The sequence below is a fragment of the Diadema antillarum genome, unplaced genomic scaffold (genome assembly GCF_040938485.1).
Source record: "Diadema antillarum isolate AM-2024a unplaced genomic scaffold, OU_Dant_1.0 scf00000201, whole genome shotgun sequence".
In the NCBI taxonomy this organism is placed as follows: Eukaryota; Metazoa; Echinodermata; class Echinoidea; order Diadematoida; family Diadematidae; genus Diadema; species Diadema antillarum.
This window is the reverse complement of record NW_027271090.1, coordinates 516,897-661,075: the sequence shown is the minus strand read 5'-3', so window position 1 is coordinate 661,075 and position 144,179 is coordinate 516,897. Positions and strand designations below refer to the sequence as shown.

At 38.2% G+C, this 144,179-nt stretch overlaps 7 protein-coding genes and 1 long non-coding RNA gene across 8 annotated transcripts; 7 read left to right on the top strand and 1 right to left on the bottom strand.

Moving 5' to 3' along the window:
- Positions 1–16,251: 16,251 nt before the first annotated feature.
- On the top strand, positions 16,252–19,599 carry LOC139723802 (uncharacterized). The gene has a single exon (XM_071635009.1). The coding sequence runs from the start codon at positions 16,252–16,254 to the stop codon at positions 19,597–19,599; it is 3,348 nt and encodes a 1,115-aa protein (XP_071491110.1).
- Positions 19,600–52,427: 32,828 nt separating this feature from the next.
- LOC139723845 (E3 ISG15--protein ligase HERC5-like) lies at positions 52,428–56,286 on the top strand. Its single transcript, XM_071635054.1, has 5 exons — positions 52,428–52,532; positions 53,045–53,203; positions 53,564–53,738; positions 54,458–54,560; positions 55,372–56,286. The coding sequence occupies exons 2-5, from the start codon at positions 53,058–53,060 to the stop codon at positions 55,614–55,616; spliced, it is 669 nt and encodes a 222-aa protein (XP_071491155.1). The 5' UTR covers positions 52,428–52,532; positions 53,045–53,057; the 3' UTR covers positions 55,617–56,286.
- Positions 56,287–60,410: 4,124 nt separating this feature from the next.
- LOC139723801 (uncharacterized) lies at positions 60,411–63,844 on the top strand. Its single transcript, XM_071635008.1, has one exon. The coding sequence runs from the start codon at positions 60,497–60,499 to the stop codon at positions 63,842–63,844; it is 3,348 nt and encodes a 1,115-aa protein (XP_071491109.1). The 5' UTR covers positions 60,411–60,496.
- A 5,394-nt stretch (positions 63,845–69,238) lies between these two features.
- Positions 69,239–84,314, bottom strand: LOC139723873 (cathepsin L-like peptidase). Its single transcript, XM_071635078.1, has 7 exons — positions 84,185–84,314; positions 77,338–77,589; positions 76,161–76,316; positions 74,564–74,788; positions 74,105–74,270; positions 71,759–71,864; positions 69,239–69,769 (listed from the first exon to the last, which is right to left on the bottom strand). Exons 2-7 carry the CDS (start codon positions 77,572–77,574, stop codon positions 69,670–69,672), a joined length of 990 nt encoding a protein of 329 aa, XP_071491179.1. The 5' UTR covers positions 77,575–77,589; positions 84,185–84,314; the 3' UTR covers positions 69,239–69,669.
- A 6,848-nt stretch (positions 84,315–91,162) lies between these two features.
- On the top strand, positions 91,163–93,855 carry LOC139723800 (uncharacterized). The gene is made up of 3 exons (XM_071635007.1): positions 91,163–91,416; positions 92,531–92,612; positions 93,628–93,855. Exons 1-3 carry the CDS (start codon positions 91,241–91,243, stop codon positions 93,853–93,855), a joined length of 486 nt encoding a protein of 161 aa, XP_071491108.1. The 5' UTR covers positions 91,163–91,240.
- Positions 93,856–94,396: 541 nt separating this feature from the next.
- Positions 94,397–97,243, top strand: LOC139723844 (uncharacterized). Its single transcript, XR_011710384.1, has 3 exons — positions 94,397–94,536; positions 96,203–96,325; positions 97,159–97,243. It is a non-coding gene; the product is annotated as an uncharacterized lncRNA (long non-coding RNA).
- Positions 97,244–98,786: 1,543 nt separating this feature from the next.
- On the top strand, positions 98,787–111,562 carry LOC139723843 (probable E3 ubiquitin-protein ligase HERC4). The gene is made up of 7 exons (XM_071635053.1): positions 98,787–99,051; positions 99,995–100,099; positions 100,525–100,646; positions 101,113–101,275; positions 107,845–108,012; positions 108,593–108,695; positions 109,112–111,562. The coding sequence occupies exons 1-7, from the start codon at positions 98,944–98,946 to the stop codon at positions 109,369–109,371; spliced, it is 1,029 nt and encodes a 342-aa protein (XP_071491154.1). The 5' UTR covers positions 98,787–98,943; the 3' UTR covers positions 109,372–111,562.
- A 3,967-nt stretch (positions 111,563–115,529) lies between these two features.
- LOC139723799 (probable E3 ubiquitin-protein ligase HERC6) lies at positions 115,530–143,169 on the top strand. The gene is made up of 14 exons (XM_071635006.1): positions 115,530–115,578; positions 121,134–121,333; positions 123,291–123,372; positions 124,295–124,511; positions 127,686–127,831; positions 128,317–128,448; positions 132,170–132,253; positions 134,171–134,443; positions 135,310–135,414; positions 135,975–136,096; positions 137,762–137,920; positions 139,341–139,512; positions 139,936–140,038; positions 142,910–143,169. Exons 2-14 carry the CDS (start codon positions 121,158–121,160, stop codon positions 143,167–143,169), a joined length of 2,031 nt encoding a protein of 676 aa, XP_071491107.1. The 5' UTR covers positions 115,530–115,578; positions 121,134–121,157.
- The last annotated feature ends 1,010 nt before the right edge of the window (positions 143,170–144,179 follow it).

Here is a 144,179-nt window from a genome sequence, read left to right as displayed (position 1 = left end):
CGCCGAACTACTGATAAAGTACTGTCCCCAGTTAAAGGCAGAATCGACTGCTACTGAGGAAAAAGAAGAGGCCAAGCCTATATTTTGCTTGGAATCTGAATTGTCTGCTCGTAGCCAAGGACCCAGTGCGGTGAAACTTGATACCCCCTTTGCTACGTGTCATTCTAAACTAGCCCATTCGTCCCTGAAATCCCGATCTAGCCGTTATGACGCTGTGTCCGGCTTTCGGTTTGGCAATAATGATTTCAACGCGGTGCTCAATACACCTGCAGTCCCAGAGGCAGCGTTCCGTGTTGGCGACGCGCGCGCTCGCAAATCCAACTTCAACGGCATGAGATCTCGATCTTTCCGAAGAATAGATTCGCAGATCGCTCACATTGAGAAGACAGCCCGTAGCTCGATGAGGCTCGCGGCTTATCAAAGCTATTTAATTACGGCGCAACGAGAAGCAAGCCGTTTGGCCATAAACGGGGAGGACCTGAAAAAGATCTCCGATTTGCTCTTGCGAATTTCAGATCTCCAGTTCGAACAGGCCGCCCGAACAGCGTTACTGTGTTCAAAGTTTCGCAGATCTCAGGTGATGGAACAGCTCAAGCTCGAGAAAGAGGCTGACTCCATACTCGCAAAATTGCACCTTACGGGCCCAGACCTGTTTGCGGGAAAGTTTCAGCAGGTACTGGAGGACACCATCGCGGCGTCTAGCACTGCAGACAAGACCGCCTACAAACTGAGCAAACCCAATCGCTCCTTTCGATCCTCTAGGGACCATATGCCCCCTCAATCAGGGTTCTTCCGTGAGGGACGATCATCTCAAGGTTCCCCCTATCGCAGACATCCGTACAGTCAGTCTTACAAGCCATCATCTGATTCTCGCAGGCCTGAGGGCAGAGAGCGGGGTGGAAGATCGTATAGACGACCCCGGGGACAGCAATCTAACCCCCCCCCCCCAGAACGCACTCGACTGCCCCCAGCGGGACCATTCTTCACAGTTATGACTATCCAAATCAGCACGCAGGGCAACCCCCAGTAGGGGGCAGACTCAAAGTATTTGCCCATCAATGGTCTCAAATAACCTCAGACAAATTGGTGCTCTCAGTAATTCAGAAGGGATATGTTCCCTCACTCATTCACCCAGAATTGCTTCCGAAGATAAGCAAAAAAACCAACCTGCCAACAAACCCAGAAAAAAGAAGGGCTTTGTTACAGGAAATACAGTCCCTACTAACCAAACGGGCGATTGTTCGGGTCCACACAAGAAGGCAACTTGTGTTATCCCCAGTTTTTCTCACCCCCAAGCGAAAAGGCGGATTCCGCATGGTGCTAAATGTAAAAAAGCTAAATAGATACATCGCAAACTCCACTTTCAAAATGGAAAATCTCCGCAACATTCTACCGCTCATCAAGGCAGACGATTGGGCAGTCTCCATAGATTTAGTAGACGCCTACCTTCATGTCCCCATTGCCCACACTGCACAGCATTTTTTCGGTTTCGCAGTGGCAAACAAAGTGTACCAATATCGTGCTCTGCCATTTGGTCTCAAAACTGCCCCACGCATCTTCACTCGAATTGTTCAGGCACTCGCAACCCACTTACGAGAAAGGGGCATTCGAATTTTCGTCTATCTAGACGACTGGCTGGTATTAGCAGACTGTGCAGACACACTACGCCGGCACTTAGACACTACATTAGACCTATATAGTCTCCAAGCTAGGTTTTCTCGTAAACTACGAAAAGTCTCAGCTAGAACCCACTCAGAATCCGGAGTTCTTGGGCGCCAAACTAGACCTGAAACTAAGGCTCGCCCATCCCCTCCCTCACAGAATAGACAAGGTTCATCTAGTAGGGGGATTCCTGTTCCGCACGTCTCACGCACAAGCCAAGTACTGGCTGCGTTTTCTGGGCCTCCTTGCAAGTCTCTTGGACACAGTCCCAGATTGCAGAAGGAGAATGAGGCAGATCCAAATAGCCTTTCTCAGTCAGTATCGCCCACAAACAGACCCAATGACTCAAATTATCTGCCTTACAGGGACATTGTCCCAGGCGGTTCGCTGGTGGATGCCCCCAAATACCCTACAAATGGGAAAACCCTTCACTACCCCAGCCCCCTCCATGACCATTCTCACAGACGCGTCGACGATGGGATGGGGTGCAGTACTAAACTCGGACCAGGTTCAGGGAACTTGGGGAGAAAGAGACAAGGGTCAGCACATAAATGTACTGGAAATGCGGGCCATACAGAATGCTCTGTTTGCCTTCAAAGACAGAGTTCGGAGGAAAACGGTTCTGATAAAGTCAGACAACCTCACGGTTGTTTCGTACATCAACAGACAAGGGGGCACAAGGTCGAAACCTTTGTGCAATCTCACTCTAGACATTCTAGATTGGTGCGATTTGGTGGAGATGAATCTCATAGCCTCTCACATACCAGGAAAAGACAACTATGCGGCGGATTTCCTGTCGAGGGGAAGTTATCTCCCAACAGAGTGGCAACTCAATCCAAGCATTGCCAAACAGATCTTCAACAGGTTCGGTCCTCCTCAGGTCGACCTATTCGCATCGACACTGAACAAGCAGCTGCCAGTTTATTGCACAAAACACAACGATCCAGCAGCTCTGATGACGGACGCATTCACAATGCAGTGGAAAGGGTTTCTGGGGTATGCGTTCCCACCCTTTGCACTGATACCAAGAGTACTACAGAAAGTGCAAACAGACAAGGCAACCCTCCTTCTGATAGCTCCTTGGTGCCCGAAACGGCCTTGGTTCCCCACACTGTTAGATCTTCTAACCTCTCCCCCAGTAATCCTTCCCTTCAGGGAGGATCTCCTCTGTCAACCAGGGACATCCACATACCACCCCAAGGTTCCCTACCTAAAGTTAACATTATGGACCATTTCAGGGAAATTGCGTCCCAGGCAGGTCTTTCGGGAAGGGCTGCAGAACTATCCTCCTCCTTCCTTAGATCGTCTACACGAGCCACTTATGACTCTAGACTACAACACTACTTCAAGTGGTGCTACGACAAGAAAGTGGATCCTTCCACAGCACCTGTAGGCGAGATCGCTGAATTCCTCCTGCACCTATTTGACAAGAGCTTAGCCTTCTCAACAATCAGAGGCTACAGATCGGCTATTTCAGCCTTACATAAAGGCTTCAGAGGAGGAGAAACAGTAGGATCCTCCTCTCATCTGACTAGACTAATGAAATCCCTCTTTTTGTCTAGGCCTCCTCAGAAGAAACTGAGTCCCTCTTGGAGTTTATCGAGAGTTTTGCGTGCTCTGTCCAGGGCCCCCTTTGAACCTATGCACGACAGTTCTCTTGCTAATCTAACCATCAAGACCATTCTCCTCGTAGCAGTCGCTAGCGGGAGAAGACGCAGCTTTCTGCATGCTCTCTCTACCAAGCCGGGCCATATTATTCGTTGGGAAACTAACGGGGTTAGACTAATCCCTCATGCCAAATTTCTGGCTAAGAATCAAACCATGAATTCTACGCCAGGTGAGATTTTCATCCCCGCCCTTAAGACTCTGTCCTCCATCTCCCAAGACAGACTTTGGTGCCCTGTGCGGGCCCTTAAATGGTATCTTCACAAAACCGAAGAATTGCGCACTTCAGACAATCTATTTATCAGTATCAATTCTCCCCATGGCTCGGTCTCCCCTGATACTATTTCTCGCTGGATAGTTCAGGCCATTAAAGCTGGGGGTACGACTTCGATCCTCTCCCATAAGGTGCGGGCCCATGACACTAGGGGCATAGCATCCTCCTGGGCTCTTTTTCAGGGAGTCCCCCTGGAAGATATTCTCAAGGCTGCCTACTGGCATAATCCTAACTCCTTTACGTCCTGTTACTTGTCAGACGTCATTTCCAATGAGACCTCATTTGCCTCTGCAGTTCTTTCCTGTCCTAGCAGGAAGTAGTTCCATCTTGTCTGAACCTCCTGCCTCGGCGAGCATGCAGCTCGTAAGCCATGCTCAGTAAAAGAAGAAGGTTTCCCATCTGAGGTTATCCGCAGTCCCTCCATCCTCGGATCTGTTGGAATCTGGCAATTGTTATATTGATAGGTAAGTAAAGCGAAATGAAGTAGATATGTATGTTCGGTATCGAACATTTTATCTACGAGAGAGCTTTACTTACCTATAGGTCCCTCCCTCCTCCCCTCTCTGCGGTTCAGCCGGTCCATCGGCATCGAAAGAGGATGAGATCGCCCGTGCTCGGGCTTATATAGGGGAGTGTGTGAGGGGTTTCCCTTCTGTTGCCGGGGCAACGAGGGGGTTCAAAGATATTTTTAGCTACCGGGGGCAATTCTAATCGGCATTAGAATGGCAATTGTTATATTGATAGGTAAGTAAAGCTCTCTCGTAGATAAAATGTTCGATACCGAACATACATTTTTACTGACGGAAATTAAATCACACGCCATCTACGCTATTTGTTTCAGGAGACGAAATGGCTGAAAGAATACCCATTCCTCTCTTAAAGCTGGGGGTACGACTTCGATCCTCTCCCATAAGGTGCGGGCCCATGACACTAGGGGCATAGCATCCTCCTGGGCTCTTTTTCAGGGAGTCCCCCTGGAAGATATTCTCAAGGCTGCCTACTGGCATAATCCTAACTCCTTTACGTCCTGTTACTTGTCAGACGTCATTTCCAATGAGACCTCATTTGCCTCTGCAGTTCTTTCCTGTCCTAGCAGGAAGTAGTTCCATCTTGTCTGAACCTCCTGCCTCGGCGAGCATGCAGCTCGTAAGCCATGCTCAGTAAAAGAAGAAGGTTTCCCATCTGAGGTTATCCGCAGTCCCCCCATCCTCGGATCTGTTGGAATCTGGCAATTGTTATATTGATAGGTAAGTAAAGCGAAATGAAGTAGATATGTATGTTCGGTATCGAACATTTTATCTACGAGAGAGCTTTACTTACCTATAGGTCCCTCCCTCCTCCCCTCTCTGCGGTTCAGCCGGTCCATCGGCATCGAAAGAGGATGAGATCGCCCGTGCTCGGGCTTATATAGGGGAGTGTGTGAGGGGTTTCCCTTCTGTTGCCGGGGCAACGAGGGGGTTCAAAGATATTTTTAGCTACCGGGGGCAATTCTAATCGGCATTAGAATGGCAATTGTTATATTGATAGGTAAGTAAAGCTCTCTCGTAGATAAAATGTTCGATACCGAACATACATTTTTACTGACGGAAATTAAATCACACGCCATCTACGCTATTTGTTTCAGGAGACGAAATGGCTGAAAGAATACCCATTTCTCTTGAATCTGAAGACGAAGATTCGAATCCTGACCGCCCATGATACGCTGAGACAGAAGGTTAGTGTTATAATGATAGGCGTTAATAACCGTTTTTCTTTTTAGCATCTTCTTTTTAATAAAGTACGATATTGAACATTTGAATACAGTTTACTTTTTGAATGAAATGAAATGGCTGAGATAATACAATGCTCTGATTCTTTTTTAGAGGTTGAATATCCATTATCTTTATATTAGTGTTGTTACACAGGACAGCTTGCTTTGTCAATGACAGTAGTATTTTTTATTTATATGATTATTCTTATTTGTACGTTTCGGGTCGAGTCATGTTTACCTGCCCTGACATGAAATGATAATACCGAATGATTAATGCATTCTAATTCATAGTTATCTTTTTGCTTTATTTTCTTTTCCAAGCGGAGCTAGGGGTTGGAGGCGGGATGGGCAGGGGTTAAGAATCTGCGTATCAGCTTGTTAAAGCTACAGCGATATTGTCCAGCGTAGACATGTAGAAGTATTGATAGGATTAGTATTAGTGGCGGCATGATATAATAACGAGTCATAAACTATAATTGAGTACTGTTATATCATTGTCAGTATAAGAGTAAAGCACATTAACATCATCGCTGGCGAGTTTGCAATTAAAGGTTTTGACTAAGGAACAGTGGATGAACATTAGAAATTGGATTTTCCTGCTGTAGTATTTATGATATTCAGGTATCGAGTGGTATAAGGAACATCAAATGTATTCATATTCTTTGTATTGATCTCTAGGAAATGTTACTTGCCCAACATAGTCCTAAAGTTATAATTTTTAGTCTAGAAACTGCTTTACTGGAATGATCAGAAACTGCCAGGTTATATGTTGGGGGTTTTTATGCCCCCCAAAGACAAAATATACCAACTGCTTCCAGCAAAATTATAAAAATACATGATTTAGCATAATAGATCACAAGATTGGACAGCTAGCGTCAGATAATGGCCAATCGAATGAAATTCACAAGGGCCGAAATACGCTGTATCTCTCGGACAAGGCAAGGTTCACATGGACAATCCATTAGTTTCTGCATCTTTGTATCATTGTATCTCAACATTAAAAAACTTATGATCTTTGAGGCGTATTTGCGTTGTCTGATACTGGTCGCTTAATAGATGAACTAAATTAATGCAACAAGATGAAAATGAATGTGATATTTTCATGCTCTTTTGCATGTTTAAGGAATCTATAACCATAATATGAATATGACATATTCTATTTTCGAGACAGTTCGCAGTTCGCAGCTGCAGTGCAGCTGACAAGATATTCCGCATCTCGGCAGATCGGCAAACTATTTTCAACGAACAGTTGCGTCTCTACCTCTCTTCGGTCACCGAGAAAGATGTACAGCGCCCTCTCTATGTGGAATTTGCTGGTGAAAAAGGGGCGGACTGGGGAGTCTTGAGCACGGTACGGAATAAATCCAACATGACAAAAAGCTGATGCTTCCTGAAATCTTGGGCTTGATTAGAGATTATCTTCATGCATGGTAAAAAGAATGTAAATCTCGGACTTTTCTTGTAATTGAATACAACGAGACACGGTGGCGAAATGATTTTTTTTTTCTTCCACATGACGAGAATGTTAATCTAATTGTTACAATAATTGTTGTAACACCTATACGGATTGAACACATGGGAAAGAGTTAGGAAACGTTACTATCATAATTTCAATTTTCTCGCATCTCGCTATGATATAGGAGTTCTTTACGCTCGTGTTTGCTGAATTACTGGACCCGGAGCGTTACGGTCTTGTCCGGCTCTTAGACGAGAACGACCCTGCAGTCTCCCACGTGTGGTTCCGACAGGTTTGACATTGAATCTTGGTTTTGTATTATTTCTACCAGGGGGGGGGGGGGGGGGGGGGAGCAACTTAATAGAAATGAGTATTAGCAGCGCCTTCAACGGGCATGACATTCACTTCCAAAGATTACGCTATTATAATTATTGTAAAGGTCGTTGCCTATACCGAGTGATGATCGTTTAAAATTATAACGAATACTCGTTAATGCAAAAATGAAACAAGGTTGGTTATTCCGAAGGTTCGTTATTCCAAAACCCACAAATTCCGTATACCTAAATGTTCGTTATTCTGAAAGTGATAAAGGGTGCATTAATCGAAAAATCAGAAACGATCGCCGAGATATCAAACAAGGCGTCTCTAACGACACAACTACTTATTAAGGTAAATTCGATTTCGTTTAGCGGGGAGTAACAAGTCACACACACTGTACTTGGGCCTTCTTTCATTGTCTAGGGGATCCCCCTTCCCCTAAAAACAAAAACAAAAAACAAAACACTAACAACAAACAAGGAAAAGAAGAGTTAGACACCAACGGAAGATCACATTTGTAATCACGTTTCTGAATCATCTGTCCGAACCTGATTACACCAACCGCATGTGTACACCTACACCGTAATTTATTATTTTTCTATCAGCCTGCCAAAAAAAGTCATTTAATAAACGATTGTTTCTGAAACAGCAATGTCTGACCAAGGAGGTACAGTGTATAAGGCTCGCTTAGTATCTCATTTGTCCGGCAATCAAACACGCTATTCTTTATTATGTTTATTATTATGATATGATATGATATTATGATAGATTATGAATATGTGGGTAAGTTTTCGCATGTACAATGAACATGTACTTCACCTCGTCATGTGTTTAGGGGGCAAATTACTCATAATCGAAAATAACTCCCCTGCAAACACAAAAACAAAACAAATCAAAAACAAAACAAAACAAAACGAAAAAAAAGAGAAAAAAAAATCAGCCACAGACGAAAATTAACCCAAAGTGATTAGATGAGAAACAAGTTTAGAAGGAATAATCAAATTTTCATGAGTTCTAATACACATGGTGTGTGAAACAGTGGGAAGCATACACCAACATCGATAATTACACATCGGAACATTTATTTCCTCCTCGTGTTTTGCATGTAGGATTGTGACGACTTGGAGCTGATTCGGATCCTTGGCATTCTCGTCGGACTGTCGCTGTACAACAAAGCCGTCGTCCCTCTACCGTTCCCTCAACTTTTCTACACCAAACTCCTCTCAGGAGGGTGAGTAATAAAGAAAAGAAAAGAAAAGAGCCAGATATGTTCGAATTCCGGATTGTAAATCAAGCCCTGAACTATCTTCTTAACTCATTACCCTTTCTAACCAAATACTTCAGGGGGACTTTGTTTATTTGAACTTTCACTCCAAGACCAAGCCGACGTTCATACTTAAGTGTATAGATTCGTTTATTTACGTGCCTGTTTTCGTATTTGTTGCCCTTATGCTTTTTTTTTAGTTATCGGAACGAAACATTGTATAACTGTAAAGCATTGAGTCTGAAAATTTTTAGTTCATTTCGTTCGTAAACACATGCGAGGAAATACACAAGGAACGATAAAGAACGAAACGCAAACAAATGCTTCTCTCTGTTATTTCTCACAAGCAGAAGTTGAGTATTGGTGTTCAACAAGGGTCAAATACCTAGAGCGTAGAGTACACATAGAAAGGCAACGCCTTACCATGGAAAGGTTTATCATCAATTTATGATGATATGTACATAATATTCATTGCTTAGGCCTGAAAACGAAATGGACCAACTACTCGAGTTGGACAGTGATATGGCCATGCGGTTAACGAAGCTGAGAGATGGAACAAAAGAATACATCGAAGAAAACACCGTCTACATGGAGATCGAAACAGAGGATGGCCAGAATATCCCGGCTAGTGAGGACATGTAAGTAGCTCTACTTTTGGTCAGCCTCGGCTTCGAGTACTAGTAGTTTATTTAGTCCTCTCTTTGTTACAACAAAATGTGAAGTGTATGTTACGTTTTTCTCGACAAAATAAAATTTACTTGAATTGAACTGAATTGAATTAGGTTAAGTATGATCCATTTTTCGGAAGGAGTTGGTGGGGATGGAATTGAAGGTGATTGCATTTGTTTTATAGATATACCCGCGGACAGTGGTTGCAGTGACAAACACCAAAGCTACCAAAATTGCTTCACAGTCTTTTTATATATCCATGTATTTATTCATTTAATTAATTAAATGATTAATTGAATAATTTATTTATTTATTTACTATTCAATCAGCAACCGTTATGTCCAGCAAGAGGTGCGGCGTGCTCTTGCAACTGAACAGATGTGCGCCTTTCGGAAGGGATTCTACCTTGTCTGCCGCCAGAGCATCCTCCGCATCTTTCGTCCTGTGGAACTGGAAGATTTCGTTCTTGGACAGCAACGCTTCGACTGGAAAGCGCTAGAACAGGTTCGTTGACATTTAATACTCGAGCAACCAAATATTTGAAAAAGATAATAGTGCACTTCGGCTTCCATCAAAAGGATGATATATTATTCATGTGTATAATATGTGATGCAAATAAACAGTAAGAATAAAGTAATGAGCTTATGACATTTTTTAAAGTTTCTTGAAGCTTAGACGCAAATTACAAAGGCTCATTGTGACTTCCTCCAAAATCTACGATTTATTCTCCGCAAATAATTGGAAAAGTAAGCATTTATTGCTTTAAAAATGATGATTCCTGTATCGTTTAGGGTAGTTGCGAAATAATCTCTCCTTCATTTTTTTTTCCTTGTGGAAGTATTGTACAACTTATTGACATACCCTCTTCCACTACGGCTTTGTTATGATCCATGTCACTATTTTATCCAATCCTCATTATTGAGGACAATTTGGCAATTTCAGAAGGAAATTAGGAGGACTTCAGTGTGTTTAAATTGCAAAATATTAATGGCTGTAATGATCAAGCAATGCGACGGTGTCCCCGAGCCTCAAACGGAGCTATGTTTTGAGAAAATCAAGAACATTATTTTTACTTGTCAGTAGAAACAAGCCCTTTCCCTCCATAAGAAAGTGAAATATTTCAGGACTGTAACAATATTCAATAATCCCATTAGCATTTTCAACGGCTAAAACGATGAACAGAGTGATGACCCAAACTCTCTTTTATTCTTTGCCACCATTAGAGCACGAGATACTGCATTCCCTACCACCCATCTCATCAAACCATCACAATGTTCTGGGAATGTTTCCATTCTCTTGAGGAGGAACAGAAGAGGAAATTTCTCAGTAAGCATAATTAATCCAATTTGTCAATTTCAAGTGAGATTATGTTTCCAATACCACATTTATGTTGGTACAGGTTCAAGGGGGAATATACATACAATATGTACCACAATACTAGATATTGTACATACAGCTACATGTGAAACTATCAAATGTTCAGATTAACTGTGTCATTAGAAATAAGGGTGATTATAAAAAGCAGCTCCGATGATTTACGGTTTTATTATATTACGTATGCAATTTTAGAGTCTAGCGGCAAAAGTTGGGCTATTTAGGAGCCAAAATTCCTCCAAGGAAGACTCTAGGCATTTATTATGTTAACGCAACGCGTGACACCAGAGCTGGGGAATGTGTCAGAGGAAGTGTCGCCAGAATATTAACTTTGACAAAATTGTAATTATGAACTATTTCTCCTGTTTGTTGACCTAGAAGTCAAACAATAATAAACATGAAAGATTATTCTGGTTTAAGAAAAAAAAAATACAGTCCGGTATAGATGACATCACCTTATCTTCCAAAAATTGTTACTGTGGAAATCTCTATCGTTGTCAAGCGAAGATTTTAACTATGATTAAAGCAACCTACAGGTGAAAGGAAAACAAAGCTATATATAATACTTGGTAGTTGCGTTACAACCAAAAAAATAGAAATTTCATGTTCTTAGTTACTATATACATGTACTAGCTTTATGATGAAATTCTGAATTTCATCCTCCAATACTTATTTAGTCATTTCCTGTTCTTTGAACATTCCCCAGAAGTTCCCGGTTGATTTTTGACTTCTGATTACTCACTCACACTCTTCCCCCATGCAGTCTTTGTGTCTGGTGCGGATCGTGTGCCCTGCGGCGGCTTGGCAGATCTCGGTCTAACAATCGTGCATCCCGGTCCGTTTGACGTGAACTCGCCTCTTTCTCACACCCTCCCACAGGCGCTTGGTTGCGACAACCACCACTTCCAGCGCAAGCTGAAATTACCTATGTACCAGGACATGGAAACAATTAAGGACCGACTGGAGGTGGCGCTTTCCATGTGCCAAAGTCCGTTCCATATCGCCTAAATTATCTGCAAGCCTACATGTCACACCATCCTGTTGACCGATAGAAAATTCGAATGCCATTCAACATATCGCCGATTCCGTTAACATTAATTGAGACTTCTAAATCACAAATTAGCTGCAAGCCCACATGTTACACAATTCCTGTCGACCGATAGAAGTTTCCAATGTTATTCGACATATCGCTAATTCCATTAACATAGATTGAGACTTCCAATTAATTACCCCTCGGCCAACAAACTCGCCTTAACGGCCCACCACGGGCTCGGAGGGAAATTCACAGATGATCGAATTTTTTCCCCTCTCCCAGATCGGCAATCTTATCTGTGGTCCCATGCAAGCCATCCTCATAGCACAAAAGTGTCCCCTTGGGGCATCCTACATTGTATCCTATCTATACCTAATGATTGCTGCCCAAAAGTTGGGGATCTTTAATTGCCTGTATACCTTTTTGTACGTCCTTAAAAGGGGACTGTTACAGTACTGGTGAGGTGGGGGATTCATGTTTTTTGAAACATTTCCTACGTGGACATAATGAGAAAACCTTTTATGAAAATATGAAAAGCGTATGTATCAGGAATTCAAACGTTTTATTTTGATGAAAAATTGGTTTTTCAAAATGGCTTGAGATATCCAAAAAAAGTGATGACGATAATAAAAGGCGGAACAGGCCCACGCCTTTTTATTAGGAATCTCTCTGTTTTCACCTTGTTTTTTTTTTGATATCTCAGCCATTTCAAAAACCGATTTTTTCATCAAAAATAAAACTTTTTGATACCCCTTAGAAATACATGCTCTTTGACATCTCATAGAGAGATTTTCTGAATATCTGGCAAAAACGTTTAAAAAGCTAAACCATAACCTCAACCAGAAACTGTACACACCCTTTAAGTCAGAAGTCCCCTCACATCCTTCTCAATGAGGGCTCATTGAATGACACCCCCCCCCCGTCTCTCTGTCCCCCGTATCTGCCCCTCCAAACCTATGGCCCCAGAGTTTTCACCTGTCTGCACACACCCCTCCGGGTTTTAGTCAGTCACCCATTCCCAAGATCATCTGAAGTGACGCCCTAGTCTGGGACTCCGTCCCCTTTTTCCTTGGTGCGATAAACCAAGAGAGGGCGCAAATTTTCTGATAGCGATAATCGAGAGACTGCGCGCCCAACGAAAAAGTGATCCACGATGATTTTCAGACTATCTTACATGTGTGTAGAGTTTCGGCCCATGTTGATGTATATAAAAAAGACATCAAATTTTTTGCCATTTATCATTTTGAATATTCTGCAGTTTGTTTCATGCAATTTAAAAAAAAAAATCAGGAAGCAAAAGAGCTCAAATCCAAAAGTTGTTACGACATGAGTAAATATTTTCTTTACTGTTTTTAGTGTTCTCTGACTGCCATTTATCCCTCAATCTTCTGTGTGTGTGTGTGTGTGTGTGTGTGTTATAATGTCAAACAAACGGTTTAGGAGTAATGTCTACTGATCCCAGTAGCGGGAGAAGTGAGGTAATGCAGGCTTAGGAGTAGTTCACCCTCACACTTAAAGACCAATGCTATCTGACGAATTTGTTTGACAAATTCATGAAATTTTGTGAACTAAGACAAATTTTTGATTCTTACATTCTCCAGTCGATGGGCGATGGGGACGAATGTCAATGACAATCGACGATTTTGAATGCGATGTCTTTGAAAACGGTTGACCAAAAACGATTTACAATGACGATTGACTAAATTGAAGTTAGGATTTGCATTCTGTGAGTTTCTCGGGACGAATTTTGAATGAAAAATATTTTACATTGAATTTTAAAAGTGCGAAAAATGATCCAAAAAAAATTGTTGTAGTCAAGTAATATTTGGAAAAATGACAGAAATCATTGTTTTCATAAGTCTTTACGCAGACCAGTACTAGACTAACTCTCCTATGAAATCTCGACGGACATTATTCTGTGAAAATTATTGAAAACAAAAATCACGGTTTCCTTTATACTTGCCTGTTGGTGGTAGCAGACAGAAGAAGAAGAAAAACAAAAAGAAGGTAAGCTGTTCAAAGAAAAGTTACAATTAGCCCAAAGAGTTGTAACCGCTCAGTTCGACAAAGCGAGTAATTGCTATTTCCACTACTTTCATTGAAAAAAGTTACTATTGATCGAGTTTGATAGAAGACATGAAATTAATGTAGGCCCTATGTGTATGATGCACATGGGGAAAAATAATTATCTGTAAGATTCCAATATTTGATATCATAAACTTGTTGGTATAACACTATAATAGAGTGTATATTGATTATGACTGCATGTGTGTGTGTGTGTGTGTGTGTGCATATTTTGTACAATAACATTTCTCTGTCTCTTATTTCCTAACCATCCTTCTGAAATAATCATCAATATCATTCTTTCTCTTTCATTTGTTCTATCTTTCTCCATATTACTTTCATAAAAACCTTGTCTATGAATGAGATTTCAATGTAGATGAATAAGTTATGCAAGGTGTTTTGAAAAGCTTTCCTCGTTTTCACAATTCGGCGCAAATGCCTATACGCAACATAAGAAGCGATGATTCCAGTCCTTCACAAGGCCCCCGGCCACGTGGACAATTAGTATCTGGATACCATGTCCAGGTCATTTACAATCTCCGCCTGTCTTTATTATATTATTTTCAAAGGTTAATGCTCCGCATGAAACTAATTAGGTGTTATGGGCCTCTTCATCCAATCAACTATGACCCGAGGAGCTACGTTTTAGCTGCTTAGTTTTCCTTTTGGAATTACATAAAAAATAAGAAAATATGACATAATGTAGTCATTATGAATATGACATATTATGATACTTGTATTAACAAAAATAATAATGTACAAACTAATCAACTATGTATAATAGAACAGTTTTTAATTTCGAAAGCAGAAATCTTCCACATCAAATTAATCAGGCGTTGCATAGCAACGCAACAATGGAGATCTCTTGAAATGGAGTGATCCTGTATACAATGGTATAACATGTTAATCTGCCATACAGATCATTCTCGCAACTGAGGAAATCATCGACATTTTCACGAGATGTTATTTTGGCAATATGACAGAGGCTATTGTAGTGCACTATTACCCTAATGTATGGCGACATTTTCGCATGTTGTTAAATTCGCAGTCCAACAGTGACTCGTGAAGTGATCGAAAATTAAGCCTTCGAGGGAAAAAATATACAGTATTAGCTGCCGAGTTGTTAGTGAGATGAATTTGATTTTATAAACATTTTGACGTTGTCTAGTTGCTTAACCCAGGTGTAAGTCAAAGCCATGTTTGAAGACAACATAATGAATTGAATGATTTCATGTCTTTTTAAGGAGAAATTATTAGTCTCACTTTTCATATTCAGTTTTCATTCCAAAGTTAAACTTGCTCGTCCAATGTATTTATTTATTCACTCATTAATTTGGCCATGCGAAGGTATTGTAATATAACTTAGACGTACAGACAATTTACAATGTATCCTTATTATACAATTATACAGCTATGATACAGATATGCACTGATGTAAAGAAGTGACACATAGACCAGGGCCCCGTTGCAAGAAAGTTGCAATCAATTACAAATAATTGCTAATTTTGAAACAACCATTCTGATTGGCTAAGGGTCTGCCCTATTAAGAAGACATGCATGCAACAATGATTTTGATTGGCCAGTGACAATCAGTTGCAAGTTGCGTTTAAACGCAAAGTTTCTAGCAACGGGGCCCAGGGCTACAAAAGTAAAATTCTTTTGATACGTGAGCTCCCATGTGTCACGGTGACTCTCCTAGCACATAAAAAAAAAAATGTTCATACAAACAAAGCGGATGATTCACAAGGTATTCAGGTATCAAAATTCATTTTGTCCCTCGCCAGTGCCCAGTTCCCCCCCCCCCCCCCCGGGCTGCCAAATGACAATGTGATTTGCATAGAAAAAACGCCACCACGCTAATTAATTTTGTCGGTAGAATTGGCAGCCAAAAATTTGAAGACTTTCATGTTCATGTGTTTGTTTGTTTGTTTTTTATTTATTGTTTTTTGTCATCCGATTGACAACAGAATTGTCATTGGGTCACCCCCTCCCCCTTATCGAAAATCTAGGTCCACGCCTGCACAACATGGATCTTACAATACGTTAGAATTTAGACACTACTTGTCATAAGGAATTAGGCATTTACGCCGTGATGATGCCTGCACTGATTCCCGTTTTTCATGATAAGCGTCATTGGAATAATCATATGACTTCCTTCACCATGAGAGATGTGTTCCCGATCAAGTCTTTTCTTATTGCTTTCGTCGGTCGGTGAGAAGACTCGGAACGGTGCCTAAAAATGCAGTAACCAGTTTCAAACCCACACAGAAGAAACTAGTTTTCACCCCGAAGATTGGCGCATGCGTTAACAAAAACCGTCCTAAACGGAAAAATGCAACCAATCGACATGATTACATTTTTTTCCCATTATGACGTCGTGATTATGTCAGAGTAGACGACGCCCGTAAGATAAGATCTGCCCAATCGTTTCAAACCAAAAGTCTACGTTTACAGGCAAAGACAATATATAATTATCTAGTAGCTCATTATCTGACCCAGCGCGAAATTAATCATCCGCTGTACAAGCGTGGACAAACCAGGTCATTTTTGCCCTCCACGATAGAGTATTAGTACCTGTAAATGGGCGTGCAAGTATTTGTAATCATCATCTAGAACTTCGTGCTTCTTGGCTTTGGCCAAAGAGATAATTTTCTTCTGATGGTGACCGGAACATTCTTGGTTGCCTAATTTTGTTAACCAGAAGGCATCAACGTTACTGAACATGCTTCTTGTTTTTGCCATTCTTGGGAGCCTAGCCTCCACCAGCTCGGTTGAGGCATCTCCCTGCAACATTTACCAGCTATCGGCCGACTGCAAATCTAGGTCCCTGCGGACCGTACCCGAGAATATTCCTTGCAACATTGTCCGAATCGCCCTGCAGATGAATCGCCTTCCAGCCGTAGACGCTGACGATTTCGGATGTTTTTCCTCGCTGCGACAGCTCGACCTGTCAACCAATGAGATTCGTGTAATTCATCCTGCAGCATTCGCACACTTAAATTCACTCACAGTTCTAAAACTATTTGATAACTTTCTCCCCGCGGTTCCCTCTGTGGTAAATATGGATAAACTTTTGGCCTTTAACATCGGTAAGAATCTGATCAACGACTTGAGTTTCGAGATTTCTCCCGCTGTGTCGAGAATGATAACGCTGAACGTTGAAAGAAACAATATCAGGGAGGTACCACAAATTGCTTTCTTAGTGGAGAACATTTGGCTGAGGAACAACTTGATTGCAACTTTTGTTCCATCTCAATTCTCTAACATACAAGGAGTAGTTCACTTGGACCTCAGCATCAATAGCCTTGCTGTCATCTCTGATTTCGGACCGATGACAGCTCTAAAGGTCTTGAAACTTGAAGGCAATCGAATCGAGCGGATTCATGAGGATGCCTTTGCGGGGCTGTTGAGTCTAGAGCGGCTAGATCTGAGCTACAATAGACTCCAGAGTGTCAACAGCTTGTGTGTCCTGGCAACGGTCCATGACTTGAACCTACGTTCCAACAGAATCCAACTCTTGCCTCATGAGTGTTTTACGAAGTTTAATAACCTCAAGTCTTTGATATTGATCGATAACCATCTGGCTTCTTTTGATTGTTCTGCCGGTGTATCACTTCTCCCAAGTCTACTTCTCAACCAGAATAGGATAAGCAGACTTGTCATATGCGAAAATGTGACATTGATTACATCAACCCTGAACGCCTCACGAAACCCAGTTCGTTCGGTAACAATTAGAGGGCAAACAATGATAGAAGACGTCTACATCATGGCAGGCATTCTTGAAGAGATCGTCTTTGACTCGAACAGCAGGGAAACTATACGCTTTTTGATTCTGACACAAAATCGACTTAATAACCTCGATTTCCTGCAAGACTTTTCCAGGCTCTCGTTACTCGACCTCAGTTACAATCACATCCGCGTCTGGAATAGTACACATTTTGAAAATTGCACTGGTGTTTCCACAGTCATAATGAGCCACAACGGACTGCAAGAAATATCCGATTTTACGTTTTTCCCGCAAATGGAGGTACTTGATTTGTCCAATAATGTGATCCGATATATACATCCAGGTGCGTTCAACAATATGCCGAGACTCAATTCTCTAGATTTGTCGGGAAACAAACTTCAGGTCATGCCAAATCTCGGTTGTAGAAAACTTCAATCCCTGAATCTGAATGGCAACGATTTCCGATACCTGCCATCATCAGCCCCACTGGAGGGATTACCGGAGTTAAGAAGACTGTCTCTGCAACACTGTCATTTAGTGAGGCTTCCTTCTTGTAACCTGCCGAAACTGACATACCTTTTATTGCAACACAACAATATTTCTCAGGTAGATTGGGAAATGTTTTCCGTTCATTTCAGCGACGTCACATACCTAATACTGTCAGATAATACCATCACAAAACTCTCAGCTCAACTGCCGCCTTTTCTTACTCATCTTCACATAGACGGAAACCGCCTCACTTCAGTGGGATATGGTTTGGACGCAGCGCTGACAGATATGAATTTTTCTAGCAACGCAATCACAACGACGAAGAACATGACCGTGTCAGCAACCTTAAGAGGTCTTTGGTTGGGGGATAATCTGCTGAGGTATATCACGCTAGCGTTATTTTTACGTGCTCATTCTTTGAACTTTCTCGACCTTTCTGCTAACGTGATATCTAGCCTTTCCAGCAATAGCTTTGAAGGTCTATCAAACCTTTTCAGTCTTTCCTTAAGAAAAAATAGGTTAACTTATTTGCCACCCGGTCTATTCTTTCCGTGTTCTAAACTAGCGCACCTGGATGTATCTGCTAATCCATTGATGAACGTCTCATACCAATTATTCCACGTCCCTCTCAATCTTAATTTGCTTGACCTGTCTGGCACGGATCTATCCCTCCGTCAGCTACAGGCACTCGACGGAAATCCAGCTCCTGGTTACGTTCTTCTCAACAATTGCCTCGGACTTTATGAGCTGGCAGAAGAAATCCAGCTACACCTTTCCAACCCTACGAATACTATAAATTTGGAACTGACATATAATAGATTATGGAGTCATTTCCCTATTATAACCTCTTCCAACATTAGGATCTTGGGGTTGTCCCATAATAGATTTGTACGTTTACCGACTCAATTATTAACAAAACGCATTCACTCGTCGTTACAGGTGTTAGATCTGTCAAGCAACAGAATCAAATGGCTTCCAAGAGATACGTTCTCACGTCTACCCAATTTGAGAGATCTTTATCTCAGTGACAACGAGCTGCAAGCCCTCTCATCGACGTCATTGCCATCTTTTACTCGCATCTCTACACTCGATGTTCGTCAAAACAATCTTACGAGCGTTGACGAAAAGATGTTGCGTTATGCATCACGTAACATGAATTTCTTGGGAGAGGAAAACCCTTGGATTTGCGACTGTCGTCTTCGATACCTACAAATGTGGCTGTGCCACCTTTCTGAACCCTTGTCTTGTTCCTCTCCAACGTCCCTTCTGCATCAGAGTCTGTTCTTGACACGACCGGAAAGCCTCAAGTGCCGGCCGGAAATCTGCGCTGAACAAGATGCTACGTTGATAGCCTTCGGCGGTAGCACTTCACTAGTTCTGTCATGCCCAATGAAGTTCGTCAGTCCCACCGCTATCACGTGGGCAATTCCGGGGGGAATAAGCATAAATATTACCCATAACACCTCCGAATCATTAAACAACGTGCGAATGGGGTCGCTCGGAAGCTTGTTGTTCGATGGCATTGGACTTGACAATGAGGGGAAGTACGCTTGCCGCGTTCTTGACGAGGGACAACTCTACGAATACCGTTTCCAGCTGACCGTCCGGCCGACGAGTCCGGCAGAAGAAATGCGCGCCTACCTCGACATCAACTCCACCAATCAGTTTGTTCTGGCATCTCTGTGGCAGAAAAGGCTGCAGTGTGGGACAGAGACCGAAGGTGAGACTCTCGAAACACCCACGTCTAGTTCTGGGGGCAATGATCTAAGCAGCAAAAGTTGTATTTTTTGCTCATCTCATGTCGAAGTTCTGGCAATCTCCTGGATCTCTTTCCTTGTTTTACGCTATCCATAAAAAAAAAACACCCTTGATATTACCTAATACGTTGGGAAGAGATGGAAGGGAATATTTTGGCCTATTCTCAATTGAAACAGACGTTATCTGGAAACTACAAAATCAACTTCCAGAGTTGTTCAATAGATCAAAAGACCATGATATCGTCGGAACTTTGGAACAAACTGAAATCTTTAATCCGTGACTATTTAATACTCCCGAAGCTATTTCATAATAATCATTCTAGATGAAAGTTCCTGATCTTTGTGCACATTAAATTACTTGCAAATACATTATTTGTAAGAATGACCTCATTAGAAAATGCATTCGGACGTCTATAGGTATGTTTAGTAAGTATCACCAATTACAAAACTTTCAATCAATGCGATCATTTATGCAGGTAACTAATCTTGCGTATTAACATAAATAGGGGTGCAAAGTGATTATGTTGTATTAAAATCACAAACCCTATAACGATTATCTTTCTGCAATACGTGATTTGTTTTTGTTTTCTTTCTCTCTCGTTGCATGATTTTATAACTTATTTCATTTGGTGTCATGATGTTATAATAAATTACATTTTTGCTATAACAATTTTTTGTTGTGAGTAATGAAGATATTTTCTTTTCTAGTTCTTTTTTGTGATCTCATCGGGGCACGGACACTATATAATATTTTTTTTTTTTGGCTGAATCTCATTGCCATGTTTAATTGAATAAAAGACACTAAATGACTATACGTAACAGTGCAAGATCAGAGAACAGAATGTAACGCTGTCTTCTAAACATTTTCCGTCAACTGGTCATAATGGTAACGGTATACTTCTTATCGAGTGATGGAATTTCACATTTTCTGTGTGTGTATTTGCGTGAGTGCTTGTTAATGTGCATGTGCATGTGCATTTGAGCGAGTGTGTGTGAGTGTGTGTGCTTGTGTAAATGTCTTTGTGTGTGGGCCCACGCTCCGTGAAATGGCGATCTTCTTAAAATGCTCCAAAGGCACGGTTTCAATGTCCTTGGTGCATGAATTGGACTCCAGTGACCGAGGTATAGTTGTAAATTGTATAGTTTTTATAATCTTGAAAATTATTGGAGTTGTAAGTTATTGGATTGTTGTTATTGTTTTTTTTTGAAAATGCGTTTGGTATACTACGTTAAGATTAACAGTTTTATGTGTTGATAGGTTTATTGGTGTCGTGTTATACTCGTATTATAGGGCCTCATTAACGTCAAGCTCTACTTATGATGACAGTCCCCTGTATTGATTTCTCCTTTGTTTACTTATAGAAACAGTATGCTTTTAACATGTTGCTTTGATTCATGTTAATACAGACTGATGCCGTTATGAAATTGACAGTTGTTATATTGATTCGTATGTTTTGCTCTCCTTTTTTGCATACTCTGTATCACTTTGTTTTCATTTGTTATTGTATTTGGAGAGAGAAGATGCAGAAATAAACCGCACCGAATGATAGTTGTAAGTATAGCTCCTAGTTCTAAAGGGTCATTATTCCGCAGGTACATTTTTCGGTTTAGGTTTCGGTAATCTGAAACTGAAAGAAGTTCGTGAATACATAAATTTAATAACGTTATTCTGAAAAAAAAAGTATGTCCCCCCCCCCCCCCAAAAAAAAAAAAAAACAAAAGCAAAATACAATTGTATTTCCGCATTAATTTCCAAAATGATGTTATCTCAGGGCATAAGACTATAACGTCTTACCTACATCTTGAAAACAACTCCATTCAGTCTGGCTAAGTGGTCACAGAAAAATGCCTATATGGGTCCGTTTCATCAAAGTTCAGCCTTTGAATGCTCTTGGCGACCGTATAAATGAAAATATTTCTTGCTCAAAACTGGCAGGACAAGTAACAAATGAATTCGAATTCTATGCATGATATTATATAAATACATGATTATATGAATACTTGAATATTTATGTTCTTGATTACATTGATTAGAAAATGAGATTGATAAGATCAAATTATAAACGAAAAAAAAAACAGCAACAGAAAACAGAAAATCAAAAGGGAGGGAGAGCTCATTCCAATCTTCCATGAGTTGATAACTTAATATTATTCTTAATCATTCATTTGTTCAAACCTTACCAATGCTTCCAATCTTATACGAAAATACCATCGTTCTTGATTATCTTTATGAAAAAAATTAGATAAAAAGCAGGAAAATAAAAAAGCAACAGAAAACAGAAAACCAAAAAGGAGAAAGAGCTTAATTTAATCTTCTTTGAGTCAATTACTAGTTTCTCTAAGCATTTATTCGATCCCACTTCACCACAGCGCTTACGACCCACCCCCCCCAAAAGAATCTGCTTAATTTTAAGAAACCTTTCCTTCATAGGATATACATCTGTTGCGAGAATACAATGAACAACTGTTTATCTGTGACGTGTGAATTTGTTCACGCTTTGCTGAACGCTGACGCTCTTTGTCCAGAGTGTGAAAAATGACTTGCGCCAAAGCAAAAGAAGATGGAAAATTCAGCCAGCAGTCCAAATAAGTGCTCCCATTCAAACAAATTGCTCTTTTGCTTAACGCTTTGATAATGTTATGATAGTCTGAGATTTTTTTGTCAGCTTTATCGTAATTTTAATGATTTCATTTCTCATCAATTGGTGAGAATAAGAGTGTGTAATTACTTCAAGACCTTTAAAGCACAGTTTTCACAATACACGGACACATCAATACCATATGCCAGTTAATCATTAATGTGGTAGTAGTATACCAAATTAATTAACATTCAAATCATTCATCCCATCAATCAATCAACTGATTGAGTGACCAATTGTGACCCGCTACAACAAAAGGATCTGAAAGTCGGGGGAGGACAATTTTCTTAAAATGGCATGATATCATTTCCGTACTCTTCTTATTTAATTTCATATATAGCACAACTAGGTGGTTGAGGAAAACAGACTTTCGAGAAAAACGCCTTCAAAGTTGTTCTTCCGACGCTATCATGGTCATGGGGAGGAGAGACGGTTTTCACCGCTTGACAATAGAAGGCACGCTCCTAGCGACCTTTAGCGCCAGCGGTCTACGCAAGACCAATCGGTAATCAGGATGCCATGCACTGACCAATAAGATCACTCCCTCGTTGCTAGGGGCGGAGTCTAGCAGCGGCGCTAAATCCAAATCTTCGGACACGTTTCTCTTACATTGAAATTCGAAAAAATCATGGTCCAAAAAAATGCTAATTTCTTGCCTTTCCTTTGATCATTTAGATTCGACATTTCGGCAGATGATGGACAAAACATTAGACTACAAAATTATGCCAAAAATAGAAATCTGATTTTTTGACCAATTTTGATGATGTGACTTCAAATTCGATTTTCTCGGCTCGGCCGTCAGCGACTTTAGGATCCTTTTGTTGCAGTGGGTCACAATTACTTAATCAATCAATCAATCAACCCATCAATACATCAAACGATATATCAGTTAGTCAGTCATTGCGTCGTTCAATCAATCAGTGAATCGACCCAATTATCAATTAATCACTTTTCAGTCATTGAAATAATCAATCGACTGATTGAACGAATAAACTAACAAATAAATCAGTTTTTCAAATATTGATCAGCCTTTAAGCCACGAGGGGGGGGGGGGGGGAGGTGATATTCCCTAATTCCCTATGTCGATCTGCCACTTTTTATAAAACATGCATACAATTGTGACTGACTGACTGATTGATTGATTAAATGAATGACTAATTGATTGATTAATTGATTGATTGAATGAATGATTAATTAATTGGCATGATTGATTGATTGATTGGATTGATTGTATTGATTGAATGATCTGAGGATGCATTAATTTTGTGCTTTTCTTCTTGACTGAGTGACTGGCATGTGGGTTCGATATGTCTGTGCATGATTTGTGATAACTGTGCTTAAAAGATCTTGATGTTGTTAATCAACCTTCCATAACACAATGGAATCATTTAAAACGTGACAGGAAATCGCCAGAAAATTCCTAAACTATCATAACATAATCAAAACTGTGAGCAAAAGAATCTGTTTGAATGAGAACACTTATTTGGACTGCTGGCTGAATTTTCCATCTGCTTTCAATTTGGCGCAGGTTATTTTTCACTCTCTGGACAAAGAGCGTCAGTGTTCAGCTAAGGGCGAACAAAAACTTGTTTTGTTGATTGCACTTGATAGAAGAGACTATTGGGCATCCATAAATATGAAAAAAATCTTAAAGATATTTTGAAATGTAATTTAGACATTTTCTTTTAAAAGGGTAATTTCTTTTTGATACCCCCTGTATATATGATTATACCAATACCTTCTAGAGCCCACTACCTGTATAGTTGTTTTGTTTTTTGTTTTTTGTTTGTGTGTGTGTGTGTGTGTGTGTGTCTGGAATATGAAAAACAATTTCCACATAAATAGAATGTATGATAGGTTTCTCGAAACGTTGGTAAATGCAATATGGAATGACAAAATAATGAAATCATTTCAATAGTTTAATGGGAGCACGTACAAACACACCATGATATCATTGAGTTTAGAGAAAATTATTGAGTGTGATAAATGCATTAGAATGATTACTGCTCAATGTCAATGGTATAACGCCCGTCAAGTGTCAATAGGAGACAAAGTGTCAATAGGAGACCAACAACTGGTGTTACTGTGGTGAAAATTTGTTCACAACTTTTTTTTTTTTCAAACTCGGGGATTTTATCGGAAAGTTGAAGTTCAAAATTAAGAACAGTTACTAATGATATTGAAAAGAAAAAAAAAGTTTAATATTTTGAAGTGACACCCGACGGTGTTAAATTGTCACCGCAAATGAGCACCGGAAATTTAACAGCAGCTCAATTTTTCATATTTAAAACCCGACTTTCTGCAGTGTCTTCAGTTGGTATTAGCAACTCTAACTCAAGAGATGTTTGGAAATCTTTGAAGCTTACTACTCCTGGCAGAATATAGGTTAATCAATAGACTGTATTTATAATTAATATACTTGTAATAGCAAAACAAAGAAATAAAGAAACAAAGATTCGCTAGAAAATATCACCAATTAAACAGACAAATGAATGCGTTTCATGAATTTACACAACTACACTCGTTTATTCATTCAACAAGACCTTTAACCTCACACTACGTTATTTCTTCATGAGGTATCACGATGGCATAACCACATGAAAACTGAAGTACGCTCTAGAGCATTAAATTGTTCTATCAATGTCACTAAAAAAAGTTACATGCGCTTTCTTCTAACTATTGCAAACATGATTATGTAGAAGGAACTTCAGATCGGTGAATAATAAAAACATGTTTGGATGACAACGTCTTTTCCTCTAACCAATTTTTGGCGTGCATGATATGTGAGGATTTCATCTGCTTTTTAGCCAAGGGCTCTTTTGCTATTAGTTCTTCCTCTTCTTGCCTATGATAATATTATGTGATGTGATTTAAGCATTAACACGTTCAGTCCTCGGTCTCATTTGAAGTCCCCTCTATCTGTCATCAAGAAGCACCTTTTTTAATTTTATCATTTCTTACACGAGGGGATAGGTGGCCCTGGTCGCTATACCACACTGATTGTTCTTGTTCCTCGACATCCAGACGTAACCCTCCATTCCCCAGCTCGTGCCCCAGCTGTAATGGAAAATGAATAATGATAATAAGAAAGTCCTCTTTATCAACTTTAAAGGACCAGGGTTTCTGACATTTTAATGCACGTTTTCTTTTTGAGGAACGACACTATGAACTGAAAGAAAACCCAAAATCTTGTCCAAGGTTGACCTTTTCGAACGTAAAACTTGCTGTTTAGAAATCAAAAGATTTATTCACTAACCATTGCCCTCCCCGATGACAGGAAGTCTTATAGAGAAGCTCAGTTGCAATTTCGATTTCATTTCGCAAGAAATTTATTATTTCATATTTCTAAAGTATGCAACTATGAAATATAAGCAAAGCATACATTGTGGTATTAAGGAGTATACAAGACTAACTTTAAGATGACAAAGTATTTGAAATAGAAAAAGATGATGGAACCTGCATGAAGGAAGTAAACTTGTTGAGCCGCAGGTCCCAAAACAAGTTAAATAGAAAGGAGAATGGATATTTGTGACCCGCTACAGCAAAAGGATCCGAAAGTCGGGGAGGACAATTTTCTTAAAATGGCATGATATCATTTCCGTACTCTTCTTATTTAATTTCATATATAGCACAACTCATAAAAATACTCGGTTGCGGAGAAATTGATAATTTTATAAGCGCATGTCACGGCCGTCAGATGGTAAAACGGTCTATCTCGAAAATTGCTGTTCTGAGAAAAATGACTTTAAAGTTTAGAGGTTTGAGCTTTAGGAGATGGGTATAATGCATTTTTAGCAATGGGACAAGAAGAAGCGTATTAAACACTGATAACTGGAGAATTTTGTGCTTATTTGGGGTTTTAATTATAAAATAAATGAGATTTTTGTGCAGATAGACTGTTTAACCACAGCACATGTATACACTGCCGCTACACATCATAAGATGGTAAAATGGTCTATCTTCTAGATGGACCACAAACACTATGTAAACTGGTCTAACTCGAAGATAGACCATTTTACCATCTGACAGCGATGATTTAAAAAATCTCAGTTAAGAAGGTTATATGGTTTATGTAAAAGATAGCTTGTTTTACCTCCAAACGATATTACCGACAATGGGCTAACTCAAAGATAGACTGTTTTACCATCAAATCTGAAGGAAAAATACAAAAAAGTACCAAGATAGCAGAAATTATCTCTAAAACAAGACATGATGGGATTTTCTCGATAGCACCATTGGAAAGAGCATCCTCACATGTCCCGGAAAGTGAATTTACCTCAAAAAGTCAAATTTTCGAGTTAGACCGTTTTACCATCTGACGGCCGGTCAGGTGGTTGAGGAAAACAGAGTTTCGAGAAAAAACGCCTTCAAAGTTGTCCTTCCGACGCTATCATGGTCATGGGGAGGCGAGGCGGTTTTCACCGCTTGACAATAGAAGGCACGCTCCTATCGACCTCCGCCGTGTTCAGTCAAGTTTAGCGTCAGCGGTCTACGCACGACCAATTGGTAATCAGGATGCCATGCACTGACCAATAAGATCACTCCCTCTTTGCTAGGGGCGGAGTCTAGCTGCGGCGCTAAATCCAAATCTTCGGACACGTTTCTCTTACATTGAAAGTCGAAAAATCATGCTCCAGAAAAACGCTAATTTCTTACCTTTCCTTTGATCATTTAGATTCGAAATTTCGGCAGATGATGGACAAAACATTAGACTACAAAATTATGCTAAAAATAGAAATCTGATTGTTTTGACCAATTTTGATGATGTGACTTCAAATTCGATTTTCTCGGCTCGGCCGTCAGCGACTTTAGGATCCTTTTGTTGTAGTGGGTCACATTTGTTCTTAACAAAAGCTAATTATTCCTTCTTCTTGCTGACTAATAGGGCACACTCTAATAGCTTAATCATATTTGTAATATCCAGAACAGCGCTACTTTTCTCCAACAGAAAAAAAAATGATTGCACATGATGAAGTCAGGCTATCAATAATTCAGCCCTTAAAGGAGATATCGAGACGTATGATGTCAAGAAATGACGTCACCTGTTCTTGACGATCCAGTAGTCGTCGCCGTTGTCGGAGGAGTAGCCGACGGCGAGCACGGCGTGACCAAGTTGCACCGAGTTGGCAGTCGGGTTCGTTGTAAACGCCTGTCGTCATAACGACAAAGTCAGCTCAGATTATTCTGAGTTATCGTTTTTTCAAACGCTTTTACAGCAAACAAGCAATCACCACTGTCATGCTCTTTCACATTTCTGCCTCAGTCTATTTCTTCCTACTCTTTACACCTGGAGGGGGCTTTGAACCAGCTTTGTTTAGTTTCAAGTTATGCGCCACCAACCGTAATGAGCTAGATCAGGTATTCCAGCTGTGCTCCCATCATATTATTTTTTTTTTAAAGTAAAAAGTTCATTATGCCTTTTGTGCACAGATTTGGTGAAACAACTTGTTGAAGACTTCTGCTCATTGAATAATTCTCAGTGGGATACATATATTTATATGAAAATTTTGCAGAAAGACAACGCTCCGACAAACTCTCATGTACATTTTTTTTTCTGATATTCACCCTGACCCAATATCTTCATAAAAAACAATAAATGTTGAATGAACAACAGTGTTATATACTATTACTAAATATTACAAAGAAAAAAAAAGTTCTTTATTAAAACTTGTTAACAACTCTTTAGATACCCTTCCAGGCAACATTGTGCTTGACACCAACCCCTTGAAATAGTTTATTCAATTAAGTCTTTGGTGCTCGTGTACGCAATAGGCTTTTATAGAAGTGTCATATTAATGCCAATCAGATACCCTAAAATTCTGAAAATAAAACATATGAATTGCAATTTGGCCAGTTCATGTGAAATTATAGTAGTCATCAACTTTAGTATTTCATGATTTGTTCCATCGAAAAAAAAACAGTGTCCCATGCGATGATCCAACGAATTTAATTTTCCCTTCGCTTGTTAAGAGCTGTTGCATTATCATTATTGTTGCATTATTGTTTCATCCTGTATCTTAGTGAATACATGTCCTATCTTTCCCATATTTTCCACACGCAAAGACCATGTTACAAGGATCATTTCACAAAATAACTACTTTTTACTCAGATGCCATCTTGTCTGTGCAAATTGAGGTCAAAGGTCATATGTACTTCTTTTTGTATCTTCGTTATGACGTGTTATCTCTATGGGAGGGGATTTTTGTAAATGTGAAAATTGACATGATTGTCTTTATCGAGCACTAGCTCACTTACCCTTGGTGAATTTCTCCCAGATTTTAATATGTTGTAGCTGAGACTTTGCGCTATCATTACATTGCCCTTTGTTTTTCATAAGATGTCGGGATCACGATAAAAAACTTGGTTGAAATTAAAGCTTATCTTCTATGTATTGAGATATTTCTTTCTTTCTGCAACTTTCTTTGCAATAACTCAAGAAAAACACGCCCTATCACCCCCATATTTTGCACATGTTTAGTTCATGTCACGTACATTATTTAATAAAACAACAACTACTAGATCGGACAACATCTTGGGTATGTAAATTAGGGTCAAAGGTCATAAATGTTTCATCTTGTATCTTGGTGAATACCTGTCCTATCTTTCCCATACTTTGCACACGTATAGACGATGTCGCGAGAATCATTTCACAAAATAACCACTATTTCATCAGATGCAATCTTGGGAGTGCAAAGGTGGGTCAAAGGTCATATGTACTTGTTGCTGTTTCTTCGTTATAGTGTATACAGAATTTGGTACCAAACATGGCAGATATGACTCCCTTTGCTAAATGAGAATGCAAACACCACACGGCCAATGTCTCTAAACACAGATGAAACTTGTATGGTCATGCCTATTGCGATCAGGACTCGAATCATTGATTAAAAAAAATCGGATCACCTTAATTTGTCAGTGATGACAAATTACAATCTCTAGTTGTTTATTTGTTCGGTTATAAGGAAATTCGATATAACGAAAGAAAACTGCTGGTCCCGAGGACTTCGTTATATTGGGAGTCCACTGTATTAAAAAAAAAAAAATGTCACTACTATTCCGCCGCGCGATTTTTTTTTTTTTAACTGCGCCGTTCGCTGACTTTTTACTTTCAATCTCGCACATCTTTTGACACCATTTTGGAGAAAATCACGCATACCTTTACGACGCTGCCCGACCTCATACATGCCTGTCAGACCGAAAAAAAAAACAAAAAAAAAAACGTAATTTTGTGTATAAAGTCTTTGCAAACTGAGTTTTCTCACCTTATTCATAAAGATATGATTATTTTCACTTTCATAGGCTAAAATACATTACTTTTAGCATAAGTATGCTTGAAAAAGGTTCTGTCGTAAATTTTACGAAAAAGAATTATGAAACAAAGGGTCGAAAAACAAATTAATACATACGAAAGTCATAAAACAATTGAATACATAAGAAATTAATTGTGATACCAGGTTTTTGTTTTTCTCAAGTACATTGTTAGGAATGCTACAAAGAATGTTATCACCTAAAATTAGCATTCTAGGAGCTTTACTTTCTGTTTTAGAGCAAAGTGTATGATTTTACGCATAATTATATTAGCATAATTAATCAATAAGCAATTTTGTATAGTTTGGTAGATTACGCCACAGGTAATGTATGTGCCAACTCCAAAAAACCCGGCCTGGTTAGGGTTAAGCATATCGTTTGCACCAAGTAACATGCAGATTGTTAAATCACAATTGATTTTTAAAGCTATTGTCAACTATCCATGTTTTCAGATTTGTGAGTTCCACACGGAAAAAGGTAAACGTAATTCTCAGATTAATATTTATTGATTTGCTTACCGGGTATACATGTTTCAATCTCTTCCTTGTTCTTCAACTTTCCTATGTACAACTTATGGTATCACTTATGTATAATTATTCTCTTTACGTCCCTCTGCGCTTCAGAATAGGCCATTAGATCGATGGCGCATTAAACCTGCTGTATAGTTATTATTATTATTGCTATTATTATTATCATTATTATTATTATTATTATTATTATCATTATTGTTATTATCATTGTTGTTGTTGTTATTATATATTACTATTATTATTATTAGTAGTAGTAGTAATCGTGGGAGTGCTGAAAGGATGACGTCATCGATTCGTGTGATATGCAAGATATGTGAAATGTGACCAAAATCACTTTATGAGAAACCTATAAATCTTATAATTTTCATACATTTTGCCCTATATAAATTATTGTTTCAAACACTTGTAAAAATCATTTTAAGACTTTGCTCCACAATTAAAGGTTGATTTATCATGGGGCTGAGTTGTCCCTTTGTACTCGAATGCAGACTCTGAAGGACAATTCATGGAATGTTTTGTCTTTGAAATGATACACGTATTGAGTCAAGATGAAATGGTCATTTTGAAGCTTAGGAACGCTTAAAGCTGTACTTATCGAAGTGACAAACTCGCTGCGTGCTCCCATCATCCAGAAAAGGATAATGGTGAGTGCGAAGATATTGACTATGACTGTCACGATCGTAGTAATTATAAGTGGTGCTGACAGTGATTATAATTGAATATTTTAACATAATTTAATATTATTATCATCATCATATCATCACGAAGAAAATTGCTGTTTTTAAATGTAAAGAGTAATGACATCATTATCATCCTTTTGGTCAATGGGGGAATTATCGTCTTGTTTAGCTCCTACACTGTAGATTGCGAGGAAGGATGGAGAGACCTCAACGGCATCGATCTCCGTCATCGATCAGTGATCGGAAAATCAGACAACTGTGAAGAAGGATCTAGCGACCTTAACAGCATCACTCTCCGTCATCGACCAGTGATCGGAAAACCAGACAACTGTGAGGAAGGATGTAGCGACCTTAACGGCATCGATCTCCGTCATCGATCAGTGATCGGAAAACCAGACAAGTGTGAGGAAGGGTGTAGCGACCTTAACGGCATCGATCTCCGTCATCGATCAGTGATCAGAAAACCAGACAACTATGAGGAAGGGTCGAGCGACCTTAACGGCATCGATCTCAGTCATCGATCAGTGATCGGAAAGCCAGAAAACTGTGAGGAACGATCTAGCGACCTTAACGACAACGATCTCCGTTATCGATTAGTGATCGGAAAACCAGACAACTGTGTGGAAGGGTCGAGCGACCTTCACGGCATCGATCTCCGTCATCGATCACCGATCGGAAAACCAGGCAACGAACAAGAACTTAATGCCCTTGATCCGAGTCCACTGATGGAGGTGGACGAAGAAAGTGAGAACCCAGGCAGTCCAAAGACATTTCCAGTCGCCTCATGCTCCGGGCAGAAGAGACAAGACGTTGGAGTTACTAGTGCGTTTGGAAGTTTCAGGTTTGTTTCCCAGCAAACACATTACGTTTACAGAACGTTTCCTCAACGTTTTTTTTTTCTTCTTTTTTTTTTTGAGGTTCATACGTCTTCGTCTGAAACGGACGTTTTCAAAACGTACACATAACGTCATGGTATGGACTGTTTAATATAATTTACAGCAAAGCTAAAAGGTTTTTTGGAAAACCTTTGTAAACGTTATCGGCCGTTACAAAATTACACGTAAAGTACCTCACGTAGATAGAACGTTTTTCCCGAACTTTTTTTTTTAAACGCTTTTATTAAACGCTTTTAAGAACGTCTACGTCCAACCCAGCAAACACACATCGTTTTCAGAACGTTCACGAACCTTTTTTTTTTATTCAATCCGCTTCGTCTTCGTGTCAATAAACCTAAACAGGTTTAGGTCCGCTACTTCTTCTATTGATTTGTTTTCAATGCTCATGAATATTCATGAACATTTAAGCAAGAAAATCTAAAATTTGAAAAGTAATGGAAATAGATATAGGACAATGTAAGCATTCCTGACAACTTCTAAGACGTTTTTATGCCTCCGCCACGAAGTGGTGCCGGAGGCATTATGTTTTCGGGTTTTCCGTCCGTCCGTACGTCCGTACGTCCGTCCGCATTCGTTTACGCGATAACTTGAGTAATATTGACTGGAATTTTACCAAACTTGGTCCAAGTATAAAGTATGATAAGGTTATTACTTTATTAGATTTTGGGTGAAATCGGCAAAAGGCCAAAGGTCAAAGGTCAAGGTGAAATCATGAAATTGTATTTGTTTATGCGATAACTCAAGACTGAATAGAGCAAATTTCACCAAACTTTGTGCGAGGATGATGTATGATGGGACAATTACTTGATTAGTTTTTAGAGAAATCGGACGGAGGTCAAAGGTCAAAGATCAAGGTGAAATCCTAAAATTTATCTGTTTACCTGATAACTCAAAACTGAATGAAGCAGCTTTCACCGAACTTGGTCCAAGGATGATGTGTGGTGGGGCGATTAGTTGAGTAGATTTTAATGACATTGGCAAGAGGTCAAAGGTCAAAAGGTCAAGGTCAAATGCTAAAAATGCTGCTATTTCCCCCACATCTATGCAATACCCGAAGGTATTTTCTTGAAACTTAGTGTAGACATGTACTACTGCGTAAAGATTCTTCAGAGAGAGTTTTATGTCATAAGGTCAAAGGTTAGGTGAAAATGTTACAATTTCACTTTTCTCGCAAATGGTTCATTGTATTTTCATGGAACTTGGTACATACGCATGTACTGACTGGCAGGGATTATCTAAAGGGGTCATGGGTCAATAGTCAGGGGGTCAAAGGTCAAGGTCAACTCCTCAAAATTTTACTATTTCCCTCATATACTAATATATGCAATGCTTGCATTATTAGTTTTAAAACTTAATATATACATGTATTACCTAATGGAGATTCGCTGAGAAATTTCCAGCCAGAAGGTAAAAGGTAAAAGGTTAAGGGTCAAAGGCCAGGTTTAAATGCAAAGAAAAAAAAATCTATTTTGTACTGTAATTACACTCTTTCTTCATACCTTGATTATTAAAGGGTCGGTCAGAAGTCAAGTAAAAATCCTCAATTCCCCAAATATGTGTACCTGCACTCTTAGACATTTATAGTAAACCCAGTTCAAGGATAGTGAACATTCAAGATATTTCTGACAAACGTGTCATTTCAATATTTTGCCAGTTATGTGAAACCTGTCATCACACATTGTGAAGACATTGTACTATACACCTATTGGGAGAATCATGCATTGTGGCGGAGGCATCAGTCGCCATAGCGACATTTCTAGGTTTTTTTTTTGCAAGTTTTCAAAAAAAGTTCTGAAATCGTTTGTTATACACATTAGACGTTCTTAAAAGGATTTCTAGGCGGATATGAAAGGTTCTCTTAACTTTCTGAAATGGGTCACAAGACCTCTTTTTTAGAGATTGTTACTACTTTTTTTAACCTTCTAGACGGTTTTAAAGGTTTTCTGAACGTCTGCATTTTTTAATATTCTTAAAAAGTTATCGACGTGTGTAACGTTTAAAAGGTTTTCAACAGGTCCTTTAAAAATTGGAAGGTTCCTTATTGTTTGTTTGTTTTTACGTCTGAATTTTTTTCTAAAGTTCATTTGAAACGTTTTAAATACGTCAAAAACCTGCACAACAAGGCGTTCTGAAAACGTTTTGACAAAACATCCAAATAACTAACTTGGAATGTTTCAAGAACGCTCAGAAAAATTCCAATTAGCTGGATTGTTTTTTTTTTTACTTCCGTAGTTAAAAAAAAATGATTTCAGCCCCGAGGCATTGCGTTCTTGCATTGTCGCCATTTTGAAGCTTCACTTCCGTTTTTTTTTCTTCGCAAAATTGTTTCACGATTGCGTTTACGTTTTCACCCTCAGACTCTCTGACACCATAGAATACTCGGCAATTTCTCTTGGAGTACTGTTCCACCTCCTCCTACTGTTCTTAAAGTTTATGCTCAATTTTGAGCGGACATCGGGTGATGCCAAATCTGCATCCAGGTCATCGGTACATACAGTCACCGGGGCGCACCCGATTAGCGGCGGCTACGACGATGGTACCAAGGGAGCTGCTTCAGATAATGACAAAATAATTGAGGAGAGAGGCAGAAGTCCCAGCATGAAGCATCACGACACAGCCCTCAAAGAGAATGAGGCCCTCACTCCCCGCTGCATCCCGCCTCCTCCTACCCACACCGCATCAGCGTCTTCGACTCCCGTAACCATGCCAACAGCTGCATCTTACGGCGTTGCTACCATGCCTTCTCCCACTGGCGATGCTTCGCCAACTTACGGCTCATCCAAAGACTCTTTACTCGCCCATCAAACGCCCCAGGTCCCGGATAAAGGCTTGGCAGCTCCCAATGTCCAGGCAAATTTGGTGAACGGATGTACAAATTGTCAAGAAGACGCCAGTGAAGTTTCAGCTGGCGGTGGAGACGGTATCGTCCAAGATGATGACTGCGGCAGTGCTGAAGCAGCTGCCGTAAGTCGTGGGGCGCGTCCAAAGCACAGACGTACCCCAGCAAAATGGAGTGGAAACATTTGTGCATCAAGGAACTTCGTTTTCCTCTGTGCTGATGATGAGGTAAATCCAGGATGCCATTACTGTCGGCATAAAGCCAAAGGCGATGCCTGTATTGCTAGGGCAACCAGAAAAACTCTGCGATAAACATGATAAAGAAAAAACCATAACAAATAAACTACAAAATAAAGTACGACCAGTATTGGCAACGATTAGATATTAGCAAATCAAGCAACGGGCTGTTATCATGTATCAATGTAAATGCAGGTTGCAACCCCAAAATGTTCAAGTGATCAGCAAGCATCAAAACTTGGAGAAGAAAAGCATAACAAATAAACTGTACAATAAAGTACGACCAGCACAGACAATGATCAATTACAATTATCAGGAGATTTTTTTTTTTTCATATCAATTTGAATGCAGGTTGCAAGACCAAAAATGTCAAGAACGTGTAATCAGATTGGACGAATTGCAATTATACTTAGGTTCATTTTGTGTTCAACGAAACTGTGGGTTAAAAGGTTTCCTTCCCAAACATATAGACGTATGCGCTAAAAGGATAGGCTGTGCACGTAGCAATTATCACAGCACCGCTTCTTCTGTAGGGAGCTACGCTAGTCTCAGTAATGACGTGGGAATGGATAATTCGATGACATATCAATTCCGTTTTAATGTTGTTTCTGCGTGCAATGTTACATCAATCTCTCTTTGAGATATCATGCTAAATTCTGCTAGGACAGATAAATTATGTGAAATACATTGGCATATACTGTTACCCAGAGCGATGACGGCTGAGTACAATTTCAAGAAAATTGCTCGTTTACTTCATAATTGAAATGAACCAACCTATTTGATTAGAGACAGCTTTTATTTGTACAATTATTCAATTTAATCAATGAGTTTAAAGGACTTTATATTTTACGCTCGTACACATGCTGGACATTGTCGATTTTTTGTCCTTCTAGTGTTAATGTTCACGTGATTATGTCAATTTGATAGTGTGTATACATGTGTGTGTGTGTGTGTGTGTGGTGTGTGCGTGTGTGTGTGTGTGTGTGTGTGTATTTTCTCTATGTATGTTTGCTTGTCTTGGATTTGCCTACATAGATATATCGACAGTTAAGAACATGATTGCGCCCTCAAAGGGATTGTATTGTTTTGGTTGAGTCCTGACTTCATTTTCTTACATTTTTATTTTATTTTATTTTTTTTTTGTGAGACAATGCGAAACTCTTACAAAGTATGAAAAAGCATGAAATTCCGAGAGGAATTAATTGTTTATTTAATGGATATTGATTTCGAAATGGCTTTGATACCCAAAACAAAACAGTTGTAATAAAAGATGGGACCCACCTTTTATCACAATCGCTTTGTTTTACTTTGTTTTTTGGTTGTCTCAGCCATTCCAAAACCGATTTTCGTCAGATAAAGTTTAAATTCTTCTTAAAGGGAATGGCTAGTAACTGATCAGTGGAAATCAGTGGCAGTGCTGGGGGATGATTGTTCCAATCCTTGTAGGATTCATGTAAGAGTACATCAAATATCTATTGTTGCGTGATAATTATTTGATTCAGAATGGTCTCATGATTGTTCAAGTAATGTGCAGTTCAATGTTTCCAGGTTAGCATGCCTGTACAGTGGCAGGGCAATCGTTAGCACTACTTGAATATGAGACCATTCTGAAGCAAATAATTTTCACACAACAATAGGTACATAATGTACTCTTAAATGAATCCCACAAGGATTGGAACAATCATCCCCAGCATTTCGAATGATTTCCACTCATCATTTACTAGCCATCCCCTTTGAAATGGTATGCTTTGTATTGTTTCAAAAGTAGTTTCTTGGTATCTTGCAAAAAGGTAAAAGCCCAGTCATCATCTCCACCAATAATGTATTATGTTTTTAAAGTAACTCCTCATTTTGAATTTCTAAGTATCAGCAAGCAGGTAGCCGCAATGACCAATCACGATGTATAGCGACAGTGACGGCCGAGCTCTTAAAGAGCGCCTCCAGCGCCGAAAATTCACCATCCAAGGCATCGTCCATACAGGAACTGAGAGCTGTGTTTTCTTCTCCGGCGTGCCTGAACGCATCCTTCGCAGTTTCAGAGTGAGATTCGTGGAATTTTACCATTCTCATTTGTTGTTGCCTAGTATTTGTTTGGGGTTGGCTGCTGTTGTTGCACTATATTTCTTGACACATTTTGCTGTTGCAAGAATCCCTCATCATATGTCCGAATTTTACAAGATGTTGAATTAGTTACATCACTACAAAGATGTTTTCCTCATTGCAATCAACATGAAAGTTAATGAATAATAATATGAAGTAAAGGGACGTTTGATGATGATAAATTTCTGCGGTGATTATTAGCATGGCCTCTGGAAGAGCAGTGTTAATATTGAAGCGGCTGACATTGGCAGATAATATCATTATTCAGTCAGCTACATTGTACAATTCATCTTTTTGGTAATTTCTATTTTTGTCTGATTCTTCTTTCCAGTGATGGAGCTGATCCAGACAGCTTATGCGTTGATTTGAAATTAGCAAGGACGGTATTCAAAAACATGGAAAACAACGAGAAAATTATCAGCATGGTGTGTAAATAACTCATTAATCTCACCCTTTAATACACTTCGATGACACCTATATTTCCTTTAAAGAATAGAATATACTTTAATAAAAACTTTCTTCTTTAATGCTGGTGCTGAGTTGTTTAGTTCATCAAAGTAGTACATGCAGTATGTTTATATTCATGATATGAATTTCGATTTACTTACAGGCATTGATAAACGGTATGTAAATATAGCCTGCCCCATATGGTGTTATGCGGGCTGTTTCGGTCTTGTCAACAATTTGAATAAAAAATAAAATTCAGTGACGTCTATACTTTACATCCTCGTGGTGATCTAAACTACTTACAAGCGCTAATCGCTTCATTATAATCGCTTGTCACGTGACTTTAAACTCAGTTCAGAATATATTCATTATTCATATTTACAAAACTCTAGTTTAAGTCTCATGCGTGCTTCCTTTCTATTGTCTCCTGCACAGATGTGCAGTATATGATTACGCAATTATGTACGTAAATAGATTGAATGGAATAAACGTTATTAGATTGACTGAACAGAGATTATAATAGAATTGATATGCAATGAATTTGATTGAATGGAAGCGGTTGAAAAGTGTACAACAAGTGAACGGTCAATTGCACGAGCGCAAAAGAACATGTATAAAAGTAATTTAATCATATTGAATCTAATCGAATTTAATCAGATTGCATTTCATTTCCTGTTGAGGTCTGCGAAATCATGTCTAATGATCTTCTGGACTGGTTGCCTGTCCGTCCCTCTGTCAATGAAGCCTATGGGTTCCTCCTATCGCTAATGGAATGTCCCATCTTCGACTGCCCTCTTGAGTCATGGAGGTTGGACGCAACGATGGCAGTGACGCATATCCTCGAAAAACTGATTGATAACAACGAAAAAATTAAGCATTCACTCGGTGAGTGAGCTACTCACTTCTATCCACATTGTGATGTCCATCTTATATCGTAGTCTTACATTCATGACATAAAATAATTATGTAGCTGCCCCACTGCCGACCAGCCGTCGCGGCCTTCGCCGTACTCTGAGAGTCGCAAAGCAAGCGCGTTATATGTTGTAGCTTTTCGTGCTTGACCCTAGCAGTGATAAACAATCCTTCAAATATATACGAAGAAAAAAGAAAATCCTGCATGCAAACGGTCATGCGGATAACTACTGTGAAACATTGGTCTGCCTAAATTAGAATCTACGTTTTCCAAATCACCTTCCGGATATGATAGGCAAGAACTTAATCGAAGAAACTTTTTCTTTTTCTTTGCTTTTTTTCTACTCAGTATAAAGTGCCTGAATTAATGATTTTAGATGCTTTTAAGATTCTTACACATGTAGAACCTTATCCATTTATAATAAAAAAAATCTTGACTTATTTATGGTACCTCAAGATTAAGTTCATGATAACGTGATATTCAGATTCCGACACACTCGTAAAATCTGTTTCATTTCCTAAAACTTTTTATTACAGCACTTCAGTTTTCACAGGCTTCTGTAGAGTGTGTGCGAAGTAGGTCACTCTATAATCATTCGAACCTCCTAAATTCCCTCTACTTCATACAGGCCTGCTACATATTTCATGCTCTTTCATATGTGTTTGCAGCACGCTGCTGGAAACGGGAACCTCGTGGCTTTGGACGGATGATAACTCTCTTCCGCGAAGCTTTGGAGAGGACCACACTACTTGGAAGTCCTTTTTCCATGATGTCCTTTTTATATGACACATTTTCAGCGGATTATCTGTGGGGTTTATCCTCCTTGAATGAGGTAAGGAGTTATCACAGTTACCTTATTTTGAAGATTTGTTTTTCCAAGGAGGTTCAATGGATGGATTTCCAATTGGCTGTCATTATTCAAACAGTTGTCAGTTTTCTATTAATGTTCAAAAGAATTCCACAGGTGCATTTATGCATTTGATGCCGGGGTTTGATGCCGCCGTCTTGCTGAGCAATCCGAAGATTTATTTTGAACGTTGACATCATGTTGGCTATATTTTTCTTGTTCATTTATTAAATGAAATGAAATCTCACTTAATGTTAAAGCATATAAACAAAAGTCAATCCCGTCCAGAAATATGTGCAAAAGTGTAAATCAGAGCTGTATCATGTAAAAATGTTTAAAACTGTACCTTCCTGGAAAGTCGGTTTTATCACTTTTCCTCTTAGTCAGTTGTTAGTTCCGACAGATAAAACTGAAACGGAGTAATCGTATAAGTATCATTCTTTATTAATAGATATAAGACATTAGCGGCCGGGCATGGCCAGTCGAGTAATTTTCATTTTTATTTTATCATTTTTTTCGCAATTTCTGTTCGCGCATCCCCGAGTCTTTACCATAACAATAAATCACCTATCTTTTATAAGTACGGATGGCGAAAAGTAATTACCATCACACAGACAGTGGCTGGCTGGCGATTATGCAGATGTCAATTATCAATTGTATTTCTATTTGCGCGGCAAATCCAGTTCCGCTCATGCTTCAAATATTTTCCAGTGACGGCATCAAACATGGGTTCAAAGGGAATAAGATAGTTGTGACTCCATTCTCTTGAACTTCCCTGGTTTTTCTCGACCTTGCTATTCATAGGCAGTCAATGTTTTTGTCTGTGTTTAAACATGGTTGCGCTTTGTGCATATTTCTAATTATCTTCGCAGCAGAATTTGTATTGTATTGTATTGTTAACAAACTAGTATACGTCCCTACCTTTTCATCTGGCCGGCCATCTTTTCAAGCTATGCTTACAATGGCGGCCCTCTGCATAATCGCTCCATAATTATAATTGTTGTTGTAATCCCCGCTGCATAGATATGCATACTGTATATCTCTTTGTTTATGCAAGTCAAACGACTCTGTTTTGAATTTATTTTGTGTATTTCCCACATGTTCATGATTATGTGCCTTAAAATATTGATTTGCTGATTGATTTATTGATCTGCAGAAAATAAAGTATCTATTAAACAAAACAAACAATTGTGTATGCATGCGGAATGATAATCTTTAAACATCACAGTAGCTTTCTATACAAGCATCATCCAATACTGAACGTCATTAAATACGCCTATTGTTGGTGAGGAGTCAGCTTTCGTTGCGCAAAAATGTTTGCTTTCAGTAGACTTGCTTCTTCAAAAATTTGAATCCTTTCCGATTTTTTCCTCCCCCCCCCCCCCCCCTTCTGCTTCTCGCTGCAGATGAATGAGCGCACTGACATCGTTTCGATTTCAAGGTTTTACGTCCAGGGTCTGTATACAACCTACGAGGAGTGTGAAGCACTGATGTGTGACGTGTACTTTGGTGTGCAGAATCCAGCAACTGTGAGCGCTGAAATCTTCCAACAAACTTTACTTATTTTCATGAAGCAATTTCGTAACATTATTTCGTTGGATTGACTGTTATAATCAATAAAAATCTTAAATAATAATTCGATAAGCTGTACTCCCTCGAATAAAAAAAAGAGAGAAAAAATCCAATACGAAATAAAATATCGAGTAAAATGATTACAGAGGTGATGATGAGAGGAGGATGGGGTATGTTCAATTCAGGAAGATAAGAACTGAACGAGGGTATATCAAAGTCCCGATAAGAGGTCAAGAGAATATTATCTCGCTATAATACTATGATACTAGTATGGTGTATTATACCATACTAGCATTTTAAACATCAAGTTTAGAACATACTGTAGGCCTATGTCTTACAGCAAAAGTCGTCGTCCGTTATTTTACATGGATTAGTCACAGCGTTACGGTTTGCTATTCCAAACGTCGAGGTACTTGCGGATCCTTTCATTCCTAACTATCCGACTACAAAGCTGTCCTACACTTGTTGCAGATATGTTAAATGGACATTCCAGACGATTTTCATAATGTTTCATCACGTAGTACATAAATCAACCATTCCATTGTAAAGATTTGTGGAATTTATTGTGGTTCTTGAGCAGAGAAACAATACTTTAAAAAAACCTTGAACAAATTACACTGAACAAGGATGATGACGTAGGAGGTTCACAGTTTTCAGAAATGTAGCAGTATACTCCATTGCAATACCGCTTGCTTGCATATTCACCTGTATACAATTTATGCATGCCTTCTTCTTTTGTTCTGCTTCCTTGAGCCCCAACTCATACATTCTTTATGGTGACTCTGCCATGTCATCATCCTTGTTCATTGCAATTTGTTCGAAATTTTGAAAATATTCTTATTCTTCATCCCAATTATCGCAAATTCTACAACTCTGTCCTCAGTATAACTAATTTATAGTTGTTCAAATGCAAAAATCTGAAAGTCATCCGGTCTCCTTTAAGCAATTAATGGAGAGGTGCTTATCTAAAGTTACAAAATCTACACGGAGATCCACCTCTCTACCAGAATCTAATCATCTATTCCTTGTATCATTTTCAATTTTTCCTGAAAATTTGAGCAAAATTTGTTCTTAACTGCTTGAGTTATTTTGCAAACAGGTAAGCAAACCAATGTAGGCAAACAGAAAATACCATCCGGCCTTGGCAGAGGTCATGAATGTAATCTAACATAGATTACTTTTAATAGATAGGTAAATAGTGACAGATCTACTTCATTTCGCTTTACTTACCTATCAATATAACAATTGCCATTCTAATGCCGATTAGAATTGCCCCCGGTAGCTAAAAATATCTTTGAACCCCCTCGGATCGTTGCCCCGGCAACGGAAGGGAAACCCCTCACACACTCCCCCTATATAAGCCCGAGCGCGGGCGATCTCATCCTCTATCTTCTACCGCCGCTACTCATGACGAGTTCCTCCACGGTTTAGCTTACGCTTATACAGATAAGATCGTTCACTTTGTTACCTTATCGTGTTTGATTCGTATTTTTTTTGGAGTTATATTCCTTGTTCTCTCGGCTGTTTAACCTAGTTATTGCTTCTTGTTTCTAGTGACGACTTAGGGCATTTAAGATGCCTAATTCGTCTCGCTCTTCACCGCCCCGCTCGAACCCTACGGCGGAGGCTGTACCTAACGTTTCAACGAAGGCGGGATCCAACACCGCAAAAACAGAGCAGAGCACAAGAAAGACATATTGAAAACTTTCGCCCTAATTCACGCAGAAAATCCGACGTAGCAGACGCTGGAGAAAGTGAGTGCGTGTGGGGCGAGTGGCTAGTCGACACGTTAATGGGGGTGGCCTGCAGCACCGTGCGTGGAGGGACATCATGTTCACATAATTTCACGCGTAGTGTGTTGTGTGTAGGCGGCAGAAATCGGGTTAAATCTACAGTTGAGATATAATCTAGGACCTTATCATTCCTTTACAACATTATTTCAGTTGATTACCTGTGCACAACACGTGTATATAAGCACCCGATTGCAGACAGCAGGTGGCAAGCGACCGTTGCAACTACTTACATTATTACCACCTCCGAAGAAAATGCACCAGTCCGACTAGAGCCATCATCGACAAATGAGAAGGAATGTGAAATATATTTGGTTGTTTTTGCTCCCAAACTTAGCAGTTATGTTGCTCATAAGGCTGCTACGTATCTAGATAATGTCTCACATACAACTGTATCTTGATATAGCATTGAAAATGATATTTGGCGAGAAACAAAAGCTTGAAATCACAGGAATTCACACTGCTGACGACGGCAGACAGTGAAGGTCAACGGCTCAAATTTTCGTCGGTAGTCTCGTCACGTGATAGCTCTGTGTGGATTGTACACGTTCCCTATGACAGCAATTGTGACTGGGTAGTCTAGCTTTACTGCTTATTTGCGTCAGGACTGCTCAACCAATGAACAAGATTCTTATATCACAAAAATGGGCAGAATCTCTACTTTCTAAAACCGCGCGCCCCAAGTTCGTGCGACTTTCCGTTCTCGAGATATCCCGTGTGGAAGAATTGCAAGACGGCAAAATATGCTCAAATTCGTCAAATTTGGACTGTTCGCCATAGACAAATCTACTCATAAGGTACTTTTCTGATCAAATTTGCGTCACGACTACAAATGTTACAATAATGATATATACACATAAATAATCCCTAAAGTGTCTACATTCAGAATCCGGGCGCCCCAAGTTTGCTTCTTAAATAGTTTAAAAGTTATGGCAGATTTTGTGGAAAAATGCGTCGATTTTTGACCCGTTTTACGTGTTGTAGCGTTCGCGCGGAAGCGCGGCTTCGCAGATGACCGAAAGTTTTCAATATGGACCATGTAGTAATCCTGTGCTCCCCACTTCTTCTCCTCCATCTAAGAAGGGAAAGAAGAGTGCCCCGAAAAAGCATTCTCTTCCCGGTCCGGTCGAGGAATCAGGCTCCAATGTAGCGGTTTCTCCTGCCGTTAGACCCAACGTCAACGAGACTAACCTGGCTCCGCCGACCAAATCGGTAGACTCCAGCGTACTGAACGTCAACCAGCCTGCTAGCGTTGATAATAGCAGCTCGTTTGATACAACAGCAGCCTGCAAATTCTTCATGCAGGCCCTACAATCGGTACTTATTTCACAAAACCAGGGAACCCTTCCCGCACGGGCGGGCGATCCTACAGGTCCCTCGGTTTTTCCGATCCCTACGCAATCTGTCAGTAACCTCCCGGGGTCCCTTCCCGCACGAGCGGGCGATGCGACAGGCCCCCGGAATCTCGCCCCAGCGACCGTATCGCGAGCTCCGTCCTCCCCCGGGTCCGTCGGCCTGCCCACACGTGATAACGCGGCCCGTTCCGACTCGGCCCCAGTACTTCGACAATCCCGTTGCCGAACCCGTGATAGGGCTTCCCCCCGCCGGAGAGAGGGGGAAGATATCGGGTCTCGCTTCCACTCTCGCGTTCCGACGATCAGTTTGGGCGGCTATTCCGATGATGAGTTTGGATATCTCCCTCCCAAAATAGCATCTCGTGCAAGAAACTGGGCAGACGATGATACTGGTGTTAGTTTCCCATCGACTCACTCAGTACACTCTATCAGCTCAGATGGTCGGGAAAGCATATTTACTGACGAGCTTCCCCCTTCTGATAAAGAATCAACGAATCAGACAGGTAGAAGGGATGGCCAGATAGCCGCCGAACTACTGATAAAGTACTGTCCCCAGTTAAAGGCAGAATCGACTGCTACTGAGGAAAAAGAAGAGGCCAAGCCTATATTTTGCTTGGAATCTGAATTGTCTGCTCGTAGCCAAGGACCCAGTGCGGTGAAACTTGATACCCCCTTTGCTACGTGTCATTCTAAACTAGCCCATTCGTCCCTGAAATCCCGATCTAGCCGTTATGACGCTGTGTCCGGCTTTCGGTTTGGCAATAATGATTTCAACGCGGTGCTCAATACACCTGCAGTCCCAGAGGCAGCGTTCCGTGTTGGCGACGCGCGCGCTCGCAAATCCAACTTCAACGGCATGAGATCTCGATCTTTCCGAAGAATAGATTCGCAGATCGCTCACATTGAGAAGACAGCCCGTAGCTCGATGAGGCTCGCGGCTTATCAAAGCTATTTAATTACGGCGCAACGAGAAGCAAGCCGTTTGGCCATAAACGGGGAGGACCTGAAAAAGATCTCCGATTTGCTCTTGCGAATTTCAGATCTCCAGTTCGAACAGGCCGCCCGAACAGCGTTACTGTGTTCAAAGTTTCGCAGATCTCAGGTGATGGAACAGCTCAAGCTCGAGAAAGAGGCTGACTCCATACTCGCAAAATTGCACCTTACGGGCCCAGACCTGTTTGCGGGAAAGTTTCAGCAGGTACTGGAGGACACCATCGCGGCGTCTAGCACTGCAGACAAGACCGCCTACAAACTGAGCAAACCCAATCGCTCCTTTCGATCCTCTAGGGACCATATGCCCCCTCAATCAGGGTTCTTCCGTGAGGGACGATCATCTCAAGGTTCCCCCTATCGCAGACATCCGTACAGTCAGTCTTACAAGCCATCATCTGATTCTCGCAGGCCTGAGGGCAGAGAGCGGGGTGGAAGATCGTATAGACGACCCCGGGGACAGCAATCTAACCCCCCCCCCCCCAGAACGCACTCGACTGCCCCCAGCGGGACCATTCTTCACAGTTATGACTATCCAAATCAGCACGCAGGGCAACCCCCAGTAGGGGGCAGACTCAAAGTATTTGCCCATCAATGGTCTCAAATAACCTCAGACAAATTGGTGCTCTCAGTAATTCAGAAGGGATATGTTCCCTCACTCATTCACCCAGAATTGCTTCCGAAGATAAGCAAAAAAACCAACCTGCCAACAAACCCAGAAAAAAGAAGGGCTTTGTTACAGGAAATACAGTCCCTACTAACCAAACGGGCGATTGTTCGGGTCCACACAAGAAGGCAACTTGTGTTATCCCCAGTTTTTCTCACCCCCAAGCGAAAAGGCGGATTCCGCATGGTGCTAAATGTAAAAAAGCTAAATAGATACATCGCAAACTCCACTTTCAAAATGGAAAATCTCCGCAACATTCTACCGCTCATCAAGGCAGACGATTGGGCAGTCTCCATAGATTTAGTAGACGCCTACCTTCATGTCCCCATTGCCCACACTGCACAGCATTTTTTCGGTTTCGCAGTGGCAAACAAAGTGTACCAATATCGTGCTCTGCCATTTGGTCTCAAAACTGCCCCACGCATCTTCACTCGAATTGTTCAGGCACTCGCAACCCACTTACGAGAAAGGGGCATTCGAATTTTCGTCTATCTAGACGACTGGCTGGTATTAGCAGACTGTGCAGACACACTACGCCGGCACTTAGACACTACATTAGACCTATATAGTCTCCAAGCTAGGTTTTCTCGTAAACTACGAAAAGTCTCAGCTAGAACCCACTCAGAATCCGGAGTTCTTGGGCGCCAAACTAGACCTGAAACTAAGGCTCGCCCATCCCCTCCCTCACAGAATAGACAAGGTTCATCTAGTAGGGGGATTCCTGTTCCGCACGTCTCACGCACAAGCCAAGTACTGGCTGCGTTTTCTGGGCCTCCTTGCAAGTCTCTTGGACACAGTCCCAGATTGCAGAAGGAGAATGAGGCAGATCCAAATAGCCTTTCTCAGTCAGTATCGCCCACAAACAGACCCAATGACTCAAATTATCTGCCTTACAGGGACATTGTCCCAGGCGGTTCGCTGGTGGATGCCCCCAAATACCCTACAAATGGGAAAACCCTTCACTACCCCAGCCCCCTCCATGACCATTCTCACAGACGCGTCGACGATGGGATGGGGTGCAGTACTAAACTCGGACCAGGTTCAGGGAACTTGGGGAGAAAGAGACAAGGGTCAGCACATAAATGTACTGGAAATGCGGGCCATACAGAATGCTCTGTTTGCCTTCAAAGACAGAGTTCGGAGGAAAACGGTTCTGATAAAGTCAGACAACCTCACGGTTGTTTCGTACATCAACAGACAAGGGGGCACAAGGTCGAAACCTTTGTGCAATCTCACTCTAGACATTCTAGATTGGTGCGATTTGGTGGAGATGAATCTCATAGCCTCTCACATACCAGGAAAAGACAACTATGCGGCGGATTTCCTGTCGAGGGGAAGTTATCTCCCAACAGAGTGGCAACTCAATCCAAGCATTGCCAAACAGATCTTCAACAGGTTCGGTCCTCCTCAGGTCGACCTATTCGCATCGACACTGAACAAGCAGCTGCCAGTTTATTGCACAAAACACAACGATCCAGCAGCTCTGATGACGGACGCATTCACAATGCAGTGGAAAGGGTTTCTGGGGTATGCGTTCCCACCCTTTGCACTGATACCAAGAGTACTACAGAAAGTGCAAACAGACAAGGCAACCCTCCTTCTGATAGCTCCTTGGTGCCCGAAACGGCCTTGGTTCCCCACACTGTTAGATCTTCTAACCTCTCCCCCAGTAATCCTTCCCTTCAGGGAGGATCTCCTCTGTCAACCAGGGACATCCACATACCACCCCAAGGTTCCCTACCTAAAGTTAACATTATGGACCATTTCAGGGAAATTGCGTCCCAGGCAGGTCTTTCGGGAAGGGCTGCAGAACTATCCTCCTCCTTCCTTAGATCGTCTACACGAGCCACTTATGACTCTAGACTACAACACTACTTCAAGTGGTGCTACGACAAGAAAGTGGATCCTTCCACAGCACCTGTAGGCGAGATCGCTGAATTCCTCCTGCACCTATTTGACAAGAGCTTAGCCTTCTCAACAATCAGAGGCTACAGATCGGCTATTTCAGCCTTACATAAAGGCTTCAGAGGAGGAGAAACAGTAGGATCCTCCTCTCATCTGACTAGACTAATGAAATCCCTCTTTTTGTCTAGGCCTCCTCAGAAGAAACTGAGTCCCTCTTGGAGTTTATCGAGAGTTTTGCGTGCTCTGTCCAGGGCCCCCTTTGAACCTATGCACGACAGTTCTCTTGCTAATCTAACCATCAAGACCATTCTCCTCGTAGCAGTCGCTAGCGGGAGAAGACGCAGCTTTCTGCATGCTCTCTCTACCAAGCCGGGCCATATTATTCGTTGGGAAACTAACGGGGTTAGACTAATCCCTCATGCCAAATTTCTGGCTAAGAATCAAACCATGAATTCTACGCCAGGTGAGATTTTCATCCCCGCCCTTAAGACTCTGTCCTCCATCTCCCAAGACAGACTTTGGTGCCCTGTGCGGGCCCTTAAATGGTATCTTCACAAAACCGAAGAATTGCGCACTTCAGACAATCTATTTATCAGTATCAATTCTCCCCATGGCTCGGTCTCCCCTGATACTATTTCTCGCTGGATAGTTCAGGCCATTAAAGCTGGGGGTACGACTTCGATCCTCTCCCATAAGGTGCGGGCCCATGACACTAGGGGCATAGCATCCTCCTGGGCTCTTTTTCAGGGAGTCCCCCTGGAAGATATTCTCAAGGCTGCCTACTGGCATAATCCTAACTCCTTTACGTCCTGTTACTTGTCAGACGTCATTTCCAATGAGACCTCATTTGCCTCTGCAGTTCTTTCCTGTCCTAGCAGGAAGTAGTTCCATCTTGTCTGAACCTCCTGCCTCGGCGAGCATGCAGCTCGTAAGCCATGCTCAGTAAAAGAAGAAGGTTTCCCATCTGAGGTTATCCGCAGTCCCTCCATCCTCGGATCTGTTGGAATCTGGCAATTGTTATATTGATAGGTAAGTAAAGCGAAATGAAGTAGATATGTATGTTCGGTATCGAACATTTTATCTACGAGAGAGCTTTACTTACCTATAGGTCCCTCCCTCCTCCCCTCTCTGCGGTTCAGCCGGTCCATCGGCATCGAAAGAGGATGAGATCGCCCGTGCTCGGGCTTATATAGGGGAGTGTGTGAGGGGTTTCCCTTCTGTTGCCGGGGCAACGAGGGGGTTCAAAGATATTTTTAGCTACCGGGGGCAATTCTAATCGGCATTAGAATGGCAATTGTTATATTGATAGGTAAGTAAAGCTCTCTCGTAGATAAAATGTTCGATACCGAACATACATTTTTACTGACGGAAATTAAATCACACGCCATCTACGCTATTTGTTTCAGGAGACGAAATGGCTGAAAGAATACCCATTCCTCTCTTAAAGCTGGGGGTACGACTTCGATCCTCTCCCATAAGGTGCGGGCCCATGACACTAGGGGCATAGCATCCTCCTGGGCTCTTTTTCAGGGAGTCCCCCTGGAAGATATTCTCAAGGCTGCCTACTGGCATAATCCTAACTCCTTTACGTCCTGTTACTTGTCAGACGTCATTTCCAATGAGACCTCATTTGCCTCTGCAGTTCTTTCCTGTCCTAGCAGGAAGTAGTTCCATCTTGTCTGAACCTCCTGCCTCGGCGAGCATGCAGCTCGTAAGCCATGCTCAGTAAAAGAAGAAGGTTTCCCATCTGAGGTTATCCGCAGTCCCCCCATCCTCGGATCTGTTGGAATCTGGCAATTGTTATATTGATAGGTAAGTAAAGCGAAATGAAGTAGATATGTATGTTCGGTATCGAACATTTTATCTACGAGAGAGCTTTACTTACCTATAGGTCCCTCCCTCCTCCCCTCTCTGCGGTTCAGCCGGTCCATCGGCATCGAAAGAGGATGAGATCGCCCGTGCTCGGGCTTATATAGGGGAGTGTGTGAGGGGTTTCCCTTCTGTTGCCGGGGCAACGAGGGGGTTCAAAGATATTTTTAGCTACCGGGGGCAATTCTAATCGGCATTAGAATGGCAATTGTTATATTGATAGGTAAGTAAAGCTCTCTCGTAGATAAAATGTTCGATACCGAACATACATTTTTACTGACGGAAATTAAATCACACGCCATCTACGCTATTTGTTTCAGGAGACGAAATGGCTGAAAGAATACCCATTTCTCTTGAATCTGAAGACGAAGATTCGAATCCTGACCGCCCATGATACGCTGAGACAGAAGGTTAGTGTTATAATGATAGGCGTTAATAACCGTTTTTCTTTTTAGCATCTTCTTTTTAATAAAGTACGATATTGAACATTTGAATACAGTTTACTTTTTGAATGAAATGAAATGGCTGAGATAATACAATGCTCTGATTCTTTTTTAGAGGTTGAATATCCATTATCTTTATATTAGTGTTGTTACACAGGACAGCTTGCTTTGTCAATGACAGTAGTATTTTTTATTTATATGATTATTCTTATTTGTACGTTTCGGGTCGAGTCATGTTTACCTGCCCTGACATGAAATGATAATACCGAATGATTAATGCATTCTAATTCATAGTTATCTTTTTGCTTTATTTTCTTTTCCAAGCGGAGCTAGGGGTTGGAGGCGGGATGGGCAGGGGTTAAGAATCTGCGTATCAGCTTGTTAAAGCTACAGCGATATTGTCCAGCGTAGACATGTAGAAGTATTGATAGGATTAGTATTAGTGGCGGCATGATATAATAACGAGTCATAAACTATAATTGAGTACTGTTATATCATTGTCAGTATAAGAGTAAAGCACATTAACATCATCGCTGGCGAGTTTGCAATTAAAGGTTTTGACTAAGGAACAGTGGATGAACATTAGAAATTGGATTTTCCTGCTGTAGTATTTATGATATTCAGGTATCGAGTGGTATAAGGAACATCAAATGTATTCATATTCTTTGTATTGATCTCTAGGAAATGTTACTTGCCCAACATAGTCCTAAAGTTATAATTTTTAGTCTAGAAACTGCTTTACTGGAATGATCAGAAACTGCCAGGTTATATGTTGGGGGTTTTTATGCCCCCCAAAGACAAAATATACCAACTGCTTCCAGCAAAATTATAAAAATACATGATTTAGCATAATAGATCACAAGATTGGACAGCTAGCGTCAGATAATGGCCAATCGAATGAAATTCACAAGGGCCGAAATACGCTGTATCTCTCGGACAAGGCAAGGTTCACATGGACAATCCATTAGTTTCTGCATCTTTGTATCATTGTATCTCAACATTAAAAAACTTATGATCTTTGAGGCGTATTTGCGTTGTCTGATACTGGTCGCTTAATAGATGAACTAAATTAATGCAACAAGATGAAAATGAATGTGATATTTTCATGCTCTTTTGCATGTTTAAGGAATCTATAACCATAATATGAATATGACATATTCTATTTTCGAGACAGTTCGCAGTTCGCAGCTGCAGTGCAGCTGACAAGATATTCCGCATCTCGGCAGATCGGCAAACTATTTTCAACGAACAGTTGCGTCTCTACCTCTCTTCGGTCACCGAGAAAGATGTACAGCGCCCTCTCTATGTGGAATTTGCTGGTGAAAAAGGGGCGGACTGGGGAGTCTTGAGCACGGTACGGAATAAATCCAACATGACAAAAAGCTGATGCTTCCTGAAATCTTGGGCTTGATTAGAGATTATCTTCATGCATGGTAAAAAGAATGTAAATCTCGGACTTTTCTTGTAATTGAATACAACGAGACACGGTGGCGAAATGATTTTTTTTTTCTTCCACATGACGAGAATGTTAATCTAATTGTTACAATAATTGTTGTAACACCTATACGGATTGAACACATGGGAAAGAGTTAGGAAACGTTACTATCATAATTTCAATTTTCTCGCATCTCGCTATGATATAGGAGTTCTTTACGCTCGTGTTTGCTGAATTACTGGACCCGGAGCGTTACGGTCTTGTCCGGCTCTTAGACGAGAACGACCCTGCAGTCTCCCACGTGTGGTTCCGACAGGTTTGACATTGAATCTTGGTTTTGTATTATTTCTACCAGGGGGGGGGGGGGGGGGGGGAGCAACTTAATAGAAATGAGTATTAGCAGCGCCTTCAACGGGCATGACATTCACTTCCAAAGATTACGCTATTATAATTATTGTAAAGGTCGTTGCCTATACCGAGTGATGATCGTTTAAAATTATAACGAATACTCGTTAATGCAAAAATGAAACAAGGTTGGTTATTCCGAAGGTTCGTTATTCCAAAACCCACAAATTCCGTATACCTAAATGTTCGTTATTCTGAAAGTGATAAAGGGTGCATTAATCGAAAAATCAGAAACGATCGCCGAGATATCAAACAAGGCGTCTCTAACGACACAACTACTTATTAAGGTAAATTCGATTTCGTTTAGCGGGGAGTAACAAGTCACACACACTGTACTTGGGCCTTCTTTCATTGTCTAGGGGATCCCCCTTCCCCTAAAAACAAAAACAAAAAACAAAACACTAACAACAAACAAGGAAAAGAAGAGTTAGACACCAACGGAAGATCACATTTGTAATCACGTTTCTGAATCATCTGTCCGAACCTGATTACACCAACCGCATGTGTACACCTACACCGTAATTTATTATTTTTCTATCAGCCTGCCAAAAAAAGTCATTTAATAAACGATTGTTTCTGAAACAGCAATGTCTGACCAAGGAGGTACAGTGTATAAGGCTCGCTTAGTATCTCATTTGTCCGGCAATCAAACACGCTATTCTTTATTATGTTTATTATTATGATATGATATGATATTATGATAGATTATGAATATGTGGGTAAGTTTTCGCATGTACAATGAACATGTACTTCACCTCGTCATGTGTTTAGGGGGCAAATTACTCATAATCGAAAATAACTCCCCTGCAAACACAAAAACAAAACAAATCAAAAACAAAACAAAACAAAACGAAAAAAAAGAGAAAAAAAAATCAGCCACAGACGAAAATTAACCCAAAGTGATTAGATGAGAAACAAGTTTAGAAGGAATAATCAAATTTTCATGAGTTCTAATACACATGGTGTGTGAAACAGTGGGAAGCATACACCAACATCGATAATTACACATCGGAACATTTATTTCCTCCTCGTGTTTTGCATGTAGGATTGTGACGACTTGGAGCTGATTCGGATCCTTGGCATTCTCGTCGGACTGTCGCTGTACAACAAAGCCGTCGTCCCTCTACCGTTCCCTCAACTTTTCTACACCAAACTCCTCTCAGGAGGGTGAGTAATAAAGAAAAGAAAAGAAAAGAGCCAGATATGTTCGAATTCCGGATTGTAAATCAAGCCCTGAACTATCTTCTTAACTCATTACCCTTTCTAACCAAATACTTCAGGGGGACTTTGTTTATTTGAACTTTCACTCCAAGACCAAGCCGACGTTCATACTTAAGTGTATAGATTCGTTTATTTACGTGCCTGTTTTCGTATTTGTTGCCCTTATGCTTTTTTTTTAGTTATCGGAACGAAACATTGTATAACTGTAAAGCATTGAGTCTGAAAATTTTTAGTTCATTTCGTTCGTAAACACATGCGAGGAAATACACAAGGAACGATAAAGAACGAAACGCAAACAAATGCTTCTCTCTGTTATTTCTCACAAGCAGAAGTTGAGTATTGGTGTTCAACAAGGGTCAAATACCTAGAGCGTAGAGTACACATAGAAAGGCAACGCCTTACCATGGAAAGGTTTATCATCAATTTATGATGATATGTACATAATATTCATTGCTTAGGCCTGAAAACGAAATGGACCAACTACTCGAGTTGGACAGTGATATGGCCATGCGGTTAACGAAGCTGAGAGATGGAACAAAAGAATACATCGAAGAAAACACCGTCTACATGGAGATCGAAACAGAGGATGGCCAGAATATCCCGGCTAGTGAGGACATGTAAGTAGCTCTACTTTTGGTCAGCCTCGGCTTCGAGTACTAGTAGTTTATTTAGTCCTCTCTTTGTTACAACAAAATGTGAAGTGTATGTTACGTTTTTCTCGACAAAATAAAATTTACTTGAATTGAACTGAATTGAATTAGGTTAAGTATGATCCATTTTTCGGAAGGAGTTGGTGGGGATGGAATTGAAGGTGATTGCATTTGTTTTATAGATATACCCGCGGACAGTGGTTGCAGTGACAAACACCAAAGCTACCAAAATTGCTTCACAGTCTTTTTATATATCCATGTATTTATTCATTTAATTAATTAAATGATTAATTGAATAATTTATTTATTTATTTACTATTCAATCAGCAACCGTTATGTCCAGCAAGAGGTGCGGCGTGCTCTTGCAACTGAACAGATGTGCGCCTTTCGGAAGGGATTCTACCTTGTCTGCCGCCAGAGCATCCTCCGCATCTTTCGTCCTGTGGAACTGGAAGATTTCGTTCTTGGACAGCAACGCTTCGACTGGAAAGCGCTAGAACAGGTTCGTTGACATTTAATACTCGAGCAACCAAATATTTGAAAAAGATAATAGTGCACTTCGGCTTCCATCAAAAGGATGATATATTATTCATGTGTATAATATGTGATGCAAATAAACAGTAAGAATAAAGTAATGAGCTTATGACATTTTTTAAAGTTTCTTGAAGCTTAGACGCAAATTACAAAGGCTCATTGTGACTTCCTCCAAAATCTACGATTTATTCTCCGCAAATAATTGGAAAAGTAAGCATTTATTGCTTTAAAAATGATGATTCCTGTATCGTTTAGGGTAGTTGCGAAATAATCTCTCCTTCATTTTTTTTTCCTTGTGGAAGTATTGTACAACTTATTGACATACCCTCTTCCACTACGGCTTTGTTATGATCCATGTCACTATTTTATCCAATCCTCATTATTGAGGACAATTTGGCAATTTCAGAAGGAAATTAGGAGGACTTCAGTGTGTTTAAATTGCAAAATATTAATGGCTGTAATGATCAAGCAATGCGACGGTGTCCCCGAGCCTCAAACGGAGCTATGTTTTGAGAAAATCAAGAACATTATTTTTACTTGTCAGTAGAAACAAGCCCTTTCCCTCCATAAGAAAGTGAAATATTTCAGGACTGTAACAATATTCAATAATCCCATTAGCATTTTCAACGGCTAAAACGATGAACAGAGTGATGACCCAAACTCTCTTTTATTCTTTGCCACCATTAGAGCACGAGATACTGCATTCCCTACCACCCATCTCATCAAACCATCACAATGTTCTGGGAATGTTTCCATTCTCTTGAGGAGGAACAGAAGAGGAAATTTCTCAGTAAGCATAATTAATCCAATTTGTCAATTTCAAGTGAGATTATGTTTCCAATACCACATTTATGTTGGTACAGGTTCAAGGGGGAATATACATACAATATGTACCACAATACTAGATATTGTACATACAGCTACATGTGAAACTATCAAATGTTCAGATTAACTGTGTCATTAGAAATAAGGGTGATTATAAAAAGCAGCTCCGATGATTTACGGTTTTATTATATTACGTATGCAATTTTAGAGTCTAGCGGCAAAAGTTGGGCTATTTAGGAGCCAAAATTCCTCCAAGGAAGACTCTAGGCATTTATTATGTTAACGCAACGCGTGACACCAGAGCTGGGGAATGTGTCAGAGGAAGTGTCGCCAGAATATTAACTTTGACAAAATTGTAATTATGAACTATTTCTCCTGTTTGTTGACCTAGAAGTCAAACAATAATAAACATGAAAGATTATTCTGGTTTAAGAAAAAAAAAATACAGTCCGGTATAGATGACATCACCTTATCTTCCAAAAATTGTTACTGTGGAAATCTCTATCGTTGTCAAGCGAAGATTTTAACTATGATTAAAGCAACCTACAGGTGAAAGGAAAACAAAGCTATATATAATACTTGGTAGTTGCGTTACAACCAAAAAAATAGAAATTTCATGTTCTTAGTTACTATATACATGTACTAGCTTTATGATGAAATTCTGAATTTCATCCTCCAATACTTATTTAGTCATTTCCTGTTCTTTGAACATTCCCCAGAAGTTCCCGGTTGATTTTTGACTTCTGATTACTCACTCACACTCTTCCCCCATGCAGTCTTTGTGTCTGGTGCGGATCGTGTGCCCTGCGGCGGCTTGGCAGATCTCGGTCTAACAATCGTGCATCCCGGTCCGTTTGACGTGAACTCGCCTCTTTCTCACACCCTCCCACAGGCGCTTGGTTGCGACAACCACCACTTCCAGCGCAAGCTGAAATTACCTATGTACCAGGACATGGAAACAATTAAGGACCGACTGGAGGTGGCGCTTTCCATGTGCCAAAGTCCGTTCCATATCGCCTAAATTATCTGCAAGCCTACATGTCACACCATCCTGTTGACCGATAGAAAATTCGAATGCCATTCAACATATCGCCGATTCCGTTAACATTAATTGAGACTTCTAAATCACAAATTAGCTGCAAGCCCACATGTTACACAATTCCTGTCGACCGATAGAAGTTTCCAATGTTATTCGACATATCGCTAATTCCATTAACATAGATTGAGACTTCCCGAACGGGGACGTCCCGTAGTGCTAAGCCCTAACTCGCCAGATATGTCTTTTCATCAGTCAAACAGAGGACCCAGTTGGTAATTTATATTTCACCATCGTTCTGACAATTGCACCTGTAATTAAAAGATTAAAACAATTAATTACCCCTCGGCACAACTCGCCTTAACGGCCACCACGGGCTCGGAGGAATTCACAGATGATCGAATTTTCCCCTCTCCAGATCGGCATCTTATCTGTGTCCATGCAGCCATCCTCATAGCACAAAGTGTCCCTTGGGCATCCTACATTGTATCCTATCTATACCTAATGATGCTGCCCAAAGTTGGGGATCTTAATTGCCTGTATACCTTTTGTACGTCTTAAAGGGACTGTACAGTACTGGTGAGGTGGGGATTCATGTTTTGAACATTCCTACGTGACATAATGAGAAACCTTTTATGAAATATGAAAGCGTATGTATCAGGATTCAACGTTTATTTGATGAAAATTGGTTTTCAAATGGCTGAGATATCCAAAAAAGTGATGACGATAATAAAAGGCGACAGGCCACGCCTTTTATTAGGATCTCTCTGTTTCACCTTGTTTTTTTGATATCTCAGCCATTTCAAAACCGATTTTCATCAAAATAAACTTTTGATACCCCTTAGAAATACATGCTCTTTGACATCTCATAGAGAGATTTCTGAATATCTGGCAAAACGTTAAAAGCTAAACCATAACCTCAACCAGAACTGTACACACCCTTTAAGTCAGAAGTCCCTCACATCCTTCTCAATGAGGCTCATTGAATGACACCCCCCCCCCCCCCCGTCTCTCTGTCCCCGTATCTGCCCCTCCAACCTATGGCCCAGAGTTCACCTGTCTGCACACACCCCTCCGGGTTTAGTCAGTCACCCATTCCCAAGATCATCTGAAGTGACGCCCTAGTCTGGACTCCGTCCCCTTTTCCTTGGTGCGATAAACCAAGAGAGGGCGCAAATTTTCTGATAGCGATAATCGAGAGACTGCGCGCCCAACGAAAAAGTGATCCACGATGATTTTCAGACTATCTTACATGTGTGTAGAGTTTCAGCCCATGTTGATGTATATAAAAAAGACATCAAATTTTTTGCCATTTATCATTTTGAATATTCTGCAGTTTGTTTCATGCAATTTAAAAAAAAAATCAGGAAGCAAAAGAGCTCAAATCCAAAAGTTGTTACGACATGAGTAAATATTTTCTTTACTGTTTTTAGTGTTCTCTGACTGCCATTTATCCCTCAATCTTCTGTGTGTGTGTGTGTGTGTGTGTGTGTTATAATGTCAAACAAACGGTTTAGGAGTAATGTCTACTGATCCCAGTAGCGGGAGAAGTGAGGTAATGCAGGCTTAGGATTAGTTCACCCTCACACTTAAAGACCAATGCTATCTGACGAATTTGTTTGACAAATTCATGAAATTTTGTGAACTAAGACAAATTTTTGATTCTTACATTCTCCAGTCGATGGGCGATGGGGACGAATGTCAATGACAATCGACGATTTTGAATGCGATGTCTTTGAAAACGGTTGACCAAAAACGATTTACAATGACGATTGACTAAATTGAAGTTAGGATTTGCATTCTGTGAGTTTCTCGGGACGAATTTTGAATGAAAAATATTTTACATTGAATTTTAAAAGTGCGAAAAATGATCCAAAAAAAATTGTTGTAGTCAAGTAATATTTGGAAAAATGACAGAAATCATTGTTTTCATAAGTCTTTACGCAGACCAGTACTAGACTAACTCTCCTATGAAATCTCGACGGACATTATTCTGTGAAAATTATTGAAAACAAAAATCACGGTTTCCTTTATACTTGCCTGTTGGTGGTAGCAGACAGAAGAAGAAGAAAAACAAAAAGAAGGTAAGCTGTTCAAAGAAAAGTTACAATTAGCCCAAAGAGTTGTAACCGCTCAGTTCGACAAAGCGAGTAATTGCTATTTCCACTACTTTCATTGAAAAAAGTTACTATTGATCGAGTTTGATAGAAGACATGAAATTAATGTAGGCCCTATGTGTATGATGCACATGGGGAAAAATAATTATCTGTAAGATTCCAATATTTGATATCATAAACTTGTTGGTATAACACTATAATAGAGTGTATATTGATTATGACTGCATGTGTGTGTGTGTGTGTGTGTGTGCATATTTTGTACAATAACATTTCTCTGTCTCTTATTTCCTAACCATCCTTCTGAAATAATCATCAATATCATTCTTTCTCTTTCATTTGTTCTATCTTTCTCCATATTACTTTCATAAAAACCTTGTCTATGAATGAGATTTCAATGTAGATGAATAAGTTATGCAAGGTGTTTTGAAAAGCTTTCCTCGTTTTCACAATTCGGCGCAAATGCCTATACGCAACATAAGAAGCGATGATTCCAGTCCTTCACAAGGCCCCCGGCCACGTGGACAATTAGTATCTGGATACCATGTCCAGGTCATTTACAATCTCCGCCTGTCTTTATTATATTATTTTCAAAGGTTAATGCTCCGCATGAAACTAATCAGGTGTTATGGGCCTCTTCATCCAATCAACTATGACCCGAGGAGCTACGTTTTAGCTGCTTAGTTTTCCTTTTGGAATTACATAAAAAATAAGAAAATATGACACAATGTAGTCATTATGAATATGACATATTATGATACTTGTATTAACAAAAATAATAATGTACAAACTAATCAACTATGTATAATAGAACAGTTTTTAATTTCGAAAGCAGAAATCTTCCACATCAAATTAATCAGGCGTTGCATAGCAACGCAACAATGGAGATCTCTTGAAATGGAGTGATCCTGTATACAATGGTATAACATGTTAATCTGGCATACAGATCATTCTCGCAACTGAGGAAATCATCGACATTTTCACGAGATGTTATTTTGGCAATATGACAGAGGCTATTGTAGTGCACTATTACCCTAATGTATGGCGACATTTTCGCATGTTGTTAAATTCGCAGTCCAACAGTGACTCGTGAAGTGATCGAAAATTAAGCCTTCGAGGGAAAAAATATACAGTATTAGCTGCCGAGTTGTTAGTGAGATGAATTTGATTTTATAAACATTTTGACGTTGTCTAGTTGCTTAACCCAGGTGTAAGTCAAAGCCATGTTTGAAGACAACATAATGAATTGAATGATTTCATGTCTTTTTAAGGAGAAATTATTAGTCTCACTTTTCATATTCAGTTTTCATTCCAAAGTTAAACTTGCTCGTCCAATGTATTTATTTATTCACTCATTAATTTGGCCATGCGAAGGTATTGTAATATAACTTAGACGTACAGACAATTTACAATGTATCCTTATTATACAATTATACAGCTATGATACAGATATGCACTGATGTAAAGAAGTGACACATAGACCAGGGCCCCGTTGCAAGAAAGTTGCAATCAATTACAAATAATTGCTAATTTTGAAACAACCATTCTGATTGGCTAAGGGTCTGCCCTATTAAGAAGACATGCATGCAACAATGATTTTGATTGGCCAGTGACAATCAGTTGCAAGTTGCGTTTAAACGCAAAGTTTCTAGCAACGGGGCCCAGGGCTTACAAAAGTAAAATTCTTTTGATACGTGAGCTCCCATGTGTCACGGTGACTCTCCTAGCACATAAAAAAAAAAATGTTCATACAAACAAAGCGGATGATTCACAAGGTATTCAGGTATCAAAATTCATTTTGTCCCTCGCCAGTGCCCAGTTCCCCCCCCCCCCCCCCCGGGCTGCCAAATGACAATGTGATTTGCATAGAAAAAACGCCACCACGCTAATTAATTTTGTCGGTAGAATTGGCAGCCAAAAATTTGAAGACTTTCATGTTCATGTGTTTGTTTGTTTGTTTTTTATTTTTTGTTTTTTGTCATCCGATTGACAACAGAATTGTCATTGGGTCACCCCCTCCCCCTTATCGAAAATCTAGGTCCACGCCTGCACAACATGGATCTTACAATACGTTAGAATTTAGACACTACTTGTCATAAGGAATTAGGCATTTACGCCGTGATGATGCCTGCACTGATTCCCGTTTTTCATGATAAGCGTCATTGGAATAATCATATGACTTCCTTCACCATGAGAGATGTGTTCCCGATCAAGTCTTTTCTTATTGCTTTCGTCGGTCGGTGAGAAGACTCGGAACGGTGCCTAAAAATGCAGTAACCAGTTTCAAACCCACACAGAAGAAACTAGTTTTCACCCCGAAGATTGGCGCATGCGTTAACAAAAACCGTCCTAAACGGAAAAATGCAACCAATCGACATGATTACATTTTTTTCCCATTATGACGTCGTGATTATGTCAGAGTAGACGACGCCCGTAAGATAAGATCTGCCCAATCGTTTCAAACCAAAAGTCTACGTTTACAGGCAAAGACAATATATAATTATCTAGTAGCTCATTATCTGACCCAGCGCGAAATTAATCATCCGCTGTGCAAGCGTGGACAAACCAGGTCATTTTTGCCCTCCACGATAGAGTATTAGTACCTGTAAATGGGCGTGCAAGTATTTGTAATCATCATCTAGAACTTCGTGCTTCTTGGCTTTGGCCAAAGAGATAATTTTCTTCTGATGGTGACCGGAACATTCTTGGTTGCCTAATTTTGTTAACCAGAAGGCATCAACGTTACTGAACATGCTTCTTGTTTTTGCCATTCTTGGGAGCCTAGCCTCCACCAGCTCGGTTGAGGCATCTCCCTGCAACATTTACCAGCTATCGGCCGACTGCAAATCTAGGTCCCTGCGGACCGTACCCGAGAATATTCCTTGCAACATTGTCCGAATCGCCCTGCAGATGAATCGCCTTCCAGCCGTAGACGCTGACGATTTCGGATGTTTTTCCTCGCTGCGACAGCTCGACCTGTCAACCAATGAGATTCGTGTAATTCATCCTGCAGCATTCGCACACTTAAATTCACTCACAGTTCTAAAACTATTTGATAACTTTCTCCCCGCGGTTCCCTCTGTGGTAAATATGGATAAACTTTTGGCCTTTAACATCGGTAAGAATCTGATCAACGACTTGAGTTTCGAGATTTCTCCCGCTGTGTCGAGAATGATAACGCTGAACGTTGAAAGAAACAATATCAGGGAGGTACCACAAATTGCTTTCTTAGTGGAGAACATTTGGCTGAGGAACAACTTGATTACAACTTTTGTTCCATCTCAATTCTCTAACATACAAGGAGTAGTTCACTTGGACCTCAGCATCAATAGCCTTGCTGTCATCTCTGATTTCGGACCGATGACAGCTCTAAAGGTCTTGAAACTTGAAGGCAATCGAATCGAGCGGATTCATGAGGATGCCTTTGCGGGGCTGTTGAGTCTAGAGCGGCTAGATCTGAGCTACAATAGACTCCAGAGTGTCAACAGCTTGTGTGTCCTGGCAACGGTCCATGACTTGAACCTACGTTCCAACAGAATCCAACTCTTGCCTCATGAGTGTTTTACGAAGTTTAATAACCTCAAGTCTTTGATATTGATCGATAACCATCTGGCTTCTTTTGATTGTTCTGCCGGTGTATCACTTCTCCCAAGTCTACTTCTCAACCAGAATAGGATAAGCAGACTTGTCATATGCGAAAATGTGACATTGATTACATCAGCCCTGAACGCCTCACGAAACCCAGTTCGTTCGGTAACAATTAGAGGGCAAACAATGATAGAAGACGTCTACATCATGGCAGGCATTCTTGAAGAGATCGTCTTTGACTCGAACAGCAGGGAAACTATACGCTTTTTGATTCTGACACAAAATCGACTTAATAACCTCGATTTCCTGCAAGACTTTTCCAGGCTCTCGTTACTCGACCTCAGTTACAATCACATCCGCGTCTGGAATAGTACACATTTTGAAAATTGCACTGGTGTTTCCACAGTCATAATGAGCCACAACGGACTGCAAGAAATATCCGATTTTACGTTTTTCCCGCAAATGGAGGTACTTGATTTGTCCAATAATGTGATCCGATATATACATCCAGGTGCGTTCAACAATATGCCGAGACTCAATTCTCTAGATTTGTCGGGAAACAAACTTCAGGTCATGCCAAATCTCGGTTGTAGAAAACTTCAATCCCTGAATCTGAATGGCAACGATTTCCGATACCTGCCATCATCAGCCCCACTGGAGGGATTACCGGAGTTAAGAAGACTGTCTCTGCAACACTGTCATTTAGTGAGGCTTCCTTCTTGTAACCTGCCGAAACTGACATACCTTTTATTGCAACACAACAATATTTCTCAGGTAGATTGGGAAATGTTTTCCGTTCATTTCAGCGACGTCACATACCTAATACTGTCAGATAATACCATCACAAAACTCTCAGCTCAACTGCCGCCTTTTCTTACTCATCTTCACATAGACGGAAACCGCCTCACTTCAGTGGGATATGGTTTGGACGCAGCGCTGACAGATATGAATTTTTCTAGCAACGCAATCACAACGACGAAGAACATGACCGTGTCAGCAACCTTAAGAGGTCTTTGGTTGGGGGATAATCTGCTGAGGTATATCACGCTAGCGTTATTTTTACGTGCTCATTCTTTGAACTTTCTCGACCTTTCTGCTAACGTGATATCTAGCCTTTCCAGCAATAGCTTTGAAGGTCTATCAAACCTTTTCAGTCTTTCCTTAAGAAAAAATAGGTTAACTTATTTGCCACCCGGTCTATTCTTTCCGTGTTCTAAACTAGCGCACCTGGATGTATCTGCTAATCCATTGATGAACGTCTCATACCAATTATTCCACGTCCCTCTCAATCTTAATTTGCTTGACCTGTCTGGCACGGATCTATCCCTCCGTCAGCTACAGGCACTCGACGGAAATCCAGCTCCTGGTTACGTTCTTCTCAACAATTGCCTCGGACTTTATGAGCTGGCAGAAGAAATCCAGCTACACCTTTCCAACCCTACGAATACTATAAATTTGGAACTGACATATAATAGATTATGGAGTCATTTCCCTATTATAACCTCTTCCAACATTAGGATCTTGGGGTTGTCCCATAATAGATTTGTACGTTTACCGACTCAATTATTAACAAAACGCATTCACTCGTCGTTACAGGTGTTAGATCTGTCAAGCAACAGAATCAAATGGCTTCCAAGAGATACGTTCTCACGTCTACCCAATTTGAGAGATCTTTATCTCAGTGACAACGAGCTGCAAGCCCTCTCATCGACGTCATTGCCATCTTTTACTCGCATCTCTACACTCGATGTTCGTCAAAACAATCTTACGAGCGTTGACGAAAAGATGTTGCGTTATGCATCACGTAACATGAATTTCTTGGGAGAGGAAAACCCTTGGATTTGCGACTGTCGTCTTCGATACCTACAAATGTGGCTGTGCCACCTTTCTGAACCCTTGTCTTGTTCCTCTCCAACGTCCCTTCTGCATCAGAGTCTGTTCTTGACACGACCGGAAAGCCTCAAGTGCCGGCCGGAAATCTGCGCTGAACAAGATGCTACGTTGATAGCCTTCGGCGGTAGCACTTCACTAGTTCTGTCATGCCCAATGAAGTTCGTCAGTCCCACCGCTATCACGTGGGCAATTCCGGGGGGAATAAGCATAAATATTACCCATAACACCTCCGAATCATTAAACAACGTGCGAATGGGGTCGCTCGGAAGCTTGTTGTTCGATGGCATTGGACTTGACAATGAGGGGAAGTACGCTTGCCGCGTTCTTGACGAGGGACAACTCTACGAATACCGTTTCCAGCTGACCGTCCGGCCGACGAGTCCGGCAGAAGAAATGCGCGCCTACCTCGACATCAACTCCACCAATCAGTTTGTTCTGGCATCTCTGTGGCAGAAAAGGCTGCAGTGTGGGACAGAGACCGAAGGTGAGACTCTCGAAACACCCACGTCTAGTTCTGGGGGCAATGATCTAAGCAGCAAAAGTTGTATTTTTTGCTCATCTCATGTCGAAGTTCTGGCAATCTCCTGGATCTCTTTCCTTGTTTTACGCTATCCATAAAAAAAAAAACACCCTTGATATTACCTAATACGTTGGGAAGAGATGGAAGGGAATATTTTGGCCTATTCTCAATTGAAACAGACGTTATCTGGAAACTACAAAATCAACTTCCAGAGTTGTTCAATAGATCAAAAGACCATGATATCGTCGGAACTTTGGAACAAACTGAAATCTTTAATCCGTGACTATTTAATACTCCCGAAGCTATTTCATAATAATCATTCTAGATGAAAGTTCCTGCTCTTTGTGCACATTAAATTACTTGCAAATACATTATTTGTAAGAATGACCTCATTAGAAAATGCATTCGGACGTCTATAGGTATGTTTAGTAAGTATCACCAATTACAAAACTTTCAATCAATGCGATCATTTATGCAGGTAACTAATCTTGCGTATTAACATAAATAGGGGTGCAAAGTGATTATGTTGTATTAAAATCACAAACCCTATAACGATTATCTTTCTGCAATACGTGATTTGTTTTTGTTTTCTTTCTCTCTCGTTGCATGATTTTATAACTTATTTCATTTGGTGTCATGATGTTATAATAAATTACATTTTTGCTATAACAATTTTTTGTTGTGAGTAATGAAGATATTTTCTTTTCTAGTTCTTTTTTGTGATCTCATCGGGGCACGGACACTATATAATATTTTTTTTTTTTGGCTGAATCTCATTGCCATGTTTAATTGAATAAAAGACACTAAATGACTATACGTAACAGTGCAAGATCAGAGAACAGAATGTAACGCTGTCTTCTAAACATTTTCCGTCAACTGGTCATAATGGTAACGGTATACTTCTTATCGAGTGATGGAATTTCACATTTTGTGTGTGTGTATTTGCGTGAGTGCTTGTTAATGTGCATGTGCATGTGCATTTGAGCGAGTGTGTGTGAGTGTGTGTGCTTGTGTAAATGTCTTTGTGTGTGGGCCCACGCTCCGTGAAATGGCGATCTTCTTAAAATGCTCCAAAGGCACGGTTTCAATGTCCTTGGTGCATGAATTGGACTCCAGTGACCGAGGTATAGTTGTAAATTGTATAGTTTTTATAATCTTGAAAATTATTGGAGTTGTAAGTTATTGGATTGTTGTTGTTGTTTTTTTTTGAAAATGCGTTTGGTATACTACGTTAAGATTAACAGTTTTATGTGTTGATAGGTTTATTGGTGTCGTGTTATACTCGTATTATAGGGCCTCATTAACGTCAAGCTCTACTTATGATGACAGTCCCCTGTATTGATTTCTCCTTTGTTTACTTATAGAAACAGTATGCTTTTAACATGTTGCTTTGATTCATGTTAATACAGACTGATGCCGTTATGAAATTGACAGTTGTTATATTGATTCGTATGTTTTGCTCTCCTTTTTTGCATACTCTGTATCACTTTGTTTTCATTTGTTATTGTATTTGGAGAGAGAAGATGCAGAAATAAACCGCACCGAATGATAGTTGTAAGTATAGCTCCTAGTTCTAAAGGGTCATTATTCCGCAGGTACATTTTTCGGTTTGGGTTTCGGTAATCTGAAACTGAAAGAAGTTCGTGAATACATAAATTTAATAACGTTATTCTGAAAAAAAAAGTATGTCCCCCCCCCCCCCCCAAAAAAAAAAAACAAAAGCAAAATACAATTGTATTTCCGCATTAATTTCCAAAATGATGTTATCTCAGGGCATAAGACTATAACGTCTTACCTACATCTTGAAAACAACTCCATTCAGTCTGGCTAAGTGGTCACAGAAAAATGCCTATATGGGTCCGTTTCATCAAAGTTCAGCCTTTGAATGCTCTTGGCGACCGTATAAATGAAAATATTTCTTGCTCAAAACTGGCAGGACAAGTAACAAATGAATTCGAATTCTATACATGATATTATATAAATACATGATTATATGAATACTTGAATATTTATGTTCTTGATTACATTGATTAGAAAATGAGATTGATAAGATAAAATTATAAACGAAAAAAAAAACGGCAACAGAAAACAGAAAATCAAAAGGGAGGGAGAGCTCATTCCAATCTTCCATGAGTTGATAACTTAATATTATTCTTAATCATTCATTTGTTCAAACCTTACCAATGCTTCCAATCTTATACGAAAATACCATCGTTCTTGATTATCTTTATGAAAAAAATTAGATAAAAAGCAGGAAAATAAAAAAGCAACAGAAAACAGAAAACCAAAAAGGAGAAAGAGCTTAATTTAATCTTCTTTGAGTCAATTACTAGTTTCTCTAAGCATTTATTCGATCCCACTTCACCACAGCGCTTACGACCCACCCCCCCCCCAAAAGAATCTGCTTAATTTTAAGAAACCTTTCCTTCATAGGATATACATCTGTTGCGAGAATACAATGAACAACTGTTTATCTGTGACGTGTGAATACAGTGGAGAAACATGTCTGACACGCCCAACAAAGCTCCTCATTTCTCTGTGACCACAGAGGCAAATCGGATGGGGTTTCTGGAAGATGTAAAGAATAAAAGACAGTTTCATAAAATGAAATTGCAGCAGGGTAAAAAAAAGGAATAATATTATATAATACAGGGCGTATAAAAAAAAACGTTACAAAAAATTGTCTAAATTACATTTCAAAATGTTTGATTTTTTCATATTCATGGATGCCCAATAGTCTCATCTATCAAGTACAATCAACAAAACAAATTTTTGTTCACGCTTTGCTGAACGCTGACGCTCTTTGTCCAGAGTGTGAAAAATGACTTGCGCCAAAGCAAAAGAAGATGGAAAATTCAGCCAGCAGTCCAAATAAGTGCTCCCATTCAAACAAATTGCTCTTTTGCTTAACGCTTTGATAATGTTATGATAGTCTGAGATTTTTTTGTCAGCTTTATCGTAATTAATTTAATGATTTCATTTCTCATCAATTGGTGAGAATAAGAGTGTGTAATTACTTCAAGACCTTTAAAGCACAGTTTTCACAATACACGGACACATCAATACCATATGCCAGTTAATCATTAATGTGGTAGTAGTATACCAAATTAATTAACATTCAAATCATTCATCCCATCAATCAATCAACTGATTGAGTGACCAATTGTGACCCGCTACAACAAAAGGATCTGAAAGTCGGGGGAGGACAATTTTCTTAAAATGGCATGATATCATTTCCGTACTCTTCTTATTTAATTTCATATATAGCACAACTCATAAAAATACTCGGTTGCGGAGAAATTGATGATTTTATGAGCGCATGTCAGGTGGTTGAGGAAAACAGAGTTTCGAGAAAAACGCCTTCAAAGTTGTTCTTCCGACGCTATCATGGTCATGGGGAGGAGAGACGGTTTTCACCGCTTGACAATAGAAGGCACGCTCCTAGCGACCTTTAGCGCCAGCGGTCTACGCAAGACCAATCGGTAATCAGGATGCCATGCACTGACCAATAAGATCACTCCCTCGTTGCTAGGGGCGGAGTCTAGCAGCGGCGCTAAATCCAAATCTTCGGACACGTTTCTCTTACATTGAAATTCGAAAAATCATGGTCCAGAAAAATGCTAATTTCTTGCCTTTCCTTTGATCATTTAGATTCGACATTTCGGCAGATGATGGACAAAACGTTAGACTACAAAATTATGCCAAAAATAGAAATCTGATTTTTTGACCAATTTTGATGATGTGACTTCAAATTCGATTTTCTCGGCTCGGCCGTCAGCGACTTTAGGATCCTTTTGTTGCAGTGGGTCACAATTAATTAATCGATCAATCAATCAATCAACCCATCAATACATCAAACGATATATCAGTTAGTCAGTCATTGCGTCGTTCAATCAATCAGTGAATCGACCCAATTATCAATTAATCACTTTTCAGTCATTGAAATAATCAATCGACTGATTGAACGAATAAACCAACAAATAAATCAGTTTTTCAAATATTGATCAGCCTTTAAGCCACGAGGGGGGGGGGGGAGGTGATATTCCCTAATTCCCTATGTCGATCTGCCACTTTTTATAAAACATGCATACAATTGTGACTGACTGACTGATTGATTGATTAAATGAATGACTAATTGATCGATTAATTGATTGATTGAATGAATGATTAATTAATTGGCATGATTGATTGATTGATTGGATTGATTGTATTGATTGAATGATCTGAGGATGCATTAATTTTGTACTTTTCCTCTTGACTGAGTGACTGGCATGTGGGTTCGATATGTCTGTGCATGATTTGTGATAACTGTGCTTAAAAGATCTTGATGTTGTTAATCAACCTTCCATAACACATGGAATCATTTAAAACGTGACAGGAAATCGCCAGAAAATTCCTAAACTATCATAACATAATCAAAACTGTGAGCGAAAGAATCTGTTTGAATGAGAACACTTATTTGGACTGCTGGCTGAATTTTCCATCTGCTTTCAATTTGGCGCAGGTTATTTTTCACTCTCTGGACAAAGAGCGTCAGTGTTCAGCTAAGGGCGAACAAAAACTTGTTTTGTTGATTGCACTTGATAGAAGAGACTATTGGGCATCCATAAATATGAAAAAAATCTTAAAGATATTTTGAAATGTAATTTAGACATTTTCTTTTAAAAGGGTAATTTCTTTTTGATACCCCCTGTATATATGATTATACCAATACCTTCTAGAGCCCACTACCTGTATAGTTGTTTTGTTTTTTGTTTTTTTGTTTGTGTGTGTGTGTGTGTCTGGAATATGAAAAACAATTTCCACATAAATAGAATGTATGATAGGTTTCTCGAAACGTTGGTAAATGCAATATGGAATGACAAAATAATGAAATCATTTCAATAGTTTAATGGGAGCACGTACAAACACACCATGATATCATTGAGTTTAGAGAAAATTATTGAGTGTGATAAATGCATTAGAATGATTACTGCTCAATGTCAATGGTATAACGCCCGTCAAGTGTCAATAGGAGACAAAGTGTCAATAGGAGACCAACAACTGGTGTTACTGTGGTGAAAATTTGTTCACAACTTTTTTTTTCAAAACTCGGGGATTTTATCGGAAAGTTGAAGTTCAAAATTAAGAACAGTTACTAATGATATTGAAAAGAAAAAAAAAGTTTAATATTTTGAAGTGACACCCGACGGTGTTAAATTGTCACCGCAAATGAGCACCGGAAATTTAACATCAGCTCAATTTTTCATATTTAAAACCCGACTTTCTGCAGTGTCTTCAGTTGGTATTAGCAACTCTAACTCAAGAGATGTTTGGAAATCTTTGAAGCTTACTACTCCTGGCAGAATATAGATTAATCAATAGACTGTATTATAATTAATATACTTGTAATAGCAAAACAAAGAAATAAAGAAACAAAGATTCGCTAGAAAATATCACCAATTAAACAGACAAATGAATGCTTTTCATGAATTTACACAACTACACTCGTTTATTCATTCAACAAGACCTTTAACCTCACACTACGTTATTTCTTCATGAGGTATCACGATGGCATAACCACATGAAAACTGAAGTACGCTCTAGAGCATTAAATTGTTCTATCAATGTCACTAAAAAAAGTTACATGCGCTTTCTTCTAACTATTGCAAACATGATTATGTAGAAGGAACTTCAGATCGGTGAATAATAAAAACATGTTTGGATGACAACGTCTTTTCCTCTAACCAATTTTTGGCGTGCATGATATGTGAGGATTTCATCTGCTTTTTAGCCAAGGGCTCTTTTGCTATTAGTTCTTCCTCTTCTTGCCTATGATAATATTATGTGATGTGATTTAAGCATTAACACGTTCAGTCCTCGGTCTCATTTGAAGTCCCCTCTATCTGTCATCAAGAAGCACCTTTTTTAATTTTATCATTTCTTACACGAGGGGATAGGTGGCCCTGGTCGCTATACCACACTGATTGTTCTTGTTCCGTGACATCCAGACGTAACCCTCCATTCCCCAGCTCGTGCCCCAGCTGTAATGGAAAATGAATAATGATAATAAGAAAGTCCTCTTTATCAACTTTAAAGGACCAGGGTTTCTGACATTTTAATGCACGTTTTCTTTTTGAGGAACGACACTATGAACTGAAAGAAAACCCAAAATCTTGTCCAAGGTTGACCTTTTCGAACGTAAAACTTGCTGTTTAGAAATCAAAAGATTTATTCACTAACCATTGCCCTCCCCGATGACAGGAAGTCTTATAGAGAAGCTCAGTTGCAATTTCGATTTCATTTCGCAGGAAATTTATTATTTCATATTTCTAAAGTATGCAACTATAAAATATAAGCAAAGCATACATTGTGGTATTAAGGAGTATACAAGACTAACTTTAAGATGACAAAGTATTTGAAATAGAAAAAGATGATGGAACCTGCATGAAGGAAGTAAACTTGTTGAGCCGCAGGTCCCAAAACAAGTTAAATAGAAAGGAGAATGGATATTTGTGACCCGCTACAGCAAAAGGATCCGAAAGTCGGGGAGGACAATTTTCTTAAAATGGCATGATATCATTTCCGTACTCTCCTTATTTAATTTCATATGTAGCACAACTCATAAAAATACTCGGTTGCGGAGAAATTGATAATTTTATAAGCGCATGTCACGGCCGTCAGATGGTAAAACGGTTTATCTCGAAAATTGCTGTTCTGAGAAAAATGACTTTAAAGTTTAGAGGTTTGAGCTTTAGGAGATGGGTATAATGCATTTTTAGCAATGGGACAAGAAGAAGCGTATTAAACACTGATAACTGAAGAATTTTGTGCTTATTTGGGGTTTTAATTATAAAATAAATGAGATTTTTGTGCAGATAGACTGTTTAACCACAGCACATGTATACACTGCCGCTACACATCATAAGATGGTAAAATGGTCTATCTTCTAGATGGACCACAAACACTATGTAAACTGGTCTAACTCGAAGATAGACCATTTTACCATCTGACAGCGATGATTTAAAAAATCTCAGTTAAGAAGGTTATATGGTTTATGTAAAAGATAGCTTGTTTTACCTCCAAACGATATTACCGACAATGGGCTAACTCAAAGATAGACTGTTTTACCATCAAATCTGAAGGAAAAATACAAAAAAGTACCAAGATAGCAGAAATTATCTCTAAAACAAGACATGATGGGATTTTCTCGATAGCACCATTGGAAAGAGCATCCTCACATGTCCCGGAAAGTGAATTTACCTCAAAAAGTCAAATTTTCGAGTTAGACCGTTTTACCATCTGACGGCCGGTCAGGTGGTTGAGGAAAACAGAGTTTCGAGAAAAACGTCTTCAAAGTTGTCCTTCCGACGCTATCATGGTCATGGGGAGGCGAGGCGGTTTTCACCGCTTGACAATAGAAGGCACGCTCCTATCGACCTCCGCCGTGTTCAGTCAAGTTTAGCGTCAGCGGTCTACGCACGACCAATCGGTAATCAGGATGCCATGCACTGACCAATAAGATCACTCCCTCTTTGCTAGGGGCGGAGTCTAGCTGCGGCGCTAAATCCAAATCGTCGGACACGTTTCTCTTACATTGAAAGTCGAAAAATCATGCTCCAGAAAAACGCTAATTTCTTACCTTTCTTTTGATCATTTAGATTCGAAATTTCGGCAGATGATGGACAAAACATTAGACTACAAAATTATGCTAAAAATAGAAATCTGATTGTTTTGACCAATTTTGATGATGTGACTTCAAATTCGATTTTCTCGGCTCGGCCGTCAGCGACTTTAGGATCCTTTTGTTGTAGTGGGTCACATTTGTTCTTAACAAAAGCTAATTATTCCTTCTTCTTGCTGACTAACAGGGCACACTCTAATAGCTTAATCATATTTGTAATATCCAGAACAGCGCTACTTTTCTCCAACAGAAAAAAAAAAAAAATGATTGCACATGATGAAGTCAGGCTATCAATAATTCAGCCCTTAAAGGAGATATCGAGACGTATGATGTCAAGAAATGACGTCACCTGTTCTTGACGATCCAGTAGTCGTCACCGTTGTCGGAGGAGTAGCCGACGGCGAGCACGGCGTGACCAAGTTGCACCGAGTTGCAGTCGGGTTCGTTGTAAACGCCTGTCGTCATAACGACAAAGTCAGCTCAGATTATTCTGAGTTATCGTTTTTTCAAACGCTTTTACAGCAAACAAGCAATCACCACTGTCATGCTCTTTCACATTTCTGCCTCAGTCTATTTCTTCCTACTCTTTACACCTGGAGGGGGCTTTGAACCAGCTTTGTTTAGTTTCAAGTTATGCGCCACCAACGGTAATGAGCTAGATCAGGTATTCCAGCTGTGCTCCCATCATATTATTGTTTTTTTAAAGTAAAAAGTTCATTATGCCTTTTGTGCACAGATTTGGTGAAACAACTTGTTGAAGACTTCTGCTCATTGAATAATTCTCAGTGGGATACATATATTTATATGAAAATTTTGCAGAAAGACAACGCTCCGACAAACTCTCATGTACATTTTTTTTCTGATATTCACCCTGACCCCAATATCTTCATAAAAAACAATAAATGTTGAATGAACAACAATGTTATATACTATTACTAAATATTACAAAGAAAAAAAAAGTTCTTTATTAAAACTTGTTAACAACTCTTTAGATACCCTTCCAGGCAACATTGTGCTTGACACCAACCCCTTGAAATAGTTTATTCAATTAAGTCTTTGGTGCTCGTGTACGCAATAGGCTTTTATAGAAGTGTCATATTAATGCTATTTGTAAAACTACCTTGCGTGATATAGGCGTAATTGATAAAAACATTGCTTTCTGTCATATCTTCATTCATGATTTGATGATGTTGTTTTTACTCAAGTTTATGCAATATTATTTGAATTATGGAATTCTAGTTTGGGGCTATGTTTATCTGACATATATTAGATAAAGTCATTAAAACAAAACTCCATCTCCAATCAGATACCCTAAAATTCTAAAAATAAAACATATGAATTGCAATTTGGCCAGTTCATGTGAAATTATAGTAGTCATCAACTTTAGTATTTCATGATTTGTTCCATCGAAAAAAAAAACAGTGTCCCATGCGATGATCCAACGAATTTAATTTTCCCTTCGCTTGTTAAGAGCTGTTGCATTATCATTATTGTTGCATTATCAAATACATCTGTTTATACTGGACCGAAACTGTGGAATTATTTAGATGACAAATTAAGATAATCTGTTAAATCTATTACATCTAAGTATAATTTAGAAAACTTTTGCTTTTAGAGATACAGTGCACTTCCGCTTATCATACAACGAACACGCTTATAACTCAATTCCGAATACAAAGAAGTAAAATTCAGGTCCCAACATTATCAGCTCTGTATTTTGTACTGCTTGTTTGTTCGATTATAACAAAATTTTGATACAGCCACAAAAAAAAAAAAAAAAAAATCAAATAGGTCCGGTCTCGAGGACTTCGTCATTACGGGGGTCAACTGTACAAGATTTGGATATTCAGCTCAATTATGTGATAACAATAGTGTGTTCACCTGTTCTGGTAATAGAGTGGTGTGTTCTGTAATACAGACCTTGTACATTCCTCTGCTACTTTTCCTACCTCCTTTCATCTGTTGTCTTGTTCTTATTTGTTTTTTGTTTGTTTTATTTATTTCAATACGGTTTAAAAAACTCACTATCAGCCTCAGGGTTGTTTTTCAGTGAGTCCGTATATTATTTACATGGTATAAATTAAACAACAAAATGTAATACATAACGATGAAAAAACAAATCTTCGTTCTTTTGTAATGCCATTGTGCTCTCTTTCTTGCATGATGCCGTGTCTTTTGTTTAATTAAACGAATGCGTTTGTTATATTTGTATATTTTGGATTTTGTATGTATAGCCACAATCACACTGGTAAAAGATCGAGACCTTAAAGATCGCGATCTTAAACTTCCCGGTCTTTTGCCATTGTGACCGCGGTTTGTATGTACACTATTTTAATATTGTGCTTGTCTTTTCCGGGTACAAATGGCGCAATTCCTAGTCTCTTTCGTATCAGTGGCTTTGGATGGGGTTCATTCTGGAGGATATTATGTATCATTCTCGTGCACAGCTTATGTAATTGTTTTGTTTTGTTTTGTTTTTTTCACCACTGCCACCTCCCTTTTCTTAAATTGATTTTACTCTCTGTGGCACAATTCACTAAGACTAGACTATACTAAAATCCAAAATTACAGATAGTTTTTTTTTTTGGACCTGTATTTGGTGTTTTTAATGAAAGCGAAATTGAATTGAATTGAATTGAAACAAATCAAAGCTTAGGTCCAAATTAATGCATTTGGCACCCAATGGCTACCGCACCTGACTCGTAGTGCCGAAAAGACATGTGCCTGGCATCGATGGACACCGAAATGGGTCCCACCGTAGCGACAGCCTCCTTCAGTGCGCTCTCGTTACCAGATGCGATGTATGAGTAGCCAGTACAGGTCGCTCCAACGCCCGACTTGCTGAAGTGGCATTGACCATCCTATTGAAGAGAGGATACAGAAGGGAAAACAACAACAATCTGTTCCAATATTGGAGTTGATTGTTTTTGTGAATGATTGTTGCAAAGCTAATATCCACTCTACATTCAATATAACTGTTAAATGGGGAGAAAAAAAACTCAAAATAAACTCATTTAAACAAAAGGATTAAATCGATAAAATCAGACAAACAAAAAAAGTTTTTTTTTTTTTTAAATTACTAGTATTCAGGCATATACATGTTCGCGAGTGGGAATTAAGGATTGAGGGACTGGTAGCTGTGAATGGTACTCACTGTGCCCTCATACGGGTAGCTGTCTTCGGTGTCGATACCATTGTGATCAATAACGTATTGGAAGGCCTTGACCGCCAAACCGCCATTGCACCCATGGTTGCCCTCGGGGCCAGAACAGTCCACAAGGTTTTGCTCGCTGAGACTGACCAGCTTACCAGTCTTCTTGAAGTGCTGTCCCTCCAAGGAGCCGGTAGCACTGAATGCCCAGCAGGACCCACATCGTTTCTGGAAGGGAAATTTATCGCAAGTACTTTCGCAATATCATAATCATTCGTTTGTAGTGGAGGATATCATACTTATATTTAATTTTCTTTTATATACACACAATTGTGAAAGGAAGGTCTACTTCAGAAAAGTTGCATTCGTTGGCAGAATGCAGCCCATTGTGCTTTAAATCAATATTTCTGGCTTTCTTTCAAACAGACTTGATTACCATGGCGATTATGATTGTCCTGTGCATTTTCGTTGTTCCTGGGGGTCTAGAAATACTTACAGGCCTGGAAGGCTATTCTCAACATGAATATAGGCCTATATTTGTGTTTTTTCTCTCTTTTTAGTGGCTTTATAAGTTATTGCGTTTTTCGATGGATTTTCGATGGACAAATTGAATTGCTTTGAGATATCTCACTATCACATAAAAAAGGCGATTCTTTGAAGCTTTTAGAATTGATAAGATCTCATGACCCTTTGTCCTGTGTTATTTGCTCGGGTTTGCATGGATGTTTCTGTGTCAATGTGTGTTTGTTTGAATGTGCGCGTGTGTGTGTATGTGTCATCTGCTCCCATTGCTTTGCTTGTACCTCTTCCTCTTATTTCTTCTGAATCGGAATGCCCATTCGTTTATTTGGATATACGTACGTATGCAAAGACTTTTTTCCCCCTTTTTTTTTTACTCGGGGAACATGCTAATTGTACGAGACTAGCTTTAAATGCAAGTTTCCTCCATATTCGTTACTAACTAGTGCTATTTCAACTCAAGGTGATTTCATGAAGATCAAATTATTGCATATTACGGAGGTTCTAGTGATGTGCTTGTAGTTGCAGGTGTGTATATATTATACTTTTGTTATACTATTGTTTGTATTTGCTTTATGACACTCCCACCTTCTTGTACAAATTGTTAATCCTCCTAAGCAATAATTTTCTGTTATTTGGATATGAAATGAAAAATGAAATGAAATAGATAAACAGTTGGGGGCAGAGACAGAGAGAGAGACAGAGAGAGAGAGAGAGAGAGAGAGATAAACAGACAGACAGTCAGCAAGACGCCGGAATCAGAATACATGATTCCATTTTTTATGATATTGTGATTTATGGGATTTATGCCACATAGGCGATAGGCATGTTGAATATAGGGGTGTGTCTCTTCAGTTTTCTCGAAATAGGTATGGCCCTGTCTTTATAAGTATCTTTACATTACTCATTCTTTTACGCCCAGGTGAAAAAAGCTATAGAAAAGAAACTTTTTTGTTGCTCTTTTGTTTCAGTGACACAAAAATAGGCACACGATTCGCATTCAGAAGATTAAGCTATAATGTAAATGCAGTAGAGACAGAAATGGACAGGTACTTAAACAAAACAAGCGTCGAAGACTTGCCTGGTCCTTCACTCGTGTGACATATCCTTTGGGGCGCCAATCAACAGAGTCTGGAATTCGAACATTCTCTGGGGCCAGAAAAACCGAAGCAGATGTTGCCTCGCTAGTAATGTTACCTCGGTGTCCGTTCATCAGTTCCATGAACTCCTCGTTTCGCTGTCAAAACAGAAGCAACCACACGTCATGTGTGAGGACAAGTAAACAAATGGCCTGGCAAAATAGATATCTTGGTCAAAGCAATCGCTTTGATATGACGGTCAGTTCATTTTCTATTTTTTTTTCCTGCACCAACTAAGCTCCGGACCCCAAATCAAAATGAAGGGTTTGTTTGCAAAAACCGATAAGTCCATATTTGCCAAATGGAGATATTTGCGATTAAAGGTCAAGAACAAAGAGAATAATAATTTTTTTTTTGCTTCTTTAGACCATGACTTCAAAAATGTACCCTTATATGTAATGACCAATATATCATTAAAAAGGTATTATTTTGTACTTTATGACAGAGATCTTACTTCAAAATCTTCAAAAATGGACTTATCGGTTTTTGCAAACAAACTCTTCAAATGAATAAATGCACTCTTTTGTCTTAAAAATTATTAATTTCATTTCCATCAGCAAAAAAAAAGAAAAAAGAAAAAAAAAAAAGATGCATCATGCAGGAGCGAAACCTGGGAGGCTAGAGGTGGGGGGGGACACTTTTTGGATGGTCAAAAAGGGGGATTGTACCATTGCCCTCTTCGGTGCCACATCCCCCCCCCCCCCCCAAAAAAAAAAAAAAAAAAAAAAAGGCACCAAATCCTATAATACTATCGTGGTGTCATCACCTGTAAAGCAATATACCTAATGTTATACATTTTTGTCCCCGCCGGGGTTACTAGTGATCTTGATGACCTGCGCGGTACCACAGCCACCAGAAAAAAATACACACAAAAAAACAACAACAACAACATCAACGACATAAACATGTCCTACCGCTATGCAAAATACATTCGATGAAAATGGACATGGAAAAAAAAATGATCGAGATTGGTCAAAAATCAAGTCGGCAATTCCAGGAAGGTACATTTAAGCATCTGATGTAGGCCAATTATATACACAATTGACTAAAGAAATTACACATAGTGTTCAAATTCAAGTTCAAGTGATTAAGAAATGAACTCTGAATGGGTCGTCTCACCAAGTCAGCGTATTCGTTTATGCCAAGCTTGTACGTGAATTCGCCAAGGTCGTATCGGACATTGTGCTTAGTGATATACGCTAGGTTCTCTCGCCAGATCGAAAATCTCCTCGACTCCTCAAAGTCGTCAGCGTAGGTCTTGCCAAACTTCAGCTTCCAAGCCGTCCATTCCTCCTCAAAGGCTCCGAACACGCCCAGGAGACAGGCGGACAGGACGAGTGCGCCCAGGTATCTCATTGTGCAGGCCGCAATCTGCCAACCGAAATAAACTATTTCTTATCCGCTTATTTCTTTGATAAAATTGCAAATTTGTGGCCTACATGCATTCATACTGATACGTGCATACTTTTCATTCGTTGCTAGTGCAGAACAAGAAATCCTCTAATATGGAGGTAATGATCTATGAAGACTAGTCCAAGAGCATTAGTTTTAACCTGGACATTTTTGGTAAAAAGCTGATTTTTTTTTTTTCAGGATAGGTCCAGAAATATGTCCAAAATGGACGCCGTTTGTGGAAATTCTTATAACTTTTCAACCAGAAAACCCAAATACACAATTTAAATGTCTAAACATATCTTTTGAAGCACGAAGAACTCAATGAAATATATATTAAGAGATGTTGACGCACGCAACCACCGTAATCCAAAATGGCATCCAAAATGGCCGCCAATTTCTGAAATTCTTATAGCTTTTCAACCAGGTAACCCAAATGCAAAATTTAACTGTCTAAATACATGTTTTGAAGCATTCAGAACTCAATGAAATATATATTAAGATTTGTTGAAGCACGAAAGTACCATAATCCAAGATGGCGTCCAAAATGGCCGCCATTTCCTGATTTTTTTTTCTTATGGTTTTGCAAGTAGATTTCACCTGTAGGTCTATACACACTTGGAATGTCGAAATATACGTTTTGAGTCACAAGGAACCAAATACAATACTTATTCAGAGATTTTGAACACACATAAGTCACTTAAGCACTTTCAGAAATCCAAAATGGTGTCCAAAATGGCTGCCATTTCTTGTTTTTCTCATAGCTCTGCAACTAGGTAATAACCGCCATACGCATCTTAATGTCTAGATATATATATGGGACAAAAGGGACCCAATGAAATACTCTATTCAGAGATTATGAAGCACGTAAATACAAAAAAAAAGAGAAAAAAAAAACACGCGAGTTCTTCGCGAAAACTAAATGTTGCCCAAAATGGCCCCCATTTTGGTTATCAAAGCATTGCTGTTTCTAGCCTGTTTCAAGAGACAAAGAAATCCAACGTAATGTTCAAGATTCAACAACTCAGAAGGTCCAGCGGCATCGTTCCCTTAAATGTGCAGTATTCTCCTCCCACACTCCTCTTCCCCGACGCTTTCCTGAACTTATATTTTTCCTTACGTCTTTAAATAGAAAATAAATATCGGACATTTCACCAAATGGGTGCAAAGTTGTGAATTTCAAGTCTAAAAATACGAAATTTTCCCTCGTGTGGGAGGGGGCAACCCTATGACCGTACATTGCCATGATTGTATATCTTTTTGTTCCTTTTTTGATGGAAACAAGAATCTAATATTTCACCAATAGGGTGCATTAGATATCTGAATATCAAGTCTGAAAATGCGAAATATCGAACATTTTTTTTTGGGGGGGGGGGGGAGGGGAGGGGAGGGATCCCCCTTAAACACCCTCCCATTGCCCGTTTCCCTGGATACTTTTCCTACTCTGTGATGGAAGCAATTCTATATCTTATCAAACGTTTGCACTATATGTTTCACTTTCGAGTAAAAAAAAAATCCCTCGTGTGGGAGATGAGTATCCCTCCTCCATGTACCAATAACTATGAGTGTCATACTCTCTGATTGCTATCTAATCTACATGAAATGAATAAGACAATTTAGACACTATGTTTTAAGTGGAGCAATATACTGCACCAAAGAAATTTGCTGTCTTGATGTGATTAATTACACATTATTTTGTAGCACATGTATATTTGTAGGCACTAATTTTGAACATGTATGTAGCACAGACACCAAAAAGAATCATTTTACTTATAACTGACCGTTTCAAATGGAACTCACCTCATGGTAGACATCAAATGACGTTGAAATACAAAAATAAAAAGAAGAAGCTTGCACTAAATGTTCATCTCATGTGCTTGAGATGACGAAAATAGACCATGTGGTTAAAAAACAAACAAAATGTTGCCTTCTGGTAGGCTGTCTGTTTAGCAACAAATCTGATAGTGAAATGTTTCTCTCGTTACAAGGACACGCTCTTTGATTTTCACATCCAAATGTTTTTATTTGTATTCTTTACACATAAGAATTTATTTTCAATAAAAAGTTTCTTATAAACTATAAAGTTTCTTATAAACTATACTGACACACAATGTGGATTTTTCTGTTATAGGTTTGTGCGAAACGTGGCTGTCTGACGTGTCATCTCCCCTAGTTCATTTGGATGGATATTCTCTTGTGTTTAATAATAGAGTAAATAAACATGGAGGGGGTGTAGCTCTTTATGTTCAGAAAGGATTTAATTTTGATTTGATTCAGAATTTATGTCATATGACTGAAGATTTTGAAAGCATATTTATTGAAATCGACGTACCAGCTGGAAAGAATATTTTGATTGGTGAGATTTATAGACCACCAAACTGTAATCATACTGCTTTTTTTGATGTACTGAATTCCGTATTGAATTCTGAGTCTTTGCATAATAAACATTGTTTTTTAATGGGGGATTTCAATCTTGATTTACTGCAGTATCACGAAAAGCCCTGTTGCCAGGATTTTGTGGACACTATGTTTTCATATGCTTTTACGCCGTGTATAACTAAACCTACCAGAATATTTGATTCAGCGTATACAATTATTGATAATATATTCACTAATATTCATTATCCAACTGATCAAGGTATAATAGTTTCGGATGTGTCTGATCATTTCCCAGTGTTTGCTTCCAGTCCATTTATACTAAATCGCTTTAAGCCTGCAACTTGGGAAATGAATTCTACAGCTCGTGTTATGTCTGAACAAAATATTATAAGATTTAAGGAAAGCCTGTTAAATATTGATTGGTCAGTGGTTCTCAATGCGAATGAGCCTAATGATGCATATGATAAGTTTGTTGATCTGATCGCTCCTCTTTTCTCTTTTCATTTTCCGATAAGATCACAATTTAGATCAAATTATAAAAAGATACCACGATCCCCCTGGATATCGAAATCTTTGTTGAGGTCTATCAATAAGAAAAATAAGCTCTTTTATATATTCAAGTCTCAAAAAACTAATGCTGCAAAAAGCAAATATACTAGTTATCGTAATGTTCTTACTTCTGTGTTGCGTGAGGCAAAAAAGAAATATTTTTCTTCACTGTTTCTTCTCCGTGAGAAGGACATTAAATCCACGTGGAAAGTTATTAATAATGTTCTTCAGAAGAAACGAAATAAATCGGATATCCATAAGATTTGTGTAAATGACATCGAGTTAAGAGATGATAATGAAATCTCTGAAGCGTTTAATTCATATTTTGTGAAGGTTGGATCTAATTTAGCTGATGTTATTCCGGAAACGGATATACCTTTTTCTACGTATTTAAGTCATCGCAATAATCAATCTTTGTTTTTTATGCCTGTATTAGAATCCGAAATTGTTGACATTGTAAATAATCTTAAAGCCAAAAAAAGTACTGGTTATGATGGAATTTCTAATTATCTTCTGAAATATGTTATACATGAGGTTGTTGTACCTCTCGCCCATATATTTAATTTGTCATTGCTGAACGGTATAGTGCCTACTAGGATGAAAATCACTAAAGTTATCCCGATATATAAAAAGGGCCGAGAGGACGAACTGGGAAATTATCGACCAATATCGTTATTAACCTCTTTTTCTAAATTACTTGAAAAGATTGTGTACACACGTGTATTCCGATTCTTAAATGACTGTAATGTAATAGATGAAAATCAATTTGGATTTCGTAAAAAGCATTCCACAATTCATGCTATTTTACTCATGATAGAGAAAATTATCAAAGCGATCGATGCCAAGTATCATACAGTAGGTATCTTTCTTGACTACTCCAAGGCCTTTGACACAATCAACCATGAAATATTATTATACAAATTACAACACTATGGGATTCGTGGGAGGGCCTTGGAGTGGTTTGGAAGTTACCTTACTGGAAGAACTCAATTTGTTAGTTTGAATGGCCATGTGTCCAGTTCACAGCCTATAACTTGTGGGGTACCGCAAGGATCCCTTTTAGGTCCTTTATTGTTTATTCTTTATATGAATGACTTTCGCAGTTCGTCCTCTCTGCTCTATTTTCTACTTTTTGCCGATGACACCAGTATTTTTTATTCAAATCGAAACCCTCATGTTTTACTGAATACCGTAAATACTGAATTAAAATCAGTATCTAAGTGGATTCAGGCTAATAAATTGTCATTGAATTTGACCAAGACAAAATTTATGGTTTTTAGCAATATAATCAATATTTTACCGGGTAAGTTGGTTGTAAACGACGTAGAATTGAACCAGGTGGAACATATAAAATTCCTTGGTCTCTATATTGATTGTAAGTTGACATGGAAAGTTCATGTTGATTCTTTGCGTAAATTATTATCAAAAAATGTAGGTGTTATGTATAAGTTAAAACAGTTTTTTCCTAAACATGTTCTGCATTCATTGTATTCTACTCTATTTTTGCCTTATATAGGTTATGGAATCCTGGCATGGGGAAACTGCTGTACAACTAGACTTAATTCTTTATTATTGATACAGAAAAGAGCTATACGGATAATTAACTTCGCCACATTTTTCGAACACACTAATGTCTTATTCTTTTCCAGTAGAACACTTAAGATCCAGGATTTATATCATTTTAATATCGGGTCATTTATGTATCAATTAAACTCAGGTGGTCTCCCTAATGTGTTTTCTTCGATGTTTGTCAAAAATACTGAAGTTCATTCTTACCCTACTAGACAAAAAGATTCTTTTCATCTTTCTCCTGTACGAACCGTATCTGCTTTAAAAACAATAACCACTACAGGACCTAAATTTTGGAATGAGTTGGATAGAGAAATAATCCAATCTCAGTCTCTTTATTCATTTAAACATAAACTTAAACTAGTTTTTCTGAATTCATATCTATAGCTATTCTTCAATCCTCCTCGATATTCTCTGTTCATACTTCACATTACTGACATTATCGATTATGTAACATGTGCCTCGCTCGTGATTTCTGTATTATCTCCTGAACTTCCTTTGTACACATTTGGTATCTCTGCTATTGTACACTGCATCTGACTTGTACCTCGCTCGGGTGATCACGCAACACTCAAGAAGTCTGTGCCGCGGACATTGTTTTCATTGTTTTCTTTTTTCTTTTTCTTTTTACTTTTTGGCGTTTATATTTCTCCAATTCAGAAATTGTCATTCCTTTAATTACATACCCAAGTAAGAAATAATCTCACATCCGCATCTGGGAATCTACACCCTACAAGCAATGCTTCTATGTAGATTCCTCATATTTCACATGTTTTATTGTCTTATAAGCTGTACGTGACAATTCATCCAGGCTTTTGTATCGTGATGTCTATGTTTTATGTATTTGTTGAAATGTGGAATATGGAACAATATAAAACAAAACAAAACATTTATTTACATTAATGGGAGATAAAACTGTTACTGTCGGCCATTTTGCACGCCATTTTGCATTTTAGGAACAGCTCGAGCGGTTTAATATGTACGTCCGTGCGTCAAGATCGCTTGATATGTATTTTATTGAATTCTTCATCCTTAAAAACGTATATTCAGATATTTACTTTTTGTATTTCAGCTCTCTGGTTGAAAGGTTATAAGAATTTCATGAAATTGCGGCCATTTTGGACGCCATCTTGGATTACGGTACTTGCGTGCGTCGACATCTCTTAATGTGCATTTTGTTGAGTTCAACATGCTTCAAAAAATATTTTTAGACATTTAGATTTTGTATTTGTTTTCTCTGATTGAAAAGTTAAAGAATTTCCGGTAATTGCGGACATTTTGGACGCCATCTTGGATTGCGGAAAACGCTCAAGGAAGATTTATGAGGACTTTAAGTATGTTATTCGAGACATATTTCCGGATCTATCCTGAAGAAAAAAAATCAGCTTGTTACCAAAAATGTCCACGTTTAAGCCTATTTTGACCTAATGCTCTTGGACTAGACGAAAGACTACAAAATCAGATTTATGTCGTAGCGAGGTCTCTCCTTCAGGACTGACGTATTCTGACAAAAGCGTTTCCACGTCACGAAGGAGAGCATGACCATTATTCTTTCTCTACAGATTTCCTCTTGGTCTCCGCAGTGCCATGCTAGACGTAATATGCGGAGATAAAGGTGTGTAGTGTTAATGCAGCAATGAGATCGAAATGCAGAAGTCGTTTTATTTAAACGCTACTTTTCTTTATCTATTTGGAAATGGTGGGCATGATACAGTTTCTATATCCATTTCAAGACAATCTTTTTTTTATGATAAACGTCGGTTTTATTTTTGGATAGAGCTCGTTCTACTGAGATATGCGTTGTCGCCATTCTCGATTCACACTAATTACAAGCTCATTATTTCCAATAATTTCAGGGGTTTTTTTCTGTCACCATAGTTGTACGTTAATGTTATATTCGCACTGTGACTGCCGTTTGATTGTTTCAGTTTATGACAACTAACATCAATTAAACCTGCAAACGCTTAATACAGTTTTCCAACTGTTGGCCTAACAACTCTTAAAATCTACTTGCACTCGGCATGTATTCATAACGCCAATTTCAGCTAGTACACACCCTAACTCGGTTGGAACTTACCACGTGTGCTGACAAGGAAGACAGAGTGTGAATTGTGAGGTCGTCTAAACACAGTCTGAAAGAAACCTGTGACAAGGATGACAAGACAACTACATGTACATTCCTTCACTATCACTGAGTCCAAGTTAAGTTTGATCGAGTACCTCTTTGTTTGAAAGCATGTACGGTCAGCCTGTAGCGTGGGAAAGCAGGACACAAGATAAGTATATCAAATTAATGATATACAGAAACTGAAAGATTACTTGCGATCACGGGTTTGCAATTATCGCGTATGATCTATGTCTCAGGCGAGGCCATACATTGCGCAGTTTTAAGTTTGCTCAAGTATATACCTCTTTGTTTGTAATCATACTGTCAGTCTGCAGCTTGTGATCCCAGAGAACCAAGATACATTACAACTATGTGAAGTGAATACACGGAAACTGAAAGACTACTTATACCATCACGATTTTTGTCATTATCATTTGACGGGAATAATTTTATTGACCTACAGTAAAGTATTTTCATGATGTGTGATCTATTACAGTATTTCAATAGATCATGCCTATTTCCGTGATCCAAGCCATGTGCACGATGAATGTTACAACAAAATGTAATACATAATCACTGATGGGTTGAGAGTCTAGCCCGATGAAAAACGAATATTGTCTAGATTTGGGAGATTCATGCTTTGAAAATGACTGACTACTTGAAACTACGTGAAACTACGTGAAAACATTCTCGTATCAATTCTATGTGCAACGACTACATGACAGTTTTAGACTCCTTTGTTAAAATCAGAATTATTTGTTCAAGACCCGTGTAAATTGATTGCGATTTCCAGAAACATGTCCGTTCACTGTGTAGGCCTTCTGAATAAAAAAAAAAGAATAAGTAAACACGATATCACAGAGGGATATAATAAGATCGATAAAATGCAGCTCTTCACATAGAGCGCTTTCCAACGTTCGCGTTAAGAAGGTATGTGGTCCAATGGACAAAACGACGGACTCTAAGCCGCAAGGTTCGTGGTTCGGGTGTTCATGCGGTGTATAGCAGACTGCAAGGTCATTCATTCTCATTGCCTAGTTATAATTCAGAGGGGGCTATCATTCGTCCGTCCCATGGGAGCTGGCTCAAAGGTATTTAAGTGCTTCCTTTATTGGTAACACGAGAGCCTTTTATAGACACACGAACACACACACACACACACACACACACACACACACACACACACACACACAAGGTGCCATTTCATTTCAACTCTAATTTATTGGATTGTTCGTATCAAATGTCCCTATCCAGTAGATATTACTAATGATCAAGAAAGTTATTTCTGGCGAAATGTTCTTTGTGTATTCCGAGAAAAAAAAATGCAGTAATTGATTCAAGCTCTTTGAAGACTGAAAATCGCCTTCATTTATTGAGTGATGCTCAACATGACTTGTTATCACACCCAAATTTTACTACTGAATCAAATTTTCTAATCAATGTTATATCTTGAAAAAAATCATGCAATTGCAACTGATTGACAAATTGCCCAACATCAACGTAAATAATCACTGGAATTGATCAGTGTTTTAGTAGTAGCCATGATAAAATTAAATTAAAATTTTTCGCAGTACCCGCTGCATGCTATTGACCGATTCTGTGACGCGCTTTATGTATTATCGGTATGGACACTGCGGTGTCCCAGCCGACCCCCCCCCCCCCCCCCACTCCCCCACCCCTCTCACGCGCACGGAATGAAAAACTGATGCATGGTTACTTTAGCCAATAGGCGTCACGTACTGAGTGCGCGAATGCTTGCTTAGTGCGCGAACCTTTGTTACAAGTGCGCGATAAACATGTTGCCCGGGGGGTGGGGGAGAGGAAGGGGGGGGGGGGGGTCGGCCGGGACACCGCAATTTGAGCTAATGTCTGCGCCCAGTGCCACAAAATGTCTGCTGCCCTCAACGAACCCGAATCGGTCAAGAAGGATTAGAATCAACACTTGCTGTAGGGCGGAAGCTCGGTGGTCTAGTGGAGATGACGCCTGTCCGGAGATCAGGAGGTTGTAGGTTCGAATCCTGGTCGAGTACATACGCCCATGATTTTGAAAAGGTACATCGATTGACGCAATTCAATCTCATTTCATTCAATCAAAATTCTTCTTCATTTGTCTCATAAAAATGTACAATATACGAGCTAAAGTTATTAAAAAACAAACAAGCAATATCATACAATGCAATATACTGCAAAATATGCAAGTAAGAATATAAAAATCATATATGCATATATATATGTATATATATATATATATATATATATATATATATATATACATAAATTGAGACCAATGAAATTTAATCACAATAATGAAAACGAAAAGCATTTTCCCAAATGTTCTTCCTTTAAATTGCACTGCAAATGCCTGTACAAAGATAACGTGTGCGTCTTCTGTCATTCAGCACACACACACACACAGATACACAAACACATTCACATCGAGTATTATCCATGAACATTGTACACGTTATGCATTATGTGTGTGCGTGACCACGACGTGTAGTACGATCAAACTGCACCGAGACTCGCGCAATGTAATCATGTAGAGTGTTTGATAATGGTTTATTGACATGATCAGTCATGAACCAGTTTGTGTTTGTCTTGAAACTGAAGCCAAAACTACACTTTTCCAAATTTTGAGATGTGTGATGAGTTTTGGTAATTTTTCACGTGTCTTCTGGTAATTTTGTTCTGCTAGGACCTGGCAACGCTGTTCCGAGCCTCTTTACACACATTCTCACACATAGAATTCGTTATGGACTTGACGGTATAATGCTTGTATGTACTTGAGTCAGCATGTCTTCTTCACATAGATCTCCTACTTTACCTAGTTTTCCTTCTCTTTCCTTTACTTCTTTTGTCCTTTGTACCTTGCTATGTTACCTTTCATTTTGTCCTCAGTACTTACATGGAGTCCTATCTCCATTGCGAGATGTGTTCACATTGGTATTTGTTCCCTGAAACAATAGGCGTAAAAAGTTTGAATTTATTTGCATATTTTTCAAGAAAATGTCATACAAAAAATAGTCATACATGTCATAAGGTACAGAAATTAAAAAATAAGAATTAAGTGAAACCACCACCTGAATGTACAGCTGTCTCGATGTGAAAACAAAAATAATGATTTGTTTAGAGTAGTAATTTACTGTTATCTTGAAAAGTAGGATATGATAATTTTTATAATATATATATATATATATATAATTATATATATATATATATATATATATATATATATATATACATAATGAGGCCTGCATAAAATCGATCTTGTTCAGTCGTAGGTCTCAGACTGAAATCAGGTACAAGTGTATAGGAAAATATGGAGCACGGATATCTATTTAGACCACCTTACACCTTGTACGCAGTATGCATCTTGTGGCCGGCTTCAAGGTGCTTTAATACGACGAATATGTTTAACAACTGAAGTGTAGTATCCTGCAAGGTTCATGCCATCTATGTAGTCTAGTGTGGAAATTACAAAGCGTGGGTATTCCCCCAACGGAAATAGAATGATATATTTCGCAATCCATGATGGCCATTGCTCTCTGTGTCGAAATATCAGCTGGTTGAGGAAAAGGGCGATCTGACACATTTTATAGTCTATTTTATAGTCGTTCTGTGTGCTCCCACGTAGTATAACAGCTTAGCCTATATACACAGTATGAGTTTGTGATTACGACGAGTTACACAGCTAGAGGTAAGTTTGATGCGATACATATGGTCATTGTGTCTTCTCAAGGTAGTCTTTTATTCGTAGTTATATGGGTTTGTTTGTCTAACTGATTATGATTTCTGTGAATGTTCAGGGAACAGTGATTTTGCGGATGCCTCCTTATGGGACCGGTGTATTGTAGCCTTGTATGACATTGCTCAACAGAATAATTTGATCTGATCTAAACAACGTAATGCTTAGCGTATAATGATGACTACTTGCATGGAAATTGGTGAAGTTTTATGTGCAGGGTAGGAGGAGATTTCTTAGCCAATGTCATCTAATTTACATATTTTGTTGCAAGTAACTCAATATATAAAATATTAGGGCCTACATATCATATAACATATACAACGCATTTTCGTGAAAAGGAGTGAACTGTTATTACTTATCTGTTATTCCCTTTGTTGGATTTTGCATTTTCCCTTCAAGTCAGCCTCATGACGTGTGCAATTGCAAATCAACCCTTATGATTCGTTGTGATAATCATTCAAGTTAATCTCAGACCATCTTGTGAAGGACCCTATACTTGTTGAAGAGGGTTAATTCTGCTTTGATATTTATACAGATTTTATCAGTGATTGTGTTTATCAAATCCCCCATCGAAAAAGAAGCAAAAACAAAAACAAATACCAACAAATAAACAAACAAACGAACAGTCAACAATAAACACACAAGTACACAAACAGATACAAAGGAATAAGGTATTTTCCGACTTGAGAGTATCATATTTTTTCAGGGTTTTTTTTTTCAGCTGCAGTATCACTGAACTTCCTTATGGTTTGTTTGTTTGTTTGTTTGATTGATTGAATAATTGATTAATTGATTTTCTTCATCGTGATGTCATACATGAATCAGAATTCTTTTCAGTAATACCTTAGAAAACATCAAGGAATTATTCAAAGGAGAAAAGATAAATGTGTACATTGGTTCCCTTACTAAAATATAAAGCATTACCAAATTTGCAAATAATTACCTAAGAAATCATGCAGAATAATGACTATAAGCGGATGCTTGAACAAGTGGCAGCCCAGGAAACATATTTACGCATAGCTTCGTACTTAGTTTATTAGAATGGAGGGAGTGAAAAAAAGTAAACATATATTAATGCATTCAGTTTTCATATTCCAATGCATAGATACCAATAAAAGTATGGTAAAATCATGATTATGATGAAAGGGTGATGATGAGGGGGAAATGTAATCATGAAGATGAATGTGATTGTGATTAAATGAAATGGTAGATAGGCATAGGAATATATGTATAATTTCTGTTTATTGTAGTAACTGTTGCAAATCTACTTCACAGTTACGATCTGATCACAACAAAACAAAATCGATGTTCACAGATTGTAGTCTTACAATGACATAATTTTCAGTCTCTCATTAAAAGAATATAACGTTTTACATGATTTAACGTTATCTGTAAAAATGATTACAAGGTGTTGTCCATTATGTCTTATGGTATTTTAAACAATTGATAACTTTGGATTTACTAGATGAAAATTTGGACAATTACGAGTGAGATAAGAATGATAAGTGTTATTCAGTTTTAAAAACTCATGAAACATGTGAAAAAAATCTTGGAGTAAATTATTCAAATTTTTAAACATAAAAGCAAACATTGAAATGCATTTATATCAAATGTATTCAATGTTTTAGCTGAGAGCTAATTTAAATGGGCTAAATATTGTCAGCCGGTACGGATACGAATGGCTTTCTTTTGTAATAAACAAATATAGTTGAGTTTAGTCTTTGCACTTTGCACTTGCCCACATTAGATTACAATAATAACAATGGCAATGCTTTTCCTGTAAATTGGATTTAAAACTACAATAAATGTACGCAATGTTTCTGTGTCTATCATTTCATTTCATTTCCATTATCTTCAGCATCATCAGCATTACTTTCATCTTCATTATCACATTTTCCCTCATCATTACCCTGTCAACATCATCATACATCATCATCATCATATTTCACGTTACTCTTATTCGTATCTATGCGCTAGGAATATAAAAATATAATGTATCTGTAGTGTTTTATATTTTGTAGTATTTCTCCATTCCGCAAACAATGTATTTTTTTTTTGTGTATTATGTAGATAGGTCCCTGGGCTGCCACGTGCTCAAGCTTTTGCTTATAGTGGCAGTCCTTCTTCCGCATAATTTCTCAGATGATTATTTGGAAAAATCGTAATACGATTTATATTTTGTTAATGAAATTATAATTAATTTACACATTGATTTTCCATCTTTGAATCATGTACTTGTAATCTGTTTACTGACATTCCATGTGATATTACTGAAAATAATCTTGATTTATGTATGCAATTGTGTTGGGAGAAAAATAAATCAAACAAACAAACAAAACAAACAAGGGAATTGTAAATCATAAAAGTCCCCTATTATTCGGTCACCTGATGAATACAGTAAAGCTGTCTCGAAAGTATAATCATGGTGGACATTGATTGTAGTCATAAATTTGATATATAAACATTTATATTATGTATATGTCATATAAATATATATTTTCAAAATATGTCTATATAAATAAATACATTCAACACAATATGTGGCCGTGCATCACAAACCAAAAAGAAAATTGCGCGATTACTCAAAATAGGTGACATGGGTCAACCTAGTTAATCTTGAGGATTTGAATTTTTCTGAAAGAGCCATTCTGATTCTATATTCCTAGTTTAGGATCATGAATCGAATGGGAAATGTCTTATTTAGCAGCTTTTCTAGAACATTGTTTTTAGTAGAATAGTTTGATTAGGTATGTCTTTTTGAGACCCCTCTTTCATTTCTTAGATACCCTTTACACATTCTTCACTGTTAACTTTAATTACTTCTGATATTATTATGCTACTGCTTTGAAATTTGGTATTATTTAGGAATTGTTGTTGCTATGGAGTTTTACATCATATTTCTTGTCCCATTGATTGAACAGAGCACGGTTTGGTAGAGATTAAGGACTTGAGTAGACCCAATACTCTACAGCCTCTTTTTCCAGTACACTCTTTTCCAGAATTTGGGCTCTCTTTCAAATAGTTAGATAGGTTAGGAGAGTCCATTTGAATTGAGCTTTAAATAATATTAAAGTTTAAAATCTGCTCTTTCACAATGTGCCCTTTTATAGCTAGAAATTCCTGTCTGACGACTTTTTGTTGATTTTGTGGTGCAGGGTCACATATATACATAACCTCTGACTACATTTATCGTTTGACTTTATTCTCATCCAGCCTAATATAACGATTTTGAATTCAGCATCTTTCGGTAGTGTTTTTCTACCATTCAAGCAGAGCGCGTGATGGAAAGGGCTCAAGCTGGCGCTTTTGCGCCTCACCGTGATGATACCTCCGGTTGCGTAAAGGCTGTGTTCCATCGATTCGTGGAAGCAGACAGTCCGTCGCCCGAGCTCCTTGCAGAAGTGACCGAAGTTCTCTCGCCGGAGATTCTAGGACACGCCTTCAGGAACTCTCAGGGGTTTGCGTCTTTTACACTTTACCATTTTCATTTCTCAGAGACCCAAACATACACACCTCATACACAATTCATGGATTATTATGTCATTTTCATTACTTAATATCTGTATTCTCCCTCATAATCATTTGTTGTTATTATTTTGATTATCTTTATCGATAACTGAATTGTCATTTCATAATCGTTATTATGACCTGTTTTTGACATTTTGTCAAAAAAAATGGACTAAGTGATAAAGATGCATCTTCTGAAATTGGTGCTGCAGTGCTTGCCGCCATATTGTTAACCTCCTTTAGTGCTATTTAATGTCAAATGAAATATTGAATTGACTGGCACTGATGGCATAAATTGAGTTGTAGACATTTTTTTCCTTGCGGTCCATGCCAGAAACTGTGATGGAATTAATGAAATGAAAATAAAAACATATTTTAAAATCATCGTAATCATTTACAGTCGCAGAGATCAGGGTAGATGACTTTTTTCATTAAGTCAAATTCTGTAATCTCATATAACTGAGTCACGACGAGTTTGTTTAGTAAGCATTTCTGCTGCATACTTCAAAGCAAGAATCAAAAACAAAAAGAGAATGATCGGAGGAAAATACTTAAAGGGGTCGTATAGCTGTGGTTGAGACCTAATTTCAGGTTTCTTACATTTGTTTGGTGAGATAATGAGAAACATCTAATGAAATGAAAGAGCATGTAATTTCATGAGGAATTCAACGTTTATTTGATGAAAATTGGTTTTGAAATGGCTAAGATATCCAAAACAGATAATAAGTGTGGGACCCACACTTTATTGCGATCGCTTTGTTTTACTTTGTTTTTGGATGTTTCAGTCATTCCAAACCCGATTTTTATTAAAAACTTTGAATTCCTCTTTAAATGGTATGCTCTGTACTATTTCATAAGTGTTTTCTTGGTATCTCGCAAAAAGTTAAAAGCCCAATTCTCATCTCCATCAATACTGTACCATCCCTGTAAGGACGATCACAATGTAGCTAAAACAAATTAACGCAGGCTAAGATTTATTAGAAATTAGAGATCATTGGATTTCTGACAAGCAAAAACATATTGAAAAGAGAACGAATAACTCTAAATCTCTTTTGATATTGCAGCGAAACTGATCAGCTGATAGATCTGGCGCAGGCTCGGCAAACTTTTCACATTCTGCGGCTGAAGGACTTCCACCTCAAACTGGTAAAATAATTAAAATTATAATTGTACGCAACGAAGATGCAGAAGTTAAGCTGTAAATCAATACGAGTCACATTAGATCACATTAGTCATATGATCTAACAAGCGTTTTAGTGTTCGATATTACTGTTCGATCAGAACAGTGAATTCTATTGATGCAGAAACCGATGCAATTGTCGTGTAAAAACTACCTTCCGCGTCATAGCATGTAACAAAAAGAATGAGGCCTCAAACACACCACCCTTCCCATACCTGATTGTATTAGAGGCACTTTTTATTTACCTTTTTTTCGTATAATTTCACGGATGTGAAAACAATTTCCCGGCTTTGGTTTGCAGGGAACTGAATTGTTATCTATAAACATTATAGTCTTACAATTATTAGCATGTCATGTAGATGCCTTGACAGATAAACATTTTGTGTTAAATAATGGGACTTCATGAGAACTGATTAGGCGTGACAGTTTCGCGTTACTTGGGTATAGTTAAAACTTATTAGCAACCTGCTGTTCCTGAAGATATTTTAAACTTCATACTCGTTTATCAGCTTTGTTCTTAAAATGAGATGTGGATGAGAACTCTCTTCTTCTGTATCGCTCGCACACACAATTGCGCACACTCACCCATGCAAGACAGAAGACATCTTTCGACTTGCTTCCTTATATCCATGCACCATTCGTCTGTCAGAAATAGTATTTTAGTGAACATGCCATGTTATATAGGAACACACCCTTACATGGGCAAACAGAAGTAAGATACAAAAACAAAATATTTTGTTTCTGTTTCTGTATCTTAAATGTTCCCCAATAAGGTCCTATCTGCATAATTGTGTTTTAAATTCGTTGCTAAAATTTTAGAGGGCAGCTGCAATTCGTTCTTAATAATTCGCGAATCAATAAGTAAAAGTCCAGACAAGCTCTATAATTTTAATGAAGTATACAATTGTACATGATATACTTGACATAAGTGTATGTGTGCGTGTATGTGATATACCTCTTTACATAATCTTCCCATGGAAGGTGGCAGACATTATTCATGAGCAATACAACGGATGCTGGTCGGGACTGTGCCACGCCCAATACGATCACACCCTTCTAAAGGCACTGTCTCTCATAATCATGTGCCCTGCCTTCGACCACCCGGACGAGGCGTGGTCTCGCAGAATAATCGTCCTCGTTGCCGAATGTCTTAACAAGCTTGGGACAAGCCAGCCGCTGGATGCCTTCGAAACTCTTTGTATGTTGTAATTCCAGGTTCCTATTGCATGAAAACTTTTTGCATGAAATCACTCCGCATGATGATGTATATAAATCTCAGGTAGATATTCCTTAGCAACGATGACCCTTAATTGGCAAACCCAAAGCTTGCCTAACCCAGCAAAAAAAAAAAACAACAAAAAAAAACAAAAAAAAAACACTATACAAACTGCTTTATAAAACAAGTAAACTTCAGATGTAGCAGGTGAAAAATTACATTATGTCGACGGCCTTGCAATTAGATTGAGCATGCAAAATTTGAATGCGTTGTAGAACATGTATTTGCAACAATTTGATCACTAGCCATGCATACTATGATTATTATTGCTTAGCTACCATCAATGAGGGTATACTAGGGTAAATTATCCTAAGTCTCTTTGTGAAGTTGTTGAAGTACATAGTGTACCCGGCAATGGAATGATTACTCACACACTCATAAGTACTACATACATGTACGCGTACACGCACATGTATGATTATGGCGGAAATGATTTCAGACTCAATGTTTGTTGTTGTTGACACACAGGCAATTGGTGGGAACACGATGACCGTCTACTGCGGCGGATGATTCTCGTGTTGAAGAAAGGGCTGCTTGCGCTGCGACGAAGCAGGGCGTACGAAGAATTTGGCACTGTATTCGTCTTGATCAACGCACTGCAACATCTCAATGAGGTAGAGTGCCAAACAACGCTTTAAATAGTCCTGTCAGCCCTAAAAGTCCTGACATAGACTGATGGGATAAAAAGGTCCCCCCCCCCCTCAAGGCTTTTTCTGTTCACCTCTGGTTACCAGGTTCTGCCTAAAGTCAGTGTTATACCATTGACTACGTAGACAGGCAAAATGAAAAGCTGACAAAGTTTCGAGTGCAAATGTAACACTTGTTCTTGGTTAAACCATATTTTTATGCATTTTGTACTTAATGTGCATTAATTGTTACATATATAATAAGACAGGTCTGGGAATATTTTTGGTGGTATTATTTGTATTCATGACAATCATAATATACAATCTGAATCTGAAGATGAGATGAGCGCTGATAATATGCATGTGGATACGCGTATATGGGACAAATTTTTGTCTGTTTACTTTTTTTTTATCCTTATTCTATTCTTATTCATGATTTTAACACTGAATTATCTATTCAACATTTCCAGAGAACAATGCATTACTCACAAAAACACATGCGTAGTACAAAAGCGTAAGAAATCCGGCCTCCCTGAGGTGCACTTCGCGTATTATATGACCCTTAGGCCTTTTCCAAGCAAATAAGGAATCACATCAGGAACTAAAAACAATTAATTATCTTCAACACATACACACACAAACACACACACACACAAACAAACACACAAAATCATGTCATATGATGCAGTGGCATATTTTTAGATGAATAGAACAATTTAATGAATTCAGCTTGAGCACACGAAGTGAATTATTATGCATGTTAATAAAAATGACTGGATCACAACAACAGCGACAACAATAATGATATACCTTCAATCTATATAAAAGTTTATGTCTGTTGTGGTTCCAATTGTTAACAAACATTAATATTTTATAAAGATGGAACATAATTCACTGCAATCGTTATATCAAGAGATATGTGCATTTCGGGTGTTTGGGGTATCTCCAAGGTGTTATACAGACCCAATATTACACAAAGCGTTAAAGCAAATAAGTTCCTCAATATTGTTGAAGGAAAGACGACAGAGAGTCAAGGAGAGTCGAGTCCTTAAATAGCTTTAATGGTGAGATTGTTCCAAAGTCTGGGTCACATAAATGATCTTTATCGGGTACTCTTAACAAGTTTGATTCAAAGTGGCAGTCACTCCAACACATTTTTGTGTAACCGATAATGAGAGAAAAGTTAAAAACAAAACAAAACAATGGATTTCGGCTGATATGGCTTAAGACATTAGTATGAGTTGGAAAATGCTGAAATTGAGACAATGAAATAGTCCATGGAGGTCTAAAAAGTTTTGGAGAAAAAGCATGTAGATGTACGTGCACGAGTTGTGACTATGTCACACACAAGGCCTCTATGTCCTACCCTTGGACAGTGATTTGCCTTTCTTCAGAAGGGAGATATGATCACACACAAAATTGCTCAGCCGAGGGAGGGAACTACATCGTTGCTCCTGTTCCATACCTTTATAGTGAATAACATGCTATAATAAACATCATACAATACCTCATCGATAGTTATACATTAATTGTTACTCCGTAGGCTGTGTACATAAAGTACTAATAAAAGTTAAGAATCGACATTTTCATATCTGCCTTCCTTTTATACCTTTTCGATGTCACAGAAGTTTTACTACTCTTCTTTTCTCGTCAGGCAAACGAAAGGAAGCACCGTATTGTATCCTATCGGATGTTTTACACACGGGACATCAGCGAAATAGAACTCCAAAATCATATGATAAAATATAACGGGGACAAGGCTCTAAATGTTCAACCAGTAAGTCCAAATTACCTTTGTTATATTAACAAATAGTATGCGCTTGTACAGGTGTATTTCATTCAACGGGATAAGTCTGACGAAACTATTATTATTAGTGGAAAAATGAGCAAAGAAAATGGGATATAAGCGGGATTCGAATCCGAGACCTAAGGATGCTAGCCCGGTACTCTACCGAATGAGCTATAGAAAGCACTAGTTCAGTGTTCGTCCCAGAAATCCTAAATTCTCAGTGTTCGGATGGTCAGAAGCTATAGCAGTGTGTTTGTGTGTGACACACACGCACACACTTAAACCTTGCATAAACCCGAAGGATAATTCAACTTGGGGATGAATACGAGGGATCATCGAAGTGATGATGCATCACTTCTTCGCTAATTGTTCCACTAATTATATTCTTTCTAGTCAGTTTTATCCTATCTGCATTTGTCACAAACTCAAGAAACTAATTGTTAATAAGACAAGTAAACTATACTAATACATCTCTTGTACGAATAACTAAATGTAAATTTAAAAAAGATACATTTGGGAGGGAATAAACTTATGAGAGACTAGGCGTACCTGATTATCGTACTGAAATTGCTAAAGGAATCATTTATTAGGTGAAAATGGTTTTAAGATGATTTGATTTAATTACAAATGTACAAATTAAGTTGATGGCAGTTTACTTCATCAGGTCGTGTAACAGTAGCCTTTAGCCTGATAAGGTTTTTTTTTCTGTATATGCCAACAAAGAGAATTAGGAAAGCTACCGTGATTTGTCATTCTCCTCTTGTGATTGTCTGACGCAATTCAGAGACCAATCCATCAAATGGTTATTTTTTTCCTTCCAGACATTCACCTGGATTCAGTATCTATTCCTACTTGATGTCAACACCAAGTGGAAGCTTCTCGAAATGTCAGCGGATATGGTTCGGGTAAGTTCATTCTATTATAGAAACAACCTTTAGAGAATTTAACCTTAAAAAAAAAAAAAAAAATCGGTATCGTGTTTCGGATTCAATGAAGGTTCGGTATTCCGAATGTTCGTTAATCCGAAACACACACACATTCTCTACACCTAGAGGTTCGTTCATCCGAAAATGCAAAAAGGGTTCGTTAATCCGAAGATTTGTGGAGTTATTCCGAAGGTTCGTTTTTCCGAAGGGTCGTTTATCCGAAAATGAAATATAATTCGTTTTTCCGAAGGCTCGTTTATTCGTAAACGAAATAGGGTACGTTATTCCGTAGATTTGTTATTCCGAAAATGAATAAAGGTTCGTTATTCCGAAAGTTTGTAAATCCGAAAAAAAATAAGGTTTGTTTTCCGAATGCTCGTTTTTTCGAAAGTGAAGTAGAGTTCGTTTTTCCGAAGGTTCGTTGATCCGAAAATGAAATAAGGTTTGTTTTCCGAAGGCTCGTTGATCCGGAAATGTAATAGGGTCTGTTATTCCGAAGATTCGTTATACCTTAAGTTTGTTAATCCGAAAATCCATTGTCTTGAATAAAAACTGCCAGGATATTACTCAAGGAAAGTTCGATGTTGTCTCAGGGGAGGATGATACACGTGTATATTTCAGGTAAAGCACGTCGTGTTGCGTGGAGAAGTGGCGTTATTCAATAATCTTGATTTTAATCCAATCTTAACAACGATTCATCTAAGCAATTGAATTTACAGCGTAGGGGATTGTGTGATTTTTCTATACCCTACCTTCAGACACCCTCACATTTTAAATGATAATAACAGTAACGACAATAAGATTGATACAGAGAATAATTAATACGTATTGACAAGGCTAAAAAGTAACGTTGATGGTGGTAATGGCAATAGTTATCAATAGTAACAATGATGATAACGCATGACAGCTGTAATTTGGATGGCTGTAATATCACAAGAACGTAGATAGTAATTCGTATCCTGGGCTTGAAGTGAATGCAAACATCGCTGTGTAACTTTTTTTCTGAATCAGAAAGTAATAAGACTATAGTGTTATGGCAAATGCTGTCATAATGGAGTGCTAACGCAATTCTCTTAACTTTATGAGAGCTAGAAATTATACGTTACACTGGCTTACATAATCATCTCTTACCATAATGACATGAATTTTATGTGCTCCCATGTCACACAAAAAAGTAGAGAACTGTATTTAACTTCTCATTGAATTCATGCAAATATTATTTCCTACCCAGTGGTCGGTTTAGGACAATTTCGATTACATTCTACTCTTCACAGTGAAGCTTATAAAAGAGGTGTTAAATTTGAAATCTGCTTGTTGAGTAGGCCCTATATTGTTTATTTGCTTGATAGCTGTCATTTTTAGGTCCATTCATATGTAAGATTTTTTTTTTTTCAACTTGAGACATGTTACGGTGGAATCAAACTGTTATATCTGATGAATTTTGTCGATGTTGTTGATTTACCACCATTTTTGTTTGCATATTTGTTTATTAGTTTGTTTGTTTTTGTTTTTGTACAGGACCTCATCACTTCTGAAATCGACTTTCAGAATTACATCCAGTTTGTGCAGAATAACATTTTGCGGGCGAATCCACATTTGGGGATTCCCCCAAGCGATCTACGATCTCCCGTATTGAGGTTTGTGGACATCCAACGAGGATCGAGTATCGTGCAGTCTGCTATGGAGAATGTCGATCGGTACTGGAACGACGGAAAAGCGACATGGTTGAAACCGTTGGAAGTTCAGTTTAAGGACGAGTGTGCAACGGACCTGGGAGGCCCTACAAAGGTCCGTGATGTCGTCATCACACAGATTCTCACTTTAGTTCATCACCACATAAACAAATAAAAATAATCTAACTCGATATCAATGCAAAAAACGGTTTTGCTGAGTGAGACTCCTAAAGGACATGATATATGTCGGCTTAGCGATAATGTTATTTGTAATTGAACAATAACATTTTCCCAGCATAATCTAGACAATTTTTTTTCTTTTTATTTGGGGAGGGGGGAGGGGGTGGTAGAAGGGCAATAGTATTGGCAAATCGTTATAATCGATTACAAACAATAATGTGTGATATGCCTAGTTTGTTTTCAACATTGGAGCTTTGCCAAGATGTCAGGATGTATTGTTAGAAATGCGAGAATAAATGCAACTATTTTTGTTAAGTTATTTAAAGAAATTATATATGTATATATATATATATATATATATATATATATATTATATACACTTGAATTTGTTCCACCTCTGTCCAAAATAAGATACAGCTTATCAGTTTTTCCCTGATGAATATCTATTCACAAGGTCGATGCAATGTGTACTGATAATGCTAGTATCGATTCAGTGCCGTATCAATACGCGGTGGCATGGCTTTTACAGGATCTGTAAATTTGTTCGCACACACACGTTATCAAGCTACAGAAAGGGGAGGAGAACGTGTCTGCACCTCTGGTAATTACGTTACCACTTAGCATTTTAATTTGAAGCCTCTTTCAGTTTCTTTCTTTATATATACTTGGAATTTGTGCTGTCATTTTCATTACTCGTGCATTATGAAATATTCATTCAAGTCGAACTTGTTTGCTGTTTCTGCATTTGTTTTATTTGTGTGTTTTTTTATATATTACTGCATGGGAAATGTGGCAGCAGAAACGCAGCCTATCCCGTTTATACTAAAACTGTGGGAATGATAAATTAGTATTATTCTGATATTCTTTTAATTTTACAGGAATTCTTTCAAGAGTTCTTCAGAGAGGTAATGGACACGAACAAACTGTCAATCTTCAGGAGGCTGGATGAACAGAGCGTTTCGTCTTACGTGTGGTTCGATGCGGTATATATCAGCCTATAAGTTAGTTCATATATCGCCTACATATATATATATATATATATATATATATATATATATATATATTACTGGTAATGCATTTCGGCCACTAACATTTATTTCACTCAAATTGTCGGCGTCGCTATTTGAAAATTTGAATAAACCTGTACTTTATCTGCTAAAAAATGCATTACCAATTCGTTTCTTCATTTCAGAGCCAATACATGAAGTTTCAATTTATATTGTGATTATACATGTATATATCCTTTATAACTGTGTGATATATGATACATTAAAAACATGATGAGGTAGTACTGAATTGCACAATAATGTTATAGATTTTTTAGGCAATGGTACTAAGTACACATTTACACATAACATTTAGTTATATCGATATTGTTTTATTGTTTTAATTGTTACATTTCCTATAGGACAACAAGGACTTCAAGACTCTACAAAAGATCGGGTTCCTCTTCTCTTTATGTCTTTACAACTCTTCGGTCGTCACTCTTCCGTTCCCTCTATTGATGTACGAAAAACTCCTGAACAAAAAGTAGGTAGCACTATGGGGTTCTCATTGCAAAGGAAAGCAAAAACAATAATCATAGCATGGAAATGGTTACATGCTTTCCTAGAGTGTTGAGATCTAGTTACTTGCATTTATCGAAAAAAAAGAATCCCCAGTCGTCTTTTGAACATATGATGAAATCATATCAACAGGTAGACCTGCGACAAGATGATTCCTGATAGATAATGCCCAAGAGATATAGTGTCTGTATGTCGATACTCTTCTGCCTTTCAGGAATTATGATTAATGAAATTTAATTCAATAGTCTAGTTTAATACTGTGATGGTGATTTTAGCACCGTTTGAAAGTCTCATTGTGAAGGTAGATTCTATTCTACTGAATATAGAAACAGCATACAGAAACAGCACAAATCATATTCCTCCTTTATTGATTTTGACAGCACGCTCACACGAAATTGACGAAATGTGATCGGTTATCTTTTGCTTGGAAGGCTTATGACACATGAAGATCTTCAAAGTCTAGACCCAGAGCTCTATCTCCAGCTGGAAGGTCTGAAAGTGTACTCTGCAGAGGAGCTTGAAGGGTTCGAGCTCAGCTTTGATGGACTACAGCCAGACGGAGAGAACATTGCTGTCACTCAAGACAACCTGCAAGTCACAGTATCTACTTTTCATAAGTTCAAGTTCAAATCTATTTCATTTTATTCATAGTGAGATGATTTTATAAACATAAATCTCACTCTCTTCAGTGACATAAATAATGCATGTAACTTTGTGCAGAGAAAACATTAATTGAACACTTACAGTAGGGATATACATTTCAAAGGTTGCTGAGGTTAGCGAATGTCAATAATATCTTGCACTGTGTGAAAATGACGGAGGGACCCACTAAAAAGACAAAGTTGTAGAGTGTGATCCTTTCTTGGATAAAAAAAAAATATCGTCGCAAAGATTGATTAAAAACAACAAAAAAGCAGCATAGAAGGTTTTAGAGAGAGACAGACAGACAAACAATTACACACAAAAAAAAAACAAAGTTAAACAAACTTACGAACATGAGACATGTAGGAAAAAAAAACTGACTTGACAGCAAGACAAGAAACAAGACTAAAGCGTGACAAAGAGGTAACCAAATAGACAGAACAATGATCCTCGGAGGTTTGAGGGGAGAAGAAAAAAAAAGAATATACAATAAACCCTTCAACTGCGCACTTTAGGTTAACAAAAATCTAATCATAACCTTGGCTTAGGCAATAATAGCGATACTACTACCTTTACTGCTACTACTACTACTACTACTTCTAAAATAATAATGATAATAATGATAAACGTCAATGTAGATTTTACAGACGGGTAAAAGAAGAAATAAAGTAATCTGATTCAGGGCGTCGTCATTATAGCATTGTAGAAGAGAAAATATCGATCTCATTTTGAATGAGTATATAGAAAGAGCAGATTTCATATCAAGAATCAGAGTAATTTGGTTCTGTGTAAATAAGTGTATTTTTTGCTAGAATGATTCGAAAAAGTGGTAAGTCAAACTCATTATAGCGTCGAGTGGGGTAATTATGGAAAGACCGATTTTTTAAGAACATAGAATGAAAAATAGGCTAAATTTAAAGGGATCGTATAGTTTTGGTTGAGACCTAATTTAAAGTTTCTAACATTTTTTTTGGTGAGATAATGAGAAACCTCTTATGAAATATGAAAGAGCATGTAATTCTATGAGGAATTCAACGTTTATTTGATGAAAATTGGTTTTGAAATGGCTGAGACTTTATTATGATCGCTTTGTTTTACTTTGTTTTTGGATGTTTCGGTCATTCCAAACCCGATTTTCATCAGATAAACTTTGAATTCCTCTTAAAATGGTATGCTCTGTACTATTTCATAAGTGTTTTCTTGGTATCTCGCAAAAAGTTAAAAGCCCAATTCTCATCTCCACCAATACTGTGCCATCCCTTTAACTGTTATCATACATGTACATATATTGGCCTCAGTTAAACAAAGATAATTCGTTGATTGGTAATAACTTATTACAGGCAAACAATGTATTTGTATGTGAACGTATAGAGAATTACAAATGACATGAATGATACGGAGGGTTTTATTTTGCTGTAATAGCGCTCTACTCAGGAGCGTCTGACGAGTATTGCCCCAAGCTAAAATTCCATAATTAAGGTAGGGGAGTATCAAGGAGGAGTATAACACAAGTAATGCAATTTGAGGGATGAATAATTTCAGTCATGACGCCTATATTGCGAGAAATGATTTTGCAGATATAATCAATATGTGTTTTCCAAGAAAGTTTATTATCTACAAAAATACCCAAAATTGATAAAATATGACACACTTCCTAGATTACAATCATCTTGAACCATTTCTGAATTAAAAGAATCAACAATATTGCTGAAAAGCATATGTGACCGGGTCCCTGCATCACAAAACCAACAAAAAGTCCCCACACATGAATTTTTACTTTATTCTGAAAGAGCAGACTCTGAGCTTTAAAATGAAGTATAACTCAATTCAAATGGAGTCCCTTAACCCTATTCTAACTGGGCTATTTGAGACCAAGTTTTTACTGGGGGGGGGGGGGGGGTCAATTTGACCCCTTGACCCCCCCCCCCCCCCCCCCCCCCCTTCAGATCTCGGCCGCCGATCTCGCGATCACCGCGAAATTTTGCCTAAAGATAGAGCCGGATGTCAACTACAAGATTACGTGGTCATACAATAGAAAAACATTGCTTTTCAATTTTTAATAAAAATTATTATGCAAATGTATGCATGAAATCATATTTTCACCTATAACTCCATTAAAAAGACTGAAGGATTGCTAAATTTTTGCGTCAGAATTCCTCAAGAAACATCAAACAATTCTGTTGTACAAAAATAGCACAATCAAAATCAATTTCTTTTGTTTTTTATTGTTTTGGTAATTTATTATGTATTTTATTGTTTTTTCGACCTTTTGTTTTCTATTGTTTTTCTGCCAAAATTTGTTGCAGGCAATTTTTCAAGCTTATCTACACTAGAATTGATTAATTTCAATGGTTAAAAGTTGAAATAATCTAATTTATATCAATTCACCAAAAACACAATTTGCATTGGATTTGCACACGATATCATGAATTTAAGCTGTTTTCGGGTTGACATGCGTATGCAAAACGTTACGTAAGTTCAGAACGGTGTACCCGAACGTCGCAAATTTGGTCTCAAGATATGCGTGAGACTTCAATGAAAAAGTAATGAAACGACGCGGCAAAGTCTTTAAGCGTTGCGGAATCGTGGCGCGAAACGTCGAGGAGGGGGCGGGGTCAATTTGAACCCCCCCCCCCCCCCCCGTTAAAATAGGGTTAACCTACCTAAATACTGGAAAGAAAGCACACACTCTGGAAAAGTGTGAACTGAGAAAAGAGGGTCTGAAGTACGGGGTCTATCCATGCGCTTAATCTTTCTCCCGCGCTAGCTGTGCGATGATAGGGGAAAAAAACACAGGATGTCAACCACTGGAGCAATGAAGAGATAATCAGATTAAGCTGAAATTGAGCACTTTCTATTAACACATTCTGTCCATGATTAGTCCTAATGTTCAAAGCAGTAGCATTATCCTTTCAAAAGTTATTAGACTTGAAAGTGAGGAGTGTACAAAGGATTTCAAGAAATTAAAAGGGGCTTCTAATACATACCTATTCATTCTACTCTCCACCCCAAAAATGGATTGTAGAAAAACTGCGGAAAACACACTTTCCCATTCATGTTATGAACCCAAGCTAAGGAATAATGTAGAAGAAAAATAGCTCTTTCAGAAAATATGAAATACTCAAAGATTGAATTTTGTTTGTTTTGTGATGCATCTTATATTCTTTTTTGGAACATTCAAAGATAACTTATTAGCTCTGACCTAATTGTTCACCTTTTTCAATTATATATTTACTTATTCAACAAGAACATTGACATCAATATGGGCAAGAAAGACACTGGCATCATCAGCAAAATAAGAAAGTACCTCAGCTACGGAAGTTAGTCATTGATATAATATCATGAATAACAGCGGCGCTCTAAAAGACTTCCCTGTGGAACGCAACACATAACATCTCTGGTAATTGAATTATTATCTGTAATTGAAACAAATTGTTTTCTGTTAACTAAACAACTCTAGAACCACTCCAAGGCCTTCCCGCGCATTCCATAGTGTGATAATTTGTGGAGAATGTTATCATTGTAACGAAGGCCTTGGAGAAGTCCAAGAAAATACTATAGGTTTTCCCGGCCAATTTCGTACTTTTGTCAGTCCATTTGATAAAAGGTTCATTCAATTTAGCTAAAATCCTCGTCACTACACACTCTGTCATTCAAAATTGCAAGTTGGTCGTTCAATTTAGCATTTCGATCAATGAAATTTGCACATGTGCCTTTCGAATTCGTAAAACGAGCATTCAAATTGGCACGTGCTCTTCAGTCATTCAAATTCGCCAACGCTGGCCGAAAGGGGTATTTCAGTCATTCAATTTCGCGTATGGGCAGTCAAATTCCTAACATATTCATTGAAATTAACATCATGTTATTTCTTTCTTTTTTTTTGAAAAGGTGATAACATTTAAACGCGTATTTCTATGTGACTTTTTGTTTCATCCACGGACTGTTAAGCACTAAAAGTATAACTCGAGTTTGTTGTTCTGTAACGCCCCATTTCTCTCATACATGTCATTTTAGGCCTACATGTACCAATACTACAGATTAATTTCATCTTCTTACAGTCATGACAGCACAAGTTAGATACAGACGTATTTCTCAAGAAGACAGAAAAAGAATTATAGGAATATTTGATGATCATAACCTTGACTTCCTAGAACTGGCCGACACACTCGGAATAAAGCACTCAACGGCCAGATAAGTTGTGGCCACAATGTCATGATGCACTATATCTTCAGACTAGAATAATCACTAAGCACATTGAAGAAAAAAAATTGTTGCCAAAATCTCTAAAATAAGTACGTAAATATGAAATGTAATGGCGCTTGCAAAACAATAACTATGTTGACAAAAAAAGAAAGAACCAAAGCATAAACATGCGTGCTAAATTGACTGCAAAAGATGTTAAACTGGATGCCCAAAAATGAAATTGAATGAACGAGTGCGGCATGTCCGTGATCGACGTGACTATATCATTCTAAATTGAATGAACAAATAACGAAATGGTGCTTGTTTTACGAATTTCAATTGAAAAAGTGTTAATTAGAATGAGGCTAAAGGTAATTTGAATGCTCCAAAATGAATTTGAATGAAGATATCATAAAATTGAACTACCGAACATGTCATCTAAGCTAAATTTTGCTAAATTGAATGCAGCAATTAGGAATTGGACTGACAAAAGTGCGAAATTGGCAGGGAAAACCTATACTTAAATGAAAATGATTGTCAGTTGATTTAACAATTTTATCGATTTTTATGAAGGACTGCCGAGTGGATGATACTATGTTTTTCTCAAAAACCAAACTAGGAATCTTTAAATATTTTGTGCTCATTAAAAAGAATGATAATTCTGATGAATATTGTTTTCTCTAATACCTTGGACAGTGAACATATTAAAGACATTGGACGATAATTACTAACATCCAAATTAATACCAAATTTCATTTCATCAGGATACACAACTTGAGACTGACAAATAAAAAAAAAAACGTGAGCCAAAGGATCTGCAACTGATGATTAACACCTTTAACATTACAATTATCTATATCATCGTAAGCAGAGCTTCGTTTGTTTTTAAAGAGGATACAATATCAATAATCTCGCATCTGTTTGTTGGAATTTAAAAAAAAAGTGGAATTGGGGTTACACTGGCCTAAGAATTCAGTAAAATTCTGTTCTGTGACCAGAATATCTTGAGCAGGCGTTTCACCTATTTGTTAGAAAAAAAAAGAATTAAAAAATTTCCAATATCAACGGGGTCATTAATTATCTAATCATCTAACTTTTCCAATTTCTGCATTTTTAGTCGGAATGTTTAAAGCCTGCTTTTAAACTTTCCGAGTATTCTTAACATCAAACTTGAATCTCGACAACTGTTGAGAATAATACTGTTGTTCTTTTTCAAACGTAAAATTCTAATTTTCATACAATGTATATTTGTTCTTTGATCGTTTAGTTTGTTCCGTTTTGTATTTTATAGTAAAATCATTTTTCTTTCAATTGAAGGAAGAAATTATTTTGAAATCCACGGCAACCTAGCTGTCTTTTTATAACCAATTTTATTCATTTATTTATTTATATTTTGCTTCAGAATACAATATCATGCAAAAAAAAATTCCATAAGATTATCAAAAGACAGAGTAACATCATCACTTTCATTATACTCATGACCGATCTGTATTATCATACAAGAGCGACATCAAGACTGGCTAACTTTTCACATGAGACTCTACTTTTGAAAAATGGAGATGAATGAAGATTTTGCATCACTAGAGTTTTCAATGTAAAATGAGTCATAATTGTAGTTATGACTAATTACTCAGTAGTTTATTCGATGTCATATTGAGGGCATTACAACCGCGCTGTATCATGAGATTTTGAGGCTTTTCGTTCGTAAATTAAAGTTTGAGGACAAAGTTTTATTGATGGTTACAGGGCAATCGAAAATCAGGGAGAGCATTTAGTCTACATGCTGCATCGATAGGTGACAAAATTAAGTCACCTCATTACTACATATAGTATACTCTAATCTATATTATGATTCATGTCGACCCTGAAGAAGACGCATGCGTGCGTCGAAAATCGTATAAATAGATAAATAGATAGATAGATAGATAGATAGATGATAGATAGATAGATAAAGAGATAAATGAATAAATAAGTAAATAAATAAATAAATATCACTGCGAGTGTTAGACTTGAAAATGCGTTACCTTTCAACTTTGTCACCTCATATATTATGCTATAATCATAACGATAATAGTGTACATAATATATACAAAAAAAGACATTTCTGCGCTTTCTGTGTACATATATGTAAGAGTGTAAATAGAATCTACTGTTACGAAAATCATTATGCCAATTTTAAGTTTATAGAGGTTATGATAATATCATAGATAATCACATAGTCATATTACATTATATCACGTAAGTTAGAGACGAGAGAATCTGATATCTATCAACTATTTCAGTAATATCATATACGGTAATTTGTATCTTTGTATGACCACTGCTCAAAAACCAGGCAGGAGTACACTGACAAGAAATCCATCCATCAGCTCGCAGATGCGCAGTTCCACTCATTCCGCATTGGCTTCCACATGATTCTGAATCCAGATCTTCTCTACATGTTTAAACCTGAAGAGCTACGAGACGTGATCATTGGAGAAGAATTTGACTGGAAATCCTTTGAAAACGTATGCTCCCATCGTCATTCTAGTTGTCTTTATATCATAGGATGATAAACAAAGATGCACCTCTTACATGCTTACAGTGACTTAGGGTCATTCTTGTCAACTTGTGGTTAACACATTGTACTGCAGTGGTCGCATTTTGGTCATTACGCTACGTCAATATCAATTTTGTCCCCCGGATTTGTCCCCATACTTTTCCTGAGGTCTTGAGATCACACGATATCAACTTGTGATTTTGAGGGTTAAAAAAAGCAATTCAATCAAAAGAAGAATTGTGCTCAAGATAATTCAGTGTAACAGACCGTATCATCAGAATTATTTACACGGAAAAGGCAACCTGATCTAAAAGATATAGCCTAGTGTTAGTTAACCATGTATGGTCATTCAATCTTTATTTGACAAGCTAATAAATAAAACGTATTATGCTACTTAAATGATAATGAACACGTCAAACGGGATAAATATAGTGAGCTAGTAATGCCTATCACTTTGTGTCTAATTAAAGGAAATGTTATTTTATTCCTTTGCTTTGTTCGTGGAAGCTGCCATCAAATATTTCCAAAAATATCTGTATTTCAAACAGAGCACACTCTACGGATTGCCATACAGGGCGGACCATCCAGTTATCCGACTATTCTGGCGTGTGTTCAATGAATTTGATGAGGACAGGAACAGACTCTTTCTGAGTAAGAAACCTTATTTTACTTTTTCTTCATACGTAGGATGTCTTCGTTTCATTTCTGTCACCCAAAGAAATCACAAATACACAGACACAGACATAGCTGCGCGCGCACACTCACACATACACACACACACACACAAGCACACACACACAGATGTATACTTGATATGTGAGTGCTATACATGTCTGTATTTATACATACATACGTGTCTGCATTTATACATACATGTCTGTATTTATACAAACATGTAAATGTTATCGTGCATATACCAGTTGATATACACACATGTCTAAATCGATACATTTGCCACAAGTTTGTAAATTCAGGAAACATTTTTGATATCAAGCTAAAACCATTAGGCAACGTTTAATATGACACTGCCAACGCTTCAAAATTTTGTCTCATGTTGTATGTCTAAGAGTTCTTGACTGGAGCTGACCACGTACCCATTGGTGGCTTCCGGTCTCTCGATTTCACCATCCGACATATGGACACAAGAAGTTGTCACAACGGCGCTGATCCCTCGGAGATCTGCCCAGAAGTCATGACCTGCCCAGGCTTCATCTCCATGGGGCTACCCGAGTACGAATCCGAAGACGACGTCCGGTTCAGACTCCTAAAGGCAATAGAAATGACTCCGAGTTTCAACCTGGAAAAACCTCGCAATGTGTGTCATTGAAGCCTGTGGGTCTATGCTGAAAATGGAGTCAGAACTTTACTATCAAATGAAATTAGAAAAGACTACATCTTGTGTTAAAAGCTGCATTTCAGAATACTCGAAGTATTTATCTATTAGTAAAAACCATAATTTAATGTTCTATAACTATTAAAGGAACGTGCTGGAAGATAGAATCAAACAAACCCGAATACTTCAAAGAAAAAAAATGTGAAGCTTTCTATACGGCTATTCCCTTTCCTTTTATCCTCTTTGGCATTTAACTTGTAACTCATGGTTAGTCAACATATTGAGTAATCGGCAGTGCGAGTGACAAAAAAAATAATACGATTGAATTTTGATTTTTTATTTATTTTCTTATTTTTTTTTACAAAACAGTCAGTGTGGGATATCAGGATTAGCGAAGGATTTAAACACACACTGCTCAGATCAAAATGGTACCGATGCCTCTTCAGTCGTTTTTTAGACCTGCTGTTTTAATTGTTTGCTTTTTCCTAAAGGAAAACTTTCCTTGTGAACTTTTATAGTTAAGAGTATCTGACAGGGAATTTGGAAATGTCGCTGGGTAACTGAAAATGTTTTGATTTTTCTTCTTTCAGGAAAACATGTGATGGAAAAATTTGATGCTATCGATGATGAAATCTTCTCCATGAATAAAACCTCATCCATGCGTATGTTTAGCCCGATATTAGGCGTAATCGCCCAGGGGTATTATGCAGAGCGATTCGTAGACACAGCCATGATAATGTTAATGATATTTGCCCCTATTTATTGTGTTTTTCCACAGTGAACATGCCAAGCATGATACGAAGCAAGCACATCTGACCATCTCGTGAACTTCTTTTGCATATTGTCGGTCTCGTGGGGTTCCCCTTTTAAAATTTAGGGTCTGTTCAAGCTCTACGCCCTCATCAAGCCGCACTTTTTGCAATGAATGGGACTGAATTAAAGGAATGTTGAACTCCATAGTAACTACGATGAACAAAGTATCAGCTTAACCTGAAGTTTTGCACACTATATAAGTGCATTGTATTCATGACTACTGCTAAATTTCAAAGCAGTAGCCGCATCTTTCCAAAACCCATTAGACTGAAAAATGAAGAAAAATGAGAGGAATTTTGAGAAAAGTATAGGGGCCAGTAAAACTTGCACAACCTCGCCCATAAAAAAGAATGTTGTAGAAAAACTGCAAAATTCACAATATCCCACTCACTTCATGATTTCAAACCTTGCTTCAATGATGAAGAAGAAGAATTGCTCTTTCAGAAAATATCAAAAACTAAGATTAGACACATTCAACCATTTCACCTGTTTTGAGTCCTTATACAAAATTGGGGCATGGGACTTTTTGCTCATTTTGTGATGCGCCGTCACAAATTAAAATATCATCTCTCTCTCTCTCTTTCTCTCTGATCTCTTATACCTCAGTGAGTGATGGGTGACGAGGTGCCTTATCCTTGTAGGGAGCATATTCAGCTTTTTGATATCATGTTATTGTGCATTCTCCGAACATGATCTTCCTCGAGTCGCATTTCGTTGAACGACAAGGCAGTTCTGCCACACAAAAGTAACCTATTTCGATTTATTTGTTCTTTTGTATGTGACTTCCATTTTACAGTTACATATGTAATAGACCACGTTCTCCCCAACCTCTTTGACCATTGTTTATCAAACTCTAATCAAACTCAGCTCTCTAATTCGTATTGATGCCTATACGTACCATTCATATGTCCGGTTATGTGATTAGGTGTAAAAATGTTCAGTTGCTATGCCATAAGATTTCTGCAGATCACTGTTCTGTATTTCTCATTCTTAAAGTTTAAGTGCTTGTATTCACATGTTTTGTGTAAACTATGTGCACTGTAGTTTGTTTCCCATCATAAAACGGGCCCACACCTTCAGTGAATGAGAAGGTAATTTAGGGTAGTGTATAGGGATCTTATACATACATGAATTCAAGATTGTGTTTACAACAAACAAACATAAACAAGCAGGGTATTAAAACAGCACAAACACAAAAAGAACGAGGGCATTGTGTCTTTCTTCTTGTTACCGTTTAAAGGGATAGTACAGTATCGGTGGAGATGAGAATTGGGCTTTTAACTTTTTGCGAGATACCAAGAAAACACTTATGATATAGTACAGAGCATACCATTTTAGGAGGAATTCTAAGTTTATTTGATGAAAATCAGGTTTGGAGTGACTGAAACATCCAAAAACAAAGTAAAACAAAGCGATCGTAATAAAGTGTGGGTCCCACACTTTATTAGAATCGCTCTTTTTTGGATATCTCAGCCATTTCAAAACCAATTTTCATGAAATAAATGTTGAATTCCTCATAAAATTACATGCTCTTTCATATTTCATATAAGGTTTCTCATTATCTCACCAAAAAATGTTAGAAACCTGAAATTAGGTCTCAACCAAAACTATACAGTCCCTTTAACCCATATAGCTATGATTATGGTCCAGCACGAAATATTTGAGCGATGATATATGACCATATTATTAGGTTTTCCCGGCCAATTTCGCACTTTTGTCAGTCCATTTGATAAAGAGTTCATTCAATTTAGCGAAAATCCTCGTCACTGCACATTCTGTCATTCAAAATTGCAAGTTGGTCGTTCAAAGTTAGCATTTCGATCATTGAAATTTGCACATGTGCCTTTCGAATTCGTAAAACGGGCATTCAAATTGGTACGTGATTATGCTCTTCAGTCATTCAAATTAGCCAGCACTGACCGAAAGGGTAATTCAATCCTTCAATTTCGCGTATGGGCAGTCAAATTCCAAACATGTTCATTGAAATTGACGTCGATATGTCTTTTTTTGAAAAGGTGAGAGCATTTGAACGTGTATTTCTATGTGACTTTTTGTTTCACCCACGCACTGTTAAGCAGTAAAAATATATTTTTGACCCTATTATAACTCCAGTTTGTTGTTCTGTAACGCCCCTTTTCTTCCATACATGTCATAGGCCTACATGTACCAATACTACAGATTAACTTCATCTTCTTACATTCATGACAGCACAAGTTAGATACAGACGTATTTCTCAAGAAGACAGAAAAAAGAATTATAGGAACATTTGATGATCATAACCATGACTTCCCAGAACTGGCCGACACACTCGGAATAAAGCGCTCAACGGCCAGATAAGTTGTGGCCAAATGCACTATCTTCGGACTGGAAGACTCAATAAGCACAGTGAAGAAAAAAAAAATGTTGCCAAAATCTCTAAAACAAATACGAAAATATGAAATGTAATGACGCTTGCAAAACAATAACTATGTTTAAAAAAAGAAAGAAAGAACCAAAGCATAAACATGCGTGCTAAATTGACTGCAAAAGATGTTAAATTGGATGCCCAAAAATGAATTCGAATGAACGAGTTCGGCATGTCCATGATCACGTGACTATGTTATTCTAAATTGAATGAACGAATGACGAAATGGTGCTTGTTTTACTAATTTCAGTTGAAAAAGTGTTAATTAGAATGAGGCTAAAGGTACTTTGAATGCTCCTAAATGAATTTGAATGAAGAGATCATGAAATTGAAATACCGAACGTGTCATCTACGCTACATTTTGCTAAATTGAATGCAGGAATTAGGAATTGGACTGACAAAAAAGCGCGAAATTGGCCGGGGAAACCTATTTTTGTGCCACGTCATTTCATTGTTACAGTAAGAGCATTGTATTTTTCGTTTAAGGACAGAATACAGTAACTGAGCGATGATTTCTGTCTATATTATATTGACATTTACACGCGTCATATTTCCATTCGTGTATTTGATGTGTAAGATGATAATGCTTTACTACTTACATGAATTATAACTGTGAGAAATGTTCTTCCTGTTCCGAATACTTATAGACTAAAAAATGTGCCAGTTTGCCCATTTTTTTTTTAACATAGGGAGTTCGTACCCGTCATTATGTTATCAACAGTCCTATACCATCAGACGAACGCTGTTATAGAGGGATAGTCGGAACCGCTAGAATTTTCTCATTATAACGAAAAGTTTTTCAAACGAACAAAGTCACATTGGGGGAAACAATAGGGCAATGACAGTCAGTTTTAGTGGAAAAATCCTCTCGTAGTACGGACATCTCGGTGCATTTATGTAACAAAAGGATTTTTGCGTATTCCTTTGTGCTCCATTGTTTTTATGCCTACGTTGCACTAATACCCAACATGATACTGTGTGCCTCTCAAAATAACTACCCACTTGGATTGATATAAGCTCACAATGAGCCTCCTTTGTTCAGGTTTTGATAAGAAATTTCTCATTTATTTGCTGGTTTGCTTGTTTATCCTTATGTACATGGCTTGTTACACAAACAAAATCGTAGTCATGCTTGGTAAATTTTATACACATGTAAGTAGAAGTTTGGATTGTAAAAGTATGTTACCATTGCATATTGTGACTGTAAAATGTGTTTGGCGGACGAGATCGACGTTAATTTGAAAATAAGTACTTTACTGTCTGGAAAGAGGAGCAGAGTGGAAGAAGAGAAAAGTGACTACGCCAATTAATGTTCTTTGATAATATACAAATAGTGAATGGTCACGAGTGCAATTCGCCTCGTTGAATAGAGCGCCTCTATCTTTCACCTTGTGCGAAATCTCGTTCCATTGCACGAGTAAAGACCATACACTATTTGATTTATACAACGTCCAAGTAGATCTTTTTGGTCTAAGTAGGCCTAGAAGTCTATATATGTATGAAAAATATAGCCATACTGACATGTGGATCCACTGCGATTCTCTTTCTGGCTTGTGCAATCAGTGTAGATACACGTCACTGCTATACTAGCGCTCATACACGTACACTAGTACTACGTAGGCCTACGTACGCGCATGCATGTACCGCACACGTACATTGCGCTAGCTGCATGCGATCCTCAACACACAGCACAGTACACGCAGTACCGTACAATTTCTCGAACCGTGGAATAGAACGCAAAAATCGAATCAAGTTGCACGCAAAAATAGAACCAAAATTGCACGGCGCGTTGAATGGAGTACTTATTGAATATCACGTCACCAACAACTCTCCAATCAAATTACAAGGATCTACTTGGACGTTGTATAATATGTTTTATGTATTTGGTGAGTGTTAATTAATATTTACCTGCTCACCTGTTCTGTGGTCACCATAGAATCTTCTCCTACTTGGCCTGCTGGCAATATAATCCAATATATTATGATGGATAAATGGCTCGTGAACTACCTTGGAAGAACTCTGTCCTTCAGCCTGAATTTGTTTCACCCATCGGCTGTTCACATTTGGGTAACCTTCCTACAAGCATCTGTATGCGTTTCCTTGTACTAACACACACCAGAATATGTTCATACATTGACTCTTAATTGCTTTTTCTCACTCAGCCTTATATGTCTTACTCTTAAAGTTTTTATATAGTCAGGATTTCATGCCATGTTGACGGTGCTATCATTGAAATAAATGGAAAACAAAATTGAAATATAGGAATCATGTGTAACTTTGCGTACGTTTCCAGCTATATTTTCAAAAGCATTGCCCGGTAGTCTTCTTGTTGTTCTTGTTGATATTTATTTAATTTGTTCCGTACGTGAACCTGGTGGCCTGCTTATTAAGTCTGTGTGATTTTAGAATTCAGTATAGAATGGGTTAATATTCTCCAAAAAGATGACATTGGGTGGGTGTTTTGCGTTATCGACCAAATGAAGTGGAGAGAGATCAAAATTTGATGGAGGTTGAGTCGACGGCCGCTGGTATCCTAGACATGAACGAAACGTGTAAAATATGCAATGTCTCCTTTTTTCATTCATTCTGCAATGCCTATGTATACGTACGTGCAACGTCCCCTTTTCATCCATTCTGCAACGCCCATAGACACGTCCGTCCAAAGTTCGCGGCCTATTCCACGCCCCGTGTTATCTTACATCACAAACAACTATTACAGTGTATTACACATGTATGTACTTTGTAGTCCATTCTCACCTCGGCCGACCTTTATTATTCCAATAGTGTGGGGATTCCCCGGCGTTGGGATTTCCCGGCATGGGTTGTTTCCACTATGGACAATCTACGATTGCATATTGGTCTCTGTGTCGGAGTACCACCATGTTGACATGCAAAGTATGATGCTACACAGAGAGACGTCCGGTGCATGCTAAGTGTTACAGCACAGTTCAGTTCGTGATCACCAAGAGTCAGGACTTCTGGAGGTAAGTTCGACAATGCACCTTGAGCATCCCTTGAGAGGGTTCTGAGATGATGACCACCAAAATGGCCGCCAAAATGGCCGCCAAAATGGCCGCCAATATTGTTCTTCAAGCCTACTTGATGATTCCACAATATTGTCATCCACGTACCATTGTTGTCTGTTTATCATTATCTGTATTGAGAAGATTCTGTTATTGCCCCGGGTATTTGTGCCTTTCATTTTGGTTTTCTTTATTTTGGTCCTATGTTGAACCCGTGCTCCTCATCTGTATTTTACACTCTGTTCAGAATTTGGGACCTACGCTACAAGCTCGCTTTTGAATAGGTTCATAATATTATTTTAGCGTTGTACATAGAGCTAAACCTACAAAGATAGACCGCCATGTTTTATATGTTTACATTAATTTACTGTGCATCCAAGCCGGATATTATGATTGACTTCATTTTATTATATTTGACGTACATTCCTTCGTTGAGAAATATGAAAGTGAATTGAATTGAAACACTAACAATCAGTGATCAAAAGATATTAATCTCAATCATGGTAATGAGAGTGATAAATGGAAGGCAACTGAGATCGAGTACTAAGGATTAGTCATTGTTAATCCATGAATAGTCAAATTGGTTGATTAGCTAATATTGGCGGTCGTCTAGACATTGTCTAAAGACACACATCTTTTTTTCTTTAGATATGCAGGAGTAAAGTATGAATAGGTAAATCCTCATTGTTTTCTGTAAGGAATATTTTTTCATGAATGTTTTTATATGAGCGGTTCAAAAATGATTGACAGCGGTCAAAGTTCAACACTAGGAATGTAAATTAAAACGGATACATGCACACTAGGGTTTATTAGAAGTCACTAGTGACAATGCCGGTAGCAGTAATTTCTAATCACAACCAGAATACAAAATGATAAATGTTTCATGAGAATACAAGAAGAAATGCCCAGTTGCCAGTGATTGCTTTATTTATCTAGAATAATGTATATCAAACACATTTATACAAATGTACTAGCAGGTCACACAACTCACAATAGCCAAAACAAGGTAAATTCACATCTCGGCAATCATTTTGAATGCAATTGTTACGGCTTTTAAGTACAGGAAAACTATTGCCCACCCAGCCAGATCTCTGTGTGCCCAAGAGCAAAACATTCATATTTGACAAAAGACGTTGATATCAACCTTTTCATGCAGTGTGCCCGATAACATCCTATGCAACATTTGAATGCTTCATGTATGAATTACTAACGTGGCTGCCACTTTGAAGTTGTTTTGGTTGATTTGACAAATTTGCTCATGATGAATGTGAATAGAAGTATGAATCACTGTTTTTTTTCACATTTGGTTCAATCTCCAAAATTACTTTAGAGCCCAATTCTTTATCGTCTACAAATAGGATATAAAATACAAGGTTATTGACGGTCATCTTGGAGGCCTTCTTGAATATCTCAAAATCCTCAAAGACGCAAAAATTGCTTCATCAAGATTTGGATTCAGCACCCTCGAAAGAGTAAACACGGTCCGGGAGGACGGTAAAACAAGGTTTAGCCTCTGCAAAGCACCTACAGATTACAGAAGTAGATTCATATTCTTCAATACATATTCGTGTAGTCACTGGGTTCGCCATACCAATTAGTGTGTGATAACAAAGCCTTGGTCATATCGTGAGTGTATGATATCTGGGGATATAATGTTCAAGGAGCAGTAGTTTTGCGCGTGACTTGTCAGTGTTTGCTTTATAGCCTTAGAGACCTTGCCATGGAACCATTTTTTTTTTCCAGGTTTCCATCACAATGCAATCGTAGGAGGAAAGAACAAACAATTAATGTTGATAAAGGGGCCTATGTTTTCAGTTCGCGTCTAGCTCGACTGCACCACAATAACAATAATGGATACTCAGCTCTTAGTGCAGTGAGTTTTGATATTACCGAGACCAAAAGCCAACGGGACCTAGACACATTGGAGGGATGATTACATGGCATTCTCATTTCATAATAGTATATCATGGTGCTTCACTGGACGTGTACCATTTGCAGACGACACCAACTGTTTTTTTTTTAATTCCCACAAGGACATTGTAACACTGGTTGATACACTAAATATGGAATTAAACAACATCTCGAAATGGTTTAGAAGTAACAAGCTTTCATTGAATATTGATAAGACATGTTTTATACACTTTCATACGCTTCAATCCCAACCCATCCTTCCTCAAAGTATTTGTATTGATGAAACAAACATTGCTGAGAAAAATTCAACCAAGTTCCTAGGAGTGACCCTAGATAGCAATCTAGCATGGAATACTCATGTCCAGAATATTACAACAGCAGTATCTAAAGCAAATGGTGTTTTAAGGATAATAAAATATTTCATTAACGATCAAACTTTAATAATGCTATATAACATCTTATTTCTACCAAATGCAATGTACTGTAATATTGTATGGGACAACTGTAGCAAAACTAAATTGAACACATTTTTTCTTCTCCAGAAAAAGGCTCTTCGTATATGCACACATTCACATTTCTTGGCTCACACTGATCACACATTTTATCGCCTAAAAAAACTCTAAAGGCTCATGATATACACTTATACCTAACTGCCATATTTATGTAAACACACTCGAAATTTGTTGCCATTTTTTTCATAATGCCTTAGTAACCAATGACCATATTCATTCATACCCTACCCGTCGTTCCCATGATTTTCATTTAAGTAATCCAAAGCTTTTACTTGCTCAAAAGTCGATCAGAAATCACGGTCCGGGTACATGGAACACTCTTCCTGAGGAGTTGAAACAGTGTGCCTCCTTGTTTTCATTCAAAGCAAACTTAAAGAAGCACATTTTATTACAGTATACTTCAAATACGAACTAAAAACAAACAATTTATATGACTAATGTTGGTCTCCCGATAGCAACATCGCATATCGTTCCCTCTTCCAGCAAAGCAATTCTCGTATTCTAAATTCCAGCCTATCTGCCCTTGTGCACTTTCAAGCACTTGCACGCACATTCACCATCATCACATATCAGAGTTTATTTTCCCCTGCTATCTTCGCAGCAGAATTTGTATTGTTACTAATCTATAGTACGGTCCTACCTTTTCCTCGGGCCAGCCATCTTTTCAAGCAATGCTTACAATGGCGGCCTTCTGCATAATCGCTTCTTAACTACAATTGTTATTGTAATCCCTGCTGCATAGACATGCATACTGTATATGTGACCGTGCATCGCAAAGCAAACAAAAAGTCGCACCCCTTGATATTACTTGAGGACTCAAAAAAGGTGACATGGTTTAACTGAGTCAATCTTGAGTTTTTCATATTTTCTGAAAGAGGTATCCTTGTTCTACATTATTCTTTAGTTTTGGATCTCAACATGGATGGGAAAGTATGTTTTCAACATTTTATCTATAACTCGTTTTTTTTTTTGGGGGGGGGGGGGAGAGTAGAATAATCAGGTATGTCATAGAGGCCACTTTTCATTTCTTGAAATCCTTTGCACACTCTTCACTTTCAACTCTTATAACATTTGAAAAGATAATGCTACTGCTTTGAAAGTTAGCACTAATCATGTACAGAATGTGGTTATAAAACATTCTCAACTTCAGCTTAATCTGATAATTCCTTCATCGTTGTTGCTCCTGTGGTTTACATCCTGTGTTTTGTTCCTTTCAAGGCACAGCTAGCACGGCTTGGTAAAGAGTAAGCGCTTGAAAAGACCATGTACTTCAGAGCCTCTTTTCTCAGTTCACACTTTTCCAGAGAGTGTGCTTTTTGTCCAGTATTTAGGGAAGTTATAGGGAACTCCATTTGAATTGAGTTATACATCGTTTTTTTTTTTTTTTTTTTTTTTTTTTAGAGTCTGCTCTTTCAGAATCTGCCCTTAACTAAAAATCCATGTCTGGCGACTTTTTGTTGGTTTTGTGATGCATGGTCACGTATTATATCATTGATTTCCTTTTATATCTTTGTTTATGAAAGTCAAAGGACTCTCAAACGACTTTGTATGTTTCTCACATGTTCGTGATTATGTAACTTATGTATATTGATTTGCAGAAAATAAAGTTTCTATCAAACAAACCATTTGTGTAAAATTGGCTAAATAAGCAAACAATTCGGTGAACAGTCATGCTTTTTTATTATTAAATCCTTAAACAATTTCAAACAACTTTCGAGGTAAAAATACGAATAGACAGATTCTTTAAACATCTTATAAATCGAAATTTTATAAGAAAGGATCAAATTGACTTTGAAAACAGGGTGAAGCAGACGTTTGTGGAGATCGGTAGACTGTGATGAATTTGTAGGTTTTAAAATGAATTAATAGAATAATGATATTCTCCTAAATCCCATACATTATGTTTTGGCTGAGGTGAGGATAACTAACTACAGCTCTCCAGTCCTCACAGTATAGGTTGTTTGCCCGTTATTCACGAAAGTCGCGCTTGCAGTCTATATGAATTCAGCAATTGCTACATTTTCCCGTTAATAGCTATTTATAGAACGTAACAACGTCAGAATGTAATAATGGCACAAGTCCTATTTAGGCTTTCTTTGGAGACCCCTTGCAAAGTAATTAAATCATTGATAATCATTGAAATGACAGTTTAGCATTTCAGTATCACACATAACTCAAAAAGTAAGAAATTAGGAAATCATTTTTGTTTCATTTTCTCAAAATTCTTTCTCAAGGGCTTAGGTCGTATTCATTTGCAACACAATGAACTGATATGCATACATTCTCAACATTAATCGTATATAGTCATAGAGAAAATGTAGTGAAGTTCTGTGTGTTGGGCAGAGGTGAAACTTTCGAGACCATGACATTGTCAACTCATGTATTGCACAGAAATGTGGTTACAACTAAAATTGTCGTTTCCTGGAAAGCGTTGAATTTTTATGAAATATCTGTCATTCCGTTTGTTGGATCAACTCAACATGCCCATGGTGTAGAATATAATTTGTACTTGAATCTCAAGGATTCGTTGTGATATTACTCAAAATAGGTCTTGGACCACGTTTGGTACATCATTAAAGGAGGTTAATCATCAAGTTGTAATATTTCCAATGACTATCTCAGGAGATCACTTCTGTGAAACAACCCCGCCCCAAGGAAAAAAAAAACCAACAACAACACAACAACAACAATAAATAAACAAGAGCAAGAACAAAAACCACCATTAATAAAGAAACGAAGAAAAAACACAATTAAACACGCATACATTCAAACATACAGAAATAACTGCATTTGACAGTTTCATATTTTTTGCATTGTGACGTCAGTTGCAGTTTTTTTGAACTTCCTCATGGTTACCACTAAAAAATGTTATAACTGTCGTCTCGAACGTGTATTAATGTTTCTCTTTTAGCTTTTTATATTTTGTTTGTTTGATCGTTGCTTGTTTTATTAACATGTGATTATTCATGACTTACAAAAATGGCCAAACAACGTATTTTGCCTCTTTAAAACATAAAATCTACTCGTTTGATTCGAGTCTCATCCCAGAATAACTTTGAATGCCGCCTCGTGTGGTGTTGTGTTGTCTACCAGATTCCAGCACCAAGTCAGAGCGTGATGGAAAGTCCTCAAGCGGACGCTCTTGCCCCTAACCATGAAGAAAAATGCAATCACATGAGGGACGTGTTTAACAGGCTTGTGGAGGCAAACAGTCCGTCCCCTGAGCTACTCGCAGAAGTGAAAGAAGTGCTTTCACCCGGGTTTCTTGGACAGGCCTTCGGCAACCCCCAGGGGTTTGTTTGTTTGTTTTTTTCATTCATTGTTATCATCACCATGTAGAGACCTTTCAAATGCACTGTATTCCTCCCACGCATTCTGTCTAATTTCCATTACTACCTCGACTACGGTATCTATTTTTCATCATCACTATCACTTTTCATATTATCTTTAATCATTATTATCGCTATATTGTAACTATCATCATCACTATTGTTTTAATAATTTTTATCACGTCTATATCAACGCTAGTAAACACAATCATAGTGGTTTTTGTTTTATAAATCGATCATTCAAAGTAAATTAGATTATTGCGATGTTGTGTGGAGGAACATAGAGAAATGTCACATTCAAAGACTTCACATTTTTTCAAAATAGATCACTGCGTGCTGTACCAAACGTTCAAGCTAGGTTCCGTACTTAACACAGCACTACCCATTGATAAATTGGATAAGAGACGAAATAAACAAACTTTACATATTATTATGTATACAATCGCTATATTTTTAACTATCATCATCACTATTGTTTTGATGATTTTTATCACGTCTATATCAACGCCAGTAAACACAATCATATTGGTTTTTGTTTTATAAATCAATCATTCAAAGTAAATTAGATTATTTCGATGTTGTGTGGAGGAACATAGAGAAATGTCATATTCAAAGACTTCAAATTTTTCAAAATAGATCACTGCGTGCTGTACCAAACGTGGAAGCTATAGGTTCTGTACTTAACACAGCACTACCCATTGATAAATTGGGTAAGAGACGAAATAAACAAACTTTACATATTATTATGTATACAATTGGAAACAGCCTTTGTCCGAAATATTTGTTAGATATGTTTGGAAATAACAATTTTCAGATATAATGTTATGATTAAGATTAAGACTTGTTTTAAACATAAAAGTTTGACATATTTTGGATCAATACATTGGAATGAGTTGTCATTTGAGCTGAAACAAAAACCAGTATTAATACATAAGCTTTAAAAACGCACTTGACCGAAACAGTAGATAACTCTCCTCAGTTTTTCTTTGCATGCACTTCTCTCTCCTTATATACATATATATATATATATATATATATATATATATATATATATATATATATATATCCGTGGCTCCCCTCCCTCTCTCCCTATCTGCATATCTTGTCCACGCTCTCTCCCATGAACTCTCCTTTGTTTTCGTCTCTTTAATGTTAAACTACAGCGATGTACTTATGTAGTAATTGTATGTCGTTATCTTCGATTGATTGTGTTAATTTCTGTCTAGATTTGTGCCGCAATTTCATCACCATGTTTGTCTGTTTTCTTTGTTTTGTTTTGTTTTTATGTATCAGTTTTGTTTTTTCCATCATGTTGTAGTTTATTCGTATCGTGTATACGGACATGCGGAAGAACAGTCTCCGGACTGAAGTATGTACCTTAAATAACAAATGAAATGAAATGAAAATAGACAAAGGAATGAAGTGCATTCTACAATACTTTGCCACCATCTTCTACACCCCTTCCCGTGTATAAACTGAAATGTAAGATGAGCTAGTTAGCCGACACAAATGGCGTCATTTTGTATTGCAAATACATTTCCTCCCCAGAAGCGATGGTGAAATCGTGGGATTGAATCATAATATTAGTTAGATATGGAGGTGGATAATGATTGTTGATTAATTATTTTTAATAAATTGTGTAATTTCATACGACTGCATCACGGGGCTTTGTTTTATGCCTAAATGTTGCTCACATTTTTGCTTTGAAATAGCAACACAAGACATGATCAATTCTAAAAGGTTAAACACTACCGCCAAAAAAGGCAAAAGCAAACATTTTATGAAGATCAAGATATGGTCAAAACAGATAAACGCAGGCTGAGATATTCTAAAGATATGTCAGAGGTGATTTTGTCATGAAAATATTTTAACATTTTGAGAAGAGAACGGATGCGTCTCATTCTATATGTTCACATTGTAGTGAGACCGACCACACGCTAAATCTGGTGCGAGCTCGACAGACCTTTGGTATTCTACAGAACAAGGACTTCCACCTGAAACTGGTAAAAATGAATATTCCACTTCAGAAAGATGTACAAACCAATCAATTTTCAATAAAATTAAGTCAAATCAGATCATACCAATTATATAATGATTCAAAAATTGTTCAATTTACGTCCTAAGTTAACTTTATTAAAAGGGGGAGCAGTTTAGACTTGCCCTTTACCAATCATGTTAACCGAAAACTTTCACGTCAGATATATCTGATGTGAAGTAGGCGTCAAAATAAGTGAATCTTTTCATATACTATTGCATTGGATTCACTTTTACATTTTCTATTGTGTTTATTAAATGAAATTTCTGGAATCTTAAATCATTTATCTAGCTTTGAATTATTGAGTCCTAAGACGGTTTTCTTATAGATTATGCTTGTTAAGATGCTTGGTAGATAAACATTTTGTGTTCCTCTTACCTAATTTCATAATAAATAATAAAATAATATTTTACCAGCTTTTCGAGTACCAGCTAAAGCTACTGATTAACCTACTATCTAGCTTTAGATTTTTCTTATCAAAAGGAGATTTGCAGGAGAACTTTGTTCTGCTACCGCTGGCACGCAAAATGGCGCGCACTCACCCATATGACATGCACAGCTTTTCACGCATGCGAGAAACTAAACATAATCACTTTATACTTTTATATTTTCATGCACCTGAGCATCAAAAGTAATACTATTATGTATTAATAGACATGTTTATGTAAAAGAACACACCCTTACATGAGCAAACGAATTAAAATAGAATGTTTCCCCCTCTGTACTTAAATGATTTCCATGTTTGTCCAAGCATACTCGAACTGAAGTATTATGTAGATGGCGTACAGCATGCTATACTACGACCATAGTAGGCCCTATACATTGACGGTATATGCATGAGTGTATTCTGCATGTATTAATCTGTGTCCGTGCATATCATCCCATGAAAGGTGGCAGATATTATTCATGAGCAATACAACGGATGCTGGTCGAGACTGTGCCCCGCCCAATACGACCACGCCCTCTTAAAGTCGCTGTCTCTCATTCTCGTGTGCCCTGCCTTCGACCACCCGGACGAGGCGTGGTCTCGCAGAATTATAGTCCTTGTCGCCGAAACTCTGAATAAACTTGGGACAAACCAGTCGCAGGATGCCTTCGAGATTCTTGGTAATTCAAAGTTCCTTGCAAAAAAATAAATATAAATGTATATAATATAAATGTATGTATATATGCTACGTCGGAGTTGCATCCTGCTCCCTCGAACACCTGAATGAGCTAATCAACCACTTCAACAACTTCCATAACTCACTGAAATTCACACATGAAATTTCCGCTGACTCGATCGCATTCCTGGACATTGAACTCAGCCTAGAAGGAGATCGAATAAAGACAAGCGTACACTACAAGCCAACTGATGCGCATTGCTATCTGAACTACTCATCATCTCACCCACCCAGCTGCAAACGCTCAATACCGTTCTCCCAACTCACTAGACTCCGCCGTCTCTGCAGTGATGATGAAAACTTCCAACAGAAATCGCATGAAATGGCCGGTTTCTTTGAACGGCGTGGCTACCCTGAACAGGTTGTCAAGAAGGCGACAAGAAAAGTGTCTAGCTTGAGCCGGCAAGAAGCCCTGGAACCGAGGAGACAACGTAACAGCGACAGAGTACCACTAGTGTTGACATATCACCCATCAACGCAAAAGCTCGTTTCTACCATTATGGACAACACACACATCTTACAGGAAGATGCATCCACCAAGGAAATCTTCCAAGAGCCTCCTCTCGTAGCATACAAGAAGGACCGGAGTCTACGGGATCTGTTGGTCCACACGGGGTTGAAGGTCCAGGCACAGTCAGAAGCAGATTTGGAATACGGTACCCAACCCTGTGGAAGGAGAAGGTGCAACACATGTAGCCATGTGGATAGGGCAGCACACATCAAAGGTCCTAAATACACCTGGGTTGTTCGCGACCGGTTCACCTGTACCGTTGAGAATGTGGTCTACGCGATTCACTTGTACAGCCTGCCACAAGATCTACATAGGTGAGACGAAACGGAGACTAGCAGACCGCGCAACCGAACACCTCCGATCAATAAGGCTCAATACACCGGGACTTCCAGTGGCCCAGCACTTCAACCGGCCCGGGCACACCATTAACCACCTGAAGATCGGTGTAATGACGACCTGTCATAATGGCCCAGACGAAATCCGCAAACTACGAGAAGAGCAACCTATCTATCGCCTCGGCTGCCTTCACCCCAATGGACTGAATGTTTCTTTCCGTTCTTTCTCCGTCAGGGAATAATCCTTCTTTTTATCTTCGTTTCCTTCTCCCTCTCTCTCTTTCTCTCTCTCTCATCTGCAATTTTCTACCTCTTTGCTTTGTGACGTGCTTTCTCTTTGTTCTTTGTGACGTCCTATTTTGTACGCTTCTTGTATTTTCCTTACCTTCTTAGTTTTCTTTGTGACGTCCTACCTTGTGCGCTAATTGTCTATGTGCGCCCTTGTGCGCATCTTGTTATGGACGCGCTACCATCACAGTGACGACGCATCTTTTATTTTGATCTGCTTCAAAATAAAGTGTCAAATGTATTGACTTGACAAAGCCCTATGGGCGAAAATTCGTCAAATTTACGTCTCCAACGGAGTTTATATTGACCTACTGTTGTGAATATATATATATATATATATATATATATATATATATATACGTAACAAAGCTGCAACAAAGTTCATGCTGTATTCACCAACGGTTTATTTCTTCACACAAATTTTCGAGCGTCTCGCCGCCCTTTCTCAAGTGTATTCACCAACGGTTTATTTCTTCACACAAATAAACCGTTGGTGAATACAGCATGAACTTTGTTGCAGCTTTGTTACTTATCTTTTTATCTTGCCAACACGTGGACTACCTTATCAACATATATATATATATATATATATATATATATATATATATTATATATATATGTATATATATTATTTCATTTATTCATCTATTTATTTATTTATTTATTTAATGTATGTGTGTGTGTGTGTGTATGTGTGTGCGTGTTTGCTTAATCACTTTCATGAAGCATACTAATCTTAGGCATGATGTTCCTTACAAAGGGTTCCTTTGACAACCCCAAAGCTTGCTGTTTGCCGTGTCCATCAACAGCAACAACATACACCACGTAAACCAGGAACACTTCAGATGTAACAAGTGAGGAAATACCAATGTTAAGGCCGTGTCACACCATAACGCGGGCTTGTGGCGAGGAGGTAGTTTCCAGCACGTAGAAGATTTTCAGCGGGCGAACAAGAATGTTTGCAATTTTCATTCATGCCTTGTCATACCGTACGGGGGAACTTCTGCGGCTTGACTTGCGGGGAAACAAATTTACTCCAAGGAGCTGTCCGCAGTTGGTCCGCACCTGACAGTATCTAGCGCGTAGTTGCCCGGAGGTGCTCACGCAAGTCCGATTTAACCGCAGCCAAGTTTTGAGCATGACCAAAACTTTTTCCGGGTGAGTCGCGGGAATGCCCGTAGAGGTCCACGCAGAACGCCAGTAGGAGACCCTTAGCGGCAGTACTTCCCAGGCAATTCCCACGCAGGTACTTCGCAGTCCCGTATGCAGCCAAGATAATGAAATTCTGTGAGATTTCAGCCATTCCATTAGAGGAATTCCTTCACTAAGTTGTCAGCCCCCACGCGACTGGTACAAAGGTCACACAGTATACTCGCAAGTATAACGCGTCCAGCAAGTAAGACACATGCGCTGACTCGCACAAATCCTTTTCCGCCCACAGGAATGTCCGGTATGCTAGAAAATCCCTACACGTAACAAGCCCGAGTAGCTTGCCCGGAAAGGTGTGACAGGGCCTAAACACGGTTGCGGGTAAAAAAATATGCGTGCACACCTCCGGGCGACTACTTTTGAGATACATGCTAGGTACTGTCATGTGCGGATATCTACGGGGACTTCCGGGTAGTCAGAATTGTTCTTTGCAAGTCGCACGCAAGGCTGGTGTGACACGGCCGTCAGCTAGATCGCTAAGTTTGAACACGCAACATTAATTGAATACGTAGTGAATGTCTTTGTTATGGATCACTATCACGGTGATTGCAGGTGCTCAGCCAACAACAATGAGTATCGTGTAGTACAATCACATCCTTTTTTCCTCTTTATGAAGCGGCCGCCATAAAACTAGTAGAATACCGTGCCTGTGTATAGGACTAGCCAGCTCCGAATGCTAACAACTATTTATAATTGCACACGCACGCACACACACACACACACACACACACACGCACACACACACGTTTGAAAGTATGTTTGTTGTTGTTGACAGTCAATTGGTGGAAATGCGATGGCCGTCTATTGCGGTGGATGATTCTCGTGTTGAAGAAAGGACTGCTCGCCCTTCGGCGAAGCACGGCGTACGAGGAATTTGGCACCGTTTTCGTCTTGATCAACGCACTGAAACATCTCAATGAGGTAGAGTGCTAAACAACGTTTTTGTCCTAAAACCATAGTTTGAATCAAGAAAATCCACCGTCGGAGAGCATTTCCCTTTGCACTTCTGGTTGTCTTGTTATAGAAGTCTGAGTTACCCTTGATTGCCCTGACAAGCAAAATGAACATTTAATAAAGTTTTACATGCAATTGTAACACTATGGTGTCTGCAGTTTTTAGTTTGTTGTATTACTGTGTAACATAACTGAATTTTTTATATTTATCGTGCATTTGTGACTACTTATTTATACGACTGTGGAAGCATTTTTTTTCTGTATGCTTTTTTTTTGTACGTGACAATAATCAATCTGAATCTGAATCGTAATCTGAAGGTAATGTGGGCGCAAACTACGAGCAAGCATATGGATATAAGCGCGGGTGATACAAATTTGCTTTTCCACCTGTATGTTGTCGCAGAAGTTTTACTCTTGTGTTTTTGTTGTTGTTGTTTTTTTCTCAATCGTCAGGTAAACGAAAGGAATGGCCGTATTGTATCTCATCGCCTGTTTTACATACGGGGCATCGGAGAAGTAGAACTCTTCAACCATCTGGTGGCACATGAACGTGCAAGGGACCCTAATATGCCACAAGCGCCAAATGTAAGTCTGAAACTCTAATGTAAACCTTGAGATCTTTAGTGGCAGTATAATTTGGCGCATTACATAAACAGATTCCCGTTCAATAAAACTCGTGGTTCATCGGACGCTTAAATGATAATTCTAATGTAGATTATCACTTGTATGAATACCCGGGGATTTTGATAATACAAATTACACTATGGGAAAAGAGAGAGAACGAAGGAGAGAAAGATTCGACGACGAACAAAACGTTAAAGGCTGAGACTAATCGTGGCTCACTACTATACTGACATTGCTCAAGGAATCAGTGGTGTTACTAGGTAAACCTGATAAAACTGCAACATTTGAAGTATGTACACATATAAAAATCGGTGAAATGACAGTATTCGTATTATTTAGGCTTTTTATTATTGCCTTCAGCTTGCTCAGCTATTCTTATCTCACATGAGCCAAAGGCTCAATTCTAGTAATTGAGATCACTCAGTGTCCGACGTTCGTCGTCCGTCGTGCGTAAACTCTTTATTTTATGTTTCATATTGTGTAATCTTTATTTCTTCATATGTCACATTTAAACAAATAAATCGAAGAAATTGAATGAGCTAATTGTTGAATACAGCGAATAAGGCAAGACATATTTATTATGTGAAATGACGATATGAAGAATCTACATAGAAGCATTACTTGTGGGGCGTATAGATTCCTAGATGCTGACTTAAGATTAGTTCGTACATGAAATTAATATCTAAAAGGAATGATGAATTATAACGTACGGAAACACAGAAGCGAAGAATAATAATTATAAGAAAAACAAAAGAAAAGAAATGAATGTCCGCTAAACTGCAGTACAAAAGAGTGGATCATAGTGATCACCCGAGTGGGGCACGAGTCAGATACAACGACGGAAATACAAAGTATACAAATAGAAAGCCTAGGAACATAGAAGAAATCATTATAGGTATGAATTCAGAAAAAAAAAACGAATTCAGTTTTTTTTCAGTTTATGCTTCAATGAATTAAGAGAGATTGAAATTGGATTATTTCTCTATCCAGGCCATTCCAGAATTTAAGTCCTGTGGTATCTTTTTTATTTTGTTTTAAGAGCAGAAGAGGGATGAAAAGAACCTTTTTTTTGTCTCGAATAGGGTCAGAATGTACATCGGTATTCTCCTTCTTCAAAACTCCATCATGATGGATTTCCGCTAAACTTGGAAGGTAGCATCCCTATACAGGGAAATGATTATGATCTCAATTCGTTCAAATGCCCACTATGCCCTCTTGGGGCCTCCAGGGGAACCCAAACCTCCAAATGTAAGGAATCTTTCAAAATCTTCTTCTCTGTGAGATAGAATTAAGTTATTACATATGAGTATAAAGTATATTGATGACTTTGTTCATTGAGGATCCAGGGGTTTGTTTGTTTGTTTGTTTGTTTGATTTATTTTTCTTCCAACACAATTTCATACATAAATCAAAATCATTTTCAGTAATATCACATGGAATATCAGTAAACAGATTACAAGTACATGATTCAAAGAAGGAAAATCGATGTGTAAATTAATTTCATTAACAAATTATAAATCGTATTACCAATTTTCCAAATAATTACCTGAGAAATTATGCGGAAGAAGGACTGCCACTATAAGCAAAAGCTTGAGCACGTGGCAGCCCAGGGACCTATCTACATAATACATTAAAAAATTATATTGTTTGCGGAATGGAGAAATACTACAAAATATAAAACACTGTAAATACATTACGTTTTTTATATATGTATAGTGCATAGATACGAATAAGAAAGGTAACGTGAAATATGATGATGATGATGATGTATGATGATGTTGACAGGGTAATGATGAAGAAAAATGTGATAATGAAGATGAAAGTGATAGTGGTGATGCTAAAGATAATGGGAATGAAATGAAATGATAGACACAGAAACATTGCGTATATTTATTGTAGTTTTAAATTCAATTTACAGGAAAAGAAATGTGATCATACAAAACAAAATACATATTCAAATGCTATATTCATAGATTGTAATCTGACAGTAATGTACTTTTCAATCTAGCCTTGAAAGAATATAAAGTTTTACACGATTTAACATAATTTGAGAGTGTATTCCAAAGATTTGGTCCATTGTGTCTTACAGATTTTTGTACAATTGATAATCTGGGATTTACTAAATGAAAATGTTGCAAATTACGAGTGGGATATGAATGAACGGTATAATTCAGTTTAAAGAAATCGTGAAAAATGTTTGGAAGTAAGTTGTTCAAATACTTATACATAAAAAGCAAAGAATGTAATGTATTTATATTAAATATATTCAGTCTTTTTAACTGATAAAAAAAGTGAACTGGTGTGGGCTAAGTATTGTGATCCAGTACAGATGCGAATGGCTTTCTTTTGTAGTAAATAAATAGGGTTGAGTTTAGTTTTTGAACTTGTAGCCCACACTAGATTACAATATATAACATATGGTAGGATTAAAGAATTGTAAAGCATAAAAAGAGTATGTTCAGGAAGATAACTTTTCATCTTTGAAAGAACACCTATATTTCTAGAAATACAGGTTGTAACATAATGTATATGATCATTCCAGGTTAGGTTTTCATCAATAAAAATGCCTAAAAACTTAATAAAACTTTTACGTTCAAGAAATACATTATCAATCCTAATATTATTTACAAAACCATCTGTGTGAGTTTTCATATGCTTAAAATAAATATAATTTGTTTTATCAATATCAAGTGATAATTTATTATTCTTAAACCAGTTGGAAACATTTGGTAACTCTCCCCTCCCCCTTGCAATGGAGCTGGATCGGGAAGGGGAGAGTAAAGGGGTCGAAATAGGGGCATAAGCTTACACGTAGAATCACCACAATCTTGATCGTGTAATATGATTTTTCTGTTTGCATTATATTTTTGCTTGTATTTTATTTTGAATTGCAAAATTAATGAAATAATACGCCATAACAACAACAACAACAACAACAATAATAATAATAATAAAAAAATGTGCATTTTAATCTTCTTCTCTAAAAACTCGGCAGGTAGCATCCTTAGGTTGAATGGGGGATGTTTACATTGATTTTTTTAACATCGTTTAATGCATAATGAAAATCTGTAAAAAAAGGGCCTGTAGTGTACTTCATGGCAGGTATTTTTTACCAGTGTGAGGAAATATGCAAATTGGCACCATGCCCCGATAGAAGCCCTCAAAGCTCAGGTACATGTAGGCCAAGTGTATAGTTTGCAAAAATGCGTGGAAGGTGAACTTGCTATACTCAGGTGAGCACCAGACAGTCCGGACTCGATTCTCTTGTTGTATCTACTCACAAAGGATACATTTTTTCTCTCTCTTGTTTCTTTACTGTCACACCACTTCTTCAGGTTATGTTTTATGCCTCCGCCATGAAATGTAGCTGGAGGCATTATATTTTCGGGTTGTCCGTCCGTCCGTCCATCTGTCCATCCGTCCGTAAACAATTTTGTGCACAGCGTAACTTAAAAAAAAAAAAAACGTTTGAGGTATCCTAATGAAACGTGACATATGTATCATGAATGAGTGGACGAAGTTGTGCCTATCAACTGTTATTAACTTCTCACAACTTCGTCTCACATTGTCAACATGCACTCTTGACCTATCTGGAGAACCACACAATATGGCGGAGGCGTACTAGTTGTGATAGAGACATTTCTAGTTTTTGTTTTGTCTTGTTTTGCTTTGTTTTTACCAGGTATTCAACTGGATTCACCATCTCTTCCTACTTGATGTCGCAAGCAAATGGACGGTTATCAAAATATCAACTAATTCTACGCGGGTAAGTTGATTTAGAAAAATATTCTTGACAGCAATGAACAAATTCTAGCATCTTTTATTTTCTTTGCTATCGTGTTTGTAATTCAATTCATTTCACATATCCTAGTAAAACGAAATTAAAAGCTTTTATAGCCTTTCTATTTCATTTTCATGAATATAGATTTGTCATAATTATATCTCATTGCTATAATAATGACTCAATGACTTATCGAGTAACAGTCATACTGAAACTGCCCTCATTTCACTAATACTATTGTAAATTTCCGTCCACATATCTTACTTAGACAATTACGACTGCGACTGCGAATTAATACATGAAATAAAACATTTAGCTCTACATGTTGCACAAAAAAAATGTCTTCCAAATAAGAAGAAGACAAAACCGTCATGATACCATCACAGTCAACTGTGCAATTTTGTAGCTACTGTACTATTAGTTTTGACGAAGAAATTACTGTTCTATAATTCTAACCATTCTTTCTGAATAAACCATCAACTAGAACAGTGTCCTTTTGTTTAAGTCATTGTTACGAAATCACTATACATCACATGAATGCGAACCATGCTATTTATTTTTCTTTTTGACCCCGTTGAATAAGGAAAGAAGAAGGAAAACTACCGAATATAGTGCAAGTGTTAGTTAATGTATAAGGTTCACGATAACATTTTCACCACAGCACGTAATTTGCATAAAGTGCTGGTGACTGATATTGCAGTGTGGGGAAAGCATAGAAATTACAATTTCAACCCTTTTGCCGATTCGCATGAAACATTTACTGGTCTCTTGGTATCATTTTATGTGCTGCCTACCGAGAATTACTTCAAACCTTTTTTTTTCTTCACAGACAAGACTTCGTAAAAGTTCATCCAGAGGGGGTATTTGGCTCGGCTCGCTCGGACTGTGCCATTGTGCATTTTGTTTATTATGCGCAGCTTTTCCCTTGGCAATCGTGGGTGAAACAGGGCGCGCGGAACTGTGACGCCATTTACAAGAGTAAACCGTGCTTGAGAACCCGGTTGTAATAATAAGACTTTCTAAACATTGCTTCGAGTAAAATACGGTTTAGAAACTCACCTCCACATTGCATTTCAAAACCATGTATCAAATCAATGTTTATCTCGATTACCACTTACAGAAAAAAAGTTATGTAAACTACAAAACGTGGTTCCAAAATTATGTTTCTAGCCAAGAAAGTTTACCATTTAATGCACCGTTAAAGACGCCATGGAGTGGAAAGGCAAGCTTGCATGATATTTGAGAATCCCCTTCGAACAGATTTGTATAAACTTTATGACAGATCTCTAAACAAGTACAGCACGGCCCAAGAATCTCGACCGGAGTCGGCTGCTACCGTTAGGCCTATAGGCTTCCTTGAATATTGGCTAGCAGGTGCTATTCGTAGTTTTGAATTTAATACCCCGGTGTCAGGGGTGAATCGCCCCACGCTCCCTCGGTTTAAAAGACCCAGTAGCATGGGGCCGGGAAAGAAGATTGGCCCGCTTGAGTCGATCTGTTCGCTGCCTACCTTGGTGCATTCAAATTAAACCACCGCTAGCACAGTCCTGCTAGAATAGTTTTGCCCGTCAACAGATTAAACGTAAACATGGTAAAGTAAATAATATTTTTCGGGCGCATATCCGAAGCATTGTAATACCCTCATCGGTATAACGTTCAACTCTAGCAAGTCGATACCTCTCTGGATGCCTTAGTGACGAGTATAACCAAGGAGGTTTAAGAGATGGAGTTCCAACTGGGTGTAATATTATTCAAACAGCTGCCATTTTTCTATTATATATACAAACAAACGAACGCGTCTTGTGTGTCTGACGATAATGGGTGGTCGATGTTATATTGTCTGATTTACTGGTGTTTGGGTTTTTGTTGTGTGTATGTGTGGTATTTTTTTTCTTCATATAGGACTGCCTCAGTTTTAAAATCAACTTCCAGAATTTCTTGAAGTTGAACCGGAACTACATTTCGCAGGCATTTCCACATTTGGGGATTCCCCTTTTCCGAGATATGCACTCTCCCGTGATGAAGTTCGTGGACATCCGGCGCGGATCGGGTATCATACAGTCTGCTATGGAGAATGTCGATCGGTACTGGAGCGAGGGACCAGCGACATGGCTGAAACCGTTGGAAGTTCAATTCAAGGACGAGTATGCAACGGACCTGGGAGGCCCTACAAAGGTCCCGGATGTCGTCATTACACAAACATTACCAAAACGGTGTTAAAGATTAGGTTACCACTACATACACTATAAAGAAAAATACTCCTATATCACAGCAAAGTTTGGGACAGGTTTGCTAACTTACACAATAAAGCTGAATATTGAGTGAGATTATATTTGCATTCGAGGAATATCTGTTGGTATGTATCTATACAAATTGCCTTGTTTTTAATGTCTTTTTTTTTCTTGGGGAGAGAGAAGCTGGATGGGGATGGTATTGGACAACTTTATTAAATCGTCTACAGTCGGTTAATATACCACGTGTAGTCTACTTTATATTTTTCATAATAGGAACTTTACAATGTCAAGATGTAATCATCACAATCCTTCCTTACGATGATAATGAATGAGAGGAAAATAAAGTTAAATACAGTATTATCATATTTCGAGAGACTTTTATGACATAACTATTTATGATGGGATGAAAATCATTGCCTCAATGGCAGCCACACAATATAAACTTAGATTCAGATTCATATATTGTCCATTTAGGAAATGCTTCTTGTTAGCATATGGGCGTATACACGGGGATATCTGCATACATACATGAATACGTACGTATATTCGTGTACGTGTATACATACAAATAAATACAATTTTCATTATACACAATCCTTTATGCATAATTTATACTCACAATACAGTGATCACATACATCGTTACAAATTTATAATTCATCACAATTCATTATATTTACCGATCAACAACAAAACAAAAAAGATACAACGAACATCCCATTTTGCCCTTGATGAACAACTATCTGATGAACATCTGACGATCAATTTGAACTTATTATTTATGTTGCTGTTGATGTTTTTTTTGTAGGAATTCTTCCATGAGTTCTTTAGAGAGGTAATGGACACAAACAAGCTGTCATTCTTCAGGCGGATGGATGAGAAGAACATGTCGTCTCACATGTGGTTCAATGCGGTATGTCAGCCTAACCGTGTGTGTATGTGCGTGTGTGTGTGTGTTGGTGTGTGTGTGTAATAAGGTGATACAAAGCCATTATTTTTAAAGCCATAATTAGCGTTCAACAACTTTTCATGATTGCACCGAAATTTGAACGTTTCAGATAATACATTACAATGTCTTCCTCTCTCTTTCTTTCTTTCTTTTTTTTTTGGGGGGGGGGGGAGGGGGGAAAGGGGGTTGTGTGTATGTACAGAAACTAATAAGACGCGTTGGCTAAAATCGTCAATATGTTATGTACAATGTTTGTATTAGTTCGGTAGTATGTAAATACGCAGTAAATGCATGTATACAACAACAAACTTTTAGTTCCATAAATATGTTAAATGATCATGAAATCATGATATACTAAATAGGTACTGACTCTCTCGAAACGATGGGAAAGCTGATTTTTTTTCACCTGTTTCATAAATAACGTCTAATCTGTTGATGTAAAAAGGATAGATAAATACGTTAAAATAATTACAATTTACATAATTTGAAATATTGCTTTTTGCCATTTTTTTTCTCATTCATAGGAAAATAAGGACTTCCAGACTTTAGAAAAGATCGGATTCCTCTTTTTCCTATGTCTGCACAACGCCACGGTTGTCACTCTTCCATTCCCTCTGTTGCTGTACGAAAAACTCCTGAACCCAAAGTAGGTTTGGTTTCCCCGTTGTTGATATCTATGTTAGTTACATTCATAGTATCAATACTCTTCAGGCTTCGATTTGGTTCAACGCGTGAGAACAAATCGAAAGTTTGATCTGTAATTTAGATGACTCCTAACTGGTAATACCTAGAAATCCGGTATGGGTATGTTATTGTCAAAATCGTATATCTGTTGGCTGTGTGTAACGAGATCATGAGAAAATGGCTCGATAGCCCACATTAACTGAACAAACTGGTCTCCAAAGGGTCAAGTTGGATGTCAGGAGGGACATTTCACCGTTTTATGCACCATGCTTTTTACTTTTTCAATTCAATTTGCGTTTATTTCATTCAAACAGATAAAAAACATTCATTCAAAGTATATGAATAAATTCAAATTGACAATAAAAATGTAACAGAATGTGGAGACAGCAAGAAAAACAAAGTTTTATTAGCAGCTGCCACCATAACAAAAGCATTTATAATAAAAGTCATATTAAATTGTACAAATAAATATGCATAGATATTAAAACCAAAGAGATTGAAAATACATATTCAACAATAGACACATAGAAACAAAAACAAACAAACAAACAAACACAGAGTAATACCCGAATGTGTAGATTACTTTTCTTTTTCCAATAAGAATAATTTAAATCTTCGTGTAAAAACATTTAAAGATGGACTCATTTTAATTGACTGTGGCAAGTTATTCCAAATTAGAGGTCCTCTTTACAAAACAATATATAAACCAACATTTGTTCTCTTAAGAGGTAAATGATAATTCAGAGGATTTCTCAAACAATACAAATGAATAGCACTATTTAACTGAAACAAGGAAGAAAGACTTGGGGAATACAATTTTTAAAACATAAATACATAAATTCACCAATAATATATTTGTTCAATTCAAAAATATCTAAAACATTACATTTCATAAAAAGAGGTTTAGTGGAGGCAAGGTAATTGGCGTGACATATGATTCTCACTGCTTTCTTCTGCAGACGGAAAAGTCTGACCATAGAATAATTCGATGTATTTGCCCAAGCAATGTTTCCATATTGAAGTTGGCTTAATATAATAGCATTATAAATCATGCATAAACTATTGTGAGGAAAATATCGTAATTTGTATAAAATACCGATACATTTAGAAATCTTATTGCAGACTGAATCAATATGTTTATGCCAAGATAATTTATTATCAATAATGACGCCAAGAAATGACAATGAACTCGTAATTTTTATAAGATTGTTATTCATATAAATTGCTGTATAAATTGCTTTACGATGAGTGAATGAAAGGAGATCCTTAATACGTGCACGATTGTGACTCTCTCACACAAATCATTTAAATTCAATTGAAACTTTAGTTCAAACTTTAATTTGAACAGAGTGTTATGCCTCTTACCATTGTGAGGAAGGATGATAATTTATCACACAATATTGCTCAGTTGAGGCGGTAATGCAACCAGGGTCCTTCGGATCCGGATGCAGACGCGCCACCGACTGAACCCAATCACCGCAATCCCTGCATCTTTTTCAAAAGTCCGCTCACAAGTGGCGGAGAGATAGAACTATATAGGCCTATCTATAAGTCTGATCTTAATATGAAATTAACCTTTGCTTATGTTTGTACCTTGAAATATGATATGTTGCCTCTTACCATGAAGACCTATCGCATACGAAGATCTTCGAAGCCTAGACCCAAAGCTATATGGCAAACTGGAAGGTTATAGAAAGTGCTCGGCAGAGGAGCTCGAAGGGCTCAAGCTCAGCTTCGATGGACTACAGCCAGACGGGGAGAACATTGATGTCACACAAGACAACCTGTAAGTCACAGTATCCGAGCTATTTTATATCATTCACGAACAATTAATCGGATTCCGCCCCTATGCTAAGAACGGAGCCGAATCATGAGATTTTGGAGGGTTTTTTTTTTTTTTGCGGACATTCTGAAGTTTGAGGTCAACGTTTTATCGCTCATGACAGGACAATCGAAAATCAGGGAGAGAATCTGTCAGCGCGATGCATCCATATTGAAGTGAGAGACTTCCCGTGCATTTCTACATTACTCCCTTACACACTGAATAAGAAACAATTTCTCCGCTTTGTATACGTGCACGTACGAATGTAGAAAAAATAAAATCAGTCATGCTGATTTCTTTTATGCCTCCGCCATGAAGTGTCGCCGGAGGCGTTATGTTTTTGGTCGTCCGTCCATCCGCCCGTCAGTCTCTCTGTCCCTCATTCCGTTCTTCCGTCCGTAATCGTTTTTTTTTTTTGTGGACAGCATTATAGTACCTTGATGTATCATTGTATTGTGTTATAAAGTCATATATAATTAATGTATTGTAGTAATGTAACGTAAGTGAGGGGACTGCAATCTACAAGTTCGCTTTTTAGCAGCCCCTCAATTTCCATTTCCATGAAGTTCTTTTAAGAACCAATATGTATTATTATGTTCCAATATATGTAATCATGTCAAAGTGTATTACCTGTGTTTGATTGGAAATGAAAATCAAAAGAAAAAAAAAACATGCATGTGAACATGCATGTGTGAAATGAAAAAAAAAAAGAGAAAAACTTATCCATTTGAGCTATTCAAATGACACTTATTGTCGTGTTTATGTATAATATATTTGGCCTATCAATATTTAGGTGCACATTTCCAAGGTCCAAGGTCCAAACATCTATTTTTTAATGCTGAAAATACACTATTTTCTCCACACCTTGAAAATTACTCAGTGCAAACACCCAATAAACTAGGTATGTACTTGTAGTAATGCAGTATGATTCTGTATTGGGCCAAAGGTTATTTTGAAATTCTAATAGTATTTAGAAAATAGCTCAAAGGATTGTCATAAAGATTGGGTATGGCAATTTAGTAATTAGTTGAAGAAAGATGTGAGCCCTGCTGTCGGGGGGAAAGAGTAATTTTTAAAGTGAAAATGCTGAAGTTTGATTCGTTTTTTTTTACAATAAAACAGTACTGTCATCTCACACTGTCAAGATGTACAACAAACCTTTGAGAGAATAATGCGATACGTTGGAGGTTTGTAACAGTCGCAAAGAGTGATTTTTCTGGTTGACTCTTTCACAAGTTATAACGATATAGAGCGTCACAAAATGCCATGTTACATTGTATTCTGTATGTTGAAATAGATATAATGCTATATCATTCAAAGATTCCAGTAAAATCATATCAATCTTAATATCTGTATGCATTCATGATCGCTCTTCAAAAACCAGGCAGGAGTACATTGACAGGAAATCCATCCATCAGCTCGCAATTCAACAGTTCGTCGCCTTCCATCTTGGCTTCAACAGAATACCGAAGCCAGAACTCTTCTACAAGCTCAGATCCGAGGAGTTACGAGACGTGATCATGGGAGAAGAATTTGACTGGATGTCCTTTGAAAACGTATGCTGCCATCGTCATATAGATAGCTTTAGATATTTAAGACGACGAATGCGTTGGGCGTTCTCCTTTCTCACTGCGTCGTTTTGCAAAATAGTTTTAGAGTAGCGAGGACTAAATATAAAAATGGCACCCCCATATGATCACTACGTCATGTATAGCTCTCTGATGCGCCTTGAATATGTTCTAGATCCAACAGTTGTTTGTTTTCCCTTTGAACGTCCACTTCATGAAAAATCCAAACTCCCTAATGTATTGTTCGAAGGACAACAAAGATTCACTTGTTATAATGCCTTAATGTAGTTTCTATGCAGTCCGTCAAATCCCCAACTTAACCAACTGATCATCATTGAAAGATTTGATTCGTATGTCATGTGCGTCTGAAGGATGAACTTTTTATCTTTATCATCATTACACAATACCCAGAGCACGCTCTACAAGTTGCCATACCGTGCGGACCACCCGGTCATCCGACTATTCTGGAGTGTGTTCCATGAGTTTGATGAGGACAGGAAGAAACTCTTTCTCAGTAAGAAACTTTTGGTTTCTTTCTCATGTCTATCATCCATTACGCAAGTAATTTAAACACACACACACATGCGCGCGCGCGCCCACGCACACACACCATTATTACATTTGTATGTGACCCTGCACCACAAAACCAACAAAAAGTCGCCAGACATAGATTTTTAGTTAAGGGCAGATTCTGAAAGACCAGACTCTAAGCTTTAAAATGATATATAACTCAATTCAAATGGACTGATTCTGAAAGACCAGACTCTATGCTTTAAAATGATATATAACTCAATTCGAATGGACTCCCCTAACCTACCTAAATACTGGAAAGAAAGCAAACACTCTGGAAAAGTGTGAACTGAGAAAAGAGGTTCTGAAGTACAGCGTCTATTCAAACGCTTAATCTTTACCAAGCCATGCTAGCTGTGCCATGAAAGGGACAAAACACAGGATGTAAACCACCGGAGCAACAACAATGAAGGGATTATCATACTAAGCTGTTATTGAGTATGTTCTATTAGCACATTCTGCTCATGATCAATGCTAACTTTCAAAGCAGTAGCGTCATCCTTTCAAAAGTTATTAGACTTGAAAGTGAAGAGTGCCCAAAGAATTTCAAGACATGAAAAGCGGCCTCTATGACAAACCTGTTCATTCTTCTCTTCCCCCCCCCCCCAAAAAAAAAGGGTTGTAGAAAAACTGCAAAAAACACACTTTCCCATTCATGTTATAATACCAAACTGAAGAATAATGTAAAAGAAGGATAGCTCTTTCAGAAAATATGAAAAACTCAAGATTGACTTGGTTGACCCATTTCACCTTTTTTTGAGTCCTCACTTAAAATCAAGGGGTGCGACTTTTTGTTTGTTTTGTGGTGCACGGTCATATGTGTGTGTGTGCGCGCCCGTGTGTGTGTGTGTGAGTTTGTGTATACACCATATATGATATCGATCACATTATGTATAACTTGTGTGTTTGTTGGTGCGTGAATAATCCATGTGAATGTTTTTTTGATGTTTACATAATATTTATGATAAACATAAACGTGCGAATACTACTTCATTATTATAATGAATTATGTCTGTATTCCATGAATTTGTTGCTGGTTCGTAAATTTATGATGACTATCATTATCAAATGAAATAAGAAACCCTTATGTCTAAGGAGATAAAAGTTAATAATATGTACGGTTAGGACTTCTTAAAACTGGCATGACTAATTTCTGACTTTCCCAAACACACCAAAGATCTTATTTTACATATATTTGGGAAAATGTGATTTAAATATAACTTAAAGTAAAAGCTGCGGTCATTATGTAAAGGTGCACTGCTGCAATGACCAAGACGAGTATGACCAAGTGTTTGCAGGGCGTGGGTTGGAGAGCGGCAGCAACGGTTTGATGTCTCTACCGTAAGAGCTGCCGGAGCGCCGGGCACGGACAGCGTTAATGATCTCCATCTTCCTTATCCCTCCAGACCGGATGACGAACATTGAGAGAGGGAGAAGCATTTTCCCACTCGTCATTCCGCTCTTGTTTGCACATCCAAAGGCATGACAGTGCAACATCTTGTAAAAGCTACGCGTTAAGCGGCCAAAAGCTAGCGTACTCGTTCTTCACCGCTGCGTGTACAGGATCACACGTGTAAACAACGGGCCACTGGAAAGCTCAATATTGTAATATCTTCATGGTGGTCACTGTATTTCAAGAAAAAAAGATACAGCCCACTAAAGACCGAACACACGTCTCGTAATAAACTACCATATATGTGACCGTGCATCACAAAACCATCAAAAAGTCGCTGAACATGGCTGTTTAGTTAAGGGCAGATTCTTAAAGAGCAGACTCTAAGCTTTAAAATAATGCATAGTTCAATTCAAATGCACTCTCCTAACCTAACAAAATATTGGATAGAATGCACACACTCTGGAAAAGTGTGAAGTAAGAAAAGCGGCTCTGAAGCAAAGGGACTAATCATTGACAAGCACTTTAATCTTTACCAAATGACATTAACTGTGCGATGAATGGGAAAAAAACAGGACGTAAACCACTGCGGCAACAACAATAAAGAGATTATCAGATTTAAACTGAAATGAAACACGCTCTCTTAACACATACTGTCCATAATTACTGCCAAATTTCAAGGCAGTAGCATTACTCTCTTAAAAACTATAGGGCCCGAATTCACGAAGGTGGTACAAATTAAACCAAGGTTTAAATCATGGACAAAAGCCATGGAGCGCCAAGTGTTGCATGGAATATTTCGTTACGAAATGTTCATTTAGTTACAAAACATTGTCATTTCGTTACAAAATAATCATTTCATCAACGAAATTACTGATTTCGTAAACGAAATATTCCATGCGACACTTGGTGCTTCATGGTTTTTGTCCATGGTTTATACCATAGTTTCATTTTGTACCACCTCCGTGAATTCGGGCCAATGAGTTGAAAGTGAAGAGTCAGTATGTGCAAAGATTTTCAAGAAATGAAAAAGGGCCTCCAAGACATACTTTATATCACTACTTTACAAGAATGGGGTTGAAGAAAAACTGCTGAAACACATTTTCCCATTCATTTTATAATCCCAAACTTGAGAATATTGTAGAAGATGACTGAAGATGATTGTATTAGGATGACTCTTTCAAAAACTATGAAAAACTTTTTGAGATTGACTTGGGTAACCCCTTTCACCTTGTTTGAGTCAAGAGGTGGGACGTTTTGTTCGTTTTGTGATGCACGGTCACATAATAATTATATCAAAACATAGGTAATTATGTTTTCTATTCAGATAAAATGGTATTACAGTGTATGTGGAAAACTTTTACTCTGTTTCAAATGACAAAAAGTCCCCGACAACTCTATGTCTCATGTCATATGGCACAGAGTTCTTGACTGGGGCTGATCACCTACCCATCGGTGGCTTCCGGTCCCTCGATTTTACCATCCGACGTTATGACACAAGAAAGAATAACGACGGTGCCGATCCCTCGGAGATCGGTCCAGTCGCCATGACCTGCCCAGGCTTCATCTCCATGGGTCTACCCGAGTACGAATCCGAAGACGACGTCCGGTTCGGACTTCTACAGGCAATAGAAAAGCCTCCGAGCTTCAACCTGGAAAGACCTCGCAATGGTTGCCAGTAAATGCCTGTACCCCGAGAGGATTGTTACGACTTCCCTGTCAACGAAACTAACAAATACTGTATCTTGTACTCATACTTATACAGATCAATCAATCAAGTGAAAACCATATTCACTTATTGCTCTGCAAGCTGTAGACACTTCAGCTAATGATCTACCTCAAGCAAACGTAAACACTGTACGTGAAAACAAACAAACAAAAACAAATCCGTGCACGATGCGTTTGAAATTGGAAAATACAAAGTACAGACTCTCGTTTAAATCTAGAAATGAGAAATTGATGAAGATAACGACCTTGTATCAAAGTCGAAATAACCAGCCGTTCAACCTTTCATTATGACACCTCAATCCTTTTCCTTATTATTTATTTTATTTTATTTTATTTTTATTTTTATCATCATTATTATTTTTTTTTTTTTGGGGGGGGGGGGGAATACTGGTATTCTGTTTCTCGTTACTTATAGTTTTTCACCATACTGCTTAAACAACATGAACGCACTATACGATTTGATTTCATATTCGAGTTCTTGGAAAAAAGGCTTTCCTGAAATATTAAATAAGATTTTGTCTCGATTCTTGGTCTTTTGTATCCCTTATCAAAATGTGTAATCTAATTTCTTTAATTTTTTTAAAAGTCATGTCATAATAGGGGGCTTATCTTCTCAATGTGCCATTTTCGCCCGAAGATGTTTTGAAACTTTCTTATTATATTGGAAAGACTCAGAAAATATGCAAGATGGTGAAGAAATGGGAGGGAAAAAATTACAATTTGGTCCTGATGTGAATAACGGTTCATACTTCTCCTGAAACATAACAATAAGTTGTCAGTGGTGTAGAACCATTACATACATTTATGATCCTACTCAAAGAAACATTATTTCTTGCTCAGTAGCAGCCTTAATTGCAGCAACCAAAGCAGTTTCAAAGCTTGGTGTCGTGATAACTTTTAACTATTGGTTGCTACTCATAAGTTGCCACATCTAGTCATGAGAATATTTTGGATTCGACTGTGT

Excerpts from the sequence above, each read along its gene's own strand:
- LOC139723802 (XM_071635009.1), top strand. The coding sequence starts at position 16,252 with ATGCTTCTTGTTTTTGCCATTCTTGGGAGCCTAGCCTCCACCAGCTCG.
- LOC139723843 (XM_071635053.1), top strand. The coding sequence starts at position 98,944 with ATGGAGAATGTCGATCGGTACTGGAACGACGGAAAAGCGACATGGTTG. Across the intron at positions 99,052-99,994 it reads ACCTGGGAGGCCCTACAAAG|GAATTCTTTCAAGAGTTCTT; the intron begins GTCCGTGATGTC and ends TTAATTTTACAG. Across the intron at positions 108,696-109,111 it reads CAGGAACAGACTCTTTCTGA|AGTTCTTGACTGGAGCTGAC; the intron begins GTAAGAAACCTT and ends TGTATGTCTAAG.
- LOC139723800 (XM_071635007.1), top strand. The coding sequence starts at position 91,241 with ATGGAAAGGGCTCAAGCTGGCGCTTTTGCGCCTCACCGTGATGATACC. Across the intron at positions 91,417-92,530 it reads GCCTTCAGGAACTCTCAGGG|CGAAACTGATCAGCTGATAG; the intron begins GTTTGCGTCTTT and ends TTGATATTGCAG. Across the intron at positions 92,613-93,627 it reads AGGACTTCCACCTCAAACTG|GTGGCAGACATTATTCATGA; the intron begins GTAAAATAATTA and ends TTCCCATGGAAG.
- LOC139723845 (XM_071635054.1), top strand. The coding sequence starts at position 53,058 with ATGGACCAACTACTCGAGTTGGACAGTGATATGGCCATGCGGTTAACG. Across the intron at positions 53,739-54,457 it reads ACTGGAAAGCGCTAGAACAG|AGCACGAGATACTGCATTCC; the intron begins GTTCGTTGACAT and ends TGCCACCATTAG. Across the intron at positions 54,561-55,371 it reads ACAGAAGAGGAAATTTCTCA|TCTTTGTGTCTGGTGCGGAT; the intron begins GTAAGCATAATT and ends TCCCCCATGCAG.
- LOC139723799 (XM_071635006.1), top strand. The coding sequence starts at position 121,158 with ATGGAAAGTCCTCAAGCGGACGCTCTTGCCCCTAACCATGAAGAAAAA. Across the intron at positions 128,449-132,169 it reads ATATGCCACAAGCGCCAAAT|GTATTCAACTGGATTCACCA; the intron begins GTAAGTCTGAAA and ends TGTTTTTACCAG. Across the intron at positions 136,097-137,761 it reads GAAAAACTCCTGAACCCAAA|ACCTATCGCATACGAAGATC; the intron begins GTAGGTTTGGTT and ends CTTACCATGAAG.
- LOC139723873 (XM_071635078.1), bottom strand. The coding sequence starts at position 77,574 with ATGAGATACCTGGGCGCACTCGTCCTGTCCGCCTGTCTCCTGGGCGTG. Across the intron at positions 74,789-76,160 it reads TCACACGAGTGAAGGACCAG|AAACGATGTGGGTCCTGCTG; the intron begins GCAAGTCTTCGA and ends TTTCCCTTCCAG. Across the intron at positions 74,271-74,563 it reads GCTACCCGTATGAGGGCACA|GATGGTCAATGCCACTTCAG; the intron begins GTGAGTACCATT and ends TCTCTTCAATAG.
- LOC139723801 (XM_071635008.1), top strand. The coding sequence starts at position 60,497 with ATGCTTCTTGTTTTTGCCATTCTTGGGAGCCTAGCCTCCACCAGCTCG.